Source organism: Gordionus sp. m RMFG-2023, chromosome 1, assembly GCF_954871325.1.
Source record: "Gordionus sp. m RMFG-2023 chromosome 1, tfGorSpeb1-WG-v2, whole genome shotgun sequence".
Classification (NCBI taxonomy): domain Eukaryota; kingdom Metazoa; phylum Nematomorpha; class Gordioida; order Chordodea; family Parachordodidae; genus Gordionus; species Gordionus sp. m RMFG-2023.
In genome coordinates, this window is record NC_088775.1 from 42717213 (window position 1) to 42861391 (window position 144179).

The 144179-nt window shown below is 26.9% G+C and overlaps 2 protein-coding genes and 1 long non-coding RNA gene across 10 annotated transcripts; all 3 read right to left on the minus strand.

Moving 5' to 3' along the window:
• Positions 1-9404: 9404 nt before the first annotated feature.
• On the minus strand, positions 9405-111706 carry LOC135922555 (bromodomain-containing protein 3-like). Of its 8 annotated transcripts, none has more exons than XM_065456947.1 (25): positions 111584-111706; positions 111458-111500; positions 111239-111415; positions 110923-111196; positions 110406-110881; positions 82181-82393; positions 81948-82037; positions 81741-81842; positions 81497-81625; positions 77149-77406; positions 76703-77015; positions 75196-75601; positions 74941-75143; positions 61381-61551; positions 60828-61181; positions 49839-50033; positions 49351-49379; positions 49216-49301; positions 48902-48989; positions 46320-46536; positions 34573-34745; positions 31914-31987; positions 24683-24718; positions 9995-10238; positions 9405-9722 (listed from the first exon to the last, which is right to left on the minus strand). In XM_065456947.1, the coding sequence occupies exons 1-25, from the start codon at positions 111625-111627 to the stop codon at positions 9657-9659; spliced, it is 4461 nt and encodes a 1486-aa protein (XP_065313019.1). In that variant the 5' UTR covers positions 111628-111706; the 3' UTR covers positions 9405-9656. The 8 variants fall into 8 exon arrangements, with proteins under 8 accessions (XP_065313019.1, XP_065313021.1, XP_065313020.1 ...); XM_065456949.1 differs by having other exon boundaries at positions 111458-111541; positions 111584-111650; XM_065456948.1 differs by lacking the exon at positions 24683-24718.
• Positions 104908-105518, minus strand: LOC135922557 (uncharacterized). The gene is made up of 3 exons (XR_010570959.1): positions 105406-105518; positions 105173-105356; positions 104908-105121 (listed from the first exon to the last, which is right to left on the minus strand). It is a non-coding gene; the product is annotated as an uncharacterized LOC135922557 (long non-coding RNA).
• Positions 111707-122809: 11103 nt separating the features above from the next.
• On the minus strand, positions 122810-129664 carry LOC135925855 (putative mediator of RNA polymerase II transcription subunit 26). The gene is made up of 5 exons (XM_065461382.1): positions 129638-129664; positions 129202-129486; positions 123856-124010; positions 123281-123571; positions 122810-123134 (listed from the first exon to the last, which is right to left on the minus strand). Exons 1-5 carry the CDS (start codon positions 129662-129664, stop codon positions 122810-122812), a joined length of 1083 nt encoding a protein of 360 aa, XP_065317454.1.
• Between the last annotated feature and the right edge of the window lie 14515 nt (positions 129665-144179).

A 144179-nucleotide genomic window follows, 5' to 3' on the forward strand; every position in this document is an offset into this window, starting at 1 on the left:
CTTTATAATTGTTCAAATATTGATATATCAGCCATTAATAATGAACAAATGCAAAATTAACCTTTAGAATATCATAATAGGCTTGATAAGTACCCCCAAAAAATTTTGGATGATAGCCCTTCAACTACTAGAAATATGCATCTAATATTGATCCATCTACTGGTTTACATTATTTTAATGTTTGTTTAATTTCAACAATAGTTTATTTATATTTTTGCCTGATTTCTTTATTTGTCTAGGCTAACCTAACCTTAATCCCTCACATTGCTACAAAACATGATGAATCTATTATTAAAGATAAGCAAATAAAATAATGACGATTAAACAAACCCCTTACCCATTCTAGAGTTACTGGTAGCCAAAATAATAAAGAACTACGCTTGAAATGAACTCCTCTGGAGGTTTATTTTGTTTTTTTTATCTTATGTTTTATATCTATGCTTATTTTATTTTCACCCAGTTCTCCAAATGATAATTATATCACCACTACCACAATCCCTATGCCACCTCTGCCTATTTTTTAACAAATAAAAGCATTTAATTCCGTACTATCATTCACTTCACTAGGAGTTAATATAAATATTACTTTATCCTCTTTAAAAAATTTCATGAATATTTAGAGGAATGTTCAAACTTGAATGTACAGTACGGCCAATTTCATCAAGTTTATTAATGGAAAATTATGAAGTAGTTCTGTCTTGGCCTTTATAACAATACTTACGACCGTTTTATGGTTGAGTTAACAATGTCGTTCATGATTCTATTTTAGAGGGGGATACCAATGCTGACATTGACAGAAATATCGTTTTGCGTTCTTCTTTTACCAGTATCCCAAAGCATGGGCATATCATCTTTATCAGGACGTAATGTATTTTGTACACTGCTTGGTTAATCCGTCATTACTTTCACCTACAACCCTAAATGATATGAAATTATACATTAATTATTTCCTCTCCAGACGACCGTCCAGATTTATTCTGTAGCTTTTTCCATCAAAAATAAAAATGTCAACAAGGATTTGCTCTTAATTTTATCAAATACATAATAATTAATCCTCATTATTTTTAAAAAAAATTATCCTAAGTTTATATGTCAATAAAAAAAATATCCCAAAATATATATAAATAATTTGCATATAAGTTTCATTAGTGTTTAATGGCATTTTTGTAATTTAAATAGATAGCATTTTTTTTTCTTACTTAACATAAAAATATATATATCTCTATCAGATTCTTTGAATAATTTCGGAAGTGCAATACATACATTAAATTTATATGAAAAACAACAATAACCCTATATAATAAACAACAATTTATTTTTTAGATATAATTTTAATTGATCATATTACAAAAAAGTATAAGAGTCGGTTATTTTTATTTTATTTGTCATGATTCTCTAATAAGTGGTTTGCCCAGACCTTCCCAGTTTCCCTTAATACGGAATTTACATGTTTTTTTTGAATATTAGACTAATTAATAAATCAGATATTTCCCCTTCATGTGATGATAAATCAATTAAAAATTTAACTATCTCCGAGGTGGGAAAAAATTTTCAAAATTATAATGGGTAGGACTGGGCTTGGAACCTCAAAATTAATATTAGCTTGCACCTTACTTGGGAATATCTTTTACATATTATTAAGGGTTGAGGGCTTGATAAACTTTTTTAAAATTATAAGATCTTGGATGCTTTCTAATATTGTGAGCTTGAACCTAGCCCGGACTGGATGCAATTTATGCCTTCATTTAAGAACGAATCATAAAAATAAAAATCTCATTTCCCGTCATTTTTGACGGGCTTTCTACTAGTATCAATAATTTTTAGATTCAGAGTTCGGTATTTTTTATTCGCTTATAATATTTATTTTGCAAATTCGTTATAAAAATATTATCGCTATTATTCAGACTTTGTTAATTCTATTTCAATCTAACGAACCCCAGCTAATCCCTTCATGATGAAGGATAGTAATTACATCAAAATCATTAAAAACTTTGGACCTTAAGTTCTTAGCTGAAAATATTATGGATGAGGCCACCAAAAAATTTAAACTTTTCCGAGACGATTGATAGATATTTAGGAGATTATTATGGATAATTTATCTTATCAGCAAATGAAAGACTTAATACAAAAAAAAGTTGAAAAGAATAAGATTACTAGAATCTTTGAACTGTTTAATTACAAACCAGATAAAATGGAGTCTTCCAGAGAATATTTGGAACCACTTTAAAGCTGTGGTTGGGGCTGAATACAGAATTGATTTCGGTACAATTCAAGATCAATTGTCGTAATGAAAAACTTAAAATAAGATTGATGGAGGAAAATACGACGGATTTGAACATTATTGATGATAGAGTGGTAAATGTAAATCAATGGAAGTTACTGATAATAAAATCTGTGCAGAGAAAGATTCATGGAGAAGAGATAATGGAGCGAAATGGCAAGGCAATATGGGTTGGAAAGATAAATAAATAAATATGCTTTGGCAAGGCAATACGGGTTGGAAAGACAATAAATATGCTTTCAAGGGGACCGACAAATGACAACAAAAAAAGCAAGAGATAATTCAGAGAGCGTATAATCTAAGGCCACGGAATAAGATCAATTTTATAAATGATTTTATTAATGATATGCAATTAAATAATCTTAATTTTTCATTTATGATAGGTACTGGATCTCCAGTGACTTCCTTGCCGATCATAGATTTTGAAAAGCTCACCAATTATGAAAATATTGATGAGAAATCGTTCCAGAAAATTGTTCTCGTATGAAGGCTCACCTATCACAGTCGTTGGGCAAGTTATAAATTGTAATGCTTAAATGTTATTAAATATTAAAAATTTTATGTATTAGATGGGGAGGGAGCACTCTTATGTGGTCAATTGGATTATTGAATTTGAGATAATTAAATTTAATTATGATACAAACAGTATTAATAAACAAGAATTAGGCGATAAATTAATCTTTTTGACTTTTAATAATCCGTTTAAAAATAAGGATAATAAATATGATAATTGTTTAAACGTCAGTAAAGGGAATATTTTGATTCCGTTAATTCATATGGAAGAAGTTTGTTCTGAACCTAGTTCTAACATTAATAAATTATAATTTGGTTGTGTTTTGAATAGTAAAATAGGAAAAGTTAAAATTTTAAGAATAAATATTCTATTAAAGGATGATTCTAAGCTTAAATTTTTTAAGATAGAAGAGTACCATTTGAATTAGAAGAAGAGTTAGAAAGCACGCTTGCATAATGGGGTAAACAGAGTATAATAACCCCTGTCAGATTTTCACAATGGGCTACACCATTAGTATACACCATTAGTATGGTTAAAAAAAAGATAATGCCTTGCGAGTTTGTGCTGACTTTAGACAGTAAATCCGTTGTTAGAAAGGTTTGAATTCTTTACCAAGGATAAGTAACATAATACTAAGGTTGGAAATGGTGAGATATTTTCTAAAAAAGATTTTTCTTCAGCTTATTTGCAAATACCTGTTTCTAAAGAAACTTCAAAATTTCTTATGGTTTCTACTAACAAGGTCTGTGTCAATTTAATAGGTGACCTTTTGGGCTGACAATTTTTCCAAAATACTATGGATGAAATTTTTCTGACATAAATAGGGTCATATATTATTTGGATGATTTATTAGTTTTTGGTAAGGATATTGAGGATCATTTTATAAAATTGAAATAGGTTTTTGAAAGAATGGTTGAAATTGGTTTGATAGGAAATATTAAAAAGAATGAATTTGGTAAAGATAACATTAAGTATTTGGGTCTTAATAAGGTAAAGGCATACAGCCAATTAGAAAAATTGAACCGATTAGTATAATGACTGAACCTAAAGATGTGGATGAATTACATCCTGGTTGGAACTCATGAATTATTATTCCAGGTTTTTCGAAATTAGTACATAATTATATGATTTGTTTAAGAAGAGGAAACATTTTTATTGGGGGATTAATGAAAGAGCAAACTTTTGTGAGATTAGAAGGAGATTGTGTAATCGCCTATTTTAGCACATTATGATAGTTGTTTATTTCGATTGATGCTCCGGATAAGGGTATGGGAGCAGTAATGTTCCATGTTGAAGAAGAGGGTCATGAGAGGCCTATTGAATTCATGTCCAAATGGTCAGGTGATGAAAAAAATATTCGTTTATTGAGAAAGAAGGATTCGCTATTATTTAGCAATTAAAATATGGGAGAATAATTAGTTGGTAGGATCTTTGAGATTTATATAGATCATAAACCGCTGGTTAATTTATATGGGGCATATCTGGTGAAACTTTATAATATGCCACCAAGGTTACAAAAATGGGCTTTGTGTTTGCCGGATATGATTTTAATAGTAATTATAGGAAGGGGAAAGATAAGTAAATTCCTGATGGGCTATCTAGATTAATTAATGAAGATATCGTTTGTTTTTTTAATGTGGATAATGTTAATAATGATCAAAAAATTATTAGTGATTCAGATATAACAAAAAGAGTAACATTGGTAGACTCGGAACTCATCAAAATTAAAAAATATGTTTTGAATCAAGGTGGTAATTATTTACAAATAAAAGAATATAAGACACATGTAAATGTTTTGAATATAAAAAATGATTATATGCTTAAGGGAAGACAGATTATTATTCCTCAAAAACTAAGGAAAAATATGCTCATTGAGCTTCATGTAGGTGAAAAGATATTTTTGGTGGCCAGGAGTTATATAAGACATTATGGAAATAGTGTTTAGATGTAGTGTATGATTAATGCACCTACATAACTAAAAGTTATGCAAAATCATTAGGTGCAGCCAGATAACCCCTGGTATCGAATTTATATTGATTTTTTTGGACCTATTAAGAATTTTTTTTTACGGGTTGATAATTATTGATGGGTATTCTAGATGGCTGGGAATTATCAAGGTTAATAACATTAATAGCATTACCACTATAATAATAAAGTTTTTTCTAAATTCGGTTATCCTATAGAATTGGTAACAGATAATGAACCATCATTTAGATCTTATGAATTTAATTTTTTTTGCATAATAAGGATATTATTTACATTTTTAAGGTAATGGTAGAAAGATCTGTTCGCACAACAAAAAAAATGATTCATAAATTAAGGGATTGGGATGAGCTTAGATGGCAGATTTTTATTAAATTATCGCAATGCGGCGCATTCGATAACAAAATTATCACCTGCAGGATTAATGGGTAGGGAATTGAGATGTAAATGGAGTTTGTTAGAAAATAAAGACTGTGATGGTAGGTCTGAACTAATTGTAGAGAATTAACTATAGGAAACTCTGTTTTTGTGAAGGTGGGCACAAATCAAGATTGGTATGCGAGGACTGTCATTGGTAAGGATCAGAATGTCATGTGGGAAATCAAGTTAGACCATAAGGTTGTGATAACGCACATCAATCAAATTAGAGATCGTTGATAAACTTGTTTATAAAATTTTCAATTACTAATCCGTAGGCGTATCCAGGATTTTCCTAAGGTGGGGATTAAAAAATTACTGAGGGCTTTGTCCCCAGACCCCATTTTCAGCGGGCCTTTGGCTTGCTTTTGGCCGGCCTTCGGCCAGGTTACCTTAGTCTATATATAGTCATAAAATATTTTTACAAAATTAATAAATAAGCCTGGAACAAATATGAAATATATTTTTTTATATAAAATATAATAAATTATAAAAAAATATTTATTTATTATGAAATGTTTTAAAACAATTTCTATCATGGTTAAATAAATAAATTTCACATTTTTTACACTTTTCCTTGAATATGCGCTAACACATAATTTACACCTTTTTCGAGTGTTAGAAGCTTCTGGCTAGTGCTCTATATTATCGTATCTAACGTCTGATATTATCTGAGGTAACTTAGATCCTTTTTGTATTTTTCTTTTACTAATTTTACCTGCCATTGATAAAGCAGTAACTATTTGAGAATTAAAAAAAATAAGTTTTATATTCATTTTTTTCGAAGTAAATGTCTTCGATACAATAACCATGCATTCACAATGCAGGTATCAATTGAAATATTATTCGAAAATAGAACCTTCTACCTTTGATATCTACTCTCTAGCATTCCACTAGCATATATTGTAAATCTCTCCCATTCCTTCATTATATATTTTTTTAAATACAAGGTCTAGGGATCTGAATAATTTTTTTTTCCGTCAAGAACCATAGCCTCACATCTTCTATTGGGTCGATACTATTGAAGGATGATATAACATGAACAAATTTGTGGTTAAACCATTTGACAATTATATTATTATTAATGTCAATTTTGTAGTCGAAACTACCTCTCCTCTTTTTCTTGAGATCGCGATCGCTTTTCAAATTGCAACCTTTTAGGCAATTGGTGTGAAGTGCATTTGTGGGCGAATCTATATCCATATTGACAATAGGATGATTAAAATTATCCTCACTATCAATATCTGTTTCCGAAATATCACCTTCAATTATAATATTTTATTTGACATCTATAAAAATAAAATATATAAATTCAATGTTAATAAAATAACTTATAAGTTCCCAATGAATTAATTTGGGATCATAATTTTAAAATTATATTTACAAAAATTATTAAAAATATAAATTTATGAGGACATACTTGAATATTTTGTCTTCTTTATAAAATTAACAGTTTTCAGAATTTTTCAATTAAAATATATTTAAATAATATGTAAAATCAAGTAATTTAGAAAATATCGAAACGGAAATATAGTCGAAAGTTACGTGATAATAAAATAAAAACAAAAGCATATATTTTTTTGATTATTGTATGATTGGATACATTCTATATTTATTTTAAAATGTTAAATTAAATCATTGAGTGGTTTTAAACATTAAAAAAAAAACAATATGCAATATATGTCAAATTAGCTCACAGGAATTTAAAGGGTTAAGGAAAAAACATTATTAAAATTATATCATCACTTTCACATGTATTGTAAATTTTATTGGATGTTAAATTTTTAATTTTAATTGATGGATCTTGATAGTTTGCAATTTTATAATATTACATTTAAATTGTTTATTTTACATTGATATTAACAAGAGGAACAAAATTATTTATATATATTTCAATAATATCATTTTAAGATTCAGACTGGTATTTTTTATTCGCTTATATTTACTTTGCGAATTCGCTCTAAAAATATTATCGCTATGATTTAGACTTTGATAATTCTATTCCAATCTATCGAACCCAAGCTAATTCCTACAATTTTAGAAATAAACCCAAGTCAACTGGTAGAAAATATTAAAATTGTCGAAGCAAAATGGATATCGAGGTAATAAATTCGTATGAGTCAGATATTGAAAACCCATTAAATTTATTTTATAATTTTAAACAGGCAAATGAGTATTTTTGATAATTTTTCATATTTAAAAAATTATTTCTAAAATAAAATACCCCATTACCTCAATTGCTAGTGTTGAACGATTATTTAGTAAGACTAATCTTATACTTGGTGGTGGCCGATCTTTGGGAATAATATTAAAATGATTTTATTATTAAAATAAAATATTATAAATAATTATTTATAGTTTTATATGTAAATTCTTTTATAATTAATAAACTTTTAAATATTTAAAAATGCTGATTTTTATAGATCCACAAATAGAATAAATTATAATAAAAAAATAAAAGATTTATTAGTAATTTTTTCAAAATAGCGGTAGCTATTAGTGCTCTACTTGGCTATGACAGCTTAAAGTAGCGCTAGCACGTAACCGCTAATTTTTTTTTAACAAGTATCAATTGTTTATTTGATTGACGCAAGCTTGATTTGGAGATAAGAAATAATTTTTCAAAAATTTAATTTTTTAGTAAAAGATGGTTATAATCTCGGCGAAATAATATCATTTCATGATATTAATGTGCAAATCTTATTCTTTATGTGGGAATTTTTTTAAAAAAAATTATACAAAAACTGGGAATAACTATAAAAACCAATGAATTTTAAATTATTCTTGTAAATAGATATAATGTAAGTAAATAATAAATATTAAATTCAAAAAGCAAAACACCTGGAGTTTTCAAATACAAAATTTATAACATAAATACAAACCACAACATTACTTTAAAAATCATTAGTATTTACTAGGTCGTTAAGAGCTACAAAACTTTTATTTTAATTTTCAGCATCATTATTTTTTAATTTATCTCAATTGTAAAAAAATATATTTCAAAAAAGTCATGTTTTACCATTTATATCTTAAGAACTATTTACACTAAGAGGCAAAAATTATTTGATGCCTTCTAATGATGTTCTCTCAGCATGCAAAATTTTATCAAAATTAAAAGTCGGGCTGAAAAGTAATCGATTTGATATGAAATTACTAGGGTAATATAAACATCAACATCAAATTGTATTTATATTCGAATACATTTTTTTTGAAAATTTGCCCATCCCTGCACAATCAATTAAAATCCTGGAAAATAATATATATTTATCGGATAATCTATTAAAATACTGAAAATAAATATATTTACTGAAAATTTTTATACTGAAAACGAAAATAAAATTAAAAACTAGAAACCAACTATTTGAAATCTTTTATTTCTCAAATAAAAAATTATATTACTTGATGCTTTACTAAAAGATAATCTCATAATTGTAAAATTAGATACTATAATATAAATTTAATTTTAGAAAAAATTCAAACAATTTATTACATTAATTCATAATAATTTAAACAATTATATTACATTAATTGATAATAAAAAAACAAAAAATTTCATAACATTAAATCTTAAGTAATTACATATTGTAAGGATATTAAGGGTGTATAAATTATAGGGCATAAATGCAAATATAATAAAATAACATATAATAATCAAAAAATGAAAATAACGACAAATGGTAACTATATTTTTAACAATTAATGTTTTTTATTTTAATAATTTTTTAGTTTTATAACATATATATATATATATTGTTAGTAAGTGCATTTTATATGGCAATTAAGATTTTTGATTAAAAATTGATGTAAAATATACAAAAATATTAATATTTCATAACAATAATGGTCAGATGGACAAGCATCTCATATCTTCCATTTAAGAGAAGATGGAGAAGTTATTCATAATTAAATAAATCAATTCATTATTTGTAAAAGGAAATTCAGATATCATTAAATGAGTTATTTGAACAACAAATATCATAATGCGAAAAATTAATTTCTATATTTTTATAGCGCAAATAATTTTAATTATTTGGAATATGCATTATTAAAATTTAAAAAAAGAATCAATAACAACATGTTAACTTCCACTTACTTAAAAAAATATTTATTAAAACAAATTCAAATAACTTTGAATTTTTTCATATAAAAAAGAGTATTTAATAATTTAATAAATAAATGAGAACATTCAAAACACGATATTTTACAAAAATAAACTTGCAATAAAAAAAATCATAAAATTTATAAGGAGATCTAATAGTATCATGATTTTTATTTTTTTTAATAGTCTTTTATTAAAAATAGTTCTACATTACGTAATAGATAAAGCAAAAATATTTTTTATATAAATATATCAAAGGCATAATGTAAAATAATATGACTCGACTTGATAGGTATATAAATTAATATATTAACGCGAACGTAATCTACAATAAGTTGAGACCAAAAAGAGAAATGTCTGAATTATAACATCTTCTCGAAGGAGGACATGATGTCGCTCTGCCTATTGATATCGATTAATCCAGCTTTCTTAAGGTTTGCATATGTTATCGAGAATGTAATTAAAATAATCAAATATTAAAGAGAATTTTTCACTTATTATAAAAAAAATCATTGGAATAGCCTTTATAAATGTCTATGCAGAGATAAAAATTTTTATGATTAACTCATCTTGAAATTATAGAGGTGAGAGACCAGTCAAAATCATAAAGATGCTTTTTTCAAAAGAATGCAGCAATTCAGAGAATTTATTTATCCTAGCCAGTTTTTAGAAAAATATATAGGCGAAAAGATGCACTCACCATTTCCCTCCGACGTTTCTCCATTTCCTTGAGTCTTTGACGTTCTCGGGCCAAGTCAGGAGAATTCAAGTTGAGAGGGTCGTCGAGTAAGTAGGTAGTCGTTGGAGGGATGATAGATTTTTTGAAGGACGGTAGGTCACCTAGGGTAGAGGAAAGAGTGGTAAAGTGGGGAGGAACTGCAATCATGCCGTTTGAAATGCCGGAATAATGGGATATGTGAGGGGAGGCGGGAAGATCGGATTCACTAAAAATTGGGGGGGGGGGTAGAAAAAATTGTGTACAAACGAAATAAAAACATATAAAATTCGAAATAGGAGGGCTAATATATAAAAAGCATATAAGTATGTAGCTGTAGAAACGTTAAGGTAAATATGGGTGCATGATGTGATTCTGCAAATTTATACTATGATAAAATAAAATCAATCTTAGTAATTTCACATTATAAGATTTCGGCAAGCAATAAAAAATAGTAAGCTAAATATTTAAAAAATAATATAATTGAATTAATATTTAAATTCAACATATTCAATTTATAATACTTCTAATACCATTTATATTCACAATTTAATTTAACCTTTATTTATTTATATATACTTCTAGAGGAAGGTCACAACTAACTTTAATTTTTCGTATCCGAAGGGACATGTTGGATAAAAAAATTATCGTTGAAATGGCACAAAGCCGAGCTATATGCAAGGATAGGGTGCGTTTTTAAGATGCAGACTATTGTTGGGATCAGCATGATAAAGATTTTTTTTTATATACTCTATTGATTTTTAATTTTATAATTTTTGCATAAATAGACAATTTTAATAAAGATCAAATATATATATTATATTTAAAAATAAAAATGATATTAATTTAGACCATAGCTTACAAAACCCTGGTGGTGACAACGGGAAAAAATTTCCCATTCTTCCAATTTTTTTAATTGTTGAATACAAATTAGATAAAAAAGGCATATAAAAATAAATTAAATAAGTAATGAAAATATTGTCTCATACAAAAAGACAAGGCCCTTATGTAATGTACTAACTTTATATAAATTGTATTTTTTTATGTTATGGTAACTTATTAATTATGGTAAATGTACTTTCGATTTAAATTCTCCTTATTTAAAGTTAGTACATTACAGTTCTTCCCATTGCAAATTGAATTCTTTATGATAATGTAGTGGGGGTTTCGAAACTCTTTTTTAAGAGTTGTATTTCCAGTATGTTCTGTATTGTCCAAATCTTTTGTCATTGTTATGGGTGGGTCATTCCATGACAAATCAACCACGATTCGGCAGACCCCCTTCGATTTTTTAAAATTTGGTAAGCAAAGAAAGGTTAGTGTAATTAAGAAATAGCCAAAATTTTAGCCTCGTAAAATTTATATTTTTGGAGATATTAGGGTTCAAAGTGGCGAAAATGACGTATTTTTATCATTATCTGCCTTCATTCAATTAATCATATCTTAAAAACTACATAATTGTAAATAACATTTAATATCAAAATTAAGTACAAAGATTCTACTTTTAGGTAAAAAAAAAATTTTTTCCAATGGAGTTGGAGCAGTCTTATCTCATATATTTTCGGACAATAGCAAACATCCACTAGCCTATGCTTCACGCACCCTTAATACCGCCGAAAAAAATTATTCCCAAATAGACAAAGAAGCCTTAGCCATAATTTTTGCAGTAAAACGTTTTCGTCAATTTTTATTAGGAAGACAATTCACATTGAAAACAGATCATAAACCTTTAATCTCATTATTTAGCTCTCAAAAAGATATTCCCACTATAGCCTCATCCCGTTTACAAAGATGGGGAATAATCCTATCCAGTTATCAATATAAAATCCAATACATAGAAGGTCTAAAAAATAAAAATGCAGATGGGCTCTCTCGTTTACAGTACCTGAAACTAATCCCATCAATAAAGACGACAAGAACTTAAAACTCTTAATAATCAAACAAATACACCAATTACCCTTTAATTCCAAAAACTTGTCACAGGAAACTCAAACAGATCCTATCCTATCCCAAATTTTAAAATATTTAACCACGGAATGGCCTAATAAAATAACCAATATTAATTTACTACCTTATCAACGTCTAAAGCATGAGATCACGATAGAGAATTCTATTTTGTTAAAGAATACCCGAGTTATAATACCTCAAGCATTACAAAGTCAGACTCTCACCGAATTACACCGGGGACACGCTAGCATAATTCAAATGAAAGAATCAGCGCGTACCTACGTATGGTGGCCCTCGATTAATAAAGATATACATTCCGTGTATGAATTATGCAGGCACTGCAATATGTACAAAGAAAACACACCTCGTATAAAAGACTCCCCTTGGCCAAGTACAAACAAAGTCGCGGAAAAAATACACATAGACATTGCAGGACCCGTATTCGATAAATCATGGCTAATCATAATTGACACCTATTCTAGATGGGCCGACGTCATCAACCTTCCATCAATATAATTAAAGCCTTAACAAATGCCTTTAAATATACGGGGTTCCCAGCTACCCTAGTATCTGACAACGGAACTCAATTTACCAGCGAAAGCTTCCAAGAATTCTGTGATAAAAATCACATAAAACATCTGACTACCGCGCCTTACATGACCCAAAGCAATGGAATGGTTGGAAGATTCGTTCGAACCTTCAAAATCCAATACAAGGCATAAACCCTCTAAACGTACAGGAACAAATAACCAATTTCCTACATAACTACAACAACACCCAACACACGACAACGAAAATGGTCCCAGCAATAATATTTTTAGGCCGCCGACTTCGAAATCCCTTAGATCGACTGCACGAACAACATACGTCGAAAAAAGCCACAACCACCCCCAAGACAAGTCGAATACAAAAAGGATCAAGGATGTGGGTACACACCCATAAGAAATCCCCCCAATGGAAACTGGGACTTACAAAGAAAACATTAGGAAATCGCATGTATCAAGTCAGAACAAAACAAGGAATAAGGATTTATCATGATAAGCAAATTAGAAAACGACGATCCTCCGATAAATCGAACAATTAATTACCAATATTTTCTTTTCCCCTCCTCTTTTTATAAATATAAACGTTTTCCCCGAATATTCAATTTATTAACTATTAATTTTTTTTCCCCAATCAATATATATACCATTTCACCTTACCCCGTTGCCTATTTAGGAGGGGGGGGGGGGAGTGTGATTGCAATGATAATTTAGTTATACCTTTCTAGGGAATTGGTTGTGTTTTGGGGGGGGGGGGGACGTTTTCCGGAACTCGTAATAAACCTAGGATTTTGAAGCTTAGTCAAGACCGGGATCATCCCCCCATCTCCGTGGCCTGTTTAGAGGGGGGGGGAGTGTTAAAGATGAAAAAAAAAGTTTTTTTTATCCCCCTCATGGTTAAGATGAAAAAGTTTTTTTTTTAATCCCCCTCTTTTGTTTATGTTAAAGTTAAATAAAGTTTTTTTTAATCCCCCTCTTTTGTTTAGTTAAAGTTAAATAAAGTTTTTTAATACCCCTCCTTTGTTTACAATAAAATGAAAGTTAAAAAAAGGTTTCTCTTTTTGGTCCCTCTCTTGTTTTAAGTTAAACACAGTGAAAGTAAAACATATGGCTTTTGTGTTTTCTCTCACTTTACTGGATTTCTTACTTTAGGAGTCCTTAGTAAGGTGATCCGAAAATATGAGTTAGACCGTTGGGTCCGGGAGACCACCCTGCATCCCAAGGTATATTTTGAGTTTCGGGAAGTATGGGGGGGGGGGGGTAGGTTTTATCCCCAATTATGTACGATAAAACTAACACAACTCGTTTTCACAAAAACGTTCTTTTTTTCACTTTGCGCCAATTCAATTTTAATATATAATTGCGCCTTTTATTTTCCCTATAAAAGGGACTAATTTTTTATAGTTTAGATATACTTTATTTTTTCTGTAAAATAATTTTGAAAATCTTTATTAATACACACTTTTTTATGTTTAAAAATAATTTTGAAATTTTTATTAATTTAAACTTTTTAGTTTTGTAAAATTTTGATAAAAATTTTATTAGTTATATTGTTAAACAATAAATTTTGATAATAAATTAATATGACTACGACCCGATCTCAAAATCATTCAAACGAAATGTCTCAAAATTCTTCAAATATAAAGCTCACTTTTAAAAGATTATAATTTTTCGGTAGCGCTATTACTTTCTTGTGACGAAATGTATAACTACGGCCAGTAACAGTTAACGGTGAAACTAATGTTAAGATATGACATTTTAGCAAGTAAAGAGTGTCGTCTATACTTGAAATGTAAAGGAATTAGAAGGTCCGGATGGATGTAAAAAATTATTTGCTTTTGATTTTTCCCTAAAACAAAGGCTAACCACCTTAGAATTATAAACACACGTTATATATCCTGATATTTCTCCAAAAATTATACTTACATCATTATATGATAATATGCTTTCTATTGAATTGGAATACATTTTACTTTTAAATTGATGTAGACCTGTTGGAATCACGGTGTTAAATTTTCTGTGTTCCAGGTATAGGTCCAGTTTTTGAAAATCTTTCTTTGAGTAATAGTTCTTCGTAATCATAATTTATTTGGTCATCTATTCAAAATATATGGCATTAATATTTTCTTCAGCTAACTCGTACAATTCATATGATGTGTACTTTGAGTAAGGCCTTGTAAACTAGCTCTAGCGGCTAATCTTTTAACAGTGGCACCAATCCCATCACAAACACTTTTCCCGTGTGCTGTAAGCAGAAAAATGCCACTCCGCCAATACCCCGAAACCCATTTCATGATGGCAAATAAAAATTTTACGATTTTTATACTGTGCAGCGGATCCATCGTAAAAATAAAAAATTTTAGGAATACAAATTTTATTAATTAAAAAATTTACCAATGTTTTTTGGAAATAATGTAAGCTATTGTATTGTGTTGCAAAGATTCGGATATTATTACATAATTTAGGTAACAAATATTGGCAAAATTATCTTTATAATATATAACAAAAGGGTGAACAGTGGATTGAACCCTATTCCAATGATAACTTTGTACTTCATCCTGAAGTATAAAGCTATAGTTTTCTGAAAAATCACATAAAATTAAATATTGGCCTTCGTCTAAGTTCAATTTTAGATTGTTTTGTGTTGAAATAAAAGAATGGGATTAAGATTACATTTTTTTAAAAAAGGCATTGATAAATTCATATTAGGGCTTGGTTATTGTTTCAAGAGTGGTTATATCTACGGATAGCCATTGTTTGTATGTTATAAATTCGATATCCTTAGAACGAAACAATATTTCTATTTGATCGCGTAAATGTGTTGACCCTGGACAATTAATACATTTGCCCATATAACAGGATGGTTGAGGCGGATTATAAATTATTAAGGGTAAAATATGTTTGTATTTTTTAAAGGGCAACATATCATCTTTGGTTAAATTTGATCCAATGATCATTAATTTAAAATTTTGGTAATAGCTGCAAACACATATATTATGTGTACCACTACCTCCAATGAGTGTACAATTTTTTGGGCGAATGCTTGCAAATTTCGAAAACCAATTTTTAACATCAGGCCTCATTTCTTTAAAAAATATATAAATTTCTTTCAAATTATCTAAAATTAATCTCTTTTGTATGGTATTCTTTTTTCCGTTTTGGTCAAAATCGAAACGCAATCTTTCTTGCCTGGCATGATTCTGCTTATTTAGCCCGTACAATAAAATTCTTGAACAATTTTAACTGTATTCGTCTATAGTTTTTCCAGGCTTGGGGTTAGGTGTTGATAAAAATCCCTTTTCCGCTATCAATAATTTAGATAGTTTTGCCATGTATTTTGTTTTATTAAATTCAGTCATTATTTTGAACACTGTCCAATTTTCTGGTAATATCGGCAAGATTTTATATTTATAAGTTTTAGAAAAGCCTGGGATTTTTTTTTATATTTCTTAGAATATCATCATCTTTTCGATAGTAGCTGTCTCAATCAATTTTATATCTAAATGAGATTCTATAGCCTTTTTTATTTTGTTAATTTTTTAATTGGATAACTTTTTTCACCTTTTCTTTTTTATTGGAGATTCCCCAATCTCTATCAATGATGTATTAATTGATTCAATAGCCGGTTTCTCTTCGGTATGATGAATATCAGGGTCTATAATGCGTCATTTGACTTATGAGCTGTTCCGAGTTTTCTTCGACATTTACCACATATTTTATCATCTGCGTGAAGTGACATCCAAGATTGTATATTTCTAAGATTTGTTGTTACATTATTATGTTTCAGTATTTTAAAAGGGTTACAGCATCTAGTATTTCGAATAAGATTTTTGTTCATTTTATTGATATTCTATGATAAATTTTTTTTTAATAATTATAAAATTTTAATTAACCAGGACAATTTATTCAATTATATTCATATATGTAATATATATAAATATATTAAAAATGTGGTATAATTTTTTTTTTTCCTAAAACTTTATTTTGATGTAGAAAGTAGTATCCCATCTACTATCATGATCAATGTAACTTGTTAATTTTTGAAAAAATTATTTAGTTTTAAAACCATAAATTACTTATAACACAATATTAATTATTAATCATTTAGTTTTTTTTAAAAAAAATTAAAACTTCAATTATATAAGAATTCTTAACTCAATAAATATATTTACTTAAATCAAAAAATTAAATATATCGAAAAAAATCGACCAGATCCGATGAAAAATAATGGTATACATTCCTACTAATAATTTTTTTACCTTTGATATTATAAGGATAATTAGAATTTATTATAGTTTTTTTAAATACCAAGAAATTAATTAAAAAATGAATTAATATAGATGTGTTATTGAATGATCAATTTTAAAATTTTTATATAATTTATTGATTGAAACACTCATTTATTGTTATTCTTATTTACAAGTAAGGCTATGCCGATTTTAGAAAATCCGATCCAATATTTATATTGTTTTGGGTTATTTTATAATGATAATACTTTTACTTTTATTTTGTATATATTTTTAATAAATTAATATTTTAAAAATATCAAATTATTTTAAAAAATTGAGTAGCGAAAATTTTGATATTATTTTTGGCGTCATATATGAAATACACAAGATTTCATATATTCAAGAACTCGAAACTTGGTTGAAAATATTTTATTAATATTCATTAAATATATATGGGCAAAAAATTTTATAATAAATTATGAATAAAGTATAAATTGAATTCGATAGACAATTTATATAATTGAATGAAAGCCTTATTTAGTGTTATTTTCACTTACAAGATAAATATTCCTTTAAATTATATCAAATCGTTTAAGAAAAGCCATTAAAAACTGATTAATATATAATTTTATACAACGATGCCGCTTATCGGAAATATATTTATACACTTTTCTAAACATTTTTATAGATCTTGAGAAAGAAGATGGTTGTAGTGTTGCGTAATCGGCTAATTTTAGCCGACTATAAAGCGGCTTAGCCGAGATTTTAGGTGAATAAATCGGCTAAGCCTAAAAATTGGCTAAAATAAATTAGTCAAAAATTCTGCATCGATGCCTAGCATTAATTATTATTTATTTTATTTATATTTAATGTAAATATTTTATTATTATCAACAAATAAACATGATATGATTTAATATTTTTTATTTATATTGTTTTATTTTGAAATGAAAATAAATTTATTTATTTGATGTTTTTTTAATAAAAAAAATAAATGTTGCTATTGTAAAAATGTAATATTCTTTTTAAAATAATTTATTAGTGATTTTCACAATCTTCTTTATAAATACATTTTTATTGAGGAATTATATTGTAAATCTTATAGGTGAAATCTTTTATAATTTTTTTTTATCAATTTTGTAAAATTATCTATTTTTTTATTAAATGAGGTGTTTTTTTTAAAAATAGTTTTTAAAAATATTTTATATTAAACTTTTTTGATGTTATTTTATATGATCTTTTTAAGGATAATATTTATTAATGTGAGAATTGTCATAATCGTTATTTTTAAAGTTTTTTTGACGAATATATGTTAAAATAAGTATTGATAACATATTTAAATAAAATTTAGTGAAGTTGTACCGTAGAAAAGTGACAATTGTCATAATCGTTATTTTTAAAGTTTTTTGATTTTTTTTGACGAAAATAGATTAAAATAAGTATTGAAAACATGTTTAAATAAAAATTTAATGAAGATGTATGTACCAAAGATCGTTATTTTTAAAGTTTTTTGAAGAAAATATGTTAAAATAAGTATTGATAACATGTTTAAATTAAATTTAGTGAAGATGTACCGTAGAAAAGTGACAATTGTTATAATCGTTATTTTTATAGTTTTTTTGACGAAAATATGTTAAAATAAGTATTGATAACATGTTTAAAAAATTTAGTGAAGATGCACCATAGATAAGTGACAATTGTCATAATCGTAGTTTTTTGACGTAAATAGGCTAAAATAAGTATTGATAATATATTTACCATAAAACAACATTAAAAAAAATCTAGGACGGGCCGGCCCTGAATATATAAAAAACCTATTAAAAATCCTGGCCAGGCCTAATTTTTTTTTGAAAATAGGAGCCGGGTCAAAATTTTTATATTTTAAAAATTAGTGTCATGCAAATAACACATCTACTGCTATCTCACAAATTAATTATTTACAAAAACCACATTTAAAATTTCATATATTAAACTCTTCCTTTATATTTATAAAAAAAAATTGGTCTGGGACGCGGCCATCTTCATTATCAAAATCGATAAAAATGTTTATAAAAATGTATAAATATTTTCCCGAAAGAGGGCGTCTTTGTATAAAATTATATATTAATCAGTTTTTAATGGTTTTTCTTGAACTATTTGATATAATTTAAAGGATTATTGATCGTATAAGTGAAAATACCAATAAATGGGGCTTTCATTCAATTATAGAAATTGTCTATCGATAAAAGAAATTCAATTTATTACTTTATTTATAATTTATTATAAAAAATTTTGCCCATATGACATATATTTAATAAATATCAGAGACCTGCAGGTCCGGGCCGTATTTTAAATTTTTTAAATATACCCGGGCCGGGCCTAAAAAAATTTTTTAAACATATCCGGGCCGGGCCTAAAAAATTTTTTTTAAATATATCCGGGCCGGGCCTAAAATTGTTAAGCCCGGGCCGGGCCTAAAATTGTTAAGCCCGGGCCGGGCCTTAATATTTTTTATAAAAATTTTTACATTATAAGTCAATGGTTATAAGATTATATTATATTATAGTTATGATTAATATAATATTGGGTGATGGTTAACACTACCTAACACCCACAGATCGATCTAATTATTAATTTCCTGCAAATTTATTCAAAGTATTAATATATTTTTTTATAATTCATATCTAAATTTTTAGAATATATTTTACCAAAACAATCAAATAAAGGAATATCACTTCTTGAAATTTGTAATACCTTTCAAAGCGAAAAAGGAGAAATAAAATTGATTTTACTTAATATAAAGCATTTTTTAATTGAAAAATTTGTTTTACACAAGTATCATTTTATTTCTCTTTTTCTCTGTCCCAAATTCAAGCAATTACGTATATAGTCAGGGACAGATCGCAAGATGACGGAAAACTATATAAAAGAATATATTAAATTACAAGAGGCTCAGGAAGTAAATGAAATACCATCGACCAGTCAAATTACGACTGTTGTTAAACAAACTGAATCGTTTTATGACAAATGGGGCGATGGTAATTCTGGTAATATGTCAATACCCGATGATGAATACTATAATTACATAATTAAAAAAATAGATGAAACATTTAAGGTGGATAATTTGTTAGAGTGGTGGGCGGCTCATCAAAGCGAATTTCCAATTTTAGCGAAATTGGCAATTCCTGCTTCAAGTGCAAGCTGTGAGCGGAATTTTTCCACTACGAGAATTCTTGAAGAAAGAAGAAGTAATCTTCAACCTGAAAATATGCTTCTCTTTCTTCATGATAATTTGTGAATTTTTAATATCTTTCTTGAGTATAGGGTTTCGTCAATCATGCTGGTTTTTTACTTTGCAAACTGTCAAATATTTATTGCATTTATTATATTTACCTTGAGTCATGAAAGTTTTTAATCTAACATTTTTCATTATTTTTTTTACAATATTATATAATACAATTATCTTCTTTTGTTAAAAATTTATATTATAAAATAAATTATATTAATATTGGGCAATTAGATTATATTTTCAAAATACTAATTATTATACATGCATTTTTTTAAATAGCGATTTATTTTTATTTTGTAAATTAAATACAATATATTATATTCTCAAAATATTTTCCATTTTTATAAATTAAATATTAGTTTTATTATTTTTAAATGCAATATAAAATATAGAATATGCTCAAAATATTATTACCATTTTTATGAATATTAGTTTTATTTTTATAAATGCAATATAAAATATAGTATATGCTCAAAATATCCATTTTTATAAATAACAGTTTTATAATTTTTATAAATTCAATATAATATTCTCAAAATATTAGCTTTTTACATGTATTTTTTAAATAATAAGCGATAATACTAGCTGAAAAATATGGTAAAATACCTCATAGGTAAATTTTTGTATATACCAGGTCGAATATAATTTTAAAAAATTCCGAGATCCAGGCCGGGCCTAAAAAATTTAAAATCGGGCCGGGCCGTGCAAATGGTACCTCTGCAGGTCTCTGATAAATATTAATAAAATATGTTTAATTAAGTTTCGAGTTCTTGAATATATGAATCAGAATCTTGCGCATTTCATATATGGCGTCCTAAATATTAAAAAAATTGATATAATTTAAATTTTTAAAAGATTCTAATTTTTCGGTAGCGCATTTACTTTCTTGTGACGACAATGTATAACTACGGCCAGTAGCATTTAACAGTGAAACTAATGTTAAGATATTACATTTGGGCAAGCAAAGAGTGTCGTCTATACTTGGAAATATAAAGTAATTTTAAGGTCCGGATGGGTGTAAAAACTTATATATATTTCTTCCTGCTTTTGATTTTTCACTAAAACAAAGCTAACCACCAATTAGAATCATAAGGATACGTTCGGTATCCTGATATTTCTTCAATAATTATACTTTCATCATTAAATGATAACTATTCTAAAGTACTTTCTATTGAATTGAAATACATTTTACTTTTAAATTGATGTATATCTGTTGGAATCAAGGTGTGTATTTTGTGTGTTCCAGGTATAGATCTACTTTTTGAAAATCTTTCCCTGAGTAATAGATCTTCGTAATCATATTTTATTTTGGTCATCTATTCAAAATATATGGCATTAATATTTTCTTTAACTAACTCGTACAATTCATATGATGTGTACTTTGAGTAAGGCCTTGTAAACTAGCTCTAGCGGCTAATCTTTTAATAGTGCCACCAATCCCATCACAAACACTTTTCCCGTGTGCTGTAGCAGAAAAATGCCATTTTGCCTGTACCCCGAAATCCATCTCATGATGGCAAATATTAATAAAAAATTACGATTTTTATACTGTGCTGCGGATCCACTGGAAAATAAAAATTTTTTAGCCTACAAATTTTATTAATTAAAAAATTTACCAATGTTTTTTTGAAATTATGTACTGCTATTGAATTGTGTTGCAAAGATTCGGATATCATTACATAATTTAGGCAACAAATATTGGCAAAATTATCTTTATAATATATAACAAAAGGGTGAACAGTGGATTGAGCCCTATTCCAATGATAATTTTGTACTTCATCCTGAAGTATAAAGCTATAGTTTTCTTAAAAATCACAAAATTAAATATTGGTCTTCGTCTAAGTTCAATTTTAGATTGTAGCCATTGTTTGTATGTTATAAATTCGATGTCCTTAGAACGAAACAATATTTCTATTTGATAGCGTAAATGTGTTGACACTGGACAATTATCACATTTGCCAATATAACTGGATGGTTGAGGCGAATTACAAATTATTAAGTGTAAAATATGTTTGTATGTTTTAAAGGGCAAATATTGGTTAAATTTAATCCAATGATCATTAATTTAAAATTTTGGTGGTAGCTGCAATCACATACATGTGTACCACTACCTCCAACGAGTATACAATTTTTGGGCGAATGCTTGCGAATTTCGAAAAACCAATTTTAACATCAGGCCTCATTTCTTTAAATATATAAATTTTTTTCAAATTATAATTTTAATATTATTTTTGGCATCTATGAAATGAACAAGATTCTGATTCATATATTCAAGAACTATAAACTTGGTTGAATATATTTTATTAATATTCATTAAATATATGTTATATGGGCAAAAATTTTTATAATAAAGTAATAAATTGAATTTCTTTTATCGATAGACAATTTCTATAATGGAATGAAAGATCCATTTATTGTTATTTTCACTTACAAGATAAATAATTCTTTAAATTATATCAAATAGTGAAAAACCATTAAAAACTGATGAATATATAAGTAAAATATTTATACACTTTTCTACATTTTTATCGATTTTGAAAATGAAGATGGCCGCGTCCCAGACCAATTTTTTTTATAAATATAAAGGAAGAGTTTAATAATGTCTACTAAATTTTTTAAAAAAAATTGAAGGTCGTATTATTTCCAAAAAATTGTTTTTAGTCCTTATATATTAAATGAAATGACCGGAAATTATTTTTTTTATCAAAAAGTAGAATCTTTGTACGTAATTTTGATATTAAATTTGTTATTTACAATTATGTAGTTTTAAGATATGCTTAATTGAATGAAGGCAGATAATGGAAAAAATACGTCATTTTTGCCACCTTGAACCCGAATATCTACAAAAATATAAATGTTACGAGGCTAAAATTTTGGCTATAACTACACTAACCCTTACCAAATTTTATAAAAAACGGAGGGGGTCGCGAAAATCTCATTTTTTTGCTCATTTGACATGGAATGACCCGGGTGTTTCCTTAGCTCGTACATGAGCATCTCTCAGTAAATTTATTGATGCAACCTTTCGATAGCAAACATGATCGCCTAAGCCCCCAATCAATAGTGGCTAATTCTTTTCAGCCGCCAACTGTCGCAATCGGTATCTCCTGTCCAGTAAGAAATCGGTGTGCAATAACAGCTCAAATACCATCTTCGGAAACGTCATAAAAAATAAAGACAGGAATATAGTCTGAATAAGGAAATATTGTATCCTCTATTGATAATATATTTTTAACTTTATTAAATATTTCATTTACTTGAGCTGACCAAAACCAACTAACATTTTTACTCGTTAGTCGGTGTAAAGGCGAGCAAAAATGTAAATTTTGTATATACGACTCATGGTAATTCAGCATCCCAAGAAACGAACTTAATTTTTTCATATTTGACGGAGTTTTACAATTTTATATGGCAATAATCTAATCTTCTGCAGGGTGATTTCGAAATTTGTCAATAACATGACCCAAATAAGTAACTGACTTTTATCCAATTTTAATTTTATAGGTCATCGTTGAGAAATGGAAATTTATTACTTTAAATAAATTATCCGTACTTATGACGCTAATAACAAATCTTTTTTATTATTATCGACAATATTTTTTACTTTATGATGAGTTCTAAATTATATTCATATCGAATGTACATTTACCATAATCAATTATCATAAATTGTTCCTAACAAAATACAATTTATTCAAAGTTAATACATTTCACCCTATAAAGCCTTTGCGACCCACTTGAGAGTGAACAGCCCACACATCATTATAAAAAATATGGTATCTTAAATATAGATACGTCGTCGGCTGAGGATTGTCGTGTTGTTCCATAGTAGTCACCTTTTTTTTACAGAATTTAACATTTGCTCAAAAATCTTCAAAGATTTTATGCTCATGTTTAATAAATCTATTCTTCAGCGTTAAATTGTTCTATATTAGTAATAAAAGGTGGAGTTTAAAATTATTTGGATTTACCTTAATATATTATTCTATGTCCATATTTAAAATATATTTTTATTATAATGTTCCATATCCTTAAAATAATTAGAAATCTAAAATCAAGTCATGTATGTGCATTATATAGGAGCCATTATCTCAAATATATAACTAAAAACGGAATAAAATTCTGCTTAATAAAAAGAAAAGGTTTCAGATCTAAAAGAAATGCAAAAAAATTTTCCCGATTCTGATAAAAAAAATAATTATAAAAATCTTAAATAACACATTATATTTTATAAATTTTGTGATTTTATGTGGTGGCTATGTATGAAGATGGGTATTAGTTCAGGTGTAAAAAATTACGATATTAATAATAGATTCATTTAGCAAATCTATTATCACGTCAATAAATAACTTTGGAGATAACAATAAAAAGGTTAATGAAAATAACTAGTTTATTTCAGCTGCAGGCCAGGACCAAAGTCCGGCCTAAGGATACGAGCCGGGCAATATAAATTTTATTTAAAACTAATCAGGGCCAAGCCGAGGCATTCTAAAACTCGCAATTATCAAATATAATAAAAATTTATTTTAAATTATATCATAGAATGATATACCACTTATTCACTTCTCATATTTCTATTTCAAACATTTATAACTCTTGTATATCTTAACTAGTTTATAAAAGAAAAGTTAAATAGTTTTTAAATTATTCAATAATTAAAATAATTTGAAGTCAAATAATATAATATACCGGGCCGTGCATATTGTACCACTGCAGGTCTCTGATCTGTATCATAATTTTTCAATTAAATATAAAATGCAAAAATGTATTTATTTATTATTTTTTATTTAATATATACAATCGTATTTGCAGTGGTGGTAGCTTCTGGGCTAAACCCTTTCTACATATGTGGGTGGACAAGGCAAGTTGCAAGGGCAGTGTCTTTTTATATGGGACAATATTTTCATTATCTTTTAGTTATTTATATTTAATTTATTTATCCTATTTATTATTTATGTTCACCAACAAAAAAATAGAATTGAAATTTTGGGTTTCCTTGTCACCATATAAGGTTTAGGTAAGTATGAAAATACTAGTCTAAATTGTTTTATATCGTTTTTATAATATATTTAAATAGTATAAGAAAAATATTTTATCTCATTTATATAAAAATGGTCAATTTATAGAATCACGAAATTTAAAAAAAATTCTGTGCAATTTTTTCCTTATACATGTAAATAGGTCTAGTATGTATTTTTAAAATATAAAATTAATAGAGGCGTTAAATGTAAAGAAAAGAATAAATGGAAAAAGCCTACGAAAATATCAAGAAACTAACAAAGAAAATCTTGGGAAGAGAAGAAGGCATGTTGGAAAAAGGATGAGAGATCATTCGATCGAATAGATTAGCTTAAGGTAGTTAGAGCGAATAATTGCGGTAGCATTTGTCATAAGAAGAGATTCCTTGGGTTAATTAACCCTTTCGTGGGTGGTCTTTCTAATCATCTAAAAAAATGAGTTTTGCACACGAAAGAGATTGGATTAGGCAGAGTATGAATGTGTAAAAAGAATTGATGAAACTATCTTTGGTTATTTTCCAAAATTCGGAATTGTGAGAAAATTGGCATTTTGGTTGGATGGGGCATTTGGGTCAATGTGGACGATTTGAAGACATTCCTATCGGTCCTAAAGATGACGGTTGGTTTGAGTCTAGAGAAGATTCCCGCTGATCTAAGTGCTTGCAAAACAAGATTGATGACTTTGTAGTAATGGGAAACGGCTTGGTCAAAATCGACTGTATAGGTAATGCTGCCCCTTGCTGTCAACACTAGTGTTATTAAAAAGCCCGATTTGAGTCTATATTTAAAGCGGCCCGATTAAGATTTTAGCCAAAATAATATTATGTAAGCCTCATGATTTAGCAAATAGATGTCCAAACCTTTCTACCAGCTATGAGCAAAATCTCCAGGCTTATAATAATATTTTAATTATAATCGTAATCGGACCGTTTTAAAAAATCGACCCGTATCACGATTTAACAACACTAGTCTACACTGAACAGTGTTGACTGTTGTTTACATATTGGTAAGGCAAAACAATTTTGCAGTTAAGCCTAGTCCAATAGCAAATTTTACTCATCTGCTGAGATGAGCAAATTGAGATTAAATGAAATAATTTATATCTAAATAAAAAGTTAAATTAGCATTGTAATATATATTAAATAAAAATAAAATAAAGGTTGTTAAAAAAAGTTGTGAACATTAAATTGAATTAAAAGAATAATGGTATGTAAAATTTAAATCACGTGATTCAACTTTTTTTTTAATGAATAAGTCCTTTTCTTGTTTTTAAATTCTTTTTAGACAAAAATAAAATATATGAACATGAATTGATTTTAAAAAAATGAATAACATATAAACAAGAATATATGAATTCCATGACAAATCAACATGAATTTCAACCCAACGCCCTAGATTTTTCACTAGAGTTTGCATTTATAACTAAGAAAAAAATAAAATTTAGCCTCTAACTCAAAACATCGGCTGAGATATGGGCCTTCTAAAGGTCAAAAAGGGGCATTTTGGGCAAAATGCACTCCCTTTAATTTTGTATATAATTAAGCAATTTAAATTCCTATATATAGCCTAATGGTAGGCCTTTAAAGTTACATAATGTTAAAGATTGTTTAAAAAATCGAAATATCGAAAACCGAAAATTATCATAAAATCAAATCTGCATTTTGTTTCTCTCAAATTAATTTTGTGAGAGCTATAGGCTAATTAATAAATGTGCAAAATTTCAAGTTGGGCCGAGCTTAGGTTTAGGAGATATGGCATTTTAATCATTAGTCAATTGTAAATATTCGTAATAAATATTTGATTAATAATTAAATTGTAATATAAGCTAAAACCTTTTATTATTTTGTATTTAAAGAAATGATTTAAGGGTGTGGGGGGGGGGGGGGTATTGTTTGCAATTAATAATATAACTTTCAAAAAAAGGTTAGACTCTAGGTCGACGTCCGATTTTATAGATTTATTTTTCGAAAAAATACGCTAATTCAACATTCATTAATATCTTCACAACAGTTAGAATTTCATAATTCATTAAAATCAAGTTTAAATGTTGATAGATTTTCAGTTATATGTGATTTTTCTGAAAATTATGCTTTTGTGATAAAGGGCCACCTATTCTCCATTCCTTAATGGTGTATTATTGTGACAATAATATTAAAAAACATATTAACTATGTGATACTCTCATGTCTAAAACACAACGCATGTGGCTGTTTATTTATTTCAAAATAAAATTATTCATTTTCTTAAAGCAAAATATATGAAAAATATTTTATTTATTTGATGGCACAGTATGCAATATAAAAATTTTAAAAAAATCATAATCTATGCCATCATGAACTCTATTTCGGGATCAAGGCAGAATGACACTTTTATAACAGCCCATGGTAAATGTGCTTGTGATAGTTTTGGATGAATTATCAAAAGGTTAGAAGCAAAGTTAGCTCTCAGCATCTTTATGAGAACCAGATATTAAATACTTTAGATTTATTTAATTTTTGAATAGAACATGAAAAATATCTTGAAACAAAGTTTCAAAAGGCTGAACACATTCCTGGAACACAAAAGTTTCAAAAGGCTGAACACATTTCTGGAACACAAAAGTTTCATGAGTTTATACCTCTTATAGGAAATAAAATTAAAGTTAAATTTTATTCCTATTGTGAAAATAAATTTAAAGTTAAATTTTATTCCTATTGTGAAAATAAATTTAATTTACAACATATAAATTAAAATTATATTTTATCTTCAATAAAATTATAATCAAAGATTGATTTGGAATTTGTAGATATTATTACGAGATAAATTATAATCAAATAAAATAACAATAGCCCCCCCCACATTACTTTTTTAGATCTGAAATACCAGAGTTGTTAAAGTATCTATATATAAAAATATGGTAACTGTATCTGCTTTAAGATACTTTTAAGATATACTTTTATTTAACGCCTTTTTATATCATAAATAAAAATTATTTAATGCAAAATTTAATTAGCTATAAACAAGAAATCAAATTGTTTAATTATTCAATTAAATAATCTACAAATTCGTCGGCGGATTTTGTCAGTGTTTCGAGGGTAGTTCGATCAACGACTATCCACTGTTTGAATATTATATAATCTATGGAATACTCGCCAAAAAATATATTAAGCCTTTCTTATAATTTTAAAAATGTGGGGGAAAATTTATTGTTGAATTTTAATTATGGTAGATCATTTTATGCTAAATAAAGCTCATTATCCTAGCCACTTCTCAAAAATTATGATAAAGATAAAAAAATAAGGGCCTGTCATTTAGACATAATTTTTAAATCAACATTATTTCATATCTATTCATTAAATTTAAATATGATGATATTTTTGGTTAAAATTGTTCAATTTTAGCCATATAAAGAGTCATAACTACTAAACCCATGTTTATCCAAGTCTAGGATTTTGTACAAATATAAGGCAGTGTGATTTCTACAGAAAAAAAATTTTGAAAAAAATACCCTTTTTTCTATGGCCATTTCCGGTTTTCGATATTAATCAAATTTTTATCATATTTATTTTTATGTCATAATAAAGAACTATTATTAAACTACTTAATAAAATTTAAATTATTTTTCTAACATAATTTTCTCGATATATTTAAAAATAAATGAGGTGCTAAATGTACCATTTTTATGCGCTTTAAACGGCCATATCTTAGCGGGTAAAGAGTGTTGGAAGGTAAAATTTCATTTTTTTTAGTTAGTATATACTACAAGTGTACAAAATTTAAGAAAAATTGAAAGGGGTCGGGTTGAATTGGTTGATTTGATATGGAATTACCATATATAAAATATTTAAAACTATATAAAAAAAATATATAAATATTCATTAAATATTATGTCCGAGTTTATCAATAAGACAAATTTTGATATTACAATCCATCTCAAGGAATCATCAATTTTTATTTTCAATTTGAATTGATTAATTCCATTTTTTTATATTAATTTTAAAAATTTATTTTAGATTAATATTAATAGTGATGAAGAGGAAGAAGTAATAATCAATGTAGCAACGGCAAGTTCAGACATTGTTTTTCCTTGGCCAATTTATAGAGCATATTTTATAATATATCTCAAAATATAGAAAACAAATCTCTGATATTAAAATTATTATATCTACCAAAAAATAAGAAAATTTCAGTTAGCATTACCTCAACTTGCAACATTGTAAAACATTTAAGGGTAGATATTAAATAAATGTTTACAATTGTAATTTTAAATTTTAAGAGAAAATATCAAACACTGTTGATGAAGATAAAAAAGGGGAAGGAGAATAAATCTATTAAAGAAAATATTGTACTAGGCTCATCGTCCACTTATATTTTTGTGAAGAGACCTCAGACTTGAACACAAACTACTTTAGATGATTTAATAACTGCTTTTATTATAGATGGCATTCAGCCATTTTAATTGTTAAAAAAATTTATAAAAATGATCAAAACATTAGCTCCACAAAAAATATAATTTACCGACAGACAGTGGTTGGTAGAATTTCCCAAAGATAGGAAAGAAAGAAATCATAAAAAGTCTAATAGAACCATAGCTAATATGCACAACAGCAGATTGTTGGAGTGCCTATTGCCGGTATAACTAACATTTAGATTTGTATAATAATTAATTAAGAACAAATTATTTGAGCAGTTTTAAGAAATGTTAATTTTTAATTCTTACATAAGAGTTAAAGCACACTATATAGATCAACAAGTTTAGAAAGAAAAAATGTAGCGTTGGCTTGTAAAAAAATGACTGGTAGTCATACATATGATAAAATAGCAAAGAATTTACAAGATATAGCAAAGGATTATTGCATTCAAAATAAAATCTTAAAGACCATTACGTTAAAATCTTTAAGGTTTATTTTATTAAAAATATAAACATGATATATGATTATTTATTTATTATAGAGTTTTCAAGCCAATTGAAAATACTAGTGAATATAGGGATGATCTGGAAGATGAAGAAGTATTTGTACCAATATCAAGTTTTAATACTACTGCTCAGGATTTTGAAATATCAGAATCATAGTTTACCTCATCATAAAGGTTGTGCCAGTCACACATTGAATCTTGTTGCGACTGTGGATGTCAATAGTGTAAACAATATCAGAGGGTAAAACTATAATTTTAATTATAATATTTTATATTTTCTTCATTAGATATATTGCACAACATTATTTAAATGTCAAAAAATATGGAATGACAAAATAAATCTCTAATTTGATCTGAGATTTTAAAAAATAAATATTGGCCGTTTTTTATATGTCCTAATAAACAAGATGGAACTCCGCATATAATGCTTTGCAATTAATGTCAGAAATAATTAAAGTTAAATCTGGCATAGGACAAGATATGAGTACCTAGGTTTTTTATCTAATGAATGTGATTTTATTCATGAATATTGTTTAGTAAGTTATAAATAAAATTTATAAATATAGCCTTATTTTAAATTAGCTAATGAATCCAGAAGCTAATTCTCTTGATATTTTGCAGGGAGATAAATATATGTAAACAGTTTATTAATATGAAACCATTTCACAGCTGATTATCAAAATGAAGAATTTTAAACAAATTAACATGAGATTTTGTTTACCGCTCTTAGATGCCTTACTTGAAGGGATTGAAGATAGATAAATTAAATTAATCTAAAATAGGTTTATTGGGACATTATTTGAAGAGGAAAATATTATAGCAACTATGCTCCATCCTTTTTTAAACTTGATTGGACATGGTTATCAAGGTCTTCAACTGATTCAAGCAAATAACTTGCGAAAAAAAACAAATAATTTAATATCCGATTTTTTTCAGTACCCTACAGCAGCAGATATGATTGTTAATATTTAAATTTTGATACTCAACAAATTTTAAATAATTTTTTCAAAAATGAATGTCGAGATTTTAGTATTTTTAAAGAATACTATGATATAAAATTGTTATTCATAAAATATTAAAATAAAACACCACAATCAAGCCCCCCGCTAGAAAGACTTTCTTAGTGTAGGTAAAAATGTCTTTACCGATAAACGAGGATGCCTTAATGACCAAAATTTTAAAAATATTTTATTACTGAAATCTAATAATTATTTATAATCATATATTTTCATATATAAAATCTAATTATTATTTTAGTTCTATTTAAATGTAATATCGAGTCAATAAATTTTGTAGCTCATTTCATGAATTTTCACAATAGAATTCTAATTTAGATTTATGTAAACCTATATAAGATTATAATAAAAATTGCTTCTGTATCTAGACACATTTTAAAAAATTCCACCTGTATCTAGATAACTTTTTAGACGATGTATCTGTATCTAGATCCATTTAAAAGGTATCTTTTAACAACTCTGGAAATAACTATTCTTTTAAATATTATTAAGAATATTTTTAATAAATGATTAAAATACCCTATCTCCTAAACCTGTGCTCGGGCTAACTTGAAATTTTGCATATTAACTAATCCTATAGCTTCATAAAAAAATTTAGAGAATAAACATATCGATTTTATTCTATAATCAAATTTAAAACTTTTAACAATAACTAACATTATGTTATTGTAAAGGCCTTTTATTAAGCTATATAAAGAAATTTAAATGAAGCTTCTAGCTTAATTATATTTAAAGATATTTATAAATAAAGGGAATGCATTTATCCAAAATGCCTTTTTTCTACATTTATAGGCCCGTATCTCAGCCGAGTCTAAAATTCTATTTTTTTATTAGTTAATATATTTACAAACTCTTGTAAAAAATTTAGAAAAATCTGAGGGGGTCGGGTTGAAAATTATGTTTTTTTGTTGATTCCATGTTCAACATATATATATAAGAGAGAGTAATTGAGGAAGGTAAGAAGATATCACCCTAAGGGAAGTAATAGTACTTTTTTTTAAGTTTTTCCAAGCTGTTTTTTTCAACTTGTTTGTTCTTTTCCTCCTGTTCCTTGAACTGTTTTTGCTAAAAATATTAATATGAGTTTGAAAAATTGTAAGGCAACCAATTGATGGGTGGTAAAATGAATTTATTATTAATTAGTTAAATATAATCACTAGGGACAATTCTATAAAAGAATTTAAAATGCTATGTTAATCAAAATGGATTTTAAAAAATTATCTTAACTTATAAATGTTCTTCGTTCAATTTAAATCAAAGACGTGCAGCTGGTGGGCCGAGATTTGACACAAAATTTAATTATCAAGTTCGTCCGGGATTTTTTGACGATAACGCAGGATTTCGTTGTGGGTAGGGAAAAAATTGGAAAAAAATTATTAAGAGTATTTTAAGTTTGATAAATTTATTAAGACTGGCTATAAAATGTTGACAATTACTAATATACAAATTCAAATATAAATTGATGATAAAATATTAAATTTACAAGTTAGCGTCAATGTGTTATTTTTCAACTTTAAATAATTTTTTGGACGTGTTTTATTAAATTTAAAAATCGGATCTAACCGGAAATGTATTCCAGCATATTTAGAATACCTATCTTATGAATTTTGGAAAATTTTGCTGTTAACATTTGAGTCATATAAAATATATATAAAAAACTAATATTAAATTATTATGTTAAAAAGTTTATAGCGAAATTGTCTCATATTTATAGGGTAGGTACTCCAAACATGATAGAAAACATTTCCAGTAATAAAATTTTAAATCTAAAAAAATACATTAAGGCTAATTTATATCAATGTGTTTTTTCTTCAACTTTAATTTTTTTTGAGCGCGTTTTCTTTAAATTAAAAATCTTATTTTAACGGAAATGTATTACATCATTGCCGTGAACTTAATATTTATATTAGTTTTTCTATAAATTTTTTATATAAAATATAAATGACACAAAATTGTATACAACTCATAAAATAGGTGTTGGAATACATTTCCGATAAAATCAGATTTTTATATTTAAAAAAACGCGCTCAAAATATTATTTAAAGTTTAAAAATAACATTCCGAAAAAAAACACAGACATTAACATATATAATCGGTAGATTTATTATAAATAAATTTCCTGAAAAAGAACTTTGTAAAAAAAATATAAATTTGTTAAACATTTAAAATTTGATATATAAATTCAAATTATAGTTAAAAAATATAGAAATAGATTAATGCATAAAAATATTCTTTAAAATTATTGCAAGCATATTAACTTACAAAGTCTCATGGAAAAAAATATGGTGCTTTAAAAAATGTGGAAAATATAAAGAATTATATTATAAATTTATAATCTGAAATTTAATCTTTGGGACTGAGATCATTTTTCAATGATTTTATTAATGCTTGGTGTCAATCACTATGTATATTAAGAGGTAACCCATCCCATATATTTTCTGAGGTAGTGCATTTCAAAAGCTTTGTTAAATGGGCCGATATAAACCGATTTTTAAAAACGACTAACCCCAAAATTTTATCCAGAAAAATATGGTCATTTAACACCACTACTTCTCAGGTATGGTTTTATTCTTGTCAGTGAAGAAAATGTTTTTTCATTGGTAAACTAAGAGGTAGAGTTGTTAAAATATATAATAATTTTTATATATTAGAAAAATACTATAAAATGTCTGTGAAATTATTTTAAGCACCTTTTGGAACATTATCAACCATAGTTAACCTTTTATACAGTAATTTGCATTCAGCTAGTAATTCATTAGATTACATCCTTACAATAAAAATTATATTTAATATTTTCTCTATCAAGATTTGAAATAGATTAGAAGGGATTAGGCGGTAATAATATTTACAAATTTGTTCGTGGGACCTGTAAATCAAGTTCCATTCATTTGAGTATCTAAGAGAAGCGATTTATTTTTGTATTCTCGGGATTGCGCAGCGAGTCGAGGCAGACAAATATTAAATTTACAAAATTTTGCTTTTGACTCAATTATTATTTATAAAATTCGTCCGTCGACCTAATTTCCTTAAGTTCCAATATAAAGCTTCAGTTATTCTCTTAATCTCAATCAAATCGACGTTATCTTTTTGAAATATTTTACTTTAGTTTTGCAGAAAAGTTTCAAATGATTTGGTCGGAAATTTTAAAATGATAGAAAAACATAATGCTAAGAAAAATTTGAAATCGATATTAATTCATAAAATTAATTAGTAGCGTATTTATTTATGCTCTGAATGTGAAAAATAAAAGTAAATTGGATTAGCGATAAGATGTAGGAATCAGCAAATTTTAGCCGGCATCTGGATTTTTTAACTTGGGAGGATTTACCCTTCCCTGCCGCACTGTTACGCGCCTGGTCTTGCTTTATCCAAATTTTTATTTCGTTATTTTGAATAATTTCAGCTGCATTTGCAAACTGTTTTAAAAGGAAATTGAAAATATGATAAGTAAATGAATAAATACAAAATGCTCCATTATATAATTCTCCAACATTTTACACCTGATTTAATAGAAACCTTCTTTTTTTAAATTATCTAGGATTTTTAAAATTCAAACCATTTTTTTTGGCTGAGCTAGCAAGTCTCTGATTTAAATATTTTATAAAAAAAATATCAACAAATAATTTATATTAGAGAGCTGCTACGCTAACCCTTTCTTCTTTTTCCAAAGCTTGTTTCCTAAATGCCTCGAAACTGTTGTGAACGAAATCTTTTATTTTTGTCCCAGAGCCTGTATCAGAGGTATAAATCATCGATATGGGACTCGAGTTTGAGGTGGGCGCGTTAACGGCGGGGTTGAAAATTGTTGTGACTAGGTTTTTGGCTGTAATAGAAAAATCAAAATATTTAAATTTTTCTCTCTATCCCCTTGGCGCATTTAAGTAAAAATAAAATTTGCAAATATTTATTAATTTCTTAACGCCAAAATCTAATGCAGAGTCAAATCCTTAAATCCTTGTATTCTAGCCTCATAAGGCCTTTATAACCCAACTTTATTTTAACAAACTAATAGTAAAATTATAAATACTTGAGTGTTAATAACTCGAGAAAGAGGTGAAAGTTTGTTTGTTAAAGATTTAGGTTTTAAATTGATATCATACTCCGAATTTCTACTACACTTAAAATTGTTGATATTTTTCTACGCACTACTAGGCTAAAAAATATTTAGTTGTATGAGAATTAAGTAATTCTATATCTACTTTTTGTCAAAAATGACATTTTTACAATAAGTCAATATTTTATAATTATTCCATTCTCTTTATATTAAAAAATCCGAAATATTTTTAAATAACTCAAATTAAATCCCAAAAGGTTAACAATCCTATTGAAAATAATAATTTTTAAAATAGATCTCCTGTAAAATTATAAAAAATACCCTACCCACATCCGAATTAATCTGTTTTGCAACATTTTTTAGTCAAATTTTAAAATATATTTATATTGATTACGCTTTATGAAAATATTTACTTTATTTTTTAAAAACCAGGCAATGCCTGAAAAATGAATACTTAAGTTTTTTATTTAGTCAATGAATTCAGACTAGATGTCTGCAAAGGCAAGTTTTAGCTTGGAGATCTGCCAGCTTACGGTTTTAATAAATTACAACCTGTCCGCTAATGGTGGAAAAAAAATTCATTGTCCGACATGATTAAAAAATGTGCGCCCGCGATTTAGAAATAATTTGATTGGTAGGTTTAGTTATTTAAAAATATTTCTGCTTATTTTTTTAAAATTAGGGCTGTGTCGATGCACAATTTTTTCACCGATCCGATATTACTAAAAACCTGATCCGATATTTATACTGATTTTTATTTACCATCTATCTTTGAACTAAGGCAAAAATATCAATATTGTTTAAAAAAAAACCAACCAACTTTCACGATTTCATATAAATCAACTAAAAAAACTAGATGAGGGTATACAAAATTTTACTTTCCAAATCGACTTACACCTAGAAATATTTCCATCTTTAGCGAAAAACTTCCAAATGCACTATATTTAGACATGTGCGCCGCCGGTCAAATGCGCCGCCGCCGATGATTTTGACCACGCCGACGCCGCGCGCCAAAAAATTGTCGGCGCTCAACACGCCGCCGCCGATGTAAAAATTCGGCGGCGTGGCGGCGTGATACATATTTTTTATTATTTATTTTATATATTATTTATGAATATAAGAAAAATATTAAATATTTTTTGAATTATTAAAAAATGCGATTTTATTTTTTAAAATTAATAAATATTTATGGTATAAATTTGATTTGTAACAATCCTTATACGCTCACTTTGGGCAGGTTGTGACCAACGTGCTAGATAAAATAAGATTAAGACATTAAATTTGAAAAGGTAAATCTATATTTTATTCTTTTATTTTGATTCAAATAAGTTACAACTCGTTATATAAAATTTATTTTTTATCATAATAGAAATATTTATAAATGATTTTTATTTTGTTGCCATTATAACATATATAAAAATACCAGGACTAAAACAATTATAATGGATGCAGCATTGCAATACCCTGTAACAAAATATAGTATATCCTTGCAAGCAAAACCTTCTTTTGCATAGAAACATTTTGGATCCTTAATATTAAAAACTGACACAAATAATAAGAGAACCAGTGTTGCTACAGATAAAGTCTTTTGTAATATATGCTTGCAAATAGCACTTGATAAAGATGGTGAGGATGAAAATAATTCTTCATTTTCAGAGTAAATTTTTTGATTATTTTATAAATATTAGTAAATTTTTTAATTAGTTATCCAATCAAATCTTTTTCAAAAAATATCAGCACATCAAATATAATAAAACATTTACTTGACAAACATGATTTATCATGTAAAGAAGAAATATCTAAACAAAATTTAAAGTTATTTTTCAAACCCATTGTAAAAGATACAACTGACCCTATAAAAGATAAAAAATGGATTCTGGTAAGGAATTATGTTCTCATGTGTTGCAAGGATTTAATGCCATTCTCTTCTATAAATGTTGATTGATTATATATTTAAATAAATTATTTGAATAGTTAATTTTAGTTTTATTTGAATATTGTTTATTATATATATTAACTATTTAAGTTGATTATTTAATATGTTCAATTAACTTTTTATATATATATAATGTTTTTAGATAAAAAATATATAGTAATAAATTTGATTTAAATTTAAATAGTAATAGTTGATATAAGTCCTTTCTTTTATTTCTTTTATGGTGCCCCGGTTACGGTGGTACGTTTTTCGTTTTAAATTAAAGTTAAATGATAAAAGTTTAAAAAAAAAATTAAAAATATCCTTACCTTGATTTCTTTTGTAAAAATAAAAAGAAAATTCGTCGTTCGATATAGGAGATGATAAAGGACAAATAAAATTTTTTGACTTTTCTTTTCGATAGTCAAAATTTTATCCAAATTTACAAAATTATAAAAAGGTAAAAAAAATATATATAAAAAAAATAAAAGAGTATATATATATATAAATAAGAGAGTTATATGATAAAAAATATTTTTCATCAAAATCTTTCAAATTTTATATTGTGATGTTTTGTTTTAAAACTTATGATATACCTCAACACGTTATTATTGATAATATGTTGAATGAAATGGGAATATCTAAAGAATTTTCTTATGTACGTGATAATAGGACAAACGAAATTGTTTTTTATTTTAAATCTTTACGAAGAATGATTAATGCATTTATGTCTCTAAATGGGAAACCATATATTCTTGATGACAATAATTTTATTTTTATATTTTGTAAAATTATTGAATATTAAAATTTAAATATCTTTATGCTTTAGATATTTGACATTATATTTATAGGGTAAAGAAAATTTTCCCTATATTTCATTATTAAATATAAATTTACGCAATGTTTAACTTATAGAATATCAATAAATTTTTTTTTTCTAAAAACTTAGTCACGAATTAGTATTAAATTTTTCACAGACAAATTATATTGAAACTTAGTGGATTAAATCCTCTTTACGAATTCGAATTAGAATTTTTATAGATAAACTATTAAAACTTAGTGGACCATGTTCTCTTGATTAAAATTAAAATTTTTAGACAACTTAAATTTGATTTTAATGAACTACAATGTTTTGCTTTTACGATTTTAAATATTGAAAGTTTACTTTACTCAAATAAAATTATATCATGGACGAAAAATTAACTCTTACACACACTCAATATGTTCCTAAATTTCCCAAGTTATCAGGAAAATTATCTGAGACTTATCTTAACTTAATAGAAACATACTTTGAAGGACATATTGAGTCAGACTCATCTAAAGTTAGGACACTACTATGCAGCTTACCAATTGAGATTGTAGACCAAGTTACGTCGATATGTTCTAAAGCACAGTTAAAAGACTTTAATATTGTTTTTGGTAAATTGAAACTGTTAATTCCAAGTGAGGACATTAATGTAAATATAAAGAACTTTAACTTAGCAGTACAAGGTGCCGAGGAGTCCTTCCATACTTTTTATTTTGGAATTTCAAAACTTCATAAAAAATGCGATTTTGATAACGATACAAGAATGATTGAGAAATTAATAACTTGTTCTTTAAATGATAATATTAGAAGGAAGTTAAATAAACATAAGCACGAAGGTTTAGATAAGATGATGAAATTAGGAGTGGAGTTAGATGGCAGCAATATTAAACCAGACGTTAGCGATACAAATTATGTAGATAATGATAAAAAATTGGATAAAAATAAAAAATTTTACAATTTAAACATGGATAAAATACCATGCAAAAGTACTTTTAGTAATAATGAGAATAATTCTAATGATTATGAACATAATAATTTTAAAGAAAATAATTTTAATTATAATGGACGTAACACTCATAAGGAAAATTTTGATTTTAAGAAGAGGAATTATAATGATTTTAGGCCTAATTATAGTGCTAGTAGAAACTATCAAAACAATATTTTTCGAGACAGTGAGGGTAACTCTAGAAATTTTCGTAATAACCAATCTTCGAATAACAATTCAAACTATTACGGAAGAAACTCCATGTGGCACAACAACAATTATAATAGAAATAATGCCTGGCAATACAATAACAATTCAAACAATTATGGTAGAGGTACTTGGCAAAACAATAATTATAATGGGAGAAACAATTCCTGGTCTTACAACAATCAAAGAAATCAGAGTCAATATAATAATCGATATGGTTATCAATATCAATCCTATAATAACAACAATAATGGAGAAAATAATACGTGGAAAAATTATAATCAAAATATTAATCAAAGAAAACCATTACAATATAATGACGTGAATCAAAGTAACATCAATTGTAACATGAACATTGAAGAGATTGTTGAAGAAAAATATAACCCTACACAAAATAATAATGGTAGTGATTTTAATATCAACAATTTAACTGAGTTTAAACTTAATGATAATGCGTTCATGACCACTTTAAAAGTAAATGATGCTGTTGTTACTATGCAGGTTGATACGGGATCCAAGTTTACAATTATACCTCATGATATGGCTAAACAAATAGGTATTAAAGATCTTAAAAAGTCCACTCTACAACTCACAGCTTATGAAGGAAACTTAATCAAGATTATTGGCGTCACTCAAGTTAAAGTAACCTACGAAGGTATCACCAAACACTTGCAAGCCGTGATCGTTAAATCTAATAAAAATGCGTTATTGCGACGTATGTGGATTAATGCTTTTAGTAATATTTTGAACAAATTTATAGCAAACATTGATACCAACTATGAAGATGAAATAAAGAAATTAATAAAAGATTGCGAATCTAAACTGACTAAAAAACCGATCAACAAAGGGAATGTCAAGATATATCTACGTAACGATGCCAAACCGAAAATCATACCACCTAGACGGTTACCTTATTCAAAGATAGACGCCGTTACTAGAGAACTTATGAGATGGATAGGGGATGGAGTCATTGAGCCTGTAACAGATGTCCGATGGGCAAGTCCGATAACCGCTGTCTACAAGGATAATGGGAGCGTTAGGGTTTGCGCCGACTTCAAAGACACTGTCAACCCAGCCCTTGAGGACTTCAGATACCCACTTCCAAGAATAAATGATCTTATCGCTAAGCTCAAGGAAGGGAAGAAGTTCACCAAGATAGATTTCAAGGATGCGTTCCTACAAATTCCCATCGATGAAACCTGCAGAGACATATTAACTATATCTACACACAGGGGGTACTACCGGTTTACCAGACTTTCTTTTGGGTTAAAGACTTCATCTGCGATTTTTCAACAAATTATGGATCAAATTTTCAGTGACATGAAAGATGTCATATTTTATATTGATGATCTACTAATTACGGGAAGTAGTGACGAAGTTCATTTCAACAACATAAAGAAGGTTTTTGAAAGAATACTATCTCATGGTTTAGTGCCTAATTTTGCAAAAAGCTTATTTTTCAAAAAAAGTCTAAGGTTCTTAGGACACGACATCGACGCCGCCAACCATGAAAAGATCGAGGCGATCGTTAAAATGCCGGAACCAAAATCAGCCGCGGAATTGTCAACGTTTCTAGGTATGGCCGGGTACTATAGAAAATTTTTGAACAACTTCGCTGAAATAGCTGATCCTTTATACAAGATTGTTAACAAAGAAAAATGGGAGTGGAATTTAGAACACTCCAAAAGTTTTGATGATCTAAAGACATTGATTAGTCTTCCTCCAGCTTTGACGTACTTTAATCCTGAACTACCTATCGGAATTGCGACTGATGCATCTAAAAGAGGTTTAGGAGCTGTTTTGTTCCACACTGAAAAAGATGGCAAAGAAAAACCGATAGCTTTTGCATCAAGAACTTTAGCCAAATCTGAAACAAACTATACCAATATTGAGCGTGAAGCTTTGGCCATTATGTTTGCTATCAAGAGATTTCAAGAATACTTGATAGGGACTAAGTTCACTATTATAACGGATCACAAGCCGCTAATCCATATTTTCACCAAAGGGCTCAAAGATAATAGCACCATGTCATTAAGGTTACAGAAGTGGAGTATAATTTTGGGGGGTTACGACTTTAACATCAGATATAAAGCTGGTAAATACAATGTTGTTCCCGATTGCCTCTCAAGACTACCACAAGTAATTGATGATGACGTTATTGATGATATCGCGATTATAAATGACTTTGGCGATATACCTCTTAGTTTTGACCGAATACGTGATGAAACATCCAAAGATTTTGAATTATCTCAAGTTATGAATGACATAAGAAATAATGTGCCTATCCAAAATAAAATTTATGAAAATATTGAACAAGAACTAAGTATCATTAAAGATTGTCTGTACAAAAGCGACAAAATAATAATTCCGTCAAGTCTGAGAAAGAACATACTGAAGGCGTTACACGAAGGTCATTTGGGAGCAGGTAAAATTAAATCCTTAGCCAAAGATCGTATGTGGTGGTCTGGTATGGTCAACGACATTGATTTGGAAGTCAAAAGTTGCGATGATTGTAATATTTATCATGACAATCCAAAGAAAATACAAAATCCATGGGTAGCAGCAACTAAACCATTTGAAAGGATACACATAGATTATGCGGGTCCGTTTTTTACAAAGAATTGGTTGATAATCGTTGATGCTTATAGTAAATTTCCGGTTATAGTTCCGGTAAAGAGTATTACGACTGAATTCACGTTAAAAGAAATTTATAAAACTATTTCACTATTTGGTATACCTGAAACCATTGTTACAGATAATGGTACCAATTTCACGAGCAAAGATTTTGAAAAATTTTGTAGCAATTATGGTATAAAACATGTACTAACGTCGGCCTACCATCAGCAATCTAATGGACAAGCTGAACGTATGGTGAGAACATTTAAAGCTCATATGAAAAGAAACATAAAGATTGGCTTAGAAACTGCGCTGGACAGATTTTTGTTCAACTATAGAAACACGCCGAATGACACTACGGGAGTTACACCGTCCAAAAGAATGTTTAACCGCGACATTAGAATAAAGTGGGATTTATTAAAACCTTTGGAGGATAAAGTTGGTGAAGTCTTCATGTCGTTACCACGAAATCGAACTTTTAATAGAGGAGATTATGTTTGGTATAAGAAACAGCAGGGTGATGATACGTGGTGCAAAGGCAGCATCAAGCTTAAAGAGAGTAACACCATGTTTCAAGTTTATACTAATAAAGGGATAGTAAGTAGGCATCTTGATCAGTTAAGGAAAAGAGAATGTTACAACAGTTTAAAATATTATGAAATTGACCCTAAAAATTCCTCTAAGGGGGGAAGTGTGGACACGAAGAATGAGATTAAGATACCAATTTCTAGACCAATAAGAATTAAAAATAAACCTGATTACTTAAAAGATTACGTGCTTAAAATTTAAAAATATAAAACGCTTAAAACGCTAAAAGTATAAAACGCTATGATTAATAAAAAATAATATAATAATCATTATGATTTATCATTCCTTATTCTGGATTTTATTCCTTATTCCATAAATTATCATTCCTTATTACATATTTTATTGTTCCGAAATTCAAAATTTTATTCGTGCATATTATTCATATATTTGATTTGATCAACTATTCCAAATTACATATTCCGATTTATTCCAAATTCCAATATTCAACTGGATTAATGATAATAACAATTTTGAGAAATGTGAACAACATACGATAAGGATATCAAGCCAACGATAACGTTCAACGATTTTATCAAACCTACGTAAGTGATTCAAGCCTACAAGAAAACGTAGAAACTCACGCAACTCTAATAAACGATTTTATCAAACCTACGTGATAGAATCAAGCCTACGAAAACATTTGAGACTTATGCGCTAACCAAGATAAAACCGAGTACAATCGAAACAGGAAAAACTTCTAGGACAACAAGCTCTCGATGACTGCTGAGAAGAAGCTTCGTTATTTGTAGAAGAGGGGGAATGTTGATTGATTATATATTTAAATAAATTATTTGAATAGTTAATTTTAGTTTTATTTGAATATTGTTTATTTTATATATTAACTATTTAAGTTGATTATTTAATATGTTCAATTAACTTTTTATATATATATAATGTTTTTAGATAAAAAATATATAGTAATAAATTTGATTTAAATTTAAATAGTAATAGTTGATATAAGTCCTTTCTTTTATTTCTTTTAATAAATAATACTGGAATGCAAGATTTTCTAAAGGTTATTTGTAAAATCATTATAATTTTTTATAGGGCAATCTTAATTTTTATTTGTTAAGATATTTAATTATTTTATAACATCCCACATTTTGAATTTTTTATGGCATTTATTATTAACTTTTTATTATGTAGAAATATGGCATTATTTCAGATGCCAAAGAATTACCTGACAGAACTACACTTAGCCGGAGTGGATTAGATGATGTTTATTTATCAATGAAAGCATACATATGCCAACAAATTAATGTAGGTCCTAAATTTTGTGCTATAACATTTGATATGTGGACAGACAAATATAGACGGCGAAATTATATCACCTTTACTTTTCACGAAATAGATAATAATTTTAATATTGTATTTTATACATTGGCGACACATCATGTCACCCAAAAACATACCGCTGAAACTATTCTTTCCGAAATAGAAAAAGTTGAAAATGAATTTGATTTAGGGTCCAAGAAAATTCAAATGGTTACGGATGCAGGACCCAATGTAAAGAAAAGTGTTCGTCTAGGAGAATATGACCATCATTTATGTTTGGGGCATGGATTACATAATCTAGTGACAGTCGATGGAATAAAAAAAGTTAATAAAATTGAAAATCTCATTAAAAAAGTTAGAGAAGTTATAGTTGCCTTAAGATTCAAAACAGCGGATTTTGAAAATATAAACGATATAGAAAATAGAAAATGTTTTGAATTGATATCATATACATCGGATATTTTAGATTTGGATGATAATGATCCTTTTTATGAAGATCGTTTGGGGTATGATGATGATAGTGAAAATCAAAAATCATATGAGAAAAAACATAAAACCTTAAAATTAAATGTGCCTACACGGGCATAGTATTTTAATAATGCTGGAAAGTGTGACTGGCAATAACAAAAAAAAACCTTAAAATTAAGTGTGCCTACACGTTGGCATAGTATTTTAATAATGCTGGAAAGTGTGACTGGCAATAACAAAAATCCTATAAATATTCTATTAAATAGAATGGAGAAACCGGATCTCAAATTATTTAACTCCGATTGGGACTTGGTATATGAACTTTTAAATTTTCTTAAAACCTTCAAACAAACTGTTGAATTTTTATCTGTCCAAAAAGGAGTTACTATAAATTTAGCCTTATTATTTAGTAGTGAAATTAAAAATCATTTAATTGTAAAAGAAAATGATAGTCCACCCATAGCATCCCTTAAACAAAATATGCTTACTAAATTTGATCATAGATTTCCAATAACCGATCTTCAGGTAGTATTTTAAAATACATAAATTATTTTTTATACATTATTCTTTCTTTTATTTTTTTTACTTAGGTGTTAGGAGCACTTTTGGATCCTCGTTTTCAATCAATAAACATAGTAAATGAATATTTAAAGGAAAAAAATATTACTTCGCTTGAATTTTTATGTCAACACGCTACCTCTCTACGGTCTTACACGGACGAATTAAACGAATGTAAAACGACGGAGGTTGCTTCAAAACTCGATTATCTTAAGTCATTGGCTACGAAGCATTCATCTATTCAAAACAATAACCTAGAACAACAACACTATTTAACTAGTTTAGAAAAAGAGTGTTATTCATTATTTTCGCCTTATAATTTGGAGATAAAAGATGTCTTAGATTTTTGGAAGATAAGAGCATTGGATCTTCCTAAACTTTCAATATTAGCTAGAAAGGTCCTGTGCGTTCCAGCTACAAGCACACCCAGCGAGCGTGTATTTTCTATAGCTGGGCTCACTCTGAACTCTAAAAGATCATTATTATGTCTTTAAATCTTAATAAAATAATATTTATTCATGATAATTATAACTTAATAAAATCATTAAATTATAGTTATAAACATAATAAATAATAAATTTTATTTTAAAAGTGTTTCCAATGAATTTATAAATTTACTTAAAAAAATTTAAGTTAGAAAAATATTTGACGCCGCCGCGCAAGAGAGGAAATACGATAAAAAGAATTTTTGTCTTTTAATTTTTTTATCCATACAGCCTTATATTTGTATGCAATCTTAGACGGGACGAGCTCCGGTTCAAGAGCTATCGCACTATAAATATTGGTCGTGTTTATAAAATTTTATATAAATATCAAAATATGAAATATTTTATCATATTTATGTTAATAATTTGCTAGGTTGGTAAACCGTCGGCAAATTATCAGGTAAAGATAAAACCAAAATCATTAACTGAAAGAAAATTTGTTACAGGCAATGACTCAGAATAAAAACATTTTGTGTTCCTGTTCCGACGAAAAAAATATGCTTCGTTCTCGTTCAAACGGAACGCGTTCATCAAAAATATCTTTTTATTTTATTAATAAACAATTTATTAAGATCCAGAGTCCGAGATTTCGTCAAAGTCAAAAAATGTTTCGGATGATTCTCAAAGGTTTTTTTTTAACCTATGTCAATGAATTTCAATGGAAATATGTAGCTTAACATGGTATATCAATCCACGGAGCCATTATCTAGAGTCACCTTCTCACGTATTTTAAACATATTTTTTATTATTATAAAATCTTTATTTATTTTTATATAACTTATATGTTCTTATATTATAAATTGTATTTGTTTTTAAATTAAAAAAATATAGAATTACATTTAAATATTTTAAGACTAAAAATCTGCAAAGCCTTAATAAAAGGGGACCCAAGGATCTTTAGTTGATTTGATATGAAATTCAATATATATTTAAATATTATAATTATTTTATTATTAAAATATTTATAAATTAATAAAAATATAAAAATACATTAATTTAAGCTATTAAATTTATATATTTAATTAAAATTTCTGGCCAGATTCGAGCTTTATATAATGCAAACCAAGATTTCAGGAGTCGTTTGAGTAGTGAAAAATTTTTAAAAAGGCTTCCAAGTACTTTTTAAACAAAATATCAGTTTCATTGGAAACCTTTTTCCTAGGTAGCAACCCAACTTTTTTAATCCTTTTTACATATATTTTTTTGAATATAATTATTATACTAACATTAATATAACATATTTTGATTAGAATTAATAAAATTTAAATATATAAGAATTTTGAATAAAGTGATGTTAATTATGACTGATTAATTCGGACGTGGGTATAATAACTAACCATAATGCAAAAGCCAATTTTTATTAACCTTAGATCAAGTGGAAATTATAGACTTAAAATCAGGTCAGACTTGCACCGTTATATAAACAAACCAAAATTACCATCAATAGAATTGAGGACGTTAGTAGTGCGAGGTGTGGAAGTCACCGTTTTGTTTAGGCCTCCGCTTGCGTAAATGTGGGTCTGTCCGTTCAAATTCGTGTGTCTCGAAAAAAGTGGAAGCGAAGAAAAATGCGTAGGACTTTTATCGCTTTTATCGGCGTTTTTAAAAGCGTTTAAATGAGGCGGATTTAAGGAAGGGGTGGAAATTATGGGCACCTACGGTATAAATTGTTTTTTCCTCCTATAAAATTGGCACTATCTAAATCGATTACAAAATGTTATCATAGATAAATAAGAGAGAGCACGTTATTTCACTATTTTATTTCGAAGCTATCATATAAGAGGGGAAATTTAAACATAATATAGCAAATTGTATCAAATCATAGAAAACCGTTTGAAAAATATTTTAATTTTTACAGGATAAAATGGGTTTTAGTAGAATACAAAAAGTTAACAAAAAATAAATGAGTTTATAATTATAATAAAGCTCTAAAAATGGCATTAAAGAAATATGTTAGTCCACTACCATTTTAGCGTATTTTTATATTTAAATTTGAGGTGATGCATAAATTTATTTAATTGGTTAGAAAAAAAATTACTTCGAAACCAGAACCCGTTTAAAGTTTATAGGAACCAGAACCCATTTTATTTCTAGGAACCTCCAGAACTGGTTCTAACAAAAGTGCAAGTAATTTTTACAGTTTGAAAATTTGTGTTTACTGTTTAAATTTGAAATATTATTAAACCTAACTAATATATTGCCAAAATGAAGAATAAATGCAGCCAAAAATAATTGAGGATTGTCAAAATTTTAATAATCCATCAATAAAACAAAATAAAACTAATGAATTAACATTTTAATCTTTTACCAAAATTAAATCCTCAAAAAACGAAAATATTTATATTTTTGTATGCCTCTTTTAAAACAATATCGATTTTTTTTTAAATTTTATATTTAGCTTTTCATTTTATGGGTAGGTTGGTAATTAACAAGATAATATTTATTTTTTTCAAAATATTTTTTAAAATCAACTATTTTAAATAGCTACCAAGGGTGCATTGCAAGGTGGGGAGGAATAAGTTTCCAGCTAATTTATTTTTAGCCCGTTCTTCAAATTTTTACAAATATTTTTTCAAAAATGTTTTAAATCCCTTTTTATTTTTATTTTGTTGTAGAGAATGAGATTCCCGACCAATAAGTAATGGTGACAAATAACTCCATTTTAACAGGTTAAAAATGATAAACTAAAATTTTAAGCAAAAGCTACCATGGTATCCTCAATCGAGGTTTAAATTTAAAGGATAGCTAAATCTTGAAAAAAATAAGGCTTAGCGAATTTTTTCAACTGTTAGGTTTAGCCGATTTAACAATATTACAGGTAAAAATAGTCCAATTTTAACAAAATCTTTTAAAAGTTAAAATAGAAATCCGAAATTTTCAAATAGCAGGATGCTTTAATTTACAATGAAAGCTTTCAGTGATCTTTGGATTTACACACCCATTTTGCTTTAAAACCCCATGATATTAATTTAATAAATCGTATAATAAGCCACCATTATAACCTTAAAAACAATTCTAATTAACTTTCAAGCCTCCTGCTTATTTAGGCCAGTAATAACAAATAATCATTAGTTGGTGATAATCAACTAGTTGTTACTAACCGTATCCTAAATATTAGCTATGAGCATGTATGACTTCAAAAGTTATGTGAATGAATGAAAAATTAATAATATTAATTAATTAAAAAATTTATATCAGTTATTTTCTACAAATAGTGTTTATTTTAACTATACCCTACCACCCCCCCCCTTGGATGTCGAATCCCTTACCCATTCAAAAAATTGGAGGTAATCGCTCCTACCATGTCGCTCAATTCAGAAATTAGTTTTATTTAAAAATATTCAAAAATAGTAAGATGGATATCTTTAAAAAACAAGGGTAAAATGACTTAAATAAATTTTAATATTATATACTTTATTCAAAAAGGAATTGGCTTAAGAACCTAATGGGCGATTTGGTGAAAAGCAAACAAAAAGAGTCTGCAAAAACTCAAATTTAATGAATATGATGGGTTTCGTCAATATGTAGATGAAGTTATTCCTGATGAAAAATTTCTTAACTATATAAATGGATCCAAATCCATGTATTAAAATATCGAAAAGGAATGATCGTAGGCGAATGAAATATTTTTAAAGAAAAATCTAGCCCAAAGAAAATAAGAAATGAAAGATTTATTAAAAATTTTTAAATTTATAAAAAATAATATAAAAGAAAGAATTCATATTCGTAATAAAAAAAAATTGATTTCGAATATATCTATAGAAAATTGTAGCCCCTCTCCCGCCTAGTTTTCAAGAAATACACCACTGCCTATAATGGATTTAGAATATGTTTTATTCATCCATTGGTTATAATATGAAAATTATTCAGTCTAAAAATTTGCCCTAACCCATCGGGAATAGAAAATAATCATTCAAAAGTAGTTAATTAATAACAATGATAGGGAGAGGGGGGGGGGGTATTAAAAAAATAAGTTAAAAGTTTAAAAATCCAACGTTATTAATCTAAAAAAAAACTCACTTGCGAAAACAGTGAAGTTGTATATTTCATAGAAGAAAGTGTAACATTGGAAAACGAGTTTTGAGTTTGAATTTCGGTAGTGTGCAGTGTACCTAAATAAATATTATACTATATTCAATTTTTTGAAATAGATTCCATATCTGAACAATTTAATAATATTTTATAAAATGAACCTAAGCTTAATTATAAAAATTTATATATTAGTAGTTTATGTATCATTCTTGCATAAACAAATACACATTTAATTAATCAGGGAAATATATGGTCAGTTTTTGAGGTTTAATAAAGATATAAAATTAAATTTGGGAGAAAAGGTACCTGTGGATTTAATAACTGAGAAAAGGCTTATGGGTAATATGTGGTTCTTCTTTAAGTTTTGTTCATTTTGTAAGGAATTATTCTAAAAAATAAAGAATATTCGATATGACATCATTAATAAATCGTTTTACTTGTTTATCCTTTTTCGATTTTCTTTTATCTGGTATAAAAAATAAATAAATTTATAAATAAAATGTGTCATATGTCAAGGATAGAAAAGGTCATATATCGCAAAAATTAAGTGACAATAAGTACGCATCATCACAAAAAAATAAGAAATTATCGAAAGCTCAAAAATAATAATTATAAAATAACCAAGAACATAATCGATGAAACATATTATGGTGTATATAAGACCATTTAATTATAATACAAATTACCTTGAATTCATAGTGACGCGATTACGATTTAACAGCTGACAGTTTTTTAAAATCTGTTTGAGATCAATATTTTTTTATTAAAATCATAATTTCTTAGATTATTAATATGAATTGAATTATAGTTAATATTAATAAATAAAAATTGATCTCATAAACAGATTTTAAAGCTAAATATCGATTGCAATCTCGCCACTATGAATTCAACGTTAAGATGTAGAATAATCGTATGAAAATATTACGAGAATATTCGAGGGGTGTGTTGCAGTCATTGTTGGAGGATGATGCGGAGTCTGAGGAAGAGTCGGAAGTAGAGCTAGAGCCGGCGCTAGAACTGCTGGCACTCAAACGACTCCTAGTACTCGCTATGGCTGTTACGCTTGTTGATAGGGAGAGGGTTACTTGACTGATAAGGCTAGAGGTGATGTGTATCATATCTTGAATCGGATATGGGCATATAAAAATATAGTTTCGAGAAATAAGTGAGCGTGGAGATAATAAGATAAGTTGGATTTAATTAAAGATTTTAATTCTGAAATTTTTTGAATAAATGTCGCATTGGTCAAAAATTAATGTATTGATAAGATTAGTGTTGTTAAATTGCTAGGTCGGGTCGGCTTTGCCGAAAACCCAGGAAGGTTTGAGCCCAAAAAACGACCCTAAACCCGAGCCAACCTCGTTGGACAGCGATCAGATCCGACCAGGTGGGTCGGATCGGTAGGTCGGCTTGCTGGGTTGTGTCAATTTGTTGATTTTATAGAAAATTAAACTAGTTTGTTTTAATCCGGGTTAAATTTTTTTGATATTAGAAAGATGTTAAAAAATCTTTGGTTCTAGTAATAAATTGGCATTGCTATTATATTTTACTCCACGAGGAAAAAAATTGTGAATTTTTTTAAGACGTTGTTTTAAACCTAGTTAAATGTTTATGATATTAGGAAGATGTTCAAAAACCTTTGGGTCTAGTAATAAATTTGCACTGCCATTATATTTTACTCCACAAAGAAAAAATAAATTGCGAAAATTTTTTAAAAAATTATCTTAAGCCTAGTTAAAAGTTTGTAATACTAGAAAGATGTTCTTAAACCTTTGGGTCTTGTAATAAATTGGAGCTGCTGTTATATTTTACTCCACGAGGAAAATAATTTATGATATGAATTTTTTTTAAGACGTTGTTTTAAACCTAGTTAAATGTTTATGATATTAAAAAGATATTACAAAACCTTTGGGTCTAGTAATTAATTGGCACTGCCATATACTTTACTCCACAAGGAAAAAATAAATTGTGAAATTTTTTTAGAAATTTATCTTAAATCTAGTTAAAAGTTTTTGATACTAGAAAGATGTTCTTTAACCTTTGGGCCTTGTAATAAATTGGCACTGCTATTATATTCAACTCCAGGAGGAAAAAAAATATGAATTTTTTGAGATGTTTTTTTAAACCTAGTTAAATGTTTATGATATTAGAAGATATTCTAAAACCTTTGGGTCTAGTAATTAATTGCCACTGCCATTAAATTTTACTCCACGAGGAAATAAATGCCAAAATTTTTTAAAAATTTATCTTAGGCTTAAAGATTTTGATAATAGAAAGATGTTCTTAAACATTTGTGTCTTGTAATAATTTGGTATTGCTGTGATATTTTACTACAGGAGGAAAAAATATTGTAAATTTTTTTAAGAGTTGTTATAAACCTAGTTAATTGTTTGTGATATTAGAAAGATATTCTAAAACCTTTGGGTCTAGTAATGAATTAGCCTATTCCACTAGGAACTAACTTGTTTTAAGCTTAGTTTAAAGTATATACTAAAAAAATGTTCAAAAAATTTTGGGTTAAGTAATAAATTATCACTGTTATTATATTTAAGTCCACGAAGAAATTGCGAAAATTTTATAAAACTTTGTTTTTATCATATTTTAATTTTAGAAAGATGTTTTAAACTTATGTTTATAAATAAATTTATAGTGGCATCTTTTTTAACTCCAAGCGTGAAATGTAGAAATAAAAAATAATTATTTATTTATGTTTAGAACCCAATAAAAAGTTTCTGATATTATAAAGATTTTCTAAAACCATTAGATCTATTAATATGGTGTCACTGGCATTATAATTTATTCCAAGAAGAAAAATTTTATTTTAGATATTTGTTTTAAGCTTATTTAAATAACTTTGATATTAGAAAGATGTTTCAAAACCCTTGGGTTCATTAAGTAATTTCTAATTCCATTACTTTTTAACTTCACGCGTAAAAATCCGGAAATATAAAAAAAATATTATACTTGTTTTGAGCCCAGTAAAAGTTTTTGATAGTAGAAAAATATTCTAAACATTAGGGTCTAGTAAAATATTGACACTGTTTGAAACTTTTTAGGAGACTGACAGTTGATAAGAAAAGACGAGAAAAGTTGACTAAGGATCCCATTTTAAAATTAATTTTATAATATTTACTATAAATTTTTTACATCAACTTTGGAAAATTTCAAACACAAGATTATAATTATTATATGATTTAAGATCATGGAAATAATTTTTAGCAAATTTTGAACATTTTTTATAATTTGTGAGTTTTACAAGCATTTATCATGTTACATATTTATCACGATATAATAAAGTTGATTCTGTCATAATAAGACAAGTTATATATTCTATTCATTCATAATAATATTGTATTTAAATTTCCTACATATAATTCTCGGACGACCATTATTCATTCATAGGAAATTACATCAAAAAATGATAATGATTGGTCCCCCTATATCTGTTGGGTAGTGACTTACAAATTGTTATATTCATAAATTGATTTTTTTTTCCTTTGGTAATTGAATGGATGAATTATCCAAAAGTATAATATTCGTGCTTAAGAATATTATTATAGGCAAAATTTTCAAACATTTAGATCTTAAAAGACGCTACTAATTAGGAATTAAAAAAATTTTTTTATTTATGAACCACTCCCCCTTTTTTTTTGGAAAATATAATAGTTCTATTTTTAATTTAATATTAAAAGATTTAAACGATTTATTATGAGATAAAAGATAATTCAACTATTAATGTATATTTCTTTATTATTGAATATATCTAAAAATTTAATTTTTATAAGTTATTTATATCATAGGAAAATGGATCTCACTACAAATAAAAGATAATATATAAAAAAATTTACCTAAGCATTCGCAGTTTAGTCAAACCGATTTAAAAATGTTATATATCAGAATTTACTCCTAAAACATTAAAGATTCATTTTAATAAGCTGAATTATCATAATACGCATGGTGGAGGACTATGTATAATATTTAAAACAAAATCATGCCGGTAAAGTGTATTGTTAATATTTTCATATTTATAATTTAAAAAGAATAAACCTTCTTAAATTGAATAAAAGAATCTACATGATTTTATAATTAATGGGGATTCAGATATCATTATTGAAATTTTATTTAATTTAACGTATATATTTTATTGGAATAAGAGTATCGCCTCTGATAGCGATACTGAGATAAAATTTTGTTAACTTTCTCTTTATATTTTTTTTATTATTATAAAATTAAATTTAATCAAAAAAGTTTATATAAAAATAAAAAAGTGATTTTTACAATTTCGTTAATGTAATAAATAAATATCATCAGTCATTTACATAAAAATTAATACATCTGTTAAAATAAATCACTTTATCAAATAAAATATACATTAAAAAAGTGTACATTACAACAAATATTACCATATAAAATATTATTTTGTGTCAAATGATATTCAATAATACCAAGTTACTATTTAAATAAAATAATTTAAATATTATTTATCTTGATTTATCTAAATATTATAGTAAATGATTAATTTATATTTATATAATTAGAATCATATTTATATAAATATTTCACATGATGCCATTCATTCATTTACCTCAATAACAATAGATTAGTTGTCATATATCTTAATATATTCAATTAGAAATGGATAATCACGTAAGAAAATATTTATATTACATGGGTAGGTCCTTAAGAATCTAGATACAGATGTGAAAAAATTAATCTTAGATACAGATACTAGTATTTTTTTCAAAATATCAAAATAAAATTAGAATAGTTTATAAAATATAGTTTTTACTATTTATTTGTGAAGAACATAACATATTCATTTAGTAAGAATGAATATTTACAATAATTAATAAAATATTTAATGATGAGTTAATATATCAGGCATTTTAATATAATTTTAATTATTAATATTATTTCAAAAAGGCAATGATGGAGAAGATAGATGTGAAGCCATGCTCTTCATTGCTTAGATTACAGAATAATTTTTTAGTTAATTCAGCAGTAAATGAATTGAGCCTTATCAGTTTACATTACAATTTATCAACTAAATGTAATGATAATTTTTTAGTTGGGGAGGAAGACCTTATTTCTCAAAGGTTGTTATAATCATTTCAGAAGCATCTTTTAGAAGATTATTCACCCATAAAAGTTATTGGGGATGGCAATTGTTTTTATCGTTGCTTGTCTCTAGCAATTTTTGGTCATGAGGAGAAACATCTCTACATGAGACTCTTGACAGCAATTGAAATAATAATTAATAGAAAGTATTATGATATAGATGATAAATTTTACAGTAGTAATAAAACAATAAGTGATGAAAGAATTTCCACTACTTATTACATTCATATTTTAAATGATGCATTGATGGTAGGAGGCTGGGCACAAATGATGCATCAAGTGCAGCTTTGGGAGAAGCATTTCAATCTTATTGTCCACCTTCTAATCGTGGGATGTATAGCGCCTATACCACACCAGTAAGTTCAATTAACTTAGTTTTTATGTGGTCGAGTTTAAATTACCCCGATAAATTGGCGAATTTTAAACCAAATCATTTCTGTTACCTACAATCATTACCATCGAGTCCTCCACCAATTATTAGTCATTTGTCACCTAGAATAGATGTAGCACCCTTTATATTTCCATTAGTTGAAAATAATTCCCAACATATTTTTCCACCTCCAATCGAATATCCGCCTATTATTAGCTATTTACCAACTATTTTATCTGATGATGATTTACTATTCGATTCTCTAATTTCTGTTGACAATGATTCTCCACCTATCTCACCTTCAAACAAATCCCTGTCTAGTATGAGTCATTTATCACATATTTCATCATCAGCAGACAATAATCCTCCACATATTTTTCAACCTCTAATCAATTCCCCATCTAGTATCACTTGTTTACCACCCGTTTTGATGCCAGCTATCCTTAATGATCCACCATTCATATTTCCATCTTCAGTTAACAATAATTCTCCAACTATTACTAATTTATCATCAATTGTTAGTAGCAGCTTACCTTTTCTAGACACGGATATTATTATGAATATGTTATTAAATCCCATAAATATTCTATAATCAATACCAACCGGTATCAAAAACAATGTTATATTTACAATAAGTAATAAAGAGAATATGATTTTGTAAGAAAGGAGTAAAAAATTAGTGTATAGCGATGATTGTCTTCAAAAAGAATAAAATAAATGTTGAAAATCTTATATTCGGCAGCGATGAGGAGCTAGGTTTAATAACTTCGTTAAGAAAGAATATTAGTAATTCTACACATATATTATGCACCTATCATATGAAAAAGAATCTAAACTTATTTTTACAGGATAAAGAGGGAATGGATTCAAGGATAAGGGAAAATATTGTAACTAAAATTTTTGGCAAAGAAGGACTTGTATTTTCATTAAGCGATAAAATCTTTGGAGAAAAGGTTGAAAAATTGCGAGATTATTGTAGTAAACAGTTTATTAAATTATTGAAACATATAGATGCCAGTTTAAAAAATAATTTTTATATGTATATTTACCTTTAAAAAATAAGGAGATATCGTATCTTTATACTAACAATAACTGCGAATCTTTAAATAATGTGTTAAAAATAAAGTTTGACCGAGATTCTACAACGCCTGTGCATATGATGGTCAATAAAATTTATGAATTAAGTTTAGCACAAGAAAAAGATTTTGAAAGAGCCCTTCTTGGTATGGGAAATTATTATTTAACAAAAAAGTATAATGTGACAAAAATTCGTCATAAATGGGACCAATAAGTGATGATCAACGTAAAAAAATAATATTAAATGTGCTTAAATCACATAGTACAAATAAACGAAAAAAAATTATTGATATTAATTCAACCCTACAGGATCTAAAAAACCGTGTCAATCTAAAAGATCTAGATCAGATAGAACTAGAGCCTAGTTATTATAGTTCCTACATAAAAATTAACCAGTAGGCACTAATTTATTTCAGAATTAATTTATCCAAAGGCCCTTTATAGAGCCATAAAACCCAAAGGCCCATTTTAGGGCCATAACACCCAAAGGTCCTTTTTAGGGCCACTCAACCAAAAGTTCGCTACAAAATCCAAAGACCCTTTTCATGGTCATTTAAACAATCAAATTATATTACTTTAACGATTAACTTAACAAAACAAAATTTGTAGAAAAAGAAATACATGGACGCTTAACCTACCAACAATTCTCATTAGATATTAGCCGACGTTAAAACCCCAAGTCATTATATCTCAGAATAGCAAATAAGTCTTTCGAAATCAACTGAAAATTCGAACAAATACACCAATCCCCCCTCTCCATTCTTTACTTAAAACCAATATATCATTTTACAAATAAAATATAACGACATTTATAAAATTACCGGAATCCCTTATCTAAATTATATATTTCCCCTAAAAATGGTAAATCTTTATACATTATATACATTTTTATGCTAGGTGTAAAATAATCTTTTATAAACATTATATTTTTGATAAAATTTTTCTATGCTATCTAATTTATTAGAATGATATTATTGTATGGTAATATTGTAATAATGGCAATAGTGGCTATTTATAAAAATGATCAATATCAAGTATGCAAAATTATTTTAAAAAATTAATTAAAATGTGATCATATGTAATTTATAAAAACCTATATTTGTTCTTGAAATTTTTCGAATGATAGATAATAAATGGAATTTAGCTTACTTTTTAAGTAATAATACAATATTAGAATATAATAAAACAAAAAATAATTTTAATTTTTTTATAAAATAATAATACGCCATCTTGCGGATTTAATATGATTGGAATTTAAAATTTAATTATTAATATTTTTAATATAATTATATTAAAAGATTTAAACGATTTATTATGAGATAAAAGATAATTCAACTATTAATGTATATTTCTTTATTATTAAATATATCTAAAAATTTAATTTTTTATAAGTTATTTATATCATAGGAAAATGGATCTCACTACAAATAAAAGAGTTTAGTCAAATCCCTATTTATTTATACATATTTGAAGAAAAAATTTTAAAAAATAAAATTGTGGTGCCAGCTAGTCGACAAAAAAGTGAAGAAAAAGTTTTATTTTTTTTTTTGAAAAAATAATTTCAAGAAAATTTATCTAATACTATATTGAACTTTTAGTTTTCTAATAAATGATATCTAGTTTTCTAAATGAATGATGACTGCTAAGAGGAAAATATTTTAAGAAAAAATATCTAATACTCTTAGTTTCTAAATGTTATCTAGTTTTCCTCTTAACGATATAATTTTGTTTATGTTATTTTATAAAGTATGATAAAGAGAGATATTTGATTATTAGTTAGATATGAGAAGCAAATAAAACTTTATAAATTTTCCGACAAAATGAAGTTAAAATATTGTCTTTTACTGATTACATTATATTACTAAATGTTTACAAAATACAATACCTAAACGGGAAAAAATTTATTTTGTATTTGGAAGACATAGTTTTTCTTTTTTTTACCTTTTCTACTTGCACTCATAACTATACCTCACTCTAAAACTACAAATTGGATAGGGCGTAATTCCACTCATTTTGATAATTTTACAAGGTTTGTTGGTATCTTGAGAAAAAAATTAGCAAAATTATAGGGAGGGTGAGCCTCCTTATAATACACATTCGTTCACTTTCAGCAGGTCTATGACCAATGTGATAGATAAGATAAGAAAGTATAAAAAATTAAAATTTACTTATAAATAAATTTAAAAAAATTGAGCCGACCCAGCGAGTCGATGATGTGAGTATTTTTGATTTTATCTTTTATATAAATGCTTTTTCCTACAAATTTTAAATTATGGTCGTTATTTCAAAAATTACAAATTCTTTTATATATTGTAAACATTTTTGAGAGAAGAGGTTGCGAAGGGAGGGTTTTTCTACAAATTTTAAATTATGGTCGTTATTTAAAAAATTACAAATTCTTTTATATATTGTAAACATTTTTGAGAGAAGAGGTTGCGAAGGGAGGGATGGTTTAGAAATTTTTTATTAGCATAAAATAAATTTTATTAATGCTTTACCTGAGTTTATTTTAGGCTTATTAAGGAAATGCAAAGATATAATTTCTTGCAACAATTTGATTTGAAAGAGGATGTCTAAAAAAGTATAGGAATAAGGTTAAGAGATTTAAATAAAAGAGGATGATTTTATATTTTAATGCTAATCGTATCATTGCAGGTCTGATATATATTAAAAACTATATTATGAAATATTATATATATAATTTTATATTTTTATTTTTGTTATAAAATCGCCTCGGGAGTCGACTCGAATCAGAGTCGTTTTTTCGACTAGAAACTAGGCTCGAGTCGCAGCTAAGTCGACTCGGTTTAGCCATTTAACAACACTAAATTGCACAATTAAAATTATCATATTTAAAATTATTACATATAGTACTAAAAAATTTAAATAATACAAATCATGTTAAACCTTTAATAAGATTGATTGTATAAAATCACGCATTTCCCAAATAGAATTTAAATAAATTAATTAAAAGAATGATAAAATTCTTAAAACTATTATATCTCATTAATTTAGAACTTTAACGTGAATAATTATTTCTAGCAACAATTTACTAAGGATTTCAATAAAAAATGCCTATAAATTATTATATCTCATATTTGCCCTTAGCCTATTTTAAATTTACTAAACGTTCTTTCACCATTCAATTGCGTAAATTATAATGTTAAAATATTCATAAAAATAATCGAGATTATTATAATCAGTTGTGTGCAAATTTTACGAAAAAAATTTAAAATATCGTAAATTACATACCTTAATAATATAATATAATTTTCCCATTTTTAAAATCAAAAGAAGAGCTTCTTTTGGCAATATATTGCGTCACTTAACGTAATCCTGGTTTTCTGAAATTTTTATTTTCAAATTTTATAAGTGCTTTATTGTGGTCTGATCTTGTGTTACATAATTGGCAAAAGCTATGCTAATTAGACTTAACCTAAAAATCAGCTAAACTAATTAGGCATTGGCTAAGGATTTCGGCTAATTATGCGTCAGCATTACATAATTTTTATTTATATTTATTAAAATTTATTTTATTTATAATATAACCCTGAGGGTGATTAGCAGAAATCCTCGGATGTCTAATTTTTTATTAATTATTTTTGACTATTTTTATCTATAAACTTGTCTGAGGTTAAACAACTTGACTAAACAAAAAATTTTATTATTCAAAGATTATATAGACTTTTCTAAATGTGACTACTTGGAATTGGAATTTTTATTTCCATCCATTTCTTTTAGAGATTCTGACCTAAGATCAACTCATTACATGCAATGTCTATGACATATCTTTTAAAGCATCGACTTGAATTTTTTGTCCATTTTAATTATATTCCTTTTAAATATTGCCTTTACTTTTAATGGAAAAATATTTCATTTTTCTTTTGGTTAACAAATATTTTAATGATTTTAAATTAATTAATATTTCAATAACTGATTTAATTTTTTTTAATGAAACTTATACATCAAGGAATGGGCAAATCACAGATATGCGTTTTTTAAATCATTTCAAAAAAATTCTGATAATTTGTGGATTGTTAATTGAAAGAAAATACGATTTTAAGGCTTCTCTAAAAAATTTTATATTTTAAATTCCTCGTGGAATAAAATGAAATAGCAGTGTGGATTTAATACTATATGAACCTTGCTCAAAACATAAATATATAATTTTATTTTCACATGTTACGCTGGGGTTAAAAAATATCAGCACTAGAAATTTCTTTGAACTCAAATGTTTTAGAACATCTTTATAGTAACAAAAATATTTAACTAGGCTTAAAATAAATTTTAAAAAAAATTAAATAATTTATCAGGGGTAAAATATAATAGCAGTGCAAATTTACTACTAGAACCAAAGGTTTTTGAACATTTTTTAGTATCAAAAAATATTAATTAAGCTTAAAGCATAATTTAAAAAAATTTCCATAATTAATTTTTCTTCATGGAGTAAAATAAAATAATTCATTAGACTCAAAGGTTTTAGAACCTCTTTCTAGTATCAAGAACTTTTAGCTAAAAACTTAAAGCAAATTTTTAATAAAATTTCGTATTTTTTTTTCCTCTTAGACATAATAAGAGTGTTAATTTATTATTAAACCCAAAAGTTTTTGAACATATTTTAGTATCATATACTTTAAACTAAGTTTATGACAAAATTTAAAAAAAAATATATAAATTAGTTCCTCGTGGAGTAGAATATAGTGGAAGTGCCAATTCATTACTGACCCAAAGGTTTTAGAACATCTTCCTAATATCATAAACATTTAACTAGGTTTAAAACAATGTCTTAAAAAAATCATAATTTTTTCCTCGTGGAGTAAAATATAACAGCAGTGCCAATTTATAACAAGACCTAAAGGTTTAAGAACATCTTTCTAGTATCAAAAACTTAACTAAGCCTAAGATAAATTTTAAAAAATTTTCGCATTTTTCCTCGTGGTGTAAAAATGGCAGTGCCAATTAATTACTAGACCAAAAGGTTTTAGAATATCTTCTAACATCATAAAAATTTAACTAGGTATAAAACATATAATTTTTAAAAAAATTCTTTTTTCCTCGGGGAATATAATATAATGGCAGCGCTAATTTATTATTAGAACCAAAGATTTTTGAACATCTTTCTAATATCAAAATCATTGAACCCGGATTAAAACAAACTAGTTTAATTTTCTAAATATTTTGTTGACCCAGTAAGCCAACCCTGCAGGTCGACCCAGCAAGCCAACTCAGCAGGTCGATTTTTCGACCCTGACTCAGGTTGGGCCAATTTTTACGACTTCGACTCAGGTTTTTGGTCGAAAAAAACCAACCATTTAACAACACTAGATAAGATACCAGAAAAATACAAACCTTTATTGACTTCAAAAATGCCAGTCGCGCCTAAAGCTGGGTAGCTAGAGCTGCCGTGGTTTGTGAAAAGAGTGTGGGAAAAAGGCGGATTAGATATGTTAACTCCATTAGTCACCATCGCTGAAAGTGAATATGGTATGGAAGTGATGGAAGTTATTTGAGATGGTGCTAGGTAGTTTGCATAAGATATGGTGACTACAGATGGGAAAGCTGAGTACGTTGAAGTGGAAGCAGGAGAGAGGACGTTAGATAGCGGAGTCCCAAGTGCCCCACTTACGTCCAAAAGGCGTCGTTCAAGCTCTTCGCGACGTTCCTTAACTATCTCATCTTTGGATTTTTGTGCTACTTTTTTAGCTGTTATATAATCAAAATAATATAACCAAATTGCCTATAAAATAAACATAATTATATAGCAAAACTGTTCAATTGACAAGTTTATGTCTTTCATTTCACCAATACAAAAGGTATTTTTTATAAATTAAGTTAAATCAAAATTGTAGAATACTAGATTCACCAAAATAAGATTAATACTATTTTATTTTGAATAACTTACAATAAGGTTTCCGTGTTCTTTTTCGCAAGCATGATGCAACGTAAACCTCCAGCTCCATGAGCGTAGACGGCTTGAGGGTTTCGAAATCGATTTCTATCTCGTCCGGGTTAGAGTCTCTCAGGGAGGGTTCTCTAGATTGGATAATGTGGACAACCCTTCCTAGCTTGTCTCCTATGGTTTGAGATATTTAAACATATAATTACCTTTACATTCGAATATGGCGCAATAATGAATTATTTTTTACTATAACAATCTATTCGATTATTCGAATTTCAAAAGAATAATAGACAAATCATTCAAAGAATAATACCATATTTGATCAAATAATTAGAAATTATTTGTATTATTCTTCGTAAATATTCATTATATTTTAAAAGGAATTGTTAATTTTCTTTAAAAATGGAAATTGAGAATATAAAAATCTCTATAGTATTAATAAATGAAAACTCTTGAGACATAAATATTTGAATTCAATATGATAAAAGAATATAGTATATAAAAAAATATTCTCAAAAATCTAAAAAATATATTCTTTCAAAAAATATAACTCTGTTCTCATCTCAACCAGATCCTCTTCGATTTTTTTTAAAATTTGATGTTGATGGTATAGACACTAACTAATAAAAATGTAAAATTTTACTATTCAAATCGGCTTACCTTTTTGATAACATCTTTATAAACGACAAATTTAAAAATACACCTAATTTAATTAAATATTTCAAAAAAAAATAAGTTAGAACTGCTGTAGGCAGTCAGTTAGTATTAATATATTAGTTTCTTTGTTATATAAAATAATCGGTTTATGTTTGTTATTTTTTTTATATAATTGTTTATTTTTAAATTGGTAATTGTAAAAGGAAAATAATAATTATAATAATAAGAAATATATATATATATCATTTAACATTGATTATTATGATTTATAGAAAAGATTTTTCTGTTTTAAAAAAAATAATTAATTTGTTTTAAAAAAGATATTATATTTTTTTTTAAAGTTTGTAAAAAAAAAATTTTTTTGGAAAGGAAAATAAAGAAAAATTTAGTATTTTGTGTGTAATAATTTTGTATAGAAAGAATTTGTAAAAAAAAGAAAAATATATTTAAAAAAAATCTGAACCAAGGTTTGTAAAAATGAAATAAAAACTCAGAACCGATCTTATTAAAACTACCGATCCTACACTACCTTTGTAGCGTTAAATTTGTCAGTTGATGGCCAAGATGCAGTTTTCGTTAGTTTATCCGTGTGTGCGGACGTTTATAGGAAATTAGTTTGTGTGGGGACGTTTATAGGAAGTTAGTTTACCCGTGTGTGCGGACTTTTATAGTAAATTAGTTTACCCGCGTGTGCGGACGTTGTTTTTGAAAATTTAGTTAAGTTGGGAAATTGGGCTACCAGGGGATCGGAAGTTTTAATAAAAGAAGGGTTACAAGAGATTTCTATCCAAATTGTTATCAACGACTGGTTACACGGAAGTGCTGCCCAAATTTTTGCATAGATAAACCTATTAGACGAAATTCACCCGAATTTTGATCATGATAACTGATTACACAATTTTGTTAGATATAAAACTGTTACAAGTAATTTACACGGATTTTGTCAGATATTAATCTATAAAGTGTGCATGTATATGTGCAAGATTGGAAATAAGACAAAGTTTTGAGCCACGAGGGAGAGGAGTGATGAGTTGTTATAATTGTGGTAAATCAGGTCATATGTTCAGGGATTGCCGTGAGGAAAAATGCTTTAGTTGTGGGAAGCTTGGACATATTACCCTTTATTGTACAGGTAAGCAATAGAGATTGAGATGTGCGGGTTGTGGTCGATTTGGGCATAATAAGGAGGAGTGTAATGCGAGCAATTACAACAACAGAAGCGGTTTTCCACATAGAGGGATGGATCCGAATGCTTCAAATGTGAGGACGATTGAGTGGGAGAAAATGAAAGGAGTTCGTGCAGTCAATGTTAAAGAAGCGGGGGAGAAAAATATGATGTTTTCGATGCCGAAAGGGTGGGCAAGTAGCGAGGGACTGTGAGAATTTGTGACTATATGATGGCGAAAAATTTGCAAGACGGGTCGGGGCGCGCCGGTTGAAAGGGACAAAGGAGGAGCGTTATCAGGAAAAAAACAAATGAAGAGGGAGGTGTCAATATGCTATAAGAAGGGCTAGTACATGATCCTTGTCCGAGAGTGATGATAAATTTAGGTGGGAGAATGATTCCCATGTTGTTTGATATGGGAGCAGGCATTTCGGTAATTGGATATCAGAGTATTTGGCCTGACGAAATGATAGAGAATGAGGGGTTAAGAATAAGACATTTCGATGGGACTCTGTTGGCAGCCATGGGGAGAGTGGAAATAGTGGCAACATTGGAGGAAAGGGTTGAAATATTAGATTTATGGGTTATCAATCGGAATATAGAAGCGGTGTTGGGATGGGATAACTAGGCTTGGTCCATGGTATAGTTTTTGGGGAGTATTTTCATGGTGAGGTATATTCGTACGAGGATTGTTCATTTCTTATAAGTGTTATAATTTATCAACAAAAAGCAAAATACTTTACATTAAATTATTAAAAATATAACGAACACAGCCAAAGTGGGATGGATAAAAAAGCAAGGATAAACTATCCCTGCCCATGTCATAATTAATATTATATGATCATAGGATAATTTTCTTTAAAATATAAAAACTAATAGACCTTACGGCATATCGCTCACGAATTATGATACAACAAAACTTTAAATTTGTAATTGAGACGAAAAATGTATCACTATGTTTCTTTAACGGGAAGTATGCTATAAACATCATACCTTGTAATTAAGGTAGCAAAGATAGATAAAAATATTCCTTTAACGGAAATTAAACGCGTATCATTTTAAAGATAATATTTTAGAAAATGAAACCTTACCGGTCAACTCCAAGCAGCGGCTGAGATATAGGTCTATAAATGCCGAAAAGTAGGGTATTTTGGGGAAAATGCACTCCTTATAATTTTGGATATCTTTGGATATAGTTAAGCTAGGAGATTCATTTAAATGTTTATCTATAGCTTATTGGTAAACTTAAGGTAATTTTATATTAAATATTGGTAAAAAATTTAAATGTCATAAAATCAAAACGGCACTTTTCTATTTCTTTAATTTCCTTTATGTAAAGATATGGTATAAATTAATAGCGCAAATTTTCAAGTTGGGTCAAGCTCAGTCGGGCAGGTCCTCCAGAAAAAGAATCTAGATACAGATTCTTTATAAAAAAATGAATCTTAGATACAGATACTTGTATCTTTTACTAAATTAGAGATCTTAAATACAAGATACTTTTAAATTATAAATACCAATTAAATTAAAATAGTATATAAAATACCATTTTTATTATTTATTTGTGAAGAAGAACATAGCATACACATATAAGAATGAATATTTGCAATAATTAATAAATTAATTATAATAACCAGGGATTTTAATATTAGTTTTTGCCCATGAATAGCTTAAACAGGGAAGGGAGAGTAGTATATTTAATGGGAGTTGAAAATTTGCAAATAAGAAAAAAAAATTAAATCAAATGATATATTAGAATTTGCAGGTTATTTTCTGTGTTGTTTTAAATATAGCTTATATTCGGAGTATATGGCTAAATGGCATCTCTAAAAAAAATATACTAGTTTTATTTTATTCATTATCTTTAATAAGTATTTATCATTACTTATTTGTGATTTTTATGTATTATTTAAATTAGTTCATTTTCTAATATGACTTATTAATTCTTGCGTTTGTAATATCATATATATAAATATCATTTAAATTTCTTTTCAAATTTTTTTTATATATTTCTTGCATAATCATTAATTATATATAAAAAATATCATAATAATGTACAACTTTATATTATAATTATTAAATATATAATTATTATTAAAAAAAATATACATAAAAATGGATTTCGATTTTATTTATAAAAATAAATGATTTTATATATAATTTTTTTTAAAATTTTATAACATTTTATTTTTGTTAAAGAAGCCATTTAATATCGGATCAAATTTTATAATATTGGCGGATAACCGATATTTTAAAATGGGTGAAACCGGCCCGATCCGATCCGATAAAAAAATTGGCACATCCCTAATATATTTTATATATAATTATTTTAGCAAGTTCTTATTAGAGAAAATATTTAAGCTACAATTGATATATAAAAATATTAGATAATATTAAAAGGTCTTTATAAAATAATTATAATAAGGTAGAATTTAACTTTATTAGTTACTTTTATTTATTTATGATATAAGTAAAATTACATTACAGTATCAAAATTTAATCAATTTAAAATGCATTAAAGAAAATTATTGTTTAATAATTAATTAATAAATATTCTGCTATATTGTTATTTTTTTTGCGCATTCTGTTTATAAAGGTGTGCGAGATTCTCTTCAGAATCTGTTTTTAGTGAAGCTGGTGATATTGACAGTTATTATCGCCGCAAGCTGACCTCTGATAAATTGGAAATATTGGCATTTCTAAAAATAAATCTTCGTTATATTAATGTTAAATATTATTTCAAATATTTATTTCAAATTTCATAATATAATTGTTTATTACTTATTATGTATATAGATTAATGTTATTATTTATTATATAAAAGTGATTTAATAATAAAAATATTTTATATACTTTTAGAATTGCAATTGAATTGAATATAAACTATAACTCATCATTATAATATATTTAAATGACATAAGCTATGGTATAGTTAAATTATAGATGTTATACTAATAAAGTATATTAAAAATTTAAAGCATTGGTATCTTTAGAGAATACAAAATTAGATATGATATCGGATCGGTAATCGGCCGATATCAATTTAATATCGGGAATATCGAATCGTCCTCCAAAAAGTGGTATCGACACACCCCTAAAAAATAAATATTCAAAATGATTTTAATTTGTAATCAACCATCTTCTATAAAAAATTTTTAATAACAATTATCTAAGAGGGACTTAAGTATAGGTATTATTATGTTGATAATTATAGAATAAAAATATAATATACTTTAATATGTTTAACAAAGTTTGTAAAGGAGTTTGTTGAACCTTTAATAACTTTTTTACTTGTGCAATTTTGACATTCAGCTTGTACCTTGTTCTTTTTTACATGAATTTTATAAAATTTTCCATCTAGAATTTTAAGATTCGGATTTGATTCAGGAGAACCCATCTCCATAATTTCATCTACTATGATTGTTAAACATTTTACAAATTAAAAAATATTACTTTTGGTGTTGTTATTTTTAATCTATCTATCTTTGTGACCTATAACATTTCCAACTAATTTTGGTTATCAATATATTTAAAATATAGAGGGAAAAAATAAAGAAAATAATACAAGATTTCACGAAGAAAATAAAGTTACATTGTGTGATATGTAAATGTTTTAAACAAGAATATCAAAAAGAATCTGTATCTGTATCTTTTTAAAGAAAATGAAAAAGATACAAGATTCTTTTCAAAATAAAGGATCTTAGATACAGATACTAGTATCTTATTAAAAATGTCAATAAGATACTGAGTACAAGATACAAAAGGATCTTGTATCGTAGATACAAGTATTCACGGTACTGCCCAACTCTGAGCTCAAGTTTACGAGATATGGCATTGTAATCATTATTGTAGAGCAAATTCTTTACTTTTCAATACTCCGGTGAAAAAACGATGCTAGTGCTCTAATGTGGTCTAAATGACCCCAATTTCAAGGAAATAATTTCCATTTATATTCATATTTAGATATAAGATAGAACTAACAGTAAAATTTATAAAATATTTTTTTTATTTTAATTTATTATGCTTCGATTAAATATGATAGGGATTATTATAACTTGAGCCTAAAAGAAGCTTACTTATTTTAAATTAGGGGTGTATCGATTAGAGATCTGCAAAAGTAGGCCCGGCCCGGCCCGAACGGGCCGGGTTCGGGCCTACTTTAAAAAAAAATTAGGGTTCGGGTTGGGTCGGGCCTAATATTTTTTAAAAAAATTCGGGCCGGGTCGGGCCGAGCCTTAAAAAATTTTTTAATATTGGCACTAATATTTTTTGTAAAATCAAAATATTTAATTTTATTTGAAGAAGCTAGACGCCATATGATGGCATGTATCTTTTATTCTTGGTATAAATATATAATTAAACTTTTTTTTTAAGAAACAAGGCGGCAACATTTTTTATTTGTAAAATATAAATATTTAATTTTACTTATTTAGAAAGTAGACGCCATATGTCATATATATTTTATTATGGGTAAAATAATTTAAATGTTTTTTTATAAAACTTAAATTTTATATAATTTAAAAATGAATTTAATTTTTTTAAAAAAACAAATACAAAATGGAACATATATTTGTATGCCCCATTTAGGTAAAAGCAATATATGGGAAAATTTTGAAGACATATTTGATGATAAAAACAAAAAACTTGATTACGTCCAATGTAAAAAATGTAATAGTATATTACAATATAAAAGCACATCTGGAAATTCTCATTTAAGACGTCACAAGTGCGTTAAGAATGACGATTCCTCTATTCCTAAAATAACTAGGTATATTCAAAAGAAAATAGATCTAAATTCTTCCTTAACTATTAAAAAGAAACTATGTGATACCTTGATCTATTATTGCGCCAAGGACATGCGTGCCTTTGATTCGATAACTGGAGATGGCTTTATAAAAATGGCTCAAAATTTTATTCAAATTGGCTCCATTTACGGTAATATTGACTGTAGCGAAATTATTCCCCATCCAACTACTTTATCGAGAAATGCTATAGTTATGACGGATCATATTAGAACAAATTTGGTTAATAAAATAAATGTTCAATTATTTGATAAAAAATGCTCTGCTACAACAGACATGTGGACAGATTCTTTTAAAAAGTTTTCCTATTTAACTGTTTCAATTCATTATATCGAAGGTGAAACCTTATATAAACATGTTTTATTTACGAATAAGTTTAAAGAAGAGAAAAAAACCGCCGCGAACATACATAAGGAAATGCTACAAAATTTTGCTGCAATTGGAATAATTCCCGATCAAGTGAAAAATATAATATTTATATCTGATCAAGGAGCTAATATAATTAAAGCCCTAGAAAAATACACCAGATTAAATTGCAGCGCACATCTATTAAATACTGTTCTTCGAAATACCTTTAAGGAACAATCTTTGAAAATTATCGCTCCTAATATATATCAAACCCTTATTTCTGCTAAAAAATTAACCATGTATTTTAAACAAACCGGCATGAACCAATATTTAGACAAAACATTACAACAAGATATCGAAAGATGGAATTCAAAATTAAATATGTTGAAATCTATTTATAACCAATATGATGACATCGTCAATTTTTTATCATCCAAGGGAGATATTAATAAAATGGAAAACTTGGAGAAATCTATTTTGAAAAATTTGATTGATATTTTATATCCTTTAGATAAAGCTACTAAAGAACTAGAAGGAGATATTAATCCTACTTTACATAAAGTACTGCTATGCTTTAATAATATTCTTCACGAGGATTTAAATGATTCATTTTATCAAAACAATGAAATAAAAGAAATAAAAACCAATTTAAAAAATTTTTTATTATCTAAATTTAAAATCAATATTTTGCATAAAATAGCGACATTTTTATGCCCCGAATATAGAAAATTAAGAATGTTATCATCAATGGAAATATTAGAAGTAGAGAATTCAGTCAAAAATATAATTAATTCTGAAGAATATTGTCCTTCAATTGATATTATAGATTTGGATATTCAAGGCGTTTCTCAAATTGTGGAATCGCCTAAAAGATCTAAAGGTACATTTAAAATTGTTCTATTTATATTATTTTTATATATCAGGCAATGAATATGAAAGATATGAGGAAGAATATGAAAAAAAAGAAACAGATGAGCTTGAAATTTATAAGAATTTAAATATAAAAGAGAATAATGAAAATATAGATCCAGAAAAAGATATATTAAAATGGTGGAATAAAAATGAAATTAGATTACCAAAGATGACAAAATTGGCTAGAAAAATTCTAGCAATTCCTGCAACGTCCACAACTTCAGAGAGAACTTTTTCAAAGACTGGAAGGTTATTAGACGAAAGAAGAAATAGACTGTCACCAGAAAATGTTGATGCTTTGATATTTTTAAATGATTATTATAAATATGAATCTAATATATAGTTGTGTAATTTAACATTATAATTATTGTTTGGTTTATAGGTATTTTTGATAGTATTTTAAATAAATAATTAAATACTAAATAAATTTTCTGTTTACTAAGATATTTTTTGCAAAAACAAAATCTTAAATATAAAAAATAAACTAAAAGCTAAAAAAAATATAAATATTACTTTAGGATGAATTAAAAAAAATTCGGGTTCGGGCCGGGCCGGCAAAAATTTCGGGTTCCGGCCGGGCCGGGAAAAGTTTCTAAAAAAAATTCGTGTTCAGTCCGGGCCGGGCCGGGAAAAATTTTTTAAAAAAAATTTCGGGCTGGGTCGGGCCTAAAAAATTAGGCCCGTGCAGATCACTAGTTTCCATAACCTGAGGGAACGCTAATTCCTTAGAAAGAAGGAAAAAGATGTATGCCTAAAAATTATTCTAATTCATTTATATCTAGATTTAGCCATCGATTTATTTGCTGAAATCTGTATAAATTACTTTGTTCATATATATTATCTGAAATAAATAATTTAAAGTATTTATATGGGGTTTAATATTTGGTTGAAGTGGAAAATGTATCAGTATAATTTGTGTTCAATTTATGGATATCACCTGTCTCCATTTCATTATTAGATAATAATATTATTTTCTGGATCTTCTATCTCGACTTGAAGATTATTAGATGTTGGAATTTATGAAGTTGAAGGAGAATCATAGTAAAGAGTGTGCAAAATATCTTCTACTTTGTCTGATTCATCGATGTTGGCTTCCGAAAAGTCTCCCTCGACTAGAATTAAATTATTTGGTACTATAAATTATACGTAATAATTTTAAAAAATATAATAAATTTAATACTACAATACGAGTCAGTGGACATAGGTCTTATTAACGTCAAATTAAAAATTAAAACCATTGGTATCTTTACAGAAAAAATTTTACAGGATATCGGATCGGCCTCCAAAAAATGGTATCGATACTAGTGATCTGCACGGGCCTAATTTTTTTAAAAAAATTTTTCCCGGCCCGGCCCGAACACGAATTTTTTTTAGAAACTTTTGCCGGCACGGCCCGAACCCGAATTTTTTTTAATTCATCCTAAAGTAATATTTATATTTTTTTTAGCTTTTAGTTTATTTTTTATATTTAAGATTTTGTTTTTCCAAAAAATATCTTAGTAAACAGAAAATTTATTTAGTATTTAATTATTTATTTAAAATACTATCAAAAATACCTATAAACCAAACAATAATTATAATGTTAAATTACACAACTATATATTAGATTCATATTTATAATAATCATTTAAAAATATCAAAGCATCAACATTTTCTGGTGACAGTCTATTTCTTCTTTCGTCTAATAACCTTCCAGTCTTTGAAAACGTTCTCTCTGAAGTTGTGGACGTTGCAGGAATTGCTAGAATTTTTCTAGCCAATTTTGTCATCTTTGGTAATCTAATTTCATTTTTATTCCACCATTTTAATATATCTTTTTCTGGATCTATATTTTCATTATTCTCTTTTATATTTAAATTCTTATAAATTTCAAGCTCATCTGTTTCTTTTTTTTCATATTCTTCCTCATATCTTTCATATTCATTGCCTGATATATAAAAATAATATAAATAGAACAATTTTAAATGTACCTTTAGATCTTTTAGGCGATTCCACAATTTGAGAAACGCCTTGAATATCCAAATCTATAATATCAATTGAAGGACAATATTCTTCAGAATTAATTATATTTTTGACTGAATTCTCTACTTCTAATATTTCCATTGATGATAACATTCTTAATTTTCTATATTTGGGGCATAAAAATATCGCTATTTTATGCAAAATATTGATTTTAAATTTAGATAATAAAAAAAATTTTAAATTGGTTTTTATTTCTTTTATTTCATTGTTTTGATAAAATGAATCATTTAAATCCTCGTGAAGAATATTATTAAAGCATAGCAGTACTTTATGTAAAGTAGGATTAATATCTCCTTCTAGTTCTTTAGTAGCTTTATCATAAGGATATAAAATATCAATCAAATTTTTCAAAATAGATTTCTCCAAGTTTTCCATTTTATTAATATCTCCCTTGAATGATAAAAAATTGACGATGTCATCATATTAGTTATAAATAGATTTCAACATATTTAATTTTGAATTCCATCTAGTTTCGATATCTTGTTGTAATGTTTTGTCTAAATATTGATTCATACCGGTTTGTTTAAAACACATGGTTAATTTTTTAGCAGAAATAAGGGTTTGATATATATTAGGAGCGATAATTTTCAAAGATTGTTCCTTAACCCTTTCGGTCGCGGTAGTGCAAATATAAAACCACCTTTTAACCTTTATATCTTCTAAAGGAGTTGATCATATAAAATGAAACCACCACGAATATATATTAAAAGATATTCTTTTTCATATGTTTGTGGAGGAGTTACTTTTTAATTTTTTTTTTCGCACCTTTATTTCAAAATACGTTTTTTACGGTGATTTTTCTTAAAATTCCAATTTTAATTATAAGTAAGTATATTTATCAAATATTTTTAAATATATATATTCCTCACTATTTTATCTATCTTTCTAATATTTATTTTTGCTCAAATAAATAATATTTATATATTATTTTGATCTTTTTAATGTGGTATATTAAACTAACCACTGCCACTTAACAACAATATTTTTAATATTTATTTTTTTAAATAATTGATAAATTTTGCCAACTCATTTCGCAATAATTTTAGCTTGTTATATATATGGATGATTATCTGGACATTCCATCTGAAGGTTCTTCGTTAGACAACTCATCCACTGATTCCGAAGATGATTATGAATCGGATACACGTTACCAAATTGATAATGATGATTATGAATCGGATACACCTTATCAAATTGAAATTGATCGATTTAAAAAAGAAAGGTATATATGCTACCGGAACACTAAACAAAAATAGGAGATACTTGCCCATAAAGAATATGGAAACAAAATTAAAAAGAGGTGAGTTTGACTGGAGAAGTGACAAAAATAATATAAGTATAATTAAATGGCGAGATAATCGTGACGTATTTATAATGTCCAATTATATTGATCCGAGATCAGTGGATACTGTGAAGAGAAAAAATAAAAAAGGGGAAGTATTTGACGTAAAATGTCCAATAATGATAAAGATGTATAATAAATATATGGGGTCTGTTGACCATTTCGACCTATAAAGTCTTTATATGAAATTTCGCGAAAGTGGCGAAAATGGTGGCTACCAATATTCTTTTGGCTGATAGATGGGGCGATTATCAATTCATTCATAATATACAATATTCTTACAGATAATAAACTCTCATCGAAAGAATTCCGAAGACAAATAATTGCTAGCGAATTGGCATACTGTAAAAATGTTAATAGGGATGATAATATTCATAATGATAATAATTATATATCAATGCAAAGAAAAAATAATAAACCTTATATCCTTCCAGAAATTAGACTAAAAAACTCAGCTCATCAACCTCAGGCAGGAACCTCACGAAGATGTACCTTCTGTAGTACAAAGTTAAATCCCAGAAGAACAAGGTGGTCGTGCAAATCATGCAACGTACCACTATGTCTAAATAAAAATAGAAACTGTTTCGAAAGTTTCCATAAGGTGTCAATGATATGAATTTAAAACCACCACCCTCTATGCTCCTTTTTATTCTGTCTAGGCATTAATGGCCTAATTCGAATGATAAACGACCAATGTAAGCTAACCCTACATAATTGGTATATTGACGACAATATATTAAACGGCCCATTGGAAAAGTGAATAAGGTCATAAGGATAATAAAATCTAGCAGCAAGAGCAGTTTGGGACCATGAATTAATCCAGACGAATGAATATTGTCCCCTTGTGATTATCAACCTTAACCACGACCTTATGTTCATACATAAAACTCTTTTACATAACTGGGATCTACACTAGGTAAAGACAAGTCCTTCATGAAGTTCCTTGCTAACATTTCACTGGAGATATCTCTGATGTGCTATGTTCTTTCCTACTGATTAACTACCTTCTAATTCAGAAGACTTTGTATAGACTCTGATCCTCACGAATCTTCCAATATGATGTCATCCTCGCTGCACATGAGCTTGAGATTAAATGCCTCACAAAAGAGATACACAACCTTAAATTTGTGTCTTGGCTACAGGCTACCTTTCTAATTAAATCTGGCGAGGCATAAGGTCGTCCCTTCTACTTTCCATTAGCCAGAGACCTGCAGAGGTATCATTTGCATGGCCCAGCCTGGATTTTTTTAAAATATATTACATTTATTTTTAATTTTTATAGTTAATACTGGTCATTTAAAATATTCGCCTTTAAAATATATGGCCCAGCTTGGGCGGACCCAGCCTTGGTATTTTTTTGAAAAATAAAATACTGCCTGACCCGGAGGTCTATGCCATTAGCGCATTCATATATTCTCGCCTGTCATGCAAGCCCATCTATAACTATACAAACCAACTGTTTATTTTGGCTTACCCCCCTTTTTATTTACTTATTTATATCATTAATCATATGACAAGGGGTTAATTATATTATTTGTGAGTTAAATATCATTTAAAGCTACTAAAAATCTCCTCCCTACACACCCCTCACTACTCCCCCCCCCTCCAATAAATACTTTTGAAATAAAGACTATAATTCAAAATAAAGGCATTATAATTTATAAAAAAGTGTTAACTTAAAGCTATTTTTATAAAAATCTAATATATTCATAGGACTACAAAAAGTGGACCTAAAGATTTCTAATAAAATTTATGGGTAAAAAACTCACCTAGTAGTGCCACCTCCTAGAAAAATCCTGGATTTCCCATGTTTGTAGTGTGGGTAATAATATTTTATTAATGATATTAAGGCGCGATTAAACAAAACTTAAAATATTAATTTTTATAATTTTTTACTTGTATATTATGTATAAGTATTTAGAGTGTAAAATAAATAAATATAAAAAAAATTATGTTGTTTTAAGTCAACATTTCTATATGTTCTCCAAACCCTGAATCTATTTTTTTATAAATTATATTCCTGTACCCCGACCCTTTTTTATCGAGTTCAAATTCCTGCTTTTGACCATATTTGACCTATAAAATATATAGTCCAGGTATAAAGTGTAGTCAGACTATCAGAATATTTTCATGGTCAAATATACAAGTCTATTGATCTAATGTATGTGAACCAAAATTAATTAAACCCTAATAATTACTCAAGACTGCAATATTTTATTTATAGTAAAAATCATTTATAATCAGGAGGTCTAGGTCACTAAAGAACTAATAAGAAGTGGTGGCTATTACAAGATCTAAAAATATAAGAGTAAAACCTGGTAGCTTATTGATATCCAGGCTGAGTTGACGCTTCTCGTCATATGACATGGGTTTGGCGTTGTCTTCGTCGTCACTGTCATACAGCAATGGCGGAATAAAAGAAGTGTTTAAGATGGTGGGAGTGGGCGAGGAATTGGAAGCGGTTTCCATAGAAGCGCTCCGCTTGCTGTTAACGTTTTTCTTGAGAGGCTGTAGAGGCCTATTAAATAAATTTTTCTAAAATTTTTCATAAATGCAAAATATAACCATACTTGAAACTGACAATGGAGTGACCATTTGTGGCAAATGTGTTAAGGTCAGTGGAATGCGCTAGAGAGGAGAAAGAGTAAGACAAAGAAGTCGCGATGGCGAGTGCATCTATAGAGCCGAGTGTGATAGTGGAAGACGTGAATTTGTTTTTGACGGCGACTGGGATAACTTCTTCTGCCAATGTTGTCATGAATACGGTGTCGTTCAGTCGTTCACCTTTAGATAAATCCGTAGATCTACTAACCCCGCCACTTTTTCTTGAAAGAGAAGAGGTAGAGATAGAAGCGGTTTTTTTAACGGAAGCGTATAGTGCTTGTTTTTTACCACCACCATGAGCCTTTTTAGAACCAGCACGTTTGCGAGAGCTACTTGTGGTGAGAATGTTAGGATCGTCATAAGGATGGAAGTCTTAACAATGTAATTATTTGGGTAAATATATTGAATAAGAAAAAAATGTCTTTCAATACATAAATAAAAATGACAGTCTCGCCTATTTTTAAGAATATTACAAGACTTCGTTTCTCACCCAAAAGGAATCATCAAAAAATGAAGTTTCAATTAAAAGGGAGAAACGTCTAATCATAAAAAAGGAAAAGTTCATGAAAAAGTGAAAAAGTCGCGTCCAAAAAAATATGGTTCGAAATTTTAATAACAACATTAGAAATGAAATAAATTTTGAGTGTTAACAAAATTTACATTAAATTTCTTTCTTATAATCATTTTATTAATCAAAGGATTATATTTTTAATTAATTTTATATAAAAAGATGAATTGTAATAATCTGTTTGAGGAAAGCTTTGTCTAGTTCGCCGCATATATCTATTAACTTCTTGCCAATTATTGAAATAATTTTTAGAAATCTGTCACTAAAAACACAGTTAGTTTTAAAAAAAATTTTTAATTTTCTTTTTAGATATTTTTAGTGTTAAGAAGAGCACCGAAACTGAGGTATCGGTATAAGCCGATAACCCAAAATAATAATTTTCCCATATAACTTTTTTAAAATTAATCTATTATGCCATCATTTAAAAAAGTTGATCAATAAATTTATAAACAGATAATAAAGCATCTAAAAGTAAAATTTAAGTCTATTGCATACTGTTTATTGAATGCCTATATTTCATTTTTATATAATAACTTAAAACATTAAAGAAATTATTTCTTTTCCTATCTTTTTACTTAAAATTTTGTTGCAGATTTGACTTTATGGGGAATAAACATATGAAAAAGTAAATATGACAAGCTAAATTAAAAATCAAGAACATTTTTATGGCCTGGAATTTTTCCTTCGTTGGAATATACCCTTTACCTTATTATTCAAGACTTTTTTATTGAAACCTTCAACCAGACCCTTTTATTTTTTTAAACGGAAACCCAGTATCAATGTATAAAGAAATAGTTAAATTAGTAAAGAAATAGTTAAATTAGTAAAGAAATAGTTAAATTAGTAAAGAGCTCATTGATTTCTTTATAAATAAATATATCTTTATGATACAAAGTAAGGTCAACCTGGTAAAGGCTTGTGAGATGAGACGGGAGTGACGTCCTGGAGATTTATCTGCTGAGATGGATGATAGCCGAGGGACGTCTTGTGGCTTATATCAATGGCTGAACTTTTAGCATTTTTTTTAAAATGTGAAGTAATTGTTGTGGAAGAGTTAACAATCAAAGGGTAGAGAATCGAGATGTTAGAAGGGTTCTGAGACTGCGGAGTATCTTTTTCACTGCTACTTTTTTTGTCCTGGCCTTTTTTCTTTTTTTTCTTGTGTTTTGATGTGGCTTTGGCTGTAAGGGCGGCTAGTTGTTCGTGGATGCTACGAAGCTGTGAAAATTGGCAGAAAATCAGTAATAATCAGGGGGCGGAACACAAAAAATAGGTGAGATAATCATTTTTATCTAAATTTTTCAAGAAACATCACACCAAAAATTAAAGATAAAGCAAAATTAGGTCACACCTGAGCCTGCAATACAGTCAGATGCTTCTGCTTCGAAGACGCGCTGAAAGTTGATGATGATGATGATGATGATGTGGAAGAAGACGCGGAGGACAGGGGAGGAGTATGCGGACGTGAGCGAGGAGACGAATATGGAGAGGCACTTCCTGTGCTTCGATTGATATTGTAATATCCGCCAGTGGTGGAGGCATCATCCCCATCCATTGCTCTGAAAGTAGACTCATCTGGCATCTTGGCATATCGTTTTTCAAAAACATCCTGCACCACAATATTCATAATAGGTTTTATATGAAGATCGCTAATTAAATTATAATTTATATAGAAGCTTATTTTAGACGAACTTCCTTAAGATAAATGATACTTGGCATGATAGTTATTTAAGTTGTGCAATTTAATAAATTTTAAAACTCTAGCTCAACCCGATCAAAAGATATAAGCCTTTAAAGTTGGAAATCACACAAATCAAGATTTCATTAAACTTCATTTATTTCAAAAATATTTAGACAAATTATAAATTGTAAATCATTTTGTAGCCAATAAGATTCCACATGAGAATTTTAAAAAATCAAAAATAGAGTGTTTTCTGATTTCCAGCATATTTTTTAAAAATAAGGAAATTTTTGGATGTGTTCCCTAATTTAACAATTTTATATAAATATTTATAAACCATTCCTACTTCGTCATGCACTGCCAAAGGGTCATGAGCAAAATTAAATCAATTAAAACAAGACTTCGTAGTACCATGAAAGATCTATTTCTTAATAATTTAACCATTTTATCAATGGAAATTTTTTTATTTAAATAATTAAATAACGATGAAATTATAAATTTTTTCACTTTCCCTTCCCCTAATTTGTCTAAATTATTAATTTAAAAATAATATTTTTAAAGTATATTATTTTACATTTTATTTATATTATATATTAAAGATTGATGCAATAATTATTTTTAAAATTTATGGGGTCAAAAAATAATTAACTATATTTTGCTTCCATCGCTCATAAAGTGTAGGGGCTACTGTTCGAGGAAGATCCAAAATGACGTGCATGAAAAGTGATAATGGATTAAATAAGAAAAATGGATCTCAACAGATAGCAATGTCTAAGACCATAAAAATTAAAAATTGGGATCTAACCATTCTCATATATTTTTCTTATGTCATCCGTTATCACCTTTCATCCACGTGATTTTGGGTCTTCCACGAAGCCTTGATCTCCTTATTTCATCAAGGTGCACTTCTTTACTAAATTAACTTTCATCTTTCGTTCAATATGTTAAACCATCTCAGTCTATTTCTTATCATCAACACTCCTATCGTTTCTCTTTTTTCACAGTCCTTGCTTTTCTCTCCTTTAAAGATACTCCATACATCCTTCTAGCTATTCTCATCTCCTTACTTTCTAATTTAATTTCGTATTACACTTACATTGATCATGTTTCGATATCATAATCTATATAACTTCTCACACAGCATACTTAAATTTTTTCGATAACTTCAAGAGAGATGTTTTTATTTGCTAAAATAGAGGACATCTCTTATAAACTTCTTCCATATTTATCTGATCGCCTTGAGAAGCAGCAAAATTAACACCTCCATCTATGCTTAGCCTGCCACCCAAATAAAAAAATTTTCCCACATTTCACAAAATTGATTCATTATAATATCCAATCCACCGTTACCTATGATATCATCATTATGGGCCCCTTTCACAAGCATATACAGTTATATAACAAGCCAACTATCTTCAAATTAGATTGAATTTCTAGAAACCTTTTTTCCACAGAAACCACAAGGCCAAGTCCGAAATTCTTCCACGGTGTCCCCATAAATCATCAGCTTTGTCTCTTCTGGATTCATTTTTAAACCCTTTGTGTTCATAGACATCTTCTATCATTAATTTTATTCTTCAGTTCTTCCTCATTGTTTGATAAGGTCATCAGCATATAATAGCTCCCATGAAAGTCTTTTCTATAGCCCCCACGATCATTAATAAGGTAAATAATAACTGGGTCAGAATGGATCCTTGGATACTTTTAAAATCATTCATTATCTCTATGGTTCATCCAGACTGCGGTTGTGTTCCTATATACTACACAAATTCAAAATAACTCTTTTACCAATCTTTTCAAAGATTTTGTACGCAGTTATATTTTGAGATTTGATTATAATAAATTAAGTTTAGTTTCGATTCCGATAATGATTTAATAATCTAGATCACTAATTTCCGACTTATGGCAATTTATAGAAAATTATTTTAATTCAAAAATGCCGTTTTTTAATTTAGTGTTTTATTAGTATTTGAGGATTGGCTTCGTTTGAACATCTGCAAAAACAAGGTCAAACATTTCACAATTATTATTAATATAAAATGTCCAGTCCAATTTCATTTGATCAAATTAAACACAGGATAATTCTTAATTTATGTGAAGAAGGGATGAATACTACCGCTATAGTCGAAAAACACAACCTAAGCAAAGAAACGAACGGAAACAATATTAATAAATTAAAAACTCTACCAACAATTAACCAAAGAAACGATAAAAATTTTGCACAGAAATATAAAGATTTAACCTTTTACCAAACGAGTTTAAGTTTGTATGAGAGCCAAAAAAATCCTGTTTGTCTAACCTAACGGTTAAAATCCTAAATCAAATTTAAAATTATTATGATTAACAAAATATTTTATCCTATCTTAATAAAGCGTTTAATATTAAATTGCACCCTAAAAGTAAAAACCGGTTATTTCTGAATTTGGGTAGTATAGTGTGATCACTACTATTCTTTTACACCTTATTTTCTCAAGACCCATCTAGTAACCCTGCGACATCCTATCAAACGTCTTCGCAACAACAAAAGCATAATATAGTTTCTTTACCTTTGCTAGATACTTTTCCTGTATCTGTCTAACCACAAAATTATATCTGCTGTGCATTTCCTAGGTGTAAAACCAGACTTCATTTCATAGATTTTCGTTTGTTCCTTTTCCACTTCTCTTACACTCTATCAACTTCATAAAATATTCCAAAAGTTTAATGGCTGCATAAACCCAGCAATCTAAAGGATCACCTTTTACTTTTTCTTAACTTATTCTTTGCAAACTCTATAGCCAGGACCGTCTTTCTACATGAACAGTTAATATCATTATCCCATGCATTCTCTCCATACTAGTTTTTCCAAGTAAGTCTTCCAGATATATTATAATATTATATGCATTTATGAATATATTCTATTATATTTTAATGATTAAAAACAAAAATTAGTCCGAAATATCTTCAGGATTTTACTGGGAAATATACTTCTACCAATAGTATAATAATAATCTAATTTGTATGCAATTCAAAAAGATCCAAGAAGACCCCTTAATTTAACACTAGATGAATTACAGCTATTCAATGGTATTCTCTTTTTATGTGTATAATCTCTTTATCTCGAACCTGTTAATATTGAAAGTAACTGCAGTAACGTGGTTTGACAACCGATCAGTTAATTTACTGAGCAGCTTTGTGGACCCCATCCAATATCAGATGTTTAACGATTTGACAGTAAAAATCGACAAATACCCACTCTCAAATGTCCTGCAATCGTAAAAATTTATATATATGGACAGTGTCTTATTGATTCGGTAATAGCGCTTTATAGAACATTTAAAATCCCGAAAATATATAAAGAAAAAAGTAAGGTGAAAAATGTTAAAGTGAAAATGTGGGGTGTCTTACTACTAACTAATAATTGTTTTACAATTTTCATCAAAACTCAAAAATATATATCTCATCTTTTATATAATTTCGATTATTGATTAATAAAAAGTGTAAATATTACCCATTTATGCGCATTGTGTATTCCAATTGACATACTGTAAAATACATAGAAATATCTAGAAAATTCTAAAAAAAATTGACATGTTATTTACATCATAAATATAGATAGTAAAGAAAAAAAATGAGTATTATAAAATTTTCATTTCAATTGGCATAGAGTGCAATAGAGAGAATTTAATGAAAAACGATATGCACGATTTTAGACTTTAAAAGAGTATACTCTTGGATCTGCTGGTTAAGCTAGAGTTCTACAATTTTAATTTTAATAAAATTTAAAATAGATCATAAACCTACCATGACAAATTTCATTTATTTAAATCTAGTTTTATAAGATTTGTTGGAACCAAATACAACGTATATAAATTAGTACTGTGAAGTATTATTGCATACAACTATGAAAGATAGATATATGATTATTTATTTGGTGAATATATATAGGTTACTCTTAAACTTTAAATAAAAATAAATAATGTTTTTTTGTTTTAGATGTAAAATTCCATTACAACCATTAATAAAATCAAACAATTACCTGTAACTTTTTGGCCATAGCCACTACGTCATGATCGGGTGGGTTGTATTTGTAACAATTGGCGAATATTAAGCGGACGTCATTGACAAAATCAGCAGGGTTTTTGTAATCTCTAGCTTCGACCTTTTTCTTCAAAAATAATTCATGTTTTAAAAAAATTAAGTTTAAGTGCGTGAAAATGATATCAGGAGAGAAAGGCCAAATTAGTAACTTATATTTAATAATATAGTAAATTTGAAATTACTTTTACAGTGCTCAGGTCCATAGGTATTTTAATTATATCGTGATAATCTGGGAGATTCAACTCCAAAGCATCTACTGGAGTGTAGAATGGCCAAGTGTATGCCTAATAAATTAAAAACTCAGAAAATATAGGAAATCCTGGTTAAAAGAATATTTTAATGTAAAATATAAATAATTATTTTTAAAAATGTCTTCTATGGCTTATTACATGATGTTTTTTAGAAAAGAGATCTTTGATTAAATCAGCGCAATATTTCATTTGAACGGGCAATGAAATCAGGTCTCCTTTCTTCAAATGCTGATAAAGAAAACATAAAAAATGTAATAAAATAAAGCAAAATCAAAATAAATTATAAAAACTAAACATTAATACACAAAGATATTTCATGTAAATATTTTTTTTTCAATGAATAAGATATAATAATTTATAAAGTTTAAAACTTGTTGAGAATCAGGCAAATCTTTGGAGGGTTTTTTGATAGCCCTTCCACTCTCCCTCCTGCTATTAGAATTCATGTAATCGGACCCTAAATGGTCGAGAGGCATCCTATAATCCATTTTCAGGATCGGTTCAGTTGTATCACTTAATAGTAAGTCGAGGTTGGTTATGGCGTTAGGTGTAGTTGTGTCAGCTTGGCATTTGATCCCACGTTTCTGAGATTTAAAGAAGTGAATTATTAATTATTACATCAACTAAAGTGTAAAACGCCCCAGAGATCACTGCTTAAAGGTTATTCTTATTCGGAACATTTTACCGAACCTGTTATATCATATCAATATGGTTCGAAACCAATGGGTAGGTCACCATGTCAAATGGGCAAGAAAATTGAGATTTTAGACCGACCCAATTTGACTTTTTGAAAATTTGTTAAGCAAAAAAAGTTTAATGTAATTTAGAATATTTTAGACTCTAAATTTTAAATTTTTGTAGTTATTTTGTGGCAAAGTGGCAAAAATGATTAATTTTTACTATTATCAGCCTTTAATCAATTATTAATATCTTAAAAGCTACATGACCGTAATTAGCAATTTTTTTGAATTTTCCAATTTCCGGCCATTTTATTTAATCTTATCTTATCTTATCTAGCACGTTGGTCATAGACCTGCCCAAAATGAGCGAACGTGAATTTTATGAAGGCCCACCCTTCATAAAATTATGCCGATTTTTTTTCTCAAGGATACCAACAAACCTTGTACCCAGTTGTAGTTTAACTAAATGAGTGGAATTTACCCTTTCCGATATTGTAATTGTAATTTATAAATTAATAATATAAAGACATATATTTCTTATTTGTTTTTTAATCTTGAATAGTTATATTCATGATAAGGAATTAGTTAAGAATATTTGAATCCATAGACATCAAAATTCCATTTCATTTGTTAGGTTATATTCTTCCAAAAGATGAACCGGAAAATCTTCGCCATTTGGGATGGATAGATGAACAGGGTTGCCATGTCTCCCCCCATCAGTGGGAGTCTCCCACAATTTTTTAGTTTACCCACATACATCTTACTCCCTCAAAACTCCCACAATTAGAAATCTCCCACAAAAAGCTCCCACAATTTTTTAATTTCTCCCACAATTTTTTTTTAAACATTTTAATGTTTTTAATATATAAATAATAATTTTGAGAGAAAGTATTTGATTATTTTTATATTAAAATAAATTTTAAATATTTATTCAAAAAATATGTCTAGTTCTTTTATTTTATTTTTCCGCTCTAAAATATATTTTTTATAAAATTATCCACTCGACATTTTCAAAATTATCATGTAGTTCAACATTAACAGAGCTATCTGTCATCACACTGTGGGTCGAATCTTTTCCCTTAATATTTAACGACTCCAAAATAAGTGCTAACTTTACTTGAGGTAGGACAAAAATGAGCAAGGTTATCACAAATGTGTCAGGACCTTCCAAGAGGTCAATTCTAGACGATTTGAAAGAAGGACATCCATATGCTATTTTAACAGACGCATCAAATAAGAAAAATATTAAAACATTTCCCCTGATCCTTTGCTATTTCAATAAGAATAAGGGCATTTCTATAAAACTATTGAAATTTTTTTCATCCGATAGTGAAAAATCCAACGATATAGCTAACCACATAATGGTAAATTTAGCTGATTCAGGGTTATCAATAAGTTGCATGTCAGCTTTCTGCGCTGATAATGCCTCTGTTAATTTTGGCAAAAATCAAAGTGTATTTACCGAATTGAGGCAGCACAATAATGAATTAATACCAATTGGCTGTATATGCCATATACTGCATAATTCTTGCAAGAAGGCAATGAATGTACTATCTGTAGATGTCGAAGTAATTGTGATGAAATGTTTTAACGAATTTATTTCATCAGCTAAAAGAGTCACTGAATTAAAAGAATTGGTGGTCTGATTTGGAATGGTGTGAGTTGTTGCGATATGTACCTATCAGGTGGTTATCATTAATACCTGCCATCGAGAGAATTTTAAAATTTTACGAACCCTTAAAGAAATACTTCTTAAATAAAGATTTTAAAAGCTGTCCTAGAAAAATTTTTTCGAGGATGAAATGTCAGAAGCATATTTGGGATTAGTTTCACATGTAGGAAATCTACTTCATGTAGTTAATATTCAGTTGCAATCAGAAGATTCTTTATTGATAAAGATTCACAAAATCATGCTACAGCTCTGTTCATCTCTACAGTTAAAAATAGATAATAAATTTTATGGCGCTATTGCTAAAAATATCATATTAAAATGTTCAAATATTACTATAATTAACGTATTTTTAAATGAAGCAAATATTTTTATTAAGACAATTTTGGAATATTTACAATCAAGATTTGATTTTAATAACTCTATTTACAAGTGTATAAATATTATGACTTTGGAACAGAAACCATCATTTGATGGTTTTTGTAATTTAATAAATATATTAAAATTACCGCTAGACATTGAAGCCTTGTTTGAAGAGATTGTAATTTTTTCCATTTTTTATGATTCGCCAGAATACTTAAAATTAGATGGTCTAAAAGCAGAGGAGAAATGGGTAAAATTTTTTCGTAATAACGATAAATCCCCATGCTTGGAAAAAATTTGCGAGTATGTTTTCTCCTTACCTCATTCTAATGCCTCATCGGAGGCATTTTTAGCCTGATGAGGACTACCTGGAGAAAGGAGAGAAATCGAATTGCTTTAACATTAGAGGCCGAGTTAATGGTTAAACAAAATTATAAAATGTCATGCCAGGAGTTTTATAAATATCTTAATAACGACGGTAAACGTTTAGTTCCATTATTTAAATCTCAAATAAAATATAATTAACTATAACTATTTGACTTTCTGTATTTTATAAAATCTTATTTATACATTTGCATAAAATCAAATAAATTTATTTTTTACATTGTAAAATTAATATTTTGAATATTTTAGCAAATCATAAAAATAAAGAAGCATTACAATCTCCTCAAACATGACATCATATTAAATCTTATTAATAATTATCCGATAATAGTAATAATATTCTTACTTTGGTATTTCTGCAGCATAATTTAGTGAACCTTTATTAAATTATATTCTTCTGATTGCAACTGCATATTAACAGCATATAGTAGATTTCCTATATGTAAAATTCCTAAATATACTTGTGACATTTATTTTTGAAAATTTTTTTCAAAATATTATGACAGCTTTTATAATCTATTTATTTTTTAATGGTTTGTAAAATTTTAAAATTCTACGATGGCGCGTATTAGGAGGAACCTGTCAACCAACATTATGCTGACTCAATTCTGTAAATACACTCTGGTTTTTGCCAAATTCAATGAGGAATTATCAGATCAGAAAGCTGCCATGCAATTCATTGGTAATGTTAAATCTGCCATATTTACCATTATATATGGTTAGCTATCTTTGGATATTTCATATCTGGAGAAAATTTTTTTAATAGTTTTATTGAAATGACATTAATTTTGTTGAAATAGGGGAGGATCAATGGAAATGTTTTAATATCTCCTTATTAGATGCATCTGTTAGAATTGCATATGTTTGCACATCTTTCAAAACGTCAAGAATTGACCTTCTGGATTTATATCCTAAAACATTGATGATAGCCTTGCTCATTTGTGTTCTACAAAGTATACTTTTCATTTATATTAGTCGTTAAATATTATGGGGAAAGATTCTACGAACATTGTGATGTTAAGTAGCTCTCTGAATGTTGTACTGCATGATAGGTATTTACCATTTCCGCAACTGTAGTTGCATCTGTATTATTTCTTATTTTTGAAGAATATTTTTGTTTTGCAATAGATGTTGATAGACTGCCCTGTACTGATTTATGCTTTGAAGATTTTTGATGCCTCAAAATATCATATTCCCTTCCCCCATTGTATTAACTAAATACTGTAGAACAACTTCCCCGCATTGATTATAATTATTTTTTACATTGTAAATTTAAAATTGTTTGTTTTTTTATAAAATCTTATTTATACATTAGCATAAAATATATTTTTTTACATTGTAAAATTACAATTTTTTTATAAAATTTTATCTTGTTTACATTCTTTTGTATTTAAAAAAGATCGTTGGTTATTATTTTTAAACAAAATTAATATATTATAATAAATCAATATGTTATTTTAATAATAAAGATAGTATTTAAGAAATTTTGTGTCGTACTATAATTACCTATTTTGAAAAATAGTTGCGTATTTTATTTTGGAAAATAGTTACCTATTTTATTTTGAAAAAGAGTTGGATATTTTATGAAAAATAGTTGGCTATTTTATTTTGAAAAGCTATTTTATTTTAAATAGTTGGCTATTTTATTTTGAAAAATAGTTGGCTATTTTATTTTGAAAAATAGTTGGCTATTTTATTTTGAAAAATAATTACCTATTTTATTTTGGAAAATAGATTCGATTTTATATTTATAAAAAATAATAAGCGGATAACTAAGTCAATTCTCCTTCGGCCCGCAAAAATTTTTTTTTTAGCAATTTTCATATTTCTCCCACAATTTTTATATTACTCCCACAAAATACCGAATTTCTCCCACAATTTGAGAATTTTGACCTGGCAACCCTGTAGATGAATTAAGATTAAAGACTATTTCTGGAAATAATACTTTATTTTATAAAAAATTTACTAATCTTTTATATTTGTAAATAAAATTCAGTCTTGATCTTCTCAAATAAAAAAAAACATTAGATAAGTGTATAATTATTTGCCCAAAATGGAGCGTCTTTGTATAAAATTACATATTAATCAGTTTTCAATGTTTTCTTAAGATATATGATATAATTTAAAGGATTATTCATCTTACACGTGTAAACTTTAATCAGTAAAAGAAATTTGTGAATCAAGTAAAAAAATCCTACACCTTATAAAATTGAAGATAATCATTTACATAATGAATAATATTTAATTTTTTTCCAATTACAGAAATAAATTTTCTTTAAAAAAATTCAATTGTTTGATTAATCAATCAGTCAATCACACGCGGTCACAGAAAATTAATTCTCAATTCTTTGCAATTATATTTTCATCTGTAAAGCCATCCCCGTGTTGGCGCAAGAATTTTCGCACATCATGTTGATGGTTATAATTTTTTTATTTGTCCTGCTCGTTAATTTTATGACAAATCCGCCCTGGCTATTAAATTCTAGTATATATCTAATTTTTTCCAAATGTCAATTAAGGCTCTTACACACCTTTATGACTATCTATTAATTTCTACAATAACCGTTTTATAAATCAATTGTTTTTGATATCTATATTTTGTATTTGTAATTGGTTCATATCATAAATAACTTAATTTTTTGCGAATATATAATTATTTAGTTAGTGAAATGTATTAATAGAAGTAATTCTTGAAATATATCTTTATTTTATTCGTTATCAAATCACATTTTCTTTTCTAATCAAATTCATATAATAAATGTAATAATGAAAATAAACATTCTACAAAAAATACAAAAATAAATAATTCAATACATAGCATTTATCTCCAATCTAATTAGTTTCGTTTGTATTCTTTTCGGATATCGATCTTGACTTGTAGTTTCTAACTTTTGTGTAATACTTCCTTCAGCTTCTTGACTTGTATCATTTTCCTCCCTCTACTTTATCGTTATTGTTTACTACGTCCTATTTGTTTACTATCTCTTCTACTTCGTACTCTTCAGATAATATATTTTCGGTATTTTCCTTAATTGATCAGTATGAAGTATAATCGTTTTACCCTCTATACTTCATATAGTAGTGATCCAAGTATACTTTTAATAAGGACTTTTTCCCATTTTTTTCATTGTAAATGCGCGACCTCACTTTTTCATTTATCTCGAATTTTTGACTGTAGTATTCTAACTTCCCCTTTTTGTTCCCCCGTTCGAATATTCGGTCCAACAATCATCTAGGTTTAATTCTTAGTAGTATTTTGGCTGAATTTGTTCATTTTTTGTCCCTTGTGTATTTTGGTAATTGTAGAGAAAAATAGCTAAACTGGTTTCTAAAATCCCCCTCGTTTCTTTATTCATGTTTTGTTAAAGGTTCGAACTAACGTTCGGTCATGCCATTAATATGAGGATGGTAGACTTCGGTGCACTAATTGTATTCCGTTTATTTCGCAAAAATTATTGAATTCTTTACTACTGAATTGTGGCCCTTTATAAGAAACGATTATTTTAGGAAATCCAAATCTGGTAAAGATATTTCTTAATATTTTTATCGTGCTTTCTGTTGTAGTACTAGTCATGAGAACTATCTCTGGCCAGCGACTGCTAGCATCTATCTCTACCAACAAATAATGATTTTGAAATGGGCCAGCATAATCAATATGTATTCTGTGCCATACTTTTGGTGGTTTTGGCCAATATTTAATTGATGAATTTTGAGGCATATCGTGTTTTTTAGGGCTTTGCCGATATTAAATATTTGATCGAATCGGGCCGATACATGTTTTCAAAAGTGAGCAGCTTCAATCTAAAATGATTTGGAAGATATTTTTTGGATTCCATGAAATTGTTCATCAGGAAGATAATATATTGTACAGATATTTTTTAAATAATGATAACAAAATTACTATTTTTGATAAATCCCCTGAATTAAAAAATATCTTCATACAATACCCCGCTTCCCTCTAGTGCTCCTGTGGAGCGCCTATTTAGTATTGCAAAAGAGGTCTTAGGGGAGAGCCGTTGATGTTTGTTAAATTCTAATTTAGGAAATTTATTAAAAGCTAATAAAAGGTTTTAAATATTTTGATAGATCATTTTAAATAAATAAAGCTTTTTGATAAAAAAAAAATTTTGTTTCGTATACCTTCTAAAAAAATGAAAATCAAAGGAGCGGTTACGGAGTGGCATTCCATTACTTGGAGCGGGAGCTAGCTCCTTTTAAAAATGTAGTAGCGGGAGCGGGAGCTAGCTACTTTTAAAAAGGAGCGTTTACAACTTCTGCTCTCAACTTTATTTTCTATATAGTTCATAGGCCTTCTCATTATGTACGCATACCACCTAAGTCTGTTCATCATAATCTTAGTTTTAGTAGGCACTACCTTTAAACTTCCTAGTATTCTTGTACTTCACACCTTATCCTTTCTAGTAATCATCCTCAGCATTCTCCCCTGTTTCCGATCTATATAGAATAGTTGGTTGTACTATGGAACTGTAAATTTTTCACTTCAATTTTAAGATATTTTTGTCAAAGAGCATTCCAAATAAAGATCTCCACTTTAACCACCCTTGATTAATTTTACTCTATCTATTTTTCTATTGTGCCGTTTGTTTCTATGGTGGAGCCCAAATATTTACAGCTTTCAATTGCCGATATCTGCCATTTATTTATATCAATGCGCTCTGTTTCATCTCCTCCTATCACCATATACTACGTCTTTTCTCTATTTACTTTTAGTCCGTGCTTTTCTAGAATATTTATCCAATTCACTAATCTTTCTTTCATTTCATCCTTGGGTTCGGCAAGTATCACAATATTTTCTGCAAATATCATATTTTACGCGACTGTTTGCGGTATAGACTGTGATAATACATCTATTACTTATGAAGAGAAGTGGCTAAGAGCCGACCCTTGATAAACCCCCCTAGCTATTGTGAAGTCTGTTGAAGTACCAGTTTTACTAAGAATCATTGTTGTATGGCCCATATACATATCTTGTATTATTCTTATATATTTATCGTGAACCTTTTTGTGGCATGGCTCCCACCAGATATGTTTTCTTGGGATTCTATCGAAGACCTTTTCTAGATCGAGAAAGACTATGTGTAGCTTTTTGTTCTTTTCCCTGTATTTTTCTCTCATTTGCCTAATTTCGTGGATTGCATCAGTCGTTGATCTTCGAGGCATAAAGCCAAACTGAGTCTCTCCTATTTCGACTATGTCTCTTAACCTTTCATTCTTGAAATATATCTATTTTATTCGTTATTAAATCACATTTTCTTTTCTATTCAAATTCATATATAAAATATAATAATAAAAATAAACATTTTACAAAAATAACCAAAATGAATAATTCAATTTACAGTAAGTATTTTAATTAGACAGCTCTTAAAATATAAAGAAATAATGTAATTTATTTTCAAATTGTATTAATAATCAAAATATAAGCTTGAAATTCAAAAAATATATCAACATTTTAAGTGTCAGGGTTGGTTATACCTAAAACGACTTATTTTATCTATTATTGATTAAAATAATTTATATTAATAAATATCGAAAAATAATCATATATTATAGGAATTATTTGCAATTATTCCTATTTAATAAAATTTCTAGTGGAATAATGAAGATTTTATATTTCTAAATGTTGTTAACGGCTGTTTTTATTCGAATAATTCATAATACAAAATTAACTTCCGAAAATTGTTTTATGATGGACGAAGAAGTATTTATTTATATGTAATTTATAACACATATACAATTATAAATAACTAGTAGCTATCCCGTCAAGAATGACGGGTGAACCAGATATTTCTCCTTTGTTTGATGATGGAGAAATCATAAATTTGACTTTTTGCAAAAACTTTGTGTTTAAAAAATTTGTTGTTGGTATATTTGTCTTCTACATGATATGAATATTATATTGATTTTTCTACATTATATATAAATATAGTATCTATATTATCTTATTAATAAAATTTGTTTATCCATAGTTAAATTTAAAAAAAAAAAAATTTAATATGCTATCTTTTTTAATTTACGGTTAAATAAAATTTTCGAATTGAATCGAATCGAATAATAATTTTATTATTCGTACGAATACGAATAATGAATTATTCGATCGGAATTTCGACGTATTTTTGTAGTAGGGATGGTTATTAAAATTTTATAAAGTGATAGATTTGCGAGGGCCGGCCTGATATTTTAACTAAATTGTATGGTTTATCTCGAAAATTTTTTATGTAAGAATTTCCCGGAGGAGCAAGACTTTGCAGATCTCTAATTTATGTGCATCTTTCTATGCTTGTCAATTGAAAGGTAAAAAATTAGCGAAAATACTGATATTTTGATAAATTAATTTTTTTTCTGATGTAGAATTTCGATAAAATAAACAAAAATCTTCTTCAAAAAACAAGGTGTTATTTGAAATAAAACAATATAATAGTTACTAAAAATCGAGCATGACTATGGCTGATATCACTTCACCCAGGTGATAAAATATGCATCGAAAAAAACTCGATAAAGCTCCTAAGTCGAATGATGCATTTTGGACCCTGCCCTAATATTCATCATACAGAATAGAACCTAGCTATTGAATCGATAAATAATCATTGATAGAATTGAGGAATCCTCAATTAAAAAAAAGTTGACAGATAAAAGGATATCCAATATAAAAAAATAGCAAAATAAAAAAATGATAGAACATCTAATTATATATGAAATTGAGTCAGCTAAAGAATATGGTATTCTAATCAATATTTTTAAAAAAAATCATACTCTTATCCAAAACTAAAAATATAAAATTTTATCAATATTAACCAGAAAAGTTGACAAAGTCCAAGATAATTTAATACAACGCATTACATGGCAAAGCAAGCCAAATTACTGAAAGCGGAAAAAGGATTATCTGCACATACCCAAGCCTGAATTGTCCAAGAGTTTTATTGTATAGACAAAATGTTCTAACAGATCTATATAAATTTAAAAGTAAAATTTAATAGAATTAAATAGAAAGCATTCCAAAAAATTTATTTTTCATATTGGATGAATGAATAATTTTTGGAAATATATCAGGATACGTTATCTAATATATGTTGATTTAAATTGGTGACTAACCTTTGTTTTAAGAAAAAATCAAAAGCAAAAAGTATAGTTTTTATGCTAAAATCTCATATTTTACATAAGTTCCATCATTAACTGGTAGTAGCCGTAGCTATACATTTTCGTCGTAAGAAAGAAAGTAAGTAATTTATCAGACATAAATTTATTATACAATAATTTTTAATATTTAAGGTGCCATATACGAAATACACAAGATTCTGACCCATGTATTCAGGAACGCTAAACTTTGAAAATATTTTTTAAATTTAATATACATTATAATCTGTTACAGGCTAATAATTTCATAATAAATTATAAATAATTTAATAAATTGTATTTATTTTCTCGATCGTTATTTTGTTGTATGGGAGGTTTTTGATGTAAAAAATTTATGATCGACCCCCCTGAAACTAAGTAATTACTGCAAAATTATTTTATCTTTTAAGCGTTAGTAAATCAGCAATATTGAAATGCAATCTTATTCAAATTTTATCCCTTTTTTTCTTTATCGTTAGTGCTTCCAAATTGCACGATTGTATTTTGCTGCGATTCAAGAGAAATAAAGTAAGCAGTCTTGTTTAAATTGAGGTAGGATTTTTAAAAATTGGTTTAAAACTCTTAAACTATAATTTTAAAATAATATAATAACAAAACAATGTAGAATATATTTTCATCTTGTTTTTTATAAATTTTTTAACATTTGAAAATATTATCTAAATATTTTAAGATTTCCGTTTAATATAACATGAAAATTATACATTTTAAAAAATAAGAATAATTTATAAAGAAAAAAAATACGATTAAAAATAAAAGGAACCTTGTAATGTTTTGCCTAATTAACAACCAATAAAATAAAATTTTTCATTTTAGTTTTTACCATTATGGGTCATTCAAGACAAATCAACCACGATTCGGCCGACCCCCTTAGATTTTTTTAAAATTTGGTAAGCAAAGAAAGGTCAATGTAACTAAGAAATAGCCAAAATTTTAGCCTCCTAACATTTATATTTTTGAAGATATTAGGGTTCAAAGTGGCAAAGTATTTTTACCATTATCTGCCTTCATTTAATTAAGCATATCTTAAAAACTACATAATTGTAAATAACAAATTTAATATCAAAATTACGTACAAAGATTCTACTTTTAGAAAAAAAAAATTTTATTTTTTTTCCCAATTTCCGGTCATTTTATTTAATATATAAGGACTAAAAACGATTTTTTGGAAATAATACGACCTTCAATTTTTTAAGAAATTTAGTAGACAAACTCTTCCTTTATATTTATAAAAATAAATTGGTCTGGGACGCGGCCATCTTCATTCTCAAAATCGATAAAAATGTTTAGAAAAGTGTATAAATATTTTCCCGAAAGGGGGCGTCTTTGTATAAAATTAATAATTAATAAGTTTTTAATGGTTTTTCTTGAACTATTGATATAATTAAAAGGATTATTCATCTTGTAAGTGAAAATAACAATAAATGGGGCTTTCATTCAATTACAGAAATTGTCTATCGATAAAAGAAATTCAATTTATTACTTTATTATAAAATTTTTTGCCCATATAACATATACTTAATGAATATTAATAAAATATATTCAACCAAGTTTATAGTTCTTGAATATATGAATCAGAATCTTGTTCATTTCATAGACGCCAAAAATAATATCAAAATTTTCTCTACTCAATTTTTTAAAATAATTTGATATTTTTAAAATATTACAAATATTAATTTATTATTATTATGAAATTATATACAAAATAAAAGTATTATCATAAAATAACCCAAAACAGTATAAATATTGGATCGGATTTTCTAAAATCGGCATAGCCTTACTAAATTAGAATAACAATAAATGTTTCAATCAATAAAATAAATAAAAATTTTAAAATTGATTAACCCTTTCGCGCCCAGCGAGATCATTTGTCATTAAAATTTTTAATCAATTAATTTTTATATTTAAAGAAACTAATGGTTAGTACTTAGAGATATTAATTTATAAAACAATATTTATTATTTCATATTTTATCATTAACCTATCAAAATCATTATTTTATTATATCAAAATGATTATTTTATTATATCTAAGTACAAGTATTTTTTGTTCATGGGAAATATTTCGGGCGCGAAAGGGTTTTAATCATTCAATAACACATGCTCACTATATTAATTCATTTTTTAATAAATTTCTTGGTATTTTGATTTCCATCAACACCTAACCCCAAGCCTGGAAAAACTAGAGACGAATATACAGTTAAAATTGTACAAGAATTTAATTGTATGGACGAAATAAGCAGAATCATGCCAGGCAAGAAAGATTGCGTTACGATTTTGACCAAAGACGGACAAAACAATCTAAAATTGAACTTAGACGAAGACCAATATTTAATTTTGTGATTTTTAAGAAAACTATAGCTTTATACTTTAGGATGAAGTACAAAATTATCATTGGAATAGGGCTCAATCCACTGTTCACCCTTTTGTTATATATTATATAGATAATTTTGTCAATATTTGTTGCCTAAATTATGTAATGATATCCGAATCTTTGCAACACAATACAATAGCAGTACATAATTTTAAAAAAACATTGCTAAATTTTTTAATTAATAAAAATTTTTATTTTCCGGTGGATCCACTGCGCAGTATAAAAATCGTAAAAATTTTATTAATATTTGCAATCATGAGATGGATTTCGGGGTACAGGCGAAATGACATTTTTCTGCTACAGCACACGGAAAAAGTGTTTGTGATGGGATTGGTGGCACTGTTAAAAGAATAGCCGCTAGAGCTAGTTTACAAGGCCTTACTCAAAGTACACATCATATGATTGTACGAGTTAGCTAAAGAAAATATTAATGTCATATATTTTCAATAAATGACCAAAATAAATTATGATTACGAAGATCTATTACTCAGGGAAAGATTTTCAAAAACTAGATCTATACCTGGAACACACAAAATACACACCTTGATTCCAACATCTACATAATTTAAAAGTAAAATGTATTCCAATTCAATAGAAAGTACTTTAGAATAGTTATCATATAATGATGAAAGTTAATTATTGAAGAAATATCAGGATACCTAACGTATCCTTATGATTCTAATTGGTGGTTAGCTTTGTTTTAGTGAAAAATCAAAAGCAGGAAGAAATATATATAGTTTCTACACCCATCCGGACCTTCTAATTCCTTTACATTTCCAAGTATAGACGACACTCTTTGCTTGCCCAAATGTCATATCTTAACATTAGTTTCACTGTTAAATGCTACTGGCCGTAGTTATACTATATATTGTCGTCACAAGAAAGTAAATGCGCTACCGAAAAAATTAGAATCTTTTGAAAGTGAGTTTAAATTTAAATTATATCAATTTTTTTAATATTTAGGGCGCCATATATGAAATGCACAAGATTCTGATTCATATATTCAAGAACTCGAAACTTAATTGAACATATTTTATTAATATTTATTAAATATATGTTATATATGGGCAAAAATTTTTATAATAAATTATAAATAAAGTAATAAATTTTATTTCTTTTATCAATAATTTCTATAATTGAATGAAAACCCCATTTATTGTTATTTTTACTTACAAGATGAATAATCCTTTTAATTAACCATTAAAAACTTATTAATATAAAATTTTATACAAAGACGCCCCCTTTCGGGAAAATATTTATACACTTTTCTACACATTTTTATCGATTTTGAGAATGAAGATGGCCGCGTCCCAGACCAATTTTTTTTTATAAATATAAAGGAATAGTTTAATAATGTCTACTATATTTTTTAAAAAAATTGAAGGTCGTATTATTTCCAAAAAATCGTTTTTAGTCCTTATATATTAAATAAAATGATCGGAAATTGGAAAAAAAAATAAAAAATTTTTTTATCTAAAAGTAGAATCTTTGTACGTAATTTTGATATTAAATATGTTATTTACAATTATGTAGTTTTTAAGATATGCTTAATTGAATGAAGGCAGATAATGGTAAAAATACGTCATTTTTGCCACTTTAAACCCTAATATCTTCAAAAATATAAATGTTAGGAGGCTAAAATTTTGGCTATTTCTTAGTTACATTGACCTTTCTTTGCTTACCAAATTTTAAAAAAATCGAAGGGGGTCGGCCGAAAATCTCATTTTTTTGCTCATTAGACGTGGAATGACCCTATAATTAAAATTAAAGATGATTAAATTAGTGATTAATATCTCAATATCTAACCCGATTTCGTTTTTAATTAATAACTTTGTCTTTAACCTCATTATCTCAGGTAATATATAAGATAGAGGTCAGTGTGGTCCAATCCGAACTCTTGAAATTTTCTGGTAAATTTTTTGGCCAGACTCGTGGTAATTTTAATCAGCTCAACTCTTATATATTAGGTATAAATTCAAACTCTTATATATTTGGTATAAATTCAAACATCAAATTCATATTTGTACGTAAAATGTTATTAATATAGAAATAACTATTTTTAAAATAAATTTATTTAAAGTTATTCTTCAAGACATAAGGCTAACTTTCCTAAATTTTTCTTATTTTCATATGCATATACAAAAACGAATCGAATAGTGCATTATTCGTTTGATAAATAGAATAATTTGGTATTCGCATGAAAAATAAAATTTACCATTTGTATTCAGTTCGAATCATTTGAATAATTAGTTTTTTATAAAAATAATTCATACTAAAAAAAGTTTTTATTGCACATCTAATTTTAAACAGAAAAAAAAATTAGGTGATAACATTCAATCGTGTTATTAACGAAATTAAAATGCAGATTAATTTAAATTATAATGCCAAGTCAATTTTTAAGACAAATAATTTTCCTTGTTTCTTTTTATAAGACATACTATTTTCGACAGCAAATTATATCCAAAATATTTTAAATAATTAAGTTAGGCCTAGGCTGAAATTTGAATTAAAAAGGCTCTATCCAAGTCCCCTCACATATATTAACGTCGATATCGGGCAATAGTCTCTATTTAGTTTAAAATATTTCTCAGACTATCTAATATAGATTAACACTAGCAGATTTTCTAAGCAAAAACGTTTTTTATGTAATTTTTAACTTCAGATATTTTTGTTCATAAGTATTTTTGCCCTCTGTCAGCATCTCTTTGTCCAGAATTTTTCGATTGGTCTAATAACAATTACTTATGAATGGAAACCAATAGTAAAACAAAAAAAACAAAAGTGGACCTTAAAACAAAACCAAAAAGTAAATAAGCGTATTTTTAAAAGAACCAAAAGCAAAGAAATGAAACAAAAGTAAAAACAAAATCTGAATAATATTCAATTCAATATATAATCGCCGTAATCAATAAATGAACGTTTTCTATAACCTTTGTTATTTTTATTTTTTCTATCAACTTTCCTATCATCTTCTATCAACATTGCTATCATCTTAATGTTAATTTTATGTCTATCAAATTTCCTATCATATTAATGTTAATTTTATTTTTTCTATCAAAATTCCTATCATCTTAATGTTAATTTTATTTTTTATATCAACTTCCTATCATCTAAATGTTAATAAATCGAAGGAGACTAAATACCTCTAATGTAAATTATTTTTATTTTAAAAAGAAAACTTTTTTTAAAATTTTTTTATACGTCAACGAGATTCGAACCACTGACTTAACGTTCAATAGGTAAACGTTCTTTCTTTCCAACTCAGTCCCCTTCTATATTAATTTTTGTAAAACAATTCTTCTTACCTATGAAACTATATTTTGATAAAGTAATTTAATTATATCAATATTTATTTTTTTTATTGGAAGCTGAAAAAAATTTCAAAATTATTATCGGTTGGCCAGGTTTGAGAAAAAATTTTTAAAACTATAATGGGTCGGGTTGGGCTTGGAAATATTTTTATATTTTTTTTTATTGGAAGCTGAAAATTATTTCAAAATTATTCGGTTGGCCAGGTTTAAGAAAAATTTTTTTAAATTATAATGGGTCGGGCTGGGCTTGGATAATATTTTTATAAATTATATTGGGCTGGGCCTGGGGAAAATTTTTCAAACTATTATCAGCTTGGAAGCTTGGGAATTATTTATTATTAACTATAGATCAGACATTGACCTAAAACAAATAAAACAAGGCCCATAAAATCTGATTTTGTTTGTATTTTTAAATTCATTATAATTTTTTTAATATTTTATTCCAGTTATCAACTACCAAAATTATTATGATCTTTGGTTGGGGTTGGGGAAATCTTTTCAAAATTATTATGGCCTTGGAACTTTTGGGAATTTTTTCAATATTAAATATTAGGCATAAGTGATCAGTAATATTTTAACAAATAATATTGTTAGGGTATCAAGTAATAGCTTTAAATATATTTTGACTCAAAACATAACATTTCAACTTAATTTTATTTAATGGATTTGACCTGGCCTGAAGGTGGAAGAGGGTTATAAAAAATAAAAATTGGATATTATTTTCAAATAACAGGTAACAACTATCATAAGAGTAAGGAGAAAATTCTTATTCCCGGTAATTTTTGACGGGCGCAGTAATGCTGACTAACGGGAGCTCTGGTACTCTTATTATATTTTTCATTTTGCCCATCAAGAAAGATGAATCAGAAATTAAGAATATATTATGAGGTGTGATTCACAAATTTACCTTTTTTTCCTAAATTTTAATATTTTTATAAAATATATTTATAAAGTATATTTAGTACCATACACAAACTAACTATTAACCGTCAACGCCGTCATTCTTGACGGGTTATTATCTAGTATAAATATAATAAAAATAATTTCGTATTTTATAAAAATTATTAACGCATAATGTTTTATTTTTAAATTTGATCCAATCCTATTTTCATATTTTTATCTTTAACAACTGAATAAATTTTGAAACTTTGGGTGGGCGGGCGGGTCAAGAAATTTAAACAATGGGTAGGCGGGTTAAGATATTTAAAATTTTTGTTCAAAAATAAAGTAATAAAAAATAATAATTATTTAAATGATCAAATAACGATATTTCTTTTTTTATTGTACAATCGTTTTTTTTAAATATATTTTTGTGTATTAAAAATTATAATTAAATTTTATGGGAATGTAATAAAACTTTTCTCTAAAAATAAATAATCATTTTTGGATATTGAAAATTAAAATTTTCTTTTTTGGGTCTGCAATCTGCTTTGTATTATTTTATTTTAGTAATAATTTTTATCTTTATATTTGCCCTTTTCATAATTTTATTTTAACATAATTTTAATAAAAAAATATTTTTAATTTAATTTTTAATTTAATTTTTATTTTAAAATTATATTAAATTTTTAATAAAAAAATATTTTTAATTTAATTTTTATTTTAAAATTATATTAAATTTTTAATAAAAAAATATTTTTAATTTAATTTTTATTTTAAAATTATATTATGAATAAGGAATATATATCTAAAAAAATAAAAAATAATTTTTACAAGAAGATAATGAATTAGACAATAAACTCAAATCTTCAATGTGAAAACAATTTAAAATCATTTTCGATGAAAATGATAAAAATCAAGATTGGATTCGCTGCAATGATTGTGAATCTATCTATAAATATAATAACAAAAGTGGCACATCCTTCTTCCATCGGCATCAATGCCCATCTATAAATTATGAAGATTTAATAGATAATAAAAAAATAACCATAAATTTTCAAAAAGACAGTTCTCTATTAAACAAAACTATAAAATCGGGTCTAATTGCCTATTTGTAGAGGTGTAATGCTGTAATTTTTTTTATTAAATGCTTAAAAATTAAAATAATGGCCATAATTAAATTTTATAAGCGGGCTTGGGTTAAAAAATTTTTATAAATAATGAGCGGGCAGGTAAAAAATTTTAGACTAATGGGTGGGCAGGCGGGTAAGGAATTTTAGACTAATGGGCTGGCTGGCTAAGGATTTTTAAACTAATGGGCAAGGCGGGCGGGTTTATATTTTTTTGAAAACAGAGGCGCACGGGCAGATTAAATTTTATTTAAAACATTGGGTAGGCGGGCTTTTGGTCCAAAAACCCGCCCAATGCAGACCTTTAATCAACACAATTGCATATTTTGACAATATTTAAATTAGACGACAAATAAAATGGGCAGTAGTATTTTAAATTTCTGAGCAGTTAATATTTAATTTTCAAGTTCTTTTACTGATTTAGGCAGTATTTAAAATAAATAGGCAGTTTTAAAATGAGGCAGGTATTTAAATTTTTGATCAGTTAATAAATAATTCTCCAGTTTTATACTTATTGGGCAGTTCTAATTTTTTTAGATGGAAAAATAAAAAATCAAAGATATTGCTGGTTTAAGAAAGAGATCCTCAAAAATTCTGAAGTCAAAAAATATCTAAATAGTAATTCCTGGGTACAACCATACACAAATGATACAGAGGGTTGGATAATAGATTTGATTTAGTTTTAAAAAGTGAGGAGCACAATATGCTGCAAGAATTTATTTCTTTTATATTTCTAATAATGATGATGTAACATACACATCTCAATATCATAATCATGAACTTATTGAAATTAAAATCTTCAAAATGCCTTGTGATGTACAATTAAAGATAGAAACTTTATTTAAAATAGGCCTCAAACCTAAATGATCATGGAAAATTTACAAAAAATTTTCTTAATATTACATTCAATATAAGAAATTTTTTAATGAGACTAAAGACAAAAAAATATTGGCCATCAAATATAGGCTTAAGGGGAATTGGAAGAATGGCTTATTGAAAAATCATTAATACTAATTTCTGAAATAAATGTGGCATAGGTTCCCATTAATAGTTGTAGGTACTTCTGATGCAAATAGGCATTTCCATTATTTGGAAATTGGAGTGCTGTAATCAAAAAAACAAAAAATCATGATTTATTTTTAAATCTTCAATTAATGGTGTAAAACAGATATCTGGACATTGTGTTAAAATATAAGTATTAATATCAGATGCTGCAAAAGTCATGAACAATGACTTACTTTGGGTATTACTAATTTATATATATTTATGTTAATTTTCATAAAATATTCTTGATAACTTAAAATAAAAAAAGATATTTGTATAAATAGTTTTTGTTGTAGAATATGTAAGTTTAAATTAAATATTTTGACATAAAAATTATTTTTAATAACTGCAATTCCATAACTATTTTGCTATTTTATTCAATTTGCTAACTTTTTTATATTTGATATATTAATTTTCATATAATATACAGCTAATAAAAAGATATTAATATAAATACTAAACAACTTTCAAATATATACTGTACAATACAATTTTAGTCAAATCAACTTAATTTTTTTTCTGCTCAATTTTTTTTGATGAAAAAATATTGTCAATTTTGAAAAATGCCAAAAAATTTATAAATACTGCCCAAAGGATTAATTCGTTGATAATAAAAATACTGTCCATTTTGAGTAATTTACTGGACAAAGGAAACATAGCCTTTAAATTGTATTAATTAACTATAATTTAATTAAATATAAAAAAACAGTTAAAATAATTATAAAATATTCGATCAATTACACATATATGAAGATCATTTATAATTCTAAATTCTAATATATGTGATTTTAAATAAAATTTTCAACCTTAAAAAACATTATAAATCGATAGATAACATTTTCATGCTGCTAAAAACATTTAAAATAACGAAGTTATCTGATGTGTAGCTAATGGTGACTGGGTGATAGGGCAATCTTCCCTTCAAAAGCTAAAAAATGCAGATAATTAAAATATTTTTTTACAAGCCTTCACAATCAAATAATCACATATTTTATGGTTAGAGAAGCTTAAGTGCATTTAGTGAAATGACAGAATGGCCTGAAGGACCTCTCTTCAGAAGAAGACACTTTACTAGACTTAGGTACTATTATCTCTCAAAATTATATTGATTTAGATGACATAAAAATCGCATAAAGTATTGTATTCAAGTTTAAAGAAATTAGAGGAAATATGGATAAATTTTAAATGATAATTAAGTTCTTAGTCAAAATAGATCTTTATGAATATGATAATTGCATACCTTGACTAGCCCCTGGGCCGTATCCAATGTTCAAATATTGCAGGAGCAGTATAAGAATATTATAAAATAATTCTCTTTATTCCATATTGGTTTAAACTTTTAAAAATGGTTAAAATCTAGTTTTTAGTCGAAATATGATCCAATCCTCAAAATATCATCACTGCAGAAATATTGAGGCTTGTATAATATTTTATTGGCTAAAATATACATTTATCACTTTTTAAAAAAGGTTGAACAATATTTTTAACAATATAAATTTCCAAAAATATATAACTTTTTATTTTTTACACGATTTTTTAAGTCCCATTAAGATTTTGGCCAACAGATTTATTTTTACTTGTATCTCTATGGAGGTAAAACACATATATCTAGTTCATATATATTGTAATGAGATCTAATTAAATTTAAGACATATCATATTTGTATGTAAATCTTTTGAAAGTAAGAAAAATAAAAAATAATAAATGAAATAGTTCAGCAAGAAATCCTGACAAATCTAAAAGTATTTTGATAATATATTAAAATTCTTATATATTTTGACTGCTATATCAATTGAATCTTGTACAAAAATATGCTGGACAAAAATACTCTTATTAGATTTTACCAAATGCTTTGAAAGAGAAATTTTTAAAAAATTTTAAAAATACCATATTAAACATTCCCCTCATACATATCATAGAATGATTTCATTCTTATTAACCTTACCTTGTGTATTGTTCATTCAACCAGCATTTTTTAACTTTCTACATTCTCTCACATCCTTTAACCCTTAATTACCTATTCAAGGGAAATATATTCAGAAAACAACAATTTATGATTTTAACAATTATTGTCATAAATCCTTTATCTTTTATTTTTTTAATTTTTCTATATTTACGACAACAGGAAATTTTATAATAAATCATTTAATTTATTAAGCTCGAAGTTTAGCATCATATTAGAAATCAGGCATAAATATGGTAAATTTTTATTATAAAATAAATATTGAAAAAATAAATCATATTTCATTTTCAATGGAATTATTTACAAAAATGAAAAATTCAATAGTATAAATGAATATATATACCCATATTTTACAAATTTCTAAACCTTATTAACCTCCACAAGTTTAAAAAAACATCTGAGTTGATGAAAAAAGAAATAAGTAAGAAATAGAATATTTCTTTAATAAGTTTTTCTTTACCAAAAAAAATAGGGACCCCATAATTTAGATATTTATTTTATAAAATTAATTAATATTTTTCCTGATCGAAAATAAACACCAACTTTATCTTTGTTGCATAGCCTTAGCTTCTGCTCCACAGCCCTATTTTTTAGATTTTACATAAGATGGTGGGTATAGTGTCTAATAAAATTGGTATTATAAACACCAACCCATATCTTTGTTGCATAGCCCTAAGCTAGCAACTAATGCAGTCCGATAGCTTGGTGTTAGACTTTATTATGAACAGCATTTGGTAAAAACTAGTGTTGTAAACGAACGTGTTCAAAATGAACGCGTTCGTGAACGAAGTTCGTTTTTTTGGAAAAAGGTGATGAACGGCGTTCCTTTTTTTTTTTGACGAACTTTGAACGTGAACGCGTTCCTTTTCTTTGATGAACGTGTTCAATTTTACGTTCGTTCAATTTTAAAAACACTTTTTATTTTTATTTATTTGAAAAATTAAAAAAAGTTACATTAAACTTTGAATATATCAATTTGTTTATATTATTAGTTCGTTTTTAGGCATGACTATACACTGGTTAGATGCTGTCACTTTAGAAAGAAAATCGGCATGCTTAGCTTGCCAAAGGCTAACTAGCAAATACACATATGATTATTTAGCTGAAACAATTTCAAACCTTCTAAAGAAATTTAAAATACATAATAAGGTAACATAAAATAAATTTATAAAAAAATTTTCTTATTAATTTTTAATAATAATTGCTTTTCAAAATTTTCATCTGATAGGCATGAACGCTTAGCAGTTAATACAGCATTAGCTATACTAAAAACTCGCTCAACAGGGGCAGATGAAGGGATTGCGGTGTTATACTTGATAAACAATTCTTTAAGGGGGAATTTATTAAAAACATTTAATGTTTTATCCATTGTTTCAAAAAATTGAGCTATGTTATCATCCTCCAATCTGCCCTCTTCTTCTTCGTCAAAAAAAAAGATATCTCGGAATTTACAGTTCTTTCATTATCAATTCTTGGGGTTTCAATGCTTTCAAAAGAGCTATAAGTTTATTCTTTAAAGGTTCATTTTGTGGAAGCTTTATTCAAGGCCATTGAAGTTTGAATATCGGATGTATAATTGCTGAAAGAAGATATTGATCTTCATATATATGTTGAAATCTTTAAAAAAATAAAATATATGTAATTAATTTGATAGTAATAGGTTTAATACCTTTTATTAATCCCATTTAATACAGCATCTATCAATGGTTGCCCATATTTTAGACCACTGAGTTTGTTTAATTTTATAATAACTATTGTTATTGTCGGGGTCAAATATCCCAAATGCATCTTTTCCTCACTTTCTAAAATAGTGAGAGCTGTTGCAATAGGCTCCATGATCTATTTTAATATTTAAAAAAATTCATTATAATATTTATTCTAAAAAATTTTATTAGGACTTACAATACAGTACTCTTCCAAAAATATTTTATCATTGTTTGAGAGTCTAGCTAATCCTCCCATATCACAGACTTTGTCAAACAAACTAGAATTTTCTTTTACTAAGGAATCTATTAATTTTAAATAATTATAATAAGAATTCCATCGGGTAATAACAGGCCTAATAAGTAATCTTGACAAATTACTCTTTAAGTCTGCAGCAAATGATGTTGACTGTTGTTCCATAAACTTTTGCATTTATCAAATGCGCATTTATCAAATGCACTATTTGATATTCTTTTAAAAGATACATCTTCTAATGCTTTTTCAGCATCAACACTTGCCACTAAATTAAGATTGTGGCAAGCACAATAGTGATGTTTGGGGAGATAGATAAAGTTTTCCTCCCTATTTTGATTTTCAAGCACCTCATTTAATGATGATGATTCAATTTCATCTTCCTCATCTTCAAATATTTTCTCAAATAATCTATAATTTTTTTTAAATATAAAAATTAAAATATAGACTATTTATTTATACCTAAAGGCCTTTAAAAAGTTTCTTGCATTATCAGTGACACATAAAGTTACCTTATTATGTATTTTAAATTTCTTCTAAATAATCATATGTGTGTTTGCTAGTTAGCCTTTGGCAAGCTAAGCATGCCGATTTTCTTTCTAAAGTGACAGCATCTAACCAGTGTAGAGTCATGCCTAAAAACGAACTAATAATATAAACAAATTGATATATTCAAAGTTTAATGTACAAAATACCGATGGTATGATGACCATGAATCTGCTGTGATGCAAGGAATTGTTTGATTGCCTAAACAAGTTATTATTTTATCTATCATGATATTATAATCTTTTGATATTTTTGACACAAGGGGGGCGTGACATAACCTTTTTATTTGGTTGTAATGTGATTATCATTTTTACAAAAGCAGGGTTTTCAACAATATTAAAAGGCTCTAGTTCTTCTATAATGAAGTTAATTATTGCATCATCAATTTGTGATTGAATCACATTTGATGCATTTTTTTTATAATTTAAGAGTGTCTGTTGTTTAAATTTCTCAGCTTTTACTTTTTTTTTAATTGTATCACTATAATTTGTTAAATGATCATTAATTTCTTGCATCATACTATCATGAGAACTCTGTAAAAATTAAGGAATTTTTGATATATTATGCTACAGATAATATTATTTTATTATATTGGTAATAACAAAGTTATGACTTATAAAATAATTCTAAAATCAGTGTTTGGCAGTACCACAAATACTTGTATCTAAGATACAAGATCCTTTTGTATCTTGTACTCAGTACTTTTTGACATTTTTAACTAGTCTGAAAAGAATCTTTTTCATTTTCTTGACAAAAGATATATTCTTTTTAATATTTATGTTTTTTAAAATTTTACATATCACAGTATATATCTTATTTTCCCCTATTTTAAATACATTGACAAACAAAATTAGCTCCCATAAAAATACTAGTTTCCCTTTCATATCTATGCTAAGAATGGACTAATACTAATATTAAAATGCCTTATTATAATTAGCTATATATTATGTAATTATTTTTACTTGGAACAATTATAATAAATTATTAACTGGCTATATAGTTATACATATTATATAATATGTCTTTTTAAATTGGAGATTGAAGATGTTGACACTGATATAATACTTTTTGGACGCATTTTACATTTGGTAACTATTGAATTACCTTTTGATTTAAAACAGTGAAATATTTTTGATATTTGGGCTATGGTAATTCTAATTCATCTAATATTGAATTTTGATTTTCAGAATCTGATGATGAAATATTTATATCCATGCAAATGCTAATCTATTAAATTAAAATATAAAATATTCAAATTAATAAACTTTAATTTTATCTTCTCTAGCAGTAGCACGTTATGATACGTTAACTGCAATCTGAAAGAGGAAAAGGTAAAAACAGCTGATTAAAAAATATAAGACTTTTTTGTTAAAAAATTGGATTAAATATTAATTTTTCAAATAAATAAAAATATAAGACTTTTTTGTTAAAAAATGCGGATTAATATTAATTTTTGAAATAAATAAAAATAAAAAGTGTTTTTAAAATTGAACGCGTTCATCAAAGAAAAGGAACGCGTTCACGTTCAAAGTTCGTCAAAAAAAAGGAACGCCGTTCATCACCTTTTTTCAAAAAAACGAACTTCGTACAACACTATATATTTCAAAATTTAAACATTTTTTACAACCAAATGAATTTATGATAATTTGTTATTTATCTGAAAATTGTGCAATTATAATGCAAGACACTGTTCAAGGATTCCATTGGAATAATAATCAAGCCACAATCCATCCTATGATAGCATATTATAATAATGGCAATATAGAAAACCTTAATTATATGGTAATATCAGAGTCACTTCAACATGATGTTATTTTATACCAGACTAAAATAATAAAATTTTTGACCAATCAATTCAGCAAAAAGCCAAACAAAATATATTACTGCTCTGACAGATCAGCTGCACAATATAAAAACAGAAATTTTTTTATAAATCTGTGTTATCATGAATCAGATTTTGGTATAGCAGCTGAATAAAATTTTTCAGCTACATCCCATGGAAAAGGTCCATGTGATGGCCTTGGCGGAACATTAAAAAGATTAGCAGCACGTTCAAGCCTTCAGCGCATCAATTCTGCACACATTTTAACGCCCGTTTATTTATATCAGTTTGCAAAACAAAACATGCCATCAGTAAATTTTACATATATAACCAACGAACAATACAATTTACATGAAATTAAACCATGAGAAGATTCAATTTAGCTCGTCCCATTCCAGGAACTCAGGAAATATATGCTGTATTTCCTTTGAGTTTAAGTAAGCTTAAATCAAAAATATATTCATATGCAGAGGACTTTCAATTAACAATATCTCACATGCCAATAATTTGTCTTTTGCCGATAAGGATTCGTAACATATATTTAAGACGATTTTTGGTGGTTAGCTACAATACTAAAAAAGAATGAAATTACTGAGGAGATATAAATTTCCTTTTTACATCCCCGTGGACTATCGCCATCTTTCTTTTACCCCACAATTGAGGAAAAAGATATGGTCACCCATTAATCAAAAACAGGACATACCTACAAATTATTGTCTCAAGAAATTTTATTAATAAGCACAAAATGGTATAAGATTAAAACAAGAGGTATTTATTTTTATATTGTTTGTGTATAAAATTTTAAAATATGTTTATTTTACAATATAGCATCCTAATAAAATCATATCTGTATGGGCTTACATATCACCCCTGGACATCAATCTTAATTATACTCAATTGATTTTTTAATTTTAATCACAATACTATTCATATTTTTATTAAAAATTATATATTATAAAAAATATAACGTCATCTATATTACATTTATTTATAAAAATAATAAAAATTTAAATAAAATTAAAAAAACAAAATGGCTATCAAGATTTTTTATTAAATCGTTTAATATAAAGGTTATAAACATTTATAGTGAATATTAGCACCCAAAAAAATCCCTTCCTAACAATGTTAATTTTTAATTTTTACCGAAAATAAGAAAACACTTGAAATTTATTAATTTTTTTTAATATTTTCCAACGTAAAATTTTAAGGGCTATAAAATGATATATAATTTGTAACTCTATCATAAGTATTTTTAAAATAATAAGATTTAATGAAATCACACACTTCACGATTTTTGCGACATAGAAGGCATACATCTTTGGATCAGGTTGAGCTAGCACTCTAAAATTTTGATTTTATTAACATTTACAACATAAGTAACTCATGCCAAGTTTCATTCATTTTTGATATGGTCGGCCAAATCGCTGGTCGATTTGTCATGGAATTACCCATTGCTCCATTATGCTCTAAGTATCTTAGATTAAACCAATGTAGTTGATTTGGTGTCAAACTAATATTCCTACTCATCTAATATAAATACTAACCCTTACCTTAGTTGCATGGCTTCTAGCTAAATGCTAACATGGTCGATGAGTTCAGTACCAGTCCGGAACTGAATTTTACCGAATATAGTGTGTTTAGTGTCTAATAAAATTAACTATTTCTCATAATCTACTTTTATGCTTAAATTAACCCTAGTCCACATTAGGTTTTGCCATAAAACCAGGGGTGAACCCAAATTAGGTTAAGAAATTATTATGTGTTTGGGTATCGTAAAATCAGTAAAGTTCCTGTTGTCAAAATTCCTGCTAAAAAGAGTTTAAAATTCTTGAACTCTTAGGCTCACAACTCTGCATTAAATACATTTAGCCCACTTCTAAACATTTCCCTAGTATTTAGAATAAGGGCATAATATTTTATAAATTGTGCAAAATCTATAGTGGATGCACATTATCATTAGTTAAATATTCTATTAATAAAAAATGAACATGTTCTTTTAAGCTTTGTCCTTTTCTTTACTTTTTGTCCAAAGGTATTTTTCTCTAGGACACTTCTGACATATTCCTATATCAGCATATTTTGTTTAGGAATCAAAACTTGACACTAAAAATTAGTTCTATTAACCTAAGATTTTAGTCAACCAAATATTATTTACCCCAGACTAGTTTAGAACCAATTTTAAAGATAATCTAAATTGAAGTAACAACCCTGCCAAACACTAATGAAATCATTTTAAAAATTAGCTTAAACACAATAGATTGTATATATTTATGTATATGGTCATCTCAATATTTCAGCCAGAAAAATATGGTTGGTATAACTTTCATATAAAAACCTTTCATATAAATAATTGTGACTTTATATGGTTAATGAATGAATGTATGTAAATATTCTAAATACCAACCTAATTTGCTAAATACCAACCAAAATTTATTAAAATGTAATAAAACTCTTATTATTTAATATATTAATACGGAATCACGTGGTCGAGTCTGGCTTCCTATATATTATCCCCCCAAGGATAGAACCACCAAGTTAGAATAAGAAAAAAAACATGACCATTCCCGGGATTCGAACCCGGGACCATGGGATAAGTAAGCCAAGCTCTTGCCTCGTAGAGGCTTTCCAAAAATCACGATTTTTCAAATATATATTATAAATATGTTTAATTTTTTATAACCAATGGGTATAAAGTCGCAATTATCACAACCAATCATAAAAAAAGTCGCAATTATTCTCAGTTGCAATTTTTTATATGAAAGGTTTTTATATGAAAGTTAGGGAAACGGAAAAATATAATCTAAGCTTCAAGATTTCGCTAATGGATCACCAAATCTTTGTGCCTTTTATAAGCAAAATCTCCAAGCATGTGTAATATTTTTCTGGAGTTATCAGTTTTTAAAAATTGGCTAAAATTGAGCCATTTAACAACATTATTGCTGGCTATTTAAGTTAAGTGATTAATATATTTTTAGAATTGTTTTTGGCCGAAGGCTATCATTTTAGCATAGGGGATTTTCTTAGAAAAAAGAAAGCTCAAATTTGAAAGAAACTAATATAAATTAAAAGGCCTTAATGTTAACAGATTTTCTCAGGGACATGCTTGTAGATTGAGCCAAAATAGTCAACATTTAACCTTTCCATAACTATAATGGCTACATGTCTGAGTTATATACAAATTATCTTTATAAATTAAAAAGAAAAAAAAATTAATTTAGAAATTATTTAACAAAAAATAGAAAACCTCACAAAATTGTGTAATATAAAAATGCAATATCCAACAATGGACAAAATTTTGTTATAAATAATAATATATTTGAGCCTTACTACTGATTTATGCTGCACTGGATAAGTGGATTTATTGATATTAGATTTTCCAGTTATGCTAAGGATTTGAGCATCTAAATTTGGAACAATATATGATTTTATCAGTGATCCCCTGGAGATAGATGATGCAGGATGTGGATAATTTTTTAAAATAGAATTAGTGGAAATGGTGAAAGCATTGCCAATGTTATTGGTATTAGTATTATTACTGCTTGAAAAAGCATGAGATATAATAGATGTTGTCATTATTAATATTGAACTAGTAACTAATGATACTTCTTCGAATGATAATGAATGAGGCTTCAATTGATTGTCTAGTATAGGATATTGATTTAAGGGTGATAAATCTGTTGAAATTATCAGATTGTTATTAAGTTGGGATAATGAATCATCATTGCTTTCATCATCACCACTTATAATATCATAATTTTTTGTTGGAAGATTAATTTTTTCTGCTATTATTTGGTTGTTAAACCCTATGAAAAAATATATTTCCATTTATACCCAATATAAAAACCTTTAATTGATCTTCCTCTTTTACCTTTCCCCTTATTTAGAAGTGGTATTTCAGTTTCTACCAAAGGCATTTGTGTCAATTTAGCCTGAAATGCTTTTTCTATTGCCTGTGCCATTAAGACAACATCTTCACCAGGTTTATTATATACATAGCAATTGGTAAATATTGTATTGAAATCATTTACACATTCTTTTGATGAATAATAATAATGATTTTCTAATCTTTTCTTAATTGTGCTTATATCCATAGGATGTTTAATAATTTTGTGATAATCCTATAAATTATTGTTATAATAAAAAAATTAAATAAATTATACAGGTAAATTTAAGGCAACTGTATCTACAGGTTTTTGAAAGGGCCATGCAAAATGGTGTTTCCAAACTGTTGGTATAATCTGTTTGAGTAGATAGTTTAGTTGATTAGTTGACCTACCTTTATTTGGGTATTCCAATTTAACTGGAGGTTGAACAACCCCTGGTTTTATCATATATGGCTAAAATAAAATATTGATTTAAAGCCTGAGAAATAAAGTTACATGTTTCTCTGCTAAAACTTCAATATTTTGATTTTTCGTTTCTCTATATATAATATATTAAATAATATATGAATATACTAATTCCTAAAATTTGTAAACTAAATTAAATACCCAATATTTTCATACTTTTGCTCATAGCCAGTTAACGATGTTAGATTAGGAACTTCCATTATCTTTTAGAAACCGTTATTTGGCTAAAGGAGAGCACCAATAAAAATAATTTTTGCCACCATCTTATTTAAAAATAAAAATGGCGGAAGGATACATAGGTCAATACATTTTCGCTGTTTTTTTATTTCTGCATGCTGATATGCTTTACGCTATTATATATCTTAAAATATCAGCATTTTAAAAACATTTTATATGCTTAATTACAAATAACATTTTTATATGTTAACAATTACATCCAGAAGAAAAGTATTATATGTTTCATCATAGGATTATGTATTATTTACATATTCTTTAGATATCTTGGCTTACAGCTTAGACATATAAAAAACTGGCATCTACTTTATTAAGATAAATTATACCATTAAATCAAGTATGGTATAGTCTACATGTTTTAGATATTATTATGAAGATAGGTCAATAAATTAATGTAAATATTAAGCATCTTATAAAATTTATGTCGTGTATTCGATTAATATAAAACATTTATTGTTTTATTTAGTAATATTCCCATTTTAATTTAGTTACCTACACCTTATATTTAACTTCTGAGTTTGAAAATTAAAAGTGGGCACCTTCATTTAATTACAATTTGAGCTCAATTGGTAATCATAATAATGAATTAATAAAATTTTCAAAATCCAAAAATGATTTAATTTATTCTATATAAAATTATATTATTGTTGTTTCTACAACAAAATAAGATAATGAACGCTGAATAATAACAAAAAAATGTTCATTTAATATGTTATCATTTAATAATTCCAAAACAATAAAAGTAAAAAATAAAAAACATTATTATCAGCTGTGTATTGCTTAAAAATATGACGGAGGGGGGGGGGGGGGGTCTAATTTAAAACTTAAAAATGATGTCATAGTGCCGCCGATATCTATATGAATAAAAATATGAATAAATTTCAAATAAATCTTTTATTTTTTATTTTCTTTGAGCAGCATTTATTTTTGAAAATATTTCTATCACCCCGTAATGATTCTTTTCCATATTTTGATATATGAATCTGAAATTGACCCTGAAATCGAAGGTTCATTAATATGATGAATGTTAGGTTTTACAAATTATCTACACTTAAACTCGTTCAATTAACAACCATGACCAAATTTGTAAGATGATAGCTCCTTTCATGAGGACAAAACATCTATGCAGTTAAGGAACTTTTAAATTTTTCATTAGAAATATCATCATCTATCAGGGGCGTCGCTAGCCTTTATAATCTCAGGGGGCTCAACTAAAAAAAAAAATTTATGGGGGCGAAGCCCCCATACCTTTATTTGCGTGCCTTTGGCCTGCTTTTGACCGGGTTTTATATTAATATATTATACTTTCTTAAAATTTGGCCCCCATACCTTTATTTGCGTGCCTTTGGCCTGCTTTTGACCTGGTTTTATATTAATATATTATACTTTCTTAAAATTTGCTAACTCTAAACAATAATTCTGAATTTCATATTTTGTCATTTATTATATTTTGTTTTGCATACAAAATAAACTAGCATATAAATAATTAAAACAATACAAGACATTTTTTAAAATAATATTTTTTAATACAAAATCTATTTATTAAAGTATAAAATATTTTCGATTGCTGATATAAAAAAAATTTTCGTCTAAACAAAGTGATAAAATAGGTTAATTAATTCATACATCAATTGATAATGGAAAAAATATTTTTTACAATTCCTAATACTTCAAATATAAATTAATGATAAAATCATAAGGCTATATAATTTTTAGCAAGTTACATTGACAAAAGGTCATGAAACTAGTATAACTCTCTGTTACCATTTTAGACAATGTTTTATAGAATGGACTAATAAGGAAAAATTTATAAACCTTACCAAATCAACAATATGTAGAAGAGAATATAAATGACCAATCCAAATTATAAACCTCTATGGTGGTTAGAGCTTCCTCTAAGATGACATGATGGAAGCTAAATAAGTAATCGAGAAAATTATTGTGAGATATTAAATTTATAAAAGATTATCTTCCATTTTTAATGATATATAAACGACTACACAGTTGACCATTATTGCTTGTCTAAAATATGCAATCATATGCTCTCAGCAGCTGTAGTAATAATCTTAAATTATATAGCCACACTAATTAATTTGTAGTCATAGCCATGACACTCACGATGGTAACTCATATCAAAATTTATTATGTTAGATAAATTATAACACTAAATATCTTTAGAAGAAATTATGCAAATATATTGAAGCCTTGAGTTATTTACAAGGCAAGGTGCCATATTAGTATTTTGTAACTATAAAATAAGAACCAGAGTGATATCATGCAAGCAATTAAGATTTCATATCTTATTGTCGCACCACCTCTATTTTGGTATATTATATCTTAAAATAATAGTAGTTTGTAATAATATCAAAAATATATTTAATATTAAAAATTTAACTCAAAACTCTTTTTCAAAGAAGAAAAAAAATAGCTTTCTTAAAAACATGTAAAAAAAGAGAAGAAATATATCTAATTTATTACATCCATTGTGGGATGAAAAATAAGACGTTTAATTTTAATAATATTTTAAATAAATAGATGCCTTTAAATAATTGAATGAAAATTGTTACTTATATTTATTATCAAAAGCATTTATTAATAAAATTTTAAAATATTAACTGTAATATATTATATAACTGTTAAACACGTCTGTAAAAGTGGCATTTTACCTAATATTTTATAAATAATTATATATTATAGAGGATTATAAACTATATGCCTACTTACTTTTTATATATAAATCTCTTATACTAGTGTTGTTAATCGACTAAGTCGACTACTGGAGTCAAGTTTTGGGCCGAAAAAATTTACCCAAAATTGACTCGAGTTGTGAACTCAAGTCTATCAACATGAATCGACTAGAGGACGAATAGTTCTATGAAACAAAGTACAAAAGGACGAAGATTTTAAATTAGTTATTTTTAATAAAACATTTGTATTTTAATTTCAACTTTAGACTTCCAACTTGAGTCGCTATACGAAATATAATATACTTTAGTAGACTAGAGGACGAATAGTTCTATGAACTTGAGTCATCGACCAGAGAACGAAGATTTGAAATTTTATTATTAATTAATAAAATATTTGTTCTGTTTTTTTTATTTTTTACTTTAGACTTCCAACTTGAGTCGTGCGTGAATACGAGTTATATGTCGATTAGCGAACGAATAAATTATCAGGAATGGGGAATATCGTGTTAGACTAGAATTTTTAATATATTTTTTTAAAGCTTTTATCAGAATTGTGAACAAACATTATAACAATATAATATAGCGATACACTTTATACCAACAAGATGTTTATTATAAAAATCGCGAATGGGGGGGGGGGGTGTTACTGCTTAAGACCTATTCATACTGTGATGTATATTGCCGAATTATTTTAGAAGAACCAGAGCTCTATTATGTCAAGACAAACATTGGTTTTATTTTAGACCTATTTTTCTTATCGGGATAATTTTTTATCCCACGAAAATAATTTAGCTGGCTCACTAATTTTATATTCCTATCCAGGCCTGAAAATGTTTTTTCAATAATTAATAAAATTTGAATTTATTTTTTGTTTCTTCGAAACACTCCCTTTTTCCTCTTTTTAATCATATATTATTTGTTTTCATGGTACTTTTAAAATAAATAAGATTTGTATTTTTTATTTTTTATTTTTATTTAGTTATAAAAAAAAAGTAACATATTTTATTGTTTTATTTATTATAAAAATTTAATTATTAATAAAAAATTTATTCGCGTAGATTCTTTAGTTATTCAAATGTCTTATTTGATAATTCTATATTTAATATTCTCATAAAAATTACGCAAGACATAATTTATGATATTTGAGAATTCTCTAAGCTGAGGTATTTTTAAAATACATTCGCTGTTTAACTTTATTTTAACTTTACATAAAAATTATTTATTAAAATAGAGAAACATACATTAAAATATTTTTGATCTTAAGAGGCTTATAATTTTATATTAAATTAATTGTTACTTAATATCTTCAAAATAATATATAAATTACACAATATTTATTTATATTTTAAATATTTATTGATAACTGTATAATACAAATAACAAGATATATAATATAATCAATAAGATACAAATGTATATATTAATAGATAATGATTTCATATTGAAACATCCCAATTATTTAAACAGATACAATGTTTAAGTGTTGTCGGTGACATCCTGTTTCGCTTATTGGTCAAAAAATCAGCGGTCTTGCTGAATGCTCTTTCGCTTGGAAAGCTGGACGTTTGTTGAGCAAGGTAATCCTTAGCTATCAGTCACAAGGTTGGGTAAAAATCACAGTTGACACTAGTGCAACCGGTTCTTTCACATATTCTATAATTTAATCTCTTGTGAGATCTGGAAATTCACAAGCTACTCTAAAATTATAAATTAATATAACCAAATATTTATAATTACTTTCTCAATTCGTGATGCATACAGACCGAATAAGGCTGTGTTTCCAAATAATCTAGAGAGAAGTCATACACATTTGCTTTGTGTTGCCACCCGTAGGTTTTATATAATAAATTGAATTTTTCATTATAATCCTGCTTTGCTACAAAATGAGGCATATATTTCATCTTAGTTTTCGGATCTAACATGGTAGATACATAATTGCTGAATGTGCTCAGATAGTTTTTATACGTTCCACATTTTATCTGCATTTTACATCCGCATTTTTAATATCATCATCTGGATGTTTTTTGGAAGCCTCCCCTAAAATTTTGTCCATCTTTGCTATAAATAAAACAGCGGTTCCAATTGTAATGGTATCTGACGATATTTCGAGTGTTATTTTATAAAAAGGCTTTAAAAAATTTTCGACTTCTTTTAAAGATAAAGGCTCTGTCATACATTTTCCTAGCTCTTTAATTACATCTAAATTCTTTATAAATTAAATATATTATTAACAATGCAATGTTATATCTCAAAAAGGTTATAAAAGAAGAACATAAAAGACATTATGAAAAATATGTTTAACTTACTTTGTTTACTGTTGATATCATTAAATATTTAGAGTTCCATTTAGTTATTACATCTTAAGGAATCCTCGTTCCTCCTGAGAGCTCCAAGTACTTTTGTAAAATTTTTGGTGAAGAATAACTTCTTTCTCTTTAACTATCAAATTTATAATATGGGCTAAACATCGGTGGCTGTATAAGCTTGTTTTATATTTTTCATGATAAAGTGTAATCATTTTTTCAGCAGCGTTTACTATTTTTGGTGCGTTATCATGCGTGATGGAAATAATCTTGTCCTGGATCTCAAATTCATCGAAAGATTTTAACAAATATTGTGATATCTCCTCACCACTATGAGGATAGGGTAGCTGAATTATATCTAGAAGACAACTTTCCATTTTCCACTTTTTATCGGTATAGTGGCATGTAATTACACAAAAAGACGATGAGTTAATGGATGTCCACGTATCAGTTGTGATAGCCATTTTTTAATATTCTTTAAATTTTTTATGAGTTGTAATTTTGAAATTTTATACATTTTTTTAATGTATTTACAAGCTGTCTGTCTTGTCCAGATTTTCTTATGCTTGAATATGAAGGAAAATATATTTCGGAACTTCTTTTACTATCCATAGCTTTGAAAGGAATGTTGTTTTTTATAATAAATTTCAAAATTAATTTGTTAAGGCATTCGTTTTCCTTAGGTAATAATCTACGAATGCCAACTAGGCTTTTGGGTATATCTTCGCTCTCTCCATTCCCAATTAAATCTGGATGATTTCTTCTAACGTAATTTTTTAAATTGGCTATAAATATTAATATAGCTCATAATTTTATTTGTTATAATACTTGTTGCAGTGTGAACGCTAAAATATCTATTATACATTTTACACATCTTTCGATTTTTGTTAGGGCTTAATTCAAACCTGCTCTTTGTATTAAAAGAAGTACTATCTATCGATGTATTAACTGATGAATCAGATATTACTGATATCTGACTCATATTGATGTCTTAATCTTGATCATCCAGAAGATCTTGGTTGTATGCAAGGTCTTTCTAATCACATTTATAATTACAAAATTTGTTACATAATCTAACCTCCGAGTCAAGGGTTATTTAGTAGAGGGTTGCTGTTATTTTCATCACTATCTTGGTACGACATTTTAGTATGAAAGGAAAATGATTTTTTCAAATATTTTTTCATATAAAATAATTTTAAATATGATTGTGCAAAAATAAAATTATTAATAAAATATAAGAAATAAATAATTAAAAATTATTAGTAACCCCCCACACCTCAATTCTTACTTTTAGTTTTATATATAAAAATATAACAACGTTAGTGCGTTTTGTAATATTTTTCAAAGAGAATAGTGGATTAATTATTATTCTTGAATTTTAATTATATATAATATTAATAAATAATAATTTTTTATTATCATAATAATCTTGATAATTTAAATTCAATATTTTTATCCTTGCTAAATTATAGAACTTTTTGTAGGTGTGTAACCCTGAAACTGAATCATTTTTATTATATGCTTAAAAAAATTGAAAGAATGAGGATTCTTAAATATTATATGAAGTCAAGGGTTGTTTAGATTTTTTTATAAAAAATGAGGGGGGGGGGCAGATGAATAGCATATACAAAAAATACTTATAATTTCACATTCCTTCTTTCTTCATGATTGAAAATCCCTTATAACATTGAAATTAAAATCTAAAAATTCTACAATTATATTTTTAAAAAAGATTAAAGGAAAATAATACAATTAAATTAATTCAATTTATTAGTCATAATTCACAATACACATATTAATATTATGTTTCTTATTTTAATTTTGAAAGAATTTAGCGCCTAGCTGGCACCACCAAATTTTTGGATATTTTTTAACCAATCCCTCCTCTTGTTTCTTTCTCCCAAAATAAATCTATCTCTTTCAAAATAAATTTTGGGCTATTTTAAAAAAGTTATAAAAAAGTAAAATTTTCTTGTTTTTTCCACCATTAACAATATTTATTTATTTAAAAATATTTTTTTTATTTATATAAATAAATTTTTGATATGTTCAAACGATTTATATTTTTTAATAAAAAAGGAATAGTAAGTCATATATTAAAATTGCACATATATATTAGATTCAGAACGATATTGCATTATAAAATCAAATCATAGATCACATGTTAAATATAAAATAATATATTCTCAATATATAAAATCAATTACAGATAAAATCATTGCAATATATAATATTGCACAGAGAATATAATTGCTGCACTTATAAAATCAGGCACCGATCATATGTAAATATATAAAAATTGATTTAAAAGAATTAAGATAATATATAATTTTTAATCTCTCAATAACTTTGAACCTTTGCGCAAATAAACAAGAATATCTTCTAGTCTGTGCTAATACTTCTCGTTCAACTGATATAATTAAAGTCTAATTTTTCTTGGTCTATATTAGCTCAGCCTATTTTTTATAATTTTTTAATTTATTAAATGTTCTCTCGCAATTAACCTCCGCAAATGACAAAATTAAAATGTATTCTTATGTCAAAAAATTAATGTATGCACTTTTGTTGCATATTGTAACTTGTAATGATTTCATACACGCCTATTAAACACCTATTACATTTATTATCAAATCATATTCTAATATTCCATCTTCTTCATTTAATTCCTCACTTGTACATATGATATCATCATCCATTTTATTTAATTCTGCTATTAAATCTTTGAATATACTGATAAATGAACACAATTCGTTATGTAATTTAACGCTTAATAATTTAATGGAAGGCGCAACAAAAACATAAATTTTTATTTTATTTTTTATTAACACTTTTAATACTAAAATATTTAACATTTTGTGCTCTATATATGTACATTTTAAATTTACATTTTTTACATATTGAAATAATAAGTTTTTTAAAAAGTTATATAAAAAAAAGAATTTTGACAAGTTCGTCCTTATATTTTATAAAAAGTAAAAGAAAATTTACGAAAAGTTCATTTAATTTAAAAAGAAAAAAATTATATAGTTTATTCAAAATTTCCATATTAACATTTCCCTCTTTTTTTAAATGTCTTCTTTCCTCAGTTTCTTATCTTCACTTCCAGTCATTAGTCACTTGTTCGTATATCTTGAGATTGTTTGTTTGACCATCTGATTATCGTTTGTTGAATCGATTATTGAACATCTTTCGTGAAACATAGTTGGTTGCACATCATTGTTGATACGTCGTTGGTTGAACATTGCTTGTTGATTTGCTGTTTGTATTGATCATCCCATTTCTTTTTAAAAATTTTATGTATATATTTTTTTACAAAATTTTTTATTTATTTTAACAATCATTTTCTATGTCGTAAGTCATATTCTAGCTTTTGAACTTGACTTTGAATTTTTGAATTTTGAACATGACTTTGAATTTTCGAATTTTGACCTTGAACTTGAACTTGTTCACTTCTTCCCCCTCTAAAAATTTTTTCAGTATTATCTTTTGTTACATTCGTTGCTCTTTTCTTTATTTGATTTATATGTCTCCTAATAATATGATGTCCATTATCTATTTTGTACGTTAAGTTTCCTTCTTTTTGTATCACTGTTCCTTTGTCCCAAATATTTTCTTTAAACGTTTTGTACCAAATTTTTTCTCCTACGTCTATATCTCTATTATCCGATATTTTCCTCTTTAATATATTTTCGTTTTCCTCCATTGGTTTCATTAAATCCCATTTAGTCCTCATTGTACTTGAAAACATCAACTTGCTAGGTATCATATTTGTTGTATCATTAGGCGTATTTCTAATTTATTTTCTTGTTGTTTTCCATATTTCTTTTCATGCTCATTTTCATCGTTCTATTCATGCGTTCACATTGCCCATTTGATTGTTGATGATGCGGTACTGTGAGTATGTGATTAATTTCATTATCTTTACAAATTTTTTTAAATAAATAGCTAGTAAAATTAGTACCATTATCCGTCACTATTTAGTATGGTATTCCAAATAAACTAACGATTCTCATCAATTCTTTTATCGTAGATTCAGTCGTTATGTTCTTCATCCGTATTATTATTTGCTATATGCGTCAACAAATACCATAAAATTGTTATTTTCAAATTGTGCAAAATCTATGTGTACTCGTTCAAAAATCTTAGTTGCTTTCTCCTAAGGGTTTTGTATGAGTTATCTGTGTATTTATTGCATGAATCACAATTTTTCACCTCTTGATCTATCTCTGTATTTATACCAGGCCACCACAAGTAATCATTTGCTAACAATTTTGTTTTGCCTGCTCCTAGATGTCCCTTGTGTAATTCACGTAAGATCTCCTTTCTCATGTTCATCGGTATTATTATTCTGTTTTCCTTAAAAAGACAATCTTTCATCTAGCTGAATTCCATCTCCATATTTTTGTACGTTTTATTTTTTATCGGGTTGTTATTCCTAATATTATCAATTATTTCCATTAATTCTTCATCCTTATATGTTTCTTTAATTACTCTATTAAAGTTTATTGGGATGTCCCATAATTTGTCATCAATTTTTTCACCTTCTATATTCTTTATCGCATTTTCTGTATTTGTCAAGGTAATCTTGATAAACAATCTGACACTAAATTCTGTTTCCCCTGTCTATGTATAAATGTGTAATCATAAGCTCCCATTGCTAAATTCCACTTTTGTAATCGCATTGATATCGAAGTATTTTCTTTGAGTGTTTTTGAAAACAAATATATTTGCGGTTTGTGATCTTTTATTATCGTAAATTTTGTCCCAATCAAATATTCTTGAAATTTTTTCACAGCATGTATTATAGATAGAGCTTCTCTTTCAATATTTGTATAATTCGTTTCAGCTTTCAATAAAGTTCTCGACGCAAATGCTATAGGTTCTTCTTTACCATCACCTTCAATGTGAAATAATACTGCATCTAATCCTTTTTTCGAAGCGTCAGTAGCAATTCCTATAGGCAATTCAGGATTGTAAAAATTTAAAGTTGGCGGACTACTAATCAACGTTTTCAAATCATCAAAACTTTTCTGATGTGAATCTTCCCATATCCACGTCTCTTTTATACAATTTTATACAGCGGGTCTGCTAAGGCTGCAAAGTTACACAAAAATTTTCTGTAATAACTGGCCATGCCTAAAAATGTTGCTAACTCCTCTTTTGTTGTTGATTTTGGCATGTTTGTAATGGCTTTGATTTTATCTTCATTCGGATGTATGCCTTTTTCGTCTATATCATGTCCCAAAAATCTTATCTCCTTTTTCATAAAGACACTCTTGTTGAAGTTTTGTGTAAGTCCATATTTTGTTATTTTGTCGAAGACTTTTTTTATGTTGTTCAGATGTACTGTATCATTATCACCAGTTATCAATAAATCATCTATGTAAAATATGACATCTTTCATATCTCTAAAAATTTTATTCATGGTACATTGGAAAATTGCTGATGACGTTTTTAAACCAAAAGGTAGTCTCGTAAATCTATAATAACATTTGTGCTTTGATATTGTAAGTAAATCTCTAGATTCTTTATGTATTGGTATTTGAAGAAACGCGTTTTTGAAGTCAATTTTTGTAAATTTTTTTCCTTTCGATAATTTCGAAATTAAATCACCAATACGTGGTATCGGATATTTAAAGTCCTCTAATACAGGGTTTATCGTATTTTTAAAATCAGCACATAGCCTTAGTGATCCATCACTTTTATAAACTGGAGTGAGTGGACTTGCCCATCGTACTTCATCTACTGTATTATCTTATCAACAATCCATTTTTGTAATTCTTTTGTTATTAAATCAAGTCTTTTATATGGAACGCGTCTTGGTGGTATAATTTTTGGTTTTGCATCTTGTTTCAAATGTAATTTAACATCACTACGATATATAGGTTTTTTATTAATTTTTGAATTGCATTCTTTTATCAATTTTTCTATCATATCATTATTACTTTCCTCGATTAGATTCACAAATTTATTAAGTATGTTTCCGAAAACTTTTATCCACGTCCTTCCCAGAAGTGCAATCTTGTCACTTTGGAGTACATACTCATTTAAGTTTTGGTCTTCATATTTCGCTTTTATTTAAACGATTCCTAACACCTCTATTCTTTTCCCATCATATCCAGTTAGTTTCGTATCTGATTTATTTAAGACTTTAATTGCTATCTTTCTTGCAATATTAATGGGCAATATTGAAAAGACCCGGTGACGATCTGCATGACTATCGGTATCTCATTAAAGTATTTTATAAGCACATTTTCCTTGTCATCATCTCCCATATTATTCACATCAACGTTAAATAAATTGTGTTCCTTTTTATCATTATTATCCTCTTTTATTTCTTCTATATCGATAGTATTTATATTATTCGAATATCTGGATAGATTATTATTATTGTCTTTACATATGTTGTTGTATGACTGATTATTTTTTCGATTATTATTGTATCTTGGTATGTATCTTGATTCGTTCTGATGTCTATAATATCTATAATTATTTTCATTATATTTATAATTATCATCATTATTATATCTATAGTTATTGTAGTTGTTATTATAATTATTTTTATTGTTAAATCTTGTGAAATTATTATACGGTCCTGGCCCATTATACCCCCTATCATTATCGTAAACTCTAGGATTATAATTGTTTCGATATCTTGGTTATAATTATTTGCATGTCTCGAATTAAAATTAATTTGATATCGTGGATTGAAATTGTTTTGAAAAAGCGGATTAAAATTATTCCCTTGATAATTATTTCTATGATGATTGTCGTATCTAGGCTTCCATTGACTTCTGTATACGTTATTCGTTTGCGCATCTATCCCTCTATTGCGATCATCGTATTTTATCATCCTTCTATCCGTATCCGCTTGATTATCTTCTGCATTTCTATTTGTTTTATTTCCGTTGTGTCTCCTTCTATTTTTATGTTATCAATTTTATTAATTATTTTATCATATGCTTCTTTTTCCTCAATCTCCTTTCCTATTTTTATTATCTCTGATATATCTGTACTTTCTATATGTGAAATTTTCTGACGTATCTCTTTATTAGTTGAAAATATTTTTATTCTCTCGATTGCTCTACTATAATTACTGAATCTGCATTTATTACTTAATATACATAATCTAGTTATCAAATTACTGAATGTTTCATTTTTATCTTGCATCACTTCACTAAATTCTTTTAGATACGTTATATACGATTTGTCTGGGTGTAATAGTTTGAATCTTTCAAGAACGATTAACGGATTGCAAAATTCTGTTGGAGTACATATTGCCTCTAGTTTAAAGTATTGTTCTTCAGGTAATTTTTGCGTGAATGCGTAAGCTTTTTCTGCATCAGAATATTGTGGATCCTTAAAAATATTATCAAATTTTTTTTAAAAAGCTTCAACACTATTATTATAATTTGGACATTCAATAATAGTATTTTTTACCTTTACCAAAGGTTTAATTATACTTTATTATATCACATCAATATTTTATAACTATAATTTATCATATATATATATATTTATTTAAATACAATACGATTATATTGATAATTTCTTTAAAGTCTCTGATATCGTTTTGCCTTCAGTATAAACAATCTCCCATTGGCATCAATATATTCCTTTCCATATATAAGTCCATAGGCCTTCGTCAAGTCTATCATATCGTATTAGAATTATAGTTTTGCTTTCATGTACTTTATATGTGCAATCTCTTTTGTTATTATCAAAAATTCTTTTTATACTTATTTCAATTGGTAGTGTAATAATTAACAAATATTCTGACACCATAATAATTTAATAGAAGGCGCAACAAAGACAATTAAATTTTTATTTTATTTTTTATTAACACTTTTAACACTAAAATATTTAACATTTTGTGCTCTATATATATATACCTTTTAAATTTACATTTTTTACATATTGAAATAATAAGTTTTTTTTAAAGTTATATAAAAAAAAGAATTTCGAAAAGTTCGCCCTTATATTTTATAAAAAGTAAAAGAAAATTTACTAAAAGGTCAATTTAATTTAAAAAGAAAAAAATATATAAAGTTTATTCAAAATTTCCATATTAACAACGCTCAATATATTTACGAATTGTGGCAGTTTTTCCAAGGCATTTACAGAAACCTTTACTATTTATTTCATTAAAATGCCTCATTTAAATTTTTTAACCGGTCCACTCGCACTTTTTAAAATCAATTGTCACCTTTCTATGATACATATTTATTGAAATTTTAATTTAACATGTTTACAATATCTATTTTTACCCATTTGTTTTAAAAAAAATCAAATATAATTTTGACAATTGTCATTTTTCTATAGTACACCTTCACTGAAATTTTAATTTAACATGTTTACTATGTATATTTTTGCCCATTTGCCTTAAAAATTTAAAAATAACGATTATGACAATTGTCACTTTTTTATGGTACATAATCACTGTTTAAAAAAATAACGATGACAAATGCCAGTGTAATAATAGTAAGTCAGAGCATTATAATTAAAAGAAGCTATAAATATACCCTCCCATAATTTTAATATTTACTTAATGTTATTATTATATTTATTGGAGTCAACCATAGAAGTCTTGGTCAAAAAAAATGATCTGGATAATGGGACAAGTGAAAAAAAGCAACCCAAACCTTAGATCGTCCTTTAAAAAACGACCCATATTTTGGATCAGATCGAATAAAACGACCATAACTTTGAGTTTAAGTCGTAAAAAACGACCCGATGTTTGAGTCTGAGTCGAAAAAACGACACAACTATTCGTCTTCTAGTCGACTTAAGTATATAACTCGTATAACGACTCAAGTTGGAAGTCTAAAGTTAAAAATAAAAAAACAGAAAAATGTTTTATAAATTAATAATAACTAATTTAAAATCTCCGTCCTTAAGTCGACTCAAGTTCATAGAACTATTCGTCCTCTAGTCGACACAAGTATATTATATTTAGTATTCACGACTCAAGTAGGAATTATAAAGTTTAAAATAAAAAAAACAGAACAAATGTTTTATTAATTAATAATAACTAATCAAGTTCATAGAACTATTCGTCCTCTAGTCGACTCAAGTTTATAGACTTGAGTTCACGACTTAAGTTGGTTGACTTATTTGACTAATGACTAGAGACTCTGAGTCGTAGTCGGGTGAACTCAACTTTTTAACAACACTACTTATTTGGATTTGGACCTTGAAAATAATTTTAGGAAGAGACATGATAATTAAATTTAAAAATCAATAGTTGATTAGTGATTTTGAACTCGGCTAATTACAATATTAATTTAAAATTAATAAATGATTATATTTATTTAATTAGAGTTATATAATAATTTAAATAATAAAAGTCAATTACGCTTCAACGGTTAAGCCTAATTAATATTTAGTGAGTGATATTGATATATTTTTAACACAGAATTTGATTGCAAGCTGACATAGTGAAAATATAATATATATGTATTAATCTAATCTAATAATTAAAATGGTATTCATTTAATAAAAATTTAGATAGTCTTATTAATTTAAATAATAAATTAAACCTATATATTACTCAATAGAATTATAAAAGAAATCGTTCAGGGGGCAATTAAATAAATTTATTTTTAGTTCAAGAAGACAATTTTAAAAAAAAATTTTTGTTTCAGGGGGCTATTCAAATTTGTCAGGGGGCTCAAGCCCATGCGCTCCCCCCCCCCCCCAGTGACGCCACTGTCATCGATATATTATAGGAATCCTCAATAGTTTCATATTTATTTAATTCAAATCTCTAGCAGAATCTTTTTATTTGCTTTTCCCCAATCACTATGCTAAATTCTTAATAATTAAAATTTATTCATTTCATTAACGAGTCTAGAGAAATTATAAATTGTTCTATTAATTTTATTAGTTTTAGATTTTTTTAAATTATATTTTTAAATAGATTTAATTTCTGAATCGAGTGACATCTGGAAATATTTAACTATATGATATTTAAATATTATCGTCAACATTTTTCCAATGATTCAATTCTTTTAAAATATCAATTAAAGAAATAAATGGTTCATTGGCCAAAAGAAAACCTAATAACTTGAAAAAAATATATCTTGTAATTTCTTTCAAAGTAGATTGATATCAAAATTTTGCTAAATGCGATAATATCATTAGCTAACTATGAGTATCTTAAATGCAAGATACTTTTACAAAATTATCATTACCAATGAAGGTCATTCATGTGATAAGAATGAATATTCGCAATAAATAATAAAATATTTAATGACGAGTTAATTATATCAGGGATTTTAACGTTTTACCCCATTTATAGCATAATCAGGGAAGAGAGACTAGTAATTTTAATGGCAGTTGAATATTAATTTGCAAAATAGTATTTAAAATAGATTAAATAAGATCATTATTTTTTGAGATAATCAATTTTTCAAATAATTTATCACTAAGCCTTTGTAATTTCGGCGTATTTATCATTGTTTCTAAACTTATCCTGATAAAAGGATTGCAGTATTTGTTTCCAAAAAATTTAATGGAAGAATAATAATTGAGCCCCTCTAATGTATTTCGATGGTCTTTAATATAATTTAAGACCTCTAGTTCGATGTTATTTATATTATTAAACTCAGCAATATTTGTTTCACAAAAAGAAAAATAATCATCATTTCCTATATTATGTTAAATCTATTAGTGTTATAGTTTGAGCTTGATTGTATATAGCTGGTACTACATTGAGGGCTTCTTTTTGTAATATTTTTTTATCATCTGACTCAATTTATAAGTTCTTAAAATATGGATATGATAATGGTGGTAAACAAAGCCTCTTTATATTCATCATCATAGAAAGCCCATACCATCTTGGACAGCTTTTAATAAAGCTAGACAATATTGCAAAACTAAAATTTTTAAATTTATCTAATCCCTTTTAAACATAAATAGTATGGGTACTAACAAAAAATGTACTACACTGCCCTTTTAGTTTGTTTAATGCATGCAATTACAGTACAATATTCCTCAATATAAACAATATCCTCTTCTTTAAAAATGGGACAATTAATTGTTTCAAATAATTAATTTAAATGTGATTTATATTTTAACATTAAAGTAGGCTATTCTACCTGGTTATACAAGGAACTTTCAGTTGATTTCAGAAGACGGCTCATTGTCATTTCATAATTTTGTACATTTTCCTAAAAAATTTTAAAAATATTCTCTACTAACCATTATTAATTTAATTAAATTCTAATAGGTCTTCCTCTAAATCATTGTCAAGATTATTTAATTTTACACCATATTCAATAAATGACTTGGCAAATGTCCATAACAGTAGCAATTAGTTTATCAGAAATCCCATACTATCTATAGACGTCTTCCAATAACTCTGCAATTTTATCAAATGAATGTTTTGCAGGTATTCTTCTACATGCCAATGTCTTGATTGCCTTTCAAGAGTTTCTCGTGTAATATTTAAAAAATAATGAAAAAATATATTGAACTGTCTACAAATCTACCGTAATGCAGGTATATAAATGTCATTAAAATACTTTTACAGTATATTCGCTCCAATTTTTATTTATGCCAATAATTAGACTTTACAGGTGTGAGATCGTCTGTTTTTTTACAAAATGATATGAACATGAATTATTATAAAAAACTATATCATACACTAATAAGGCAAATATTTCTTCATTTAATCATACTTTATTTACAGATTCCTTATAAACCTCGCTACATTAAAACAAGACAACATTTTGGTACATTACTAATAATTTAAATTGCTAATTTCTCTCCCCCATATCAAAATTTAAATAAATTATTACCATAATATATACAGAATCTCAATATCTACAATTAAATAATCATCACCTTATATCAATGCTCATGAATACGATATAAACATGAATTATTATACAAACAACTACTATATCATACACTAATCAGGCAAATATTTCTTCATTTAATCATACTTTATTTACAGATTCCTTATTAACCTCACTCATTAAAACAAGACAATATTTTGGTATGTTACAAATATTGTAAATTGATAATTTCTCTCCCTCATATCTGTAATATATTAAATAAATTGATTTTTATATTTGCTTAAAGCTACAATTTATTACAATTTATAAATAGAAAAACATATATATATATATGAAATAAATCACTTTATATTATTGTTCTGAATACATTTCATTTCACGACGATTTAGTTTCAAGTCATTTTTGACGAAGACGAATTATTTTAAATAAAAAGATTAAAATTATACCATGCCTCTGAAGAAGATTGAAGAACCTACTCAATTTCATATTCCTGAATTCATAAAAGAAAAAGTTAATATTCTGGATTACCTATATAATATAGAACTCATTTTCAAAGTAAAAAATATTGTTGATCAAAATAAAAGAAAAGATTTATTATTAGCCTATATAGGCACTAATTTAAATAAAATTAAAATTTTTTACTTTCCTAATAACTTAGATAACATAAATTATCCAATTTTACTCGAGAATTTAGAAAAAATATTTAAGGATGTCTCGAGTATTTTTCTACATAGAAACAATTTTTATACCTTAAAAAGAGGCAGTGAAATTATTATCGATTTTTCAATCAAATTATAAAGCGTTTGCTCTTTATGTAATTTTAAATCGCCGGTTGATGAACTCTTACGAGATATTTTCATCTTAGGAGTAGGGTTACCTGAGCTGGACAAAGAACTTCGGTCAAAATATGCCGAAGGAAATATTACTTTTGAAAATACTGTGCGTCTAGCTATCGCGCTGTCTTTATTGGAGAAGGAAACCCTGGCAGAAGTTAATAAAATAATTAAACATAAGCCTATGCAATTCCAAAAATACTTATTTTAGGAATAATTATAACAACGTAAACAAATTCAATGATAATAATTATTATAATGCTAACAAATTCAACCATAATTTTTATAAACCAAGTTTTAAACCTAATTTCAGTCAAAAAAAGTAATATGCTTTAGGTGTGGAAAAGCAAACCACATAGCGAAAGAGTGTAGAACGCATGCTATACAAATGATTTTACCACGGACACCTCGCCTGTCTTTTGCTAATAAAGCTACAATCGATGCGAAGATAAATGGGCTGCAGCTTACTATGGAATTTGTTACTGGCGCGGCGTGTAGTGTGATAGATGAGGTTACCTGGAGTCGCTTAGGCAAACCACCATTATCACCTGCTTATAAACTAGTAGGATATAACCTATCAAAATCGAAGTATTGGGTAAATGTTTAGTGGAAGTCGAAATAAGAAATATTTCAAAATTTTTACCTATTTGGAAAGTTAAGGGTGAGAATTCTTTTATTTTTGGAATGCCCTTTCTTAAAGAATTTGATATAAAACTTCCTGAAGAAGTTCGTATTAATAATATAAATATGAAAGATTCCAGTTAAAATACTATTGTTTCAAAATTTCCTCTAGTTTTTAAAAAAAAAATTAGGAAAAATAAAATTACAGAAAGCCGTCATCAAGATGCAACCAAATACAGTGCCAATTGCGCTGCCATCTAGAAGAATTCCATTCCGTTGCGTTGAACCGTTGAAGCTGAGTTGGAAGACTTTTAGATGAAGGTGTTATCGAGAAGGTGGATCCAACAAAGACTCCAATTACTTGGGCTACGCCAACGGTTAATATTTTAAAGAAATCCGGTGCCGTGCGGATATGCGGAGATTTCGTTTAACAATCAACAAATATTTAGCGATAGATAACGATTTACTACCAACTTTTGTCGACCTGACAAATAGGATCGCGGGTGGTAAAATATTTTCAACGATAGATTTAAGAGATGCATTTTTACAATTCGGAGTGAGTCCAGAATGTAGAGACCTTTTAGTAATTTCGACTCATGTCGGTTATTACCGATACCAAAGAATTCCTTTTGGGTTGACTAGCGCTCTGATAATATTTCAACGTTTTATGCAAAACATAAAGGGATATCCTATGGTTAGTGTATTTTTAGACGATGTAATTATTGCAGGCGAGAATAATTTTGATCATATAGTAAATCTAGAAGAATTATTAAGAAGATTTGATAAGGCTGGACTGACAACTACGACCGATAAAATTAAAATTGGAGAAAAGTCAGTTACTTATTTAGGTCATGTTATTGATAAATTCGAAATTCATCCGACCGAAGATAAGATTAATGCTATAAAAAATTGTAAACACCATCTAATGTTAAAGAATTACGTTCGTTTTTGGGAATGGTAAATTATCATGAATCGTTTATTAAAAATTTACATTCTATTTGTGCGCCTTTACACCGACTAACGAGTAAAAATGTGAGTTGGTTTTGGTCAGCTACAGAAGATGAAATATTTAATAGAGTAAAAAAAATATTATCAAAAGAAGATACAGTAATTCCTTATTCAGCCGATATTCCTGTCGTGATTTCTTGTGACGTTTCCGAAAATGGTCTAGGAGCTGTTATTGCACACCGATTTCTTACTGGCCAGGAGAAACCGAATGCTTACGCATCGAGGACACTTTCGGCGGCTGAAAAGAATTACGCCATCATTGATCGGGAGGCTTCGGCGATCATGTTCGCTATAGAGAAGTTTCATCAATATATTTATGGAAGACATTTTATTTTGGTTACAGATCATAAACCTTTAAAATATATCTTAGGTGATAAAAGAGACCTAAATAAAATAACAAATAACCGTTTAATACGGTGGGCAACGAAGCTTTTAAATTACGACTATGAGATAATTCATAGGCCGGGTAATCAAAACAGATGCGCCGACGCTCTGTCCCGTTTGGGGGTAGAGAGAGGAAAAATTAAAGAAGTTAAAAAAAAATTTGAAAATGAAATTAGAGAAGTAAAGATCAATTTAATAGAAGATTTATCATTCACTCGAAGTAAAGTTATAAGTGAAACGATCAATGATATAAATCTAAAAGAGATCATTAAAATAATAAAAATCATTGGCATATTGATAATATGAATAATTATTCGGAAAGTTTAAAAAAATTCATCTTAATTAAAGATAATATTTTTTTCGAAGAAGGGCTATTATTTTATAATGATAGAATCATTATTCCTGATAAAAAAAGAGGTTTTGAATGTTATCCATCGAGGACATCCGGGGATAGTGGGATCCTTATGCCGACACTATGTCTTCTGGACAAATCTTGACCGAGATGTTGAAGAATTCGTAAAAAACTGCAAAAGTTGTCAGGAAGGAAGACCGGGAGCCAGAGAAGTACCGTTATGCAATTTATTCCTACCCGACCTTGGGAACGAATACACATTGATTTGACAGGCCCCGTGTCTGGAAAGTATTGGTTAATTTGCGTAGACGCTTTCACGAAATGGGTCGAAGTTGCAATTTTAACACATATTAATTCGACGAGTGTAATAAATAATCAGCGTAATTATTTCGCTAGATTTGGTTTACCTTGTTATATTGTCACAGATAATGGTACTCAGTAAACGTTTCTTTTTAAAAATAGAAAAACATATATATATATTTTATTATATGAAATAAATCACTTTATATTATTGTTCTGAATACATTTCAATATCAAAATTAAATTTTTACCATATAAAGACAAGCGGGGAAAAGTCTTGTCTAAAATAGAATATTAGACGCCGGTCTTGAGAGAATTAGTAGGGATTAAGCTCAATTTAAATATAAGGAAGATTTCTTTATTTTATCAATTAAGTATAAAAATAAAATCTGTTACTATCAAACAATAATTTTCTCATGAGCTTTATATATAATAAAAAATATATCTTTTTTTATAAAATGTAAATCAATTACGGTTATAAAACATAGCTGCAAACTCATATTAACAATTTTAAAGTAATATAAATTGAGTAATAATAAAAATAAAAGTTAATACATATTATGTAACTCCATAATATACACATAATTTCAATATCTACAAGATTTGGAGTCACTTTATCACGCGACACTTTATCACGTTTGAAAGTGGATGGTATAAAGTTGGAAGAATATTTCAGGTACAATTTTAAAGGTACCATCACATATCCATATATCCGATCTTGATAATCCTTCGAGTAGTTCGTCCGTGCTCAACATCTTAAATTATCATCTGGCCAGCATATCCCTGTAACATTCCGGATATAAGAAAGTGAGATCCTTAGGGATAGGAGGCAATATAATGGTAGAGATCGATTTTTTATGCCTTTGTAAGGATCGATAAAGGGCAGACTTATTTGGCATAACCATCAAGGTATTATTATCATAATTTAACAATGTTATTGCATGGACCAAAGAAGGACTAGAATATTCACTTAATTTGGATTTCATTTCTGATATTGCTTTTCGGGCATAAGATTTTGAAATGTTACCCTCATGAGTATGATCAAGGGGACCTTTTAAGATATCATTCAATTTTGTTGTAATGAAAGAATGGCATTTTAGAGATTTATATTTGGCGCATCTCCAGCATATTGATTCATTTTTATTTGTCCTAAATTTAGTATATTCGTAATTTTGATATAAAAGGGTAGGTTTATTTTTCGATGTAAATCCTAATTCAAACATTATAATTAATAAAAAAAATATTCTTTAATATATAATAATATAGAAAATTGAGGTATATATAGAAAAAAATATATTATTATATTTATGGGTAAATACAAAACCTTAATTTGTAAAAATTATAAATCTTTGTGAAAAAACGATTAGCTTAAAAAATATCAATAGATAAACACATTAATTTAAGTGTGGTGTTTTATTGATTTATAGTTACTTACTAATAAAAAGTATAAATAGAAAATTATTGCTTATGTCTCCTGTTTCCCTATATAAGATGATAATTAAGTTAAAAAAAATTATATTTATGTAAATTAAAATATGAGTTTTTCTTAATAAAAAAAATACAAAAAAAATTAATTTAAATTTTTTAAATATTTAAATTTAGACGGAAAAGTCAAAAAATGAGATATTATCAAAATTTAACTTTTGAAATATATAAAATTAAGTTTTAAGTATATCATGATGAAAGTCAAAAAATGAGATATTATCAAAATTTAACTTTTCAATTATAATAAATTAAGTTTTAAGTATATCATGATAAAATGTCGCGTGATAAAGCGTCGCGTTATCAAACGACTGAGTGATAAAGTGTCGTCGTGATAAAGTGTCGTCGTGATAAAGTGTCGTCGTGTCGCATGATAAAGTGTCGCATGATAAAGTGTCGTGTGATAAAATGTCGCTAGGCGATCTACAATTAAGTAATAATCATCAAGTAATATATCATAAATTACTAATTTTACCATTAAATTTCACATTCTAGATTTCTTTATTATATATTTTTTATACTTACATATTTATAAAAATTTCAATTTTTTATATATAAAATATTTTAACCCATATCTTTATAGTAGAACAATTTTTTTCTCTATCAATTAAATAATTAAAAATTTTTCCATAATAATCTTCTAAATCTAATCAAATCTTATAAATTGAAAATTTATTTTTTAATTATCAAAAATATTCATATATACTCTATACTAATAACATTCTCCTTAACGGATAAACATCAATCCATTATATGTTACAAATATATTACTTACTCAAATATAATTTAATAATTTACTAAGCTCAATAACCAAACAATTTTTTCTACTCATTTAATTCTTTACTTAAAAATAATCTTTAATTTATAACCCCCTTCAATTATTATTTTTTAAAAACAAACAAAATACTTTAAAAATAAACATGAATAAAATCTTCTGCTTTTTAATTTTTTCCTTGAAACATAAAATCTTCTGCTTTTTATTTTTTCTATCCAAACATAAAATTCTTTGTTCTTTAATTTTTTCAATAAACCTTAAAATATCTTTTAAAAATAAACTTGAAATCTACTCATTCAACATTCCAAAACTTTTAAGTAAAATTACGATTCTAAGAAGGATTATGGAAGAAAATAACATAAAAATATTTATGACCCAAGAAACAATGATTAACAATAACATAATCAAAAATTTAAGAAGATACACCATATTTACATCAAGCACCTCCAATAATAGGAATGGTTTATCATTCATTATAAGAGACGACTTTCTAAAATCCTCCAAAAATTTCAATCCCGTCAACGACAGAATATCATCCATTACACTTAATAGCAAAGGAAGACAAATCCATCTAATATATGTATATGCACCTGTTAAACCAAATGAATATTTCAAATTTATAACTGACCTAAAAACTATCTTAGACATATAAACAAAAATCATTTATCATAATTGGTGTAATCTAAACATGAAATTAGGCAATAAATTAACAAACATTTATATAGGTAACGCTACCTTAAATCAAAAAACAAATAATAATGGTAAAAAAATCATTGAAATCTGTAAAATTTTCAATTTAAAAATCATGAATTATTTCTTTAAACAAAAAAACAATAATTATTTCACCTTTTTTAAACACAACTCTTTATATAAAAGCCACTAGATTTTTTTATTATAAGCATAAAAATGAGTCTTAATAATATCGATTTTTTGTCTGACCACAGACCATTAATTCTCACTCTAATTATCAAACACAAATTATTACATAATCTCAATAAATCCATAAATTATACACCTTCAACCTCTAAAAAATATAACATCAACAATATAAATCTACTCACTCCATCCATCAACTTTCATAACAGTTTGAAACAAATAAAAAATAATGACTCATGGATAAACATTTCTAACTCAATAATAAAAGCCGCCAATTCAAATTTAAATATTAAAACTCATTATCCAGACTGGATTAGCCCAGCCACACCAAATCTTATTAAATTACTACCTAATAAAAATTTAAAAAAAAGGAAAAATAAATATATATAAAATCTTCGAAATAAAATTAAAAAATGTATTAGAAAAGACAAGAGAAAATATATTTATGCTAAAATCAACCATACAAAACTTTAAAAATAAAAATGATCTTTATAACGCATTTAAAACCTTAAATTTCCTAAAATCTTCTAACGATAAAAAAATTAATAAACTAAAAATTGGCCGCCTTGCAATAAAAATAAATTGGCACATCCGCTATATTTTACCACGAGGAACAAAATTATAAAAAAAATTTAAAATTTTGTCTTAAGCCTAGTTAAAATTTTAATACCAAAAAATGTTCTGAAACTTTTGAGCTTAGTAAGAAATTATCACTGTTATAATAATTTAGTCCACGAGGAAAAAATTATAAAACTTTGTTTTTATCCTATTTAATAGTTTTTAATATTGAAAAGATGTTCAAAACTTTTATGTTTATAAATAAATTTATAGTGCCATTTTTCTAAACTCCATGTGTGAAATATAAAATGATAAAAAAAACTATTTCTTTATGTTAGAACCCAATAAAAAGTTTCTGATATTCTAAAGATTTTGTTAAACATTTGGAGCATTAATATGGTGTCACTGCCATTATAATTTATTTGACGACGAAAAATTTTATTTTATATCTTTGTTTTAAGTTTATTTATATAAATTTGATATTGGAAAGATGTTTTAAAACTTTTGGGTTCATTAAGTAATTTCTAATTTCATTACTTTTTAACTCCACGCATAAAAATCTAGAAATAAAATATTATATACTTGTTTTGAGCCATGCAAAAAGTTTTTGATATTAGAAAAATATTCTAAGCCTTAGAGTCTCGTAAAATTTTGATACTGCTATTATTTTATTCTTTTTTTTTTTAACTTGGGTTGAGGGTATAAAATATGAGTAGTATATCATTTGAAACTATTTAGGAGATTGGTAGTTAATAAGAAAAGACGGGACAAGTTCAGCAAGGATCCCATTTTCAAATTTACGGCATTCGGATGAATGAATTTCCCCTAATTTTAAAATATGCTAAATTTCTTTTATATAATTTAGAAACCTTCATGGGCCAGGCTTGGGCTTAATTATAAATTTTTTAGCGGGCCTGGGCCGGGCTTGGGTTCGTGGAAATTTTTCAATAGGGCTTGGGCCTAAATTTTTAAATTCAAATTTAGCTTATTTTAAGGATATTTAATAGGACAAATATAACAAATCATTCTGATTTTATTAGTGTTATTTATCAAATTTCCTATACACCTTGGGAGAGTATATATTTTTTAAATCGGAAATTGGTATAATTTTACTTAACTTAACACAACGGCCTGGGCACGAAACAGCGAAAAAAGAAACAGCGAAAATCAGGGAATACGAAAATCAGGGAATATTCCCAAAAATGTTCCCAAAGATGGCCAACATTTTCGATATGACATATTTTCCCAAGTTAGCGTCAAATTCAAAGCAAAATCCCAACAGTAGAATTTAAAAACAATTGTTAGACGTAGACAAATAGATATTCAAGTAAACTTTTTATAATATTTGAAAATAAAATTTTAATTAGAAAACTCAAAAAGGACATAAATATATATAAAATATCATAAGTATTAAACATGATATATCTTGCAAATCAAATCAAGGTACATAAATATCATAATCAAATTATTGCAAAAAGATTTTCTTTTAGAGTTTTATATTTATTGTAATAAATGTAATTTAGATGCAAAATTGAAAATTGCAAATAATGTATAATATTCCTTTAAACAATTAATAAATAAATCTATCCATACAATTACAATGTAAATATTCCATTCACTTTTAATTTACATATTATTTATAAATATTGTTGAGATGTATATTTTATATGAATTTTTAATAAAGTATTTATTCTGTTTCTATATGGTTGAGTTATTATAATATTATATATTATCCAGTGCAAATATAAATGATATCCTTCTATGGAAAGTATAAATAGTTAAGATAAATTGTGAATGTAAATGAGTTATTATTTAAAATATAAATAATTAAAAAACCCTTCATTTAAAATGAGTAAATTTTTATAAGATAGAAAGTGCTTGGCATGCTTTTAAATTAAATTTAAAAAGATTAGAAAATTATCCATTAACCCTTCAATACTCTGGTGATTATTTTTGAGATTAATTTATATATGGATATTCAGCTAAATGAAGAGGATATCAACTATGATGACTGCATCCTAGATTGGTGGAAGTAGCATGAAAAAATCTTACCAAAATTGGCAAGATTAGCCAAAAAAATTCATGCAATTCCAGCATCTAATGTTTCCAGTGAACGGAATTTCAGTACTATTGGAAGGGTTATTGAAGAAAGAAGAACAAATTTAAATAATGAAATTGTAGATAATATATTATTTTTAAATGATAATTTGAAAATATAAATTAAAATTTTGTTTATATCATTTATTAATATTATATAAATATATATTATTACTAAATAAAATATTATATTTCTATTAGTATTACTTCAGCATAAGTTAAGTATACATAAAATAATTTTATGGGCTTGGGAAATTTTTTAAATATTATAGCGGGCTTGGGCCGGGCTTGGGAATTTTTTTAAATATTAAAACCGGGCCGGGCCTGGGCTTAAAATTTTTTTTTACGATGGGCCTGGGCCGGGCTTGTTCCTAAAATCTAGACCCATGAAGGTCTCTAATATAATTACTATACATATTTTACATCAAATTTGGAAAATTTTAAACACAAGATTATAATTATTTGATTTAAGATCTTGGAAATAATTTTAACAAATTTTGAACTACTTTTTATAATTTATGAGTTTTGCAAACATTTATTATATTTACATATTATTTAAATCACGAGTTGATTCTGCCATAATACGCCAATTTATATGTTCCATTCATTCGTAATATTAGTGTATTAAAATTACATACATGCAATTCTCGGACGTCCATTATTCATTCATAAAGTTACATCATAAAAATAACAATTTTCCCCTTATATCTGTTAGGTATTGAACCTTACAAATTATTAAATTCATAAATATCTATATATATAATCAATAAAAAACTTATCATCAATATCTATAATATGTAATCATAAATCATAATAAATTCCTATTACATATAAACTATCTACCAGTGCTTCATTATAAATTATAATTTTAAATTGATTTTTTTTTCTTTGGTAATTGTGTGAATGACTTATCCAAAAGCATAATATTCGTGCTTAAAAATATTATCATAGACAAAATTTTGAAACATTTAGATCTTAAGAGATGCTACTAATTATGAATTAAATTATTTTTATTTATGAACCCCTCTCCCTTTCTTTTTGGAAATTATAATAAGAATTTTTAATTTATAAGATGTCTTTAGAATTATTTATTTATCGTAAATAGGCTCTTTTACATTTTATAAGTAAAAAATTTGCAAATACAAAATATATAATACGCCACATTTTCAATATCTTTATTATTTTCATAAATAAAAAATAAAAATTTATATTCATAAAATAAATTACATAAAATATTCTTCGCGCAAATTTAAAATGTTAACATCCCACGAATTAGTCCATAGACATTGTTTCAAAGTTGTCGCTGACATTCGATTCCTTTTCTTAGTAATAGTGGCGCCGGTCCTGGAAAAAATACGTTCGCTAGCTATAGCGTAGATTGTTGGGATAAGTAATCTTTTGCCATTGTCGAGAGCTTTGGAAAACGTTTCGAGTTTCTACACCACCAATCCACTATATCAACGGACGTTTGAGCTACCGGATCTGCTAGGTATTCTTCGATTTCTTCTGTAGCTAGATTTGGTATAATGTACGCATTCCTTAATATAAAATATTTAAATTAACTAATTATTATATCGTAGAATCTATTGTAGAACCTTGTAACAAACCTATTTTAAAAATGCCTATTTTGCAAAGATATGTTTTATTAATTTTATAAATACTTAGGACTGTATTTTTTTAAATAAATATTTTTATTAACTCCAATAACTGTTATAATTTTGTTAAATGTAAGCATAATATTTAAATTTAGTCTCTCCAATTAAGTTTTAAAAATGTTATTTAGGAGGTTTTATATTGAGTATTCTAAATTAAGTATTTATATTTACCTTCTTAGCTCGTTCAAAATACTAATAGACATTAAATTTGATTCGTTATTTTCCTCTTTTTCGAATTCATATATTGATTTCGATGTATTGTAGTCATCAAATATTCTTTTAAATTTTTCATAATAGCCAAGGTTATTTAGGAAAATTGGTAAAAAGTTTTTTTTGATTCTTGGATCAAGAAATGAGCATGTAATTGATTTATCATCTAATCATTTTATATATTAAACATCAAGTTTTTCCTCTTTATATTAAAAATTTTTTGGAAAATCTTGTAAGTCAATATTCATATTATAGATATACAACAAAAAATAATTTTAGATATTATGGATTTAGAGATCATAAATGAAGAAATCGAATTTCCATTTCCATCACACAAAAAATATTTTAAACTTCTAAAAGATTTTAATCCAAATGATAAAACAAATTTAAGGGCAAAATGTCTTTTGTGTTTGAAAACTATCTAATTTTCAAAAGTGAGCAGCTTCAATCTAAAAAAGCATCTAAAAGTAAAAAATCTTTCTTTTAACAAAATGATTTAGAAGATTTTTTTGGATTCCATGAAATTGACCATCAGTAAGATAATATATTGGACAAATATTTTTTAAATAATGATACCAAAATTACTATTTTTGAGAAATTCCCTTAATTAAAAAATATCTTTATAAAATATAATACCTCGCTTCCCTCTAGTGCTCCTGAGGAGCGCCTATTTAGTATTGCAAAAGAGGTCTTAGGGGAGAGGCATGAATGTTTGTTAGATTCTAATTTAGAAAATTTATTACTTTTAAATGCTAATAAAAGGTTATAAATATTTTGATAGATTTTAATATAAATAAAACTTTTTAATAAAAAAATATGATTTGTTTCGTATATCTTCTAAAAAAATGGAAATCAAAGGAGCGGTTATGGAGTGGCACTCCATTACTTGAAGCGGGAGCTAGCTCCTTTTAAAAATGTAGTAGCGGTAGCGGGAGCTAGCTCCTCTTGAGAAGGTAGAAGCAAGAGCGGGATTTTAAAAAGGAGCGTTAACAACTCTGCTTATTAATAATGTATTATGATATTTCTGTGCATTTTGAAATAAAAAATATTTAAAAAATTAACACCCTATATGAAATAAATGTTAATTATGACACAATAAAATACTAAAATTTTTTGAAATTGCGAAAAACCTAAAATCTTGTGTTGTTAAAAAGTGAGTTACTGCTCAGACCTTGAGTCGGAGTCGTAAAAATTTGCTAAGGCTCAAGCCCACTCAGGAGTTGGATCAAGCCGGCACTGAAACTTCTCGAGTGTAATTTTGAGCCAAAGTTTATATTTATATTTACTATTTAGAAAGAATATAATAAAATAATCTAGAATTTGTGTAGCATGCCAAGCTGCCTCATATATATATTTTTTGCTTTTAAATTTTTTTTTACATAATAATTTATTTTTTAATATAGAAATTAAAATATAAACAGTAGTTTCTAGACAATCGAATCGCTCAAATATTGATGCATCTGCGATTGAGGATTTTTATAAAATAAACATTTTTATTCCCCTTATTGATAAATTTTTATTTCAATTAAAGAAAAGAATATTATTCATAATTTTATATTAAAAAGCTTTTATTTTCTTTTGCCGGTCGAGTCTAACTCTTGATTACATTTGAAACACGAGAGGATAGTAAGAAAATCTTTTACGCTGATGCAGTAGTCTCACATATGATAATTACTTTGTGATATTGAATTTTGGTAAAAAAAATCTTGACAGAATAGAGTATTCTTTAAAACCAAAGAAGGTTATGCAAGCTCTTTCCATGTGTAATTGCACTTTAGATTCCCTGCCTAAAATATCAAAACATTATTAGCTTCCCTACCAAATCGTATCTTCACTAATGAAAGATCTTTTTCAACTTTAAAAAGGTTAAAAACTTATTTTAGAGATACCACCGGTAAAAAACATTTAAATGTAACCCTATTAAATATTTATAAGGAGATTATTATAGATAAAAATTTGATTCTAAATGAATTATCCAAATCTCAAAGAAAAGTAACCTCATAATCAAATTTTTTCATAAAATGAATTCTTAATTATATCATTTATATAATTTTTGTATTAACTCATAAAATTTATGCAATTAATCAGGGTTGGCAAGTCGGTCAATTGACAAGTCAAATTCAGTCAATTGACCTGGTCAAACACTCTAAAAAAAATCTGAAGAAAAAAATATTAAAAATATGTTTAAAAAGAGAAAAATGATATAAATACATGTCATCATAATGTAATATTTTTAGGTCCCCGAAGGTGGTGGTGACCAAATTATTTTAAGTGATATAATTAATTTCAGAAGTATAAACGACATGTTTAATAGTTATATGGTAATCAGTAATTTCCGTAAGAAATAATCAATTCCGTTTGCCAACCATGCCCAATTAAGAGACTACCAATTCCTAGTTTTATTTTTAGAAAGAAATAGGTTGATTTGGGATATTCTTACAAAAATAGAAATCGATTGAAGATCTTGATATCAGGAAAATCGATTAAAAATATTATAGAAAATGATAATATTGAATATGAATCAGAACACTACTGAGAGCTAAACGTTAGTTATTGAATTACAATGAATTTAAAAAATTGATAATATCGATTCATTCTACTATTATATTCAAAATAAAGTTAATATTGACTTAAAAAAACATTTATTTGAATTTTCGTATTTGACCGGTCAAATACAAATAACTGCGTATATTGAAAATATCGCCTTATTTTTATCATTATTTGCATAAGAATCACTTATATTTTATGTAGGGGAGACCGGGGATAGTGTGTTCCCGGGGTAGGTATTTCCTTCTCAAATAATTTAAAAATTAATAAAGTTTAAGATTTGAAATTTAAGCCAAATATGTATTTTTTTATTAGATATTAATTTCTACTATAGATAATTATATAAAGAATAAAATAACATCAAAATTATTTTGATAAATTATTTATCCTCCTTTTCACAGCCTCTCAATTTTTTATGGACAATATAACCCCGGTCTCCCCTAATTGTTAAATTACTTTTTTTTAGAGTTTTCATACAGCTAAAATTTTTAATATTATAATCTGTATAAAATATCTACATTTTGAAATTTATTTTAAATAATAAAAATATATGATGAAATATTCTCTAAAATTTTGTTATATCCATATTTAAAATAAAAAATATATTCTGTAAAGAATAATAGCGCCTGGCTTCTAACAAAAATTAAATATATCAATTTATTTGACAAAATGTAATGATATCGCAAGATAAAAATTTAAGCCGGACCCTGTTCGAAAAAAATATATTAGGCCCTAATCGAAATTATTTTTTAAAAAATAGGGTTCGAGCCAGGGGTATAGTACCATCTAAAAGTTATGGAACAAATTTAGCTAGCTCACTCATGTTGCTCATCGAGCTAGCTTAAATTTCTCCCCTCAAAATAGAGATGGCACACTATTTCTACATAATTATAATATTAAAATTCTTATTCACAAATAAATAAATTTCTGCTCAAAAGTCGGCTTGAGCCAACTACTGAGCCGACTTGAGTCTGAGTCAATTTTTCGACTCAAAAATTGACTGAGTTTAGGGTTAAGTTGGTTTGGCTCAGCTATTTAACAATACTAATCTTATTACTTAAAAACGAAGGTTAAACAAGGTAAAAAAAATATATTAATTATAATCATCGTTCGTTACAAATTTTCGGCCTAATAATTTTATGTCTTTTATATTAAAATTAAATTACTTGTTGATATACTTATGCAATATGTTCTAAGGGAGCATTTCCTATGCCCTTTCTTCGGTGTTTCCACAAATATTTTTTTGCAAAGATCATTGCTAGATTTCAACGGGATCAAACTTTCATCTAAAATCTTTAAAAAATTATCATTTATATGATTTTATAACATAGCTAACAGAAATATACAAAGATTGACTATTCAATAGTGAAGATTCAAAGAAATTTGTGGAATCATCCAAGAATGATAAACTGTCTGATGGGGTGAATATAATGTCATCCTGATCTAGTGTTGTTAATTTGCTTGGTCGTAAAATTTACGACCAAATTTTGTGCTCAGGCCGACCCGGGGTTCAGACCAGGGTTCAGACCAGGGTTCAGACCCGGGGTTCAGACAAGGGGTTCAGACCCGGGGTTCAGACCCGGGGTCCAGACCCGGGGTTCAGACCAGGGGTCCAGACCCGGGGTCCAGACTTACACCTTGGGGTTGGGCTCGGATAAATGAAAAGTAAAAAAATATTTCATTTTCTAATCTTAAATTAAATCTTATTCTTCTTATCTTATTCATTCTAAATTAATAAAGCTTTTTTTATTATTATTTTCTTACCATTTTCTTTCTTTTGATAAAAAATTTATATGGTAAAATAAAAATATATGTAATAAATATTCAAAAAGAGTAGCCCATGCATGACGGAATAAAAATAAAAAAGTAAAATTTTATTTTAACACATAAGATATTGTAATTTAATGTGGAGGACCAATATAAAAATTCAACGTCATTCATGCATGTATAAATAATAAAAAGAAATGTAAATTTATAATTTGTGATAAAATAATGGCCAATAAAAAGTTTTTCTTTATTATATTAAAGT

Excerpts from the sequence above, each read along its gene's own strand:
- LOC135922555 (XM_065456947.1), bottom strand. The coding sequence starts at position 111,627 with ATGGAAGTTCCTAATCTAACATCGTTAACTGGCTATGAGCAAAA. Across the intron at positions 61,552-74,940 it reads GGATATCAATAAGCTACCAG|GAGACAAGCTAGGAAGGGTT; the intron begins GTTTTACTCTTA and ends CTCAAACCATAG. Across the intron at positions 46,537-48,901 it reads CAACTTCACTGTTTTCGCAA|GTGCCCATAATTTCCACCCC; the intron begins GTGAGTTTTTTT and ends TTTATACCGTAG.
- LOC135925855 (XM_065461382.1), bottom strand. The coding sequence starts at position 129,664 with ATGCGTTCTACACTCTTTCGCTATGTG. Across the intron at positions 123,572-123,855 it reads CTATTACACCCAGACAAATC|AAGGAGACACAACGGAAATA; the intron begins GTATATAACGTA and ends ACATAAAAATAG. Across the intron at positions 123,135-123,280 it reads GAAACAATTATAATCCTAGA|ATATTATAGACATCAGAACG; the intron begins GTTTACGATAAT and ends AAATAATTATAG.